This window comes from Carcharhinus amblyrhynchos, chromosome 7 (genome assembly GCF_965287045.1).
Source record: "Carcharhinus amblyrhynchos chromosome 7, sCarAmb.v2.hapA, whole genome shotgun sequence".
NCBI classification, from domain to species: Eukaryota; Metazoa; Chordata; class Chondrichthyes; order Carcharhiniformes; family Carcharhinidae; genus Carcharhinus; species Carcharhinus amblyrhynchos.
This window is the reverse complement of record NC_137330.1, coordinates 7,231,976-7,372,648: the sequence shown is the minus strand read 5'-3', so window position 1 is coordinate 7,372,648 and position 140,673 is coordinate 7,231,976. Positions and strand designations below refer to the sequence as shown.

The following is a 140,673-nucleotide window of genomic DNA, read 5'->3' as shown; positions in this document are numbered from 1 at the left end:
GGCAGAGGGGGGTTGGGGGCGGGGGGGGCGGAGGGGGTGGGGGGGAGGGGGTGGAGGGGGCGGAGGGGAGGGGGGCGGGGCAGAGGGGGGAGGGGAAGGGGGGAGGGGAAGGGGGGAGGGGAAGGGGGGGAGGGGAAGGGGGGGAGGAGAAGGGGGGGAGGGGAAGGGGGGGAGGGGAAGGGGGGAGGGGGAGGAGGGGAGGAGGGGAAGGGGGGTGGGGGAGGAGGGGAAGGGGGGGTGGGGGAGAGGGAGACAGAGGCGGGGGAGACAGAGGCGGGGGGAGACAGAGGCGGGGGGAGACAGAGGCGGGGGGAGAAGGGGGGGGGAGAGAAGGGGGAGGAGAAGGGGGGGGAGAAGGGGGGGAGAAGGGGGGGAGAAGGGGGGGAGAGAAGGGGAGGGAGAGAGAAGGGGGGAGAGAGAGAAGGGGGGAGAGAGAGAAGGGGGGAGAGAGAGAAGGGGGCAGAGAGAGAAGGGGGGAGAGAAGGGCGGGGAGAGACTGGGGGAAGGGGGGAGAGGGGGAGAGAGAGGGAGAAGAGGAGGGTGGGGGGGAGAGCGGGGTGGGGGGGAAGGGGGAGGGGGAGAGGGTGGGGGAGAGGGGGAGGGTGGGGGAAGGGGGGACGAGGGGGGAGAGGGGGAAGGGGGGGAAGAGATGGGGGGGGGAAGAGATGGGGGGGAAGAGATGGGGGGGAAGAGATGGGGGGAAAGAGATGGGGGGAAAGAGATGGGGGGGAAAGAGATAGGGGGGAAGAGATGGGGGGAAAGAGGGGGGGAAAGAGAGGGGGGGAAAGAGAGGGGAAGAGAGGGGGGGGAAGAGAGGGGGGGGGAAGAGAGGGGGGGGAAGAGAGGGGGGGGAAGGGGGGGAAGGGGGGGGAAGGGGGGGGAGAGGGGGGGAAGAGAGGGGGGGAAGAGAGGGGGGGGGAGAGAGGGGGGGAAGAGAGGGGGGGGAAGAGGGGGGGAAGAGAGGGGGAAGAGGGGGGGGGAAGAGAGGGGGGAGGGAGGGAGGGGGGAAAAGAGGGAGGGGGGAAGAGAGGGAGGGAGGTGGGGGGAAGAGAGAAGGGGGGAAGAGAGAGGAGAGAGAGAGAGAGAGAGATGGGGCACGTGGGGAGGTGGGGTGCGAGGGGGAGGCGGGGCGCGAGGGGGAGCACGAGCCAGGAAACATGGCGGGGGGAGGGCGAGGGAGCAAGGGCGAAGGGGCAAGGGCGAGAACAAGGGTGGCGAGGGAGCGGGGCGAGAACAGGATGGGGGGGGCGAATAACTGGGGTGGGGGGGACGAGAACGAGGGGGGAGAACGAGAACGGGGGGGGGACGAGAATGGGTGGGGGGGATGTGTGGGGGGCAAGAACGAGGGAGGTGAGAACAAGGGGCGAGTGCACGTGCAACTTGTGGTTTAACTCTTCAATGTTATAAGAATGTTTCCCAGGCCTTCCATGAATACTCTTAGAAGGTCAATAGGGCTCAGTGGCTGGAAAAGTTTGGGAATCTCTGGTCTATCTCATATCATCATGCAATCTTGATAACTCACTTCTCAGTAACTTCCTTTCTACCTCTATTTATATCATCTCTCATTCTCTTCATCACCCTAACCTGAAATTAAAGTTGTACACTTCACCATGTGGAAACAGGAACTCTTCTATTTCTCGTCGACTTCTCCATGTTAATTTGTGATCCCAGAATGTGTGCACAGGTCAACACCCTGCCCTGCACATTTGGTCCTCTAATATCAGGGCTTTAACATAATAAAAACATATGAACTTTTGAATAAACTGCATGCAAGATTTCTGCACACGCACAACTGTTTTGGTTTTACATTCAATGATTGAAATACCCCATGGCACAACTGGGTAAGGTTAGGATGCCTGCAGTGTCATATTTCAGAAACACTTTCATTAACCATGAATCAGTCCAAAAAATGTATAGTGAATCGACCAAGAGGAATTATTACAATGAGTTATTTGATTCTCATAAATGGCATGCATCACTTGCCTGTTACCTGCTGAGTTCACTTTCCGCAATTACTCACAAATATAAGTAACAGTAATCATAAGACAAACCAAAATACATACCAGAACTTCTCTACTATTCTACCTTTATTACTTTGTGTTATTTTCACCCTGCTGCATTTTTTAAAAAGTCTCAGCAATATTTCCAGAAACAATGAATATTATGTACCTGTGTGTCCCAGTTTTTATTCAGATAATATATACATGTGACACATCGTCCATCTCCATTAGGATTATCAACGTGGCGAACATATCCTGTTCCGTTGCCTGGGTAACATGCCACCATTGCCTGTAAATCAGTAAAGAAAAATATAAAGAAAACGGAAAAGAGCTGAAGTGCAAACTTTTTCTGCTCCATACTCTCTTGTCACAATCCATAAGGTTAGAACATAAGAACAAAAGAACTCGGAGCAGCAGCAGGCCAGTTGGCCCCTTGAGCCTGATTTGATATGATAGGGCAGCACGGTGGCACAGTGGTTAGCATTGCTGCCTCACAGCACCAGGGACCCAAGTTCAATTCCTGGCTTAGGTCACTGTCTGTGTGGAGTTTGCACATAGTTCTCACGTCTGCTTGGGTTTCATCTCACAGTCCAAAGATGTGTGGATTGGGCGGATTTGCCATTCTAAATTACCCCTTAGTGTCGGGGGATTAGCTAGGGTAAATGCATAGGGTTATGAAGATAGGGTCTAGGAGTGATTGTAGTCAGTGCAGACTCAGCTGGCTGAATGGCCTCCTTCTGCACTGTATGATTCTGCTATGATTCTTGTTACATGCATTTGTATACAGTGAAAAGTACTGTTTCTTGCATGTTATACAGGCAAAGCATACCATTCATAGAGAAGAAGGAAGGAAGAGACTGCAGAATGTAGTGTCATAGTCATAGCTAGGGTGTAGAGAAATCAACTTAATATAAAATAGGTCCATTCAAAAGTCTGATGGCAGCAGGGGAAGAAGCTGTTCTTGAGTCAGCTGGTACGTGACCTCAGACTTTTGTATCTTTTTCCCGATGGAAGAAGGTGAAAGAGAGAATGTCCGGGCTGCATGGGGTCCATCAATTATGCAGGCTGCTTTTCCAAGGCAGCGGGAAGTGTAGACAGTGTCAATGGGTGGGAGGCTGGTTTGCGCAATGGGCTGGGCTTCATTCATGACCCTTTGTAGTTTTCTTGCAGAATGTGCAGAGCAGGAGCCATACCAAGCTGTGATACAACCAGAAAGAATGCTTTGTATGGTGCATCTGTAAAGTTGGTGAGTGTCATGGTGCCAAATTTCCTGAGAGGGTAGAGGCGTTACTCTGCCATTCAATAAGATCATGGCTGATCTTTTTGTGGACTCAGCTTCTTTAACCCACCTGCTCACCTAATCCTTAATTCCTTTACTGTTCAAAAATCTATCTATCTTTGCCTTAAAACATTCAACGAGGTAGTCTCAATTGCTTCACTGGGCAGGGAATTCAGCAGATTCACAGCCCTTTAGGTGAAGAAGTTCCCCCTCAACTCAGTCCTAATTTCGCTCCCCCTTATTTTGAGGGTATGCCCCCTAGTTCTGATTTCACCCTGCAGTGGAAACAACCTTATCTGTTCCCTTCATGATTTTATATGTTTCTATAAGATCTCCCATCATTCTTCTGAACTCCAATGAGTATATTCCCAGTCTACTTAGTCTTTCCTCATAAGCCAACCTTTCAACTCCAGGTTCAACTAATGAATCTCCTCTGCACCCCCTCCAGTGCCAGTATATGTTTTCTCAAGTAAGGAGATCAAAACTGCACACAGTACTTTAAGTGTGGCCTCACCAGCACCTTATAGAGCTGCCACATAACCTCACTGTTTTTAAACACCAATCCTCTAGCAATGAAAGGCAATATTCCATTGCCTTCTTAATTACCTGCGGAACCTGCAAACAATCTTTGTGATTCAAGCACAAGGACATCCAGGTCCCTTTGCACAGCAGCATGCTGCAACTTTTTGCCATTTAAATCAATGGTCCATTTTGCTGTTATTCCTACCAAAATGGATGATCTCATATTTACCAACACTGTACTCCATCTGTCAGATCTTTGCCCATTCAAACTATCTATGTCCCTTTGCAGATGTCCAGTGTCCTGTGCACATTTTGTTCAACCACTCATCTTAGTGTCGTCTGCAAACTTTGGCACACTACACCCTAGTTCCCAACTTCAAATCATTTGTGTAAATTGTAAACAATTGCAGTCCTAACACTGATCCTTGAGGCATGCCACTAGTCGCTGATCACCAACCAGAGAAACACTCATTGCTTTGCGAGTTAACCAATCCTCTATCCATGCTAATACATTACCCGTAACACTGTGCACCTTTATCTTAGGCTGCTGCCTTTTGTGTGGCATCTTGTCAAATGCCTTCTAGAAATCCAGATACACCACATCCACCAGTTTCTTACTGGCTACCGTACTCATGATGTCCTCAAAGAATTCCACTAAATTAGTTAAACATAACCTGTCTTTCATGACCCCATGCTGTGTTTTCCCAATGGGACAATTTCTATCCAGACGTCTCGCTATTTTTTCCTTGATTATAGATTCAAGCATTTTCCCCACTACAGAAGTTAAGCTAACCTTTTGTCTACGTCCTTATTTAAATGGTGATGGTGCGTTTGCTGTTTTCCTACCTGCTGGAACTGCCCCAGAGTGCAGTGAATTTTAGTAAATTATCACGAGCACATTTGCTATTTCCCCTGTCATCTGGTTTAGCATTCCATCAGGGCCAGAAGACTTGTCTACCTTTAGCCCCATTAACTTACCTAACACTGCTTCTTTAGTGATAGTGATCATTTCTAGGTCCTCACCTGCCAGAGCCTTCTTGTCATCAACTTTTGGCATGTTATTTGTGTCTTCCATTGGGCGGCACAGTAGCACAGAGGTTAGCACTGCTGCTTCACAGCTCCAGGGACCTGGGTTCGATTCCTGGCTTGGGTCACTGTCTGTGTGGAGTTTGCACATTCTCCTCGTGTCTGTGAGAGTTTTCTCTGGGTGGTCCGGTTTCCTCCACAGTCCAAAGATGTGCAGGTTAGGTTGGCTGGCCATGCTAAAAATTGCCCCTTAGAGTCGTGAGATGCATAGGTTAGAGGGATTAGCGAGTAAATATGTAGGGATATGGGGGTAGGGCAAAGGTGAGTTTCTGGTCGGTGCAGACTCGATGGGCTGAATGGCCTCCTTCTGCACAGTAGGGTTTCTTTGATTGTGAAGACCGACACAAAGTACCTGTGAATGCCTCTGCCATTTCCTCATTTCCCGTTATTAAATCCATCTTCTCATCCTCGAAAGGGCCAATGTTTACCTTAGCCACTCTTTTTCTTTCTATATATGTGTAGAAACTTTTGCTATCTGTTTTCATATTCTGAGCTAGTTTATTTTCATAAGCCATAAGACCATAAGATATAGGAGCAGGATTAGCCCATTTGGTCCATCGAGTCTGCTCTGCCACTCAATCATGGCTGATATGATTCTCATCCCCATTCTTCTTTTGTAACCCTTGATCCTCTTAGTCATCAAGAACCTATCTATCTCTGACTTAAAGACACTCACTGACCTGGCCTCCACAGCCCTCATGGCAAAGAGTTCCACAGGTTCACCACCCACTGAAGAAATTCCTCCTCATCTCAGTTTTAAATGAGCGTCCCTTCACTCTGAGGTTGTGTCCTTGAGGTTTACTCTCTCCCACAAGTGGAAACATCCTTTCCAAATCCACTCTATCTAGGCCTCTCAGTATTCTGAGAGTTTCAATTAGATTCCCCCTCCTCCTTCTAAACTGCATTGAGTATAGACTCAGACTCATCAACCGCTCCTCATATGACAAACGCTTAATTCCTGGAATAATTCTTGTGAACCTCCTGTTGACACCCTCCAAGGCCAGCACATCCTTCCTTAGGTATGGGGCCCAAAACTGTTCAGAATATTCCAAACGGTGTCTGACCAGAGCCTTAAACAGCCTCAGCAGTCCATCCCTGCTTTTGTATTCTAGCCCCCCTTGAAATTAATGCTTACATTGAATTTGCCTTCCTAACTGCCAACTGAACCTGCATGTTAACCTTATGAGAATCCTGAACCAGGACTCCCAAGACCCTTTTTGCTTCAGATTTCCGAAGCCTTTCCTCATTTAGAAAAGTCTACACCTCTATTCTTCCTATCAAAGTGCATAACCTCACACTTTCCCACGCTGTATTCCACTTGCCACTTCTAACCTGTCCAGTCATTCTGCAGCTTCCCCGCTCCCTCAACACTACCTGTCCCTCTGCAAATCTTTGTATTATCTGCAAATTTAGCAACTATGGCCTCAATTCCATCTTCCAGATCACGAACGTATATTGTGAAAAATTGTGGTCCCTGTGGAACACTACAAGTCACCCGTTGCCATCCTGAAAAGAACCCCCTTATCCCCAATCTCTGCCTTCTGTCTGTCAGCCAATCTTCTATCCATGCTGGTACTTTGCCTGAAACAGCATTGGCTCTTAGCTTATTAAGTAGTCTCTTTTAAGGCACCTTGTCAAAAACTTTCTGAGAATCCAAATAAATCAGGTCCACTGGCTCTCCTTTGTCTAACTTCTTTCTTCATTACCTCCTCAAAGAACTCTCACAGATTTGTCAGACATGACTTCCTTTTGACTAAGCCGTGATGGCTCAGTACTATTATACCATGCATTTCCAAGTACTGCACAATTTCATCCTTAATAATGGATTCCAAGAACTTACCCACAATTGAGGTCAGGTTAACTAGCCTATATTTGCCCATCTTCTGCCTCCCTCCCTTCTTAACAGGGGTGTTACATTAGCCTTTTTCAAGTTGTCTGGAACCTTCTCTGACTCCAATGATTCCTGAAAGATCACCACCAATGCCTCCTCAGCTATCCCTTCAGAATCCTGGGGTATAGTCCATTCAGTCCTTACTTATACCTTTTTTTTAATCTTCTATCTAGATGTCTTGCTATTTCTTCCTTGATTACAGATTCAAGCATTTTCCCCACTACAGAAGTTAAGCTAACCTTTTGTCTGCATCCTTTTTTAAACAGTAGCGTCACATTTGCTGTTTTCCAATCTGCTGGAACCGCCCCAAAGTCTCTCTCACAAGTGGAAACATCCTCTCCATGTCCCTTCTATCTAGGCCTCTCAGTATTTTGTAAGTTTATGCCCCAAAGTTTTTGCTCTCAGTCTACATTAGCCAACTCCTCCCTCATCCCATTGTAGTCTCCTTTGTTTACACACAAGACACTGGTATTGGATTCTACCTTCTCACGCTCCATCTGTATTTTAAATTTAACCAATGATTGCTCCTTCAAAGAGTATCCCTAACTATGAGATCATTAATTATTTCTTTTCTGTCTCATTACACAGAATCAGATCTAGGATAATTAGATGTTGGTCCATTGACCTATCATCACAGTTATTAGCCTGCATGCCTTCCTTTTGATGTGTAAGGACTAGTCCACCACTGTTTATTTTGGATAAGCCTCTTCTGATATGAGTCAAAACCTGGACCCACAAAAATCGTAACAGTGATCTTCTCATAACAGCCCACATTGTTTGAGAAGATACAGAATGACCATCCCTTTGAATAAGAAGCCGACAAGCAAGGGTAGCAGAGCGGCAATGCTGAATGGCTGTTATGGGGAAAATTTGCATTGGCGCTGTCACCACTTCCAGAAAGTAGACCTTCAGAAGACACCCTACATGTTCGTGTGAAGGCAAGCATCCAGCAACAGCAGCACAGCAGCGACGCTGATTAGCTATTGCGGTGAAAATTTGAACAGGCGCAATCACTTCCTTTGGAAAGTGGACTTCAGAAGACACTCTACATGTTCGTGTGAAGGCAAGCATCCAGCGAGGGTAGCAGAGTGTGACGCTGATTGGCTGTTGTGGGGATATTTGTGCAGGCATACTCGCTGCTTCCAAAAAGTGGTTGTGGAAGAGCTGTTATAAAGGGACAGTTAATTCAGGAACTGAGGAGCCTCAGCTCTTGACCTTGTCCAACAGGTATGAGGTACTTGCTCCCTGCGTGGATGAGGGAAAGGGCTGTAGAGAGGATGAGCTAGCCAACCACTGCACGGTGGTACAAGAGGCCATTCAAAAGGGGGGAGCAAAAAGACAAGTGGTAATTCTATAGTTAGGAGGATTGATAGCATCCTTTGTAAGCCAGATCGTGAGTCCCACATGGTATGTTGCCTGCCCAGAGCCAGGGTGACGGAATCTCTGACTGGCTTGAAAGGATATTGGAATTGGAGTGGGAGTGAGAGGGAGAGGATCCTGTTGCTGTGGTCCCCGTTGGGAAAAACAACAACACAGGCAAGACCAGGAAAGGGGACCTGTTTGGGGACTATCAAGCACGAGGAACTAAATGAAAGAACAGGTCCACAATGGTTATAATCTCACGATCACTACCAGAGCCATGTGCAAATTGGCATAGGGTTGACAGAATTAGGGAAGTTAACTCATGGCTAAAGGAATGGTGCGGGAAAGAGGGGTTTTATTTCATGGGACATTGGCTTCAGTATTGGAACAGGAGGGATCTATACCATTGGGATGGTCTTCACCTGAACCAATCTTGGACTAGTGTTCTAGCAAAAAGGATAAATAGGGTATTCACAAGGACTTTAAACTAGCAAGTTGGGGGTAAGGGAAGAGTAAAAGTACGGGAAACATAACAGTTAATAGAAAACAAAGCAGCAAGTTAGCACGTGGGGAGAAGGTTCCAACTATATCAAAAATCAGGAAAAAAGTTAAAAGCATGGAAAACTCAGGAGATGCTATTAATGAAGGTGTTAGAATTCAACAAGGTACAAAAACTAGCATAAGGGCACTTTATCTGAAGCTTGCAGCATTTGAAACAAGGTCAATGAGTTGATGGCACAGATCATCGTGAATGAGTATAATTTGGTGGCCATTACAAAAGCATGGATGCAGGATGGTCTCGACTGGCAATTAAATATCCAGGGGTATCAGACTGTTCGGGGGGGATAGACAGGTAGCTCTGATATTTAAGGATGACAACAGGACAGTAGTGAGAGATGATTTGGGTCCTATGGAAAAAAAAGTTGAATCCATTAAGGTGGAAATTAGAAATAGTAAGGAGAAAAGGCCACTGAAAGGCGTAGTCTATAGGTTGCCAAATTATATCACGATAGGGCGAGAAATAAACAAAGAAATAACTGATGCATGTAAAACTGGTATAGCAATTATTATGGGGGATTTAAACTACATATCAATTGGTCAAACCAGATTGGTCAAGGTAGCCTTGAGAAGGAGGAGTTCATAGAACATATCCGTGATGGGGCTTCCTACGACAGAGGAAGCTATCCTCAGTCTGGTTTTGTGTAATGAGACAGAAATAATTAATAATCTCTCGGAAGAAGCAATCACAGTATGTTGAATTTAAAATACAGATGGGGCGTGAGAAGGTAAAATCCAATACCAGTGTCTTGTGCTTAAATAAAGAAGACCACAATAGGATGACAGAGGAGTTGGCTAAGGTAGATTGGGAGCATAAACTTTATGGTAGGACAATTGAGGAACAATGGGGAACTTTCAAAGCAATTTTTGTGCTCAGCAAAAGCATGTACCAGTGATAAGGAATGATTATAGAAAAAGAGATAATCAGCCATGGATATCTAAGGAAATAAAGGACAGTATCAAACTGAAAGAAAATGCATACAAAGTGGCAAAGATTAGTGGGGAACTAGAGGATTGGGAAATCTTTAAAGATCAACAAAAAGTCACAAAAAAAGCTATAAAGAAAAGTAAGATGGATTATGAGAGTAACTTAGCTCAGAATATAAAAATAGACAGCAAAAGTTTCTACAAACATATAAAACAAAAAGGAGTAAACATTGTCCTTTAGAGGACAAGAAAGGGGGTGTAATAACTGAAAATAAGGAAATGGCTGAGGAATTGAACAGGTATTTTGTCGGTCTTCACATTGGAAGACACAAATAACATGCCAAAAATTGATGACAAGACGGCTATGGCAGGTGAGGATCTAGAAACTATTATCATCAAAGAGGAAGTGTTGGGCAAGCTAATGGGGCTAAAGGTAGACAAGTCTCCTGGCCCTAATGGAATGCAACCCAGGGTACTAAAAGAGATGGCAGGGGAAATAGCAAACGCACTAGTGGTAATTTACTAAAATTCTCTGGACTCTGGAGTGGTTCCTGCAGATTGGAAAATAGCAAATGTGGTGCCACTGTTTAAAAAAAAGAGGTAGACAAAAGGCGGGTAACCCTAGGCCGGTTAGCTTATCTTCGGGAGTAGGGTAAATGCTTGAATCTATCATCAAGGAAGAAATAGCGAGACAACTGAATATAAATTGCCCCACTGGAAGACGCAGCATAGGTTCATGAAGGCAGGCCATGTTTGACTAATTTGAGGAATTCTTTGAGGACATTCAGTGGACAACGGGGAACCTGTGGATATGGTGTATCTGGATTTCCAGAAGGCATTTGACAAGGTGCTGCACCAAAGGCTGCTGCATAAGATAAAGGTGCACATTGTTCCGGGTAATATATTAGCATGGATAGACGATTGGTTAAAAGCAAACAGTGGGGGTAAATGGGTATTTTTCTGGATGGCAATCAGTGATTAGTGGTGGGCCTCAGGGAAAAGTGTTGGGACTGCAATTGTGTACGATTTACATAGATAATTTAGAATTGGGAACCAATGTGTGTCAAAATTTGCAGATGACACTAAGATGAGTGGCAGAGCAACATGTGCAGAGGACACTGAAAGTCTGCAAAGAGATGTAGATAGTTTGAGTGAGTGGGCAAGGGTCGGGCAAATGGAGTACAATGTTGGTAAACATGAGGTCATCCATTTTGGTAAGAATAATAGCAAAATGGACCATTATTTAAATGGTAAAAAATTGCAGCTTGTTGTTGTGCAGAGGGACCTGGATGTCTTTGTGCTTGAATTACAAAATGTTGGTTTGCAGATGCAGCAGGTAATTAAGAAGGCAAGTAAAATTTTGACCTTCATTGCTAGAGGGATGGAGTTTAAAAACAGCGAGGTTATCTTGCACCTATATGAGATGCTGGTGAGGCCACACCAAGAGTACTGTATACAGTTTTGGCCTCCTTACTTGAGAAAGAGTATAGTGGCGCTGGAGGGGTGCAGAGGAGATTCACTAGCTTGATTCCACAGTTGAGAGGACTGGCTTATTGGAATTTAGAAGAGGGGAATCTTATTGAAACAAATAAGATTTTGAAGGGAATAGGCAAGATAGAAGTAGGGAAGTTGTTTCCACTGGCGGTGAAACCAGAATTAGGGAGCATGGCCTCAAAGGGGGAGCAGATTTAGGACTGAGTTAAGAAGGAACTTCTTCACCCAAAGGGTTGTGAATCTGCAGTGAAGCAGTTGAGGTGACCTTATTGGATGATTTTAAGGCAAGGAGAGATAAATTTTTGAACAGTAAAGGAATTAAGGGTTATGGTGAGCGGTCGGGTAAGTGGAGCAAAGTCCACGAAAAGATCAGCCATGGTCTTATTGAATGGTGGAACAGGCTTGAGGGACGAGATGGCCTACTCCTGCTCCTAGTTCTTATGTTCTAATGACACTTGAAATCTTTATTGTTCAGACTAGTATAATGCTGTTAAGAATTGAAATTAAAATGTTAATTTTTCCAATATGTTTAATTTATGTTGAAAAAATCCAGCCAGCAACTCAAGAAGAATTTAAGATGCTACAACAGTTTGTAGGAATGGCTGTTTTCTATAGTATGGAGAACAATTTAAGAGAAAAGGATGGCCTAGGTATCATATTTCTTCTAGCATGATTGAATCTTAACAAATCCAGTTAGTAAAATGTGGAATTTTTTGAAGTGAGAAGCTTAACTTCACAACACCAAGAGCAACTGAAATGAAGGAACTTCAAAACTTTGACGTGAAGCATTTATCATAAGACATTCAACAAGTGAAGTTTCTAAAATGCGCATGAAAAAGATGCATGGTCAGCAAGTATGGATCATACTTTAAAAATACTAGAAATCAGACAAAAATGAATCCTGTTTGCAGATAATTTTATTTTGTATTATACTATAACTGTTGAGTTACATGGTGCAAGGTGCAGGTCTGATGGTGAGGGAGTAACAGGAATATTGCTGGTGGTTTTAGGTGAGATGACTCCAGGATTCTCAAAGCTTGAGCTTGCTAAATTCAGTTTGCTTGTAGGATCATCAGCTTCCCCAGCATATGGTAAATGCTAATCCCACACAGCCCATCACCCGGCTTCCAGTTGCCACGCAAACACTGGGCATTCCTCATGTGTTACCACACTAGCCAAACCTCTGTGCAGCAAATTGGCACAAGTGGGGCTTTGCAGTGAATTGGACTGTATCTGTGGTACACCCCAAATCAATGACTCACACCACTGAAGATTTCTCCTTGACAAAATTTAGCCAAGTGTTCAGAGAGCTCCAATTAGTCACTGTGGAAGCTATTGCCTGGTTTGGTGATTCCTGCACATGTTAAAACTAATTGTTTTTGAAAGTCACCACAGATGATAATAAACTTTTGGTTCATAACTATTCTTTCAATCACCATATCAAAAAGAGAAATATAACACAATGAGGGATGAAGTGATTCACTTTTGTGAGAAGAATGAGGGAGGCAATGGCCTCGTGGTATTATCGCTAGACTGTTAATCCAGAAACTCAGCTAATGTTCTGGGGACTTGGATTCAAATCCATGCATGGCAGATAGTGGAATCTGAATTCAATAAAAAATACCTGGAATTAAGAACCTACTGATGACTGTGAAACCATTGTCGATTGTCGAGAAAACCTATTTGCTCTTTAAGGGAGGAAATCTGTCACCCTTATCTGGTCTGGCCTACATGTGACTCCCAGATCCCACAAATAAGTGAAAAATATAAACTAAATTTTGCTGGAGAAATGTTACCAAAGCCTTTGGTTTCCCATTCACCAGGACAATCCAAAAATGCCAAAGGAAAGGTTGGTAAGTTGACTCTGGCCGAGTTGTAGCAATGAAAAAGCAATAGCGAATGCCACACTCCTCCTCTCTCTCTCTCTCTCTCCCCCCCAGCAAGTGACTGTTTATAAATTAAAATGGTACAATTTTATTGGGAGTTTAGGAACAGAGAGACCTGGAGATATTTGTACATAAGCCTTTGGAGGTGACAGGCTAAGTTGAGAAGACTGTTAAAAGACACACAAGATTGTTGGCTTTATAAACAAAGATAGAAGACTACAGAACTGAGGAGATTGTACATTTCTATAAAACATGTTTAGGATCCAGCTGGAATACTGTAACCAGTTAGGGCACCATATTTTAGAAAGAATGTCAAAGCCGTGAAGATGAAGAACAGATTTACTATAATGGCGCTGGCTATAAATACTTCAGTTAGATGGAGACACAAGAGAAATTAGGATTGTTCATCTAAGGGCAGAACATCAAAATAAGATTTGCGAATACCGAACATGGGTGAGGTGCCTGAAGATTGGAGAGTGGCAAATGTTGTGCTTTTGTTTAAAAAGGGCTGCAGGGAAAAGCCTGGGAACTGCAGGTCAGTGAGCATCTCATCTGTGATGGGTAAGTTGTTGGAAGGTATTTTGAGAGACAGGATCTACAGGCTTTTAGAGATAAAGGATTGATTAGGGACAGTCAGCTTGGCTTTGTGAGTGGAAAATCATTTCTCTCAAATTTGATTGAGTTTTTTGAAGGGATAACCAAGAAGGAAGATGAGGGCAGTGCAGCTGATGTTGTCTACATAGATTTTAGCAAGGTCTTTGACAAGGAACTACATGGTAGGTTGTTGCATAAGGTTAAAGCTCACAGGATCCAGGGTGAGGTATCTAAATGGATACAAAATTGGCTTCTGGACAGAAGCCAAAGAGTCGTTGTGGAGGGTTGTTTTTCAAACTGGAGGCCTGTGATCAGTGGTGTGCCTCAGGGATCAGTGCTGGATCCACTGTTACTTGTCATTTATATCAACGATTGGATGAGAATATAGGAGGCATGGTTAGTAAGTTTGCAGATGACACCAAGATTGGTGGCATAGTGGACAGTGAAGAACGTTATTGCAACAGGATCTTGATTAATTGGACCAGTGGCTAACGAATGGCAGATGTAGTTTAATTTAGACAAATGCGAGGTGATGCATTTTGGTAGACTGAACCAGGGCAGGACTTACTCAGTTAATGGTAGGGCATTGGGGAGAGTTACAGAACAAAGAGATCGAGGGGTACATGTTCATAGCTCCTTGAAAATGGAGTCAAAGGTGGACAGAGTAATGACGAAGGCATTAGGCATGCTTGGTTTCATCGGCCAGAACATTGAATACAGGAGTTAGGATGTCTTGTTGAAGTTTTACAAGACATTAGTAAGGCCACACTTGGAATACTGTGTGTGGTTCTGGTCACCCTATTATAGAAAGGATATTATTAAACTAGAAAGAGTGCAGAAAAGATTTACTAGGATGCTACCAGGATTTGATGGTTTGAGTTATAAGGAGAGGCTGGATAGACTGGGACTTTTTTCTCTGGAGCATATGAGGCTGAAGGGTAACCTTATAGAGTTATATAAAATAATGAAGGGCATAGATAAGATAGTCAATATCTTTTCCCAAAGGTAGGGGAGTCTAAAACTAGAGGGCATAGGTTTAAGGTGAGAGGGGAGAGACACAGAAGTGTCTAGAGGGGCAATCTTTTCACACAGAAGGTGGTGAACGTCTGGAACAAACTGCCAGAGGTAGTAGTAGAGGCAGGTACAACTTTGTCTTTTAAAAAGCATTTAGATAGTTACATGGATAAGATGGGTATAAAGGGACATGGGCCAAATGCGAGCAATTGGGATTAGCTTAGGGGTCTAAAAAAAAGGGCAGCACAGGCACATTGGGCCGAATGGCCTGTTTCCATGCTGTAAACCTCTATGACTATGATCTTTAAAATTATGAAGTTTTTGCTCTTGTCTGCCATTACACACTTCCCTCAGCAATGCACTCCTGTACAAGCCACGGTTATGCAGTCCACTTCTTCAGAGGCGCCTTGAGTCCGACTGAACTGCAACTTAAGGAAAAACTTATCTTTTCAACTTTGTACTGACTATACGCAAAGGACATCATGTACCTTATAAAGCAAAACAGGAATTATTTCAGGGACTGTGTTATGGTCAAGGCAATCTGTCAAAGAAGGCTTTTTTAGGATATTACCGAAAAGGCTACAGGTTCTGGTTATGTTTAAAATTACAAATAGTAGGATGCCCATATTCACATTGCACTTAAAAACAGCACACCACCAACTGGAATCAATTTTGGTAGTTGCTTCATTCCTTGTTACTTACTTTTTCCTAGGATGACAGTGTCACTGACAAGGCCAACATTTGTTGCCCTAATTGCCCTCGAGAAGATGGTGTTTGGTCACCTTCTCGAACTGCTGCAATCCATCTAGTGTAGATACACCTATAGTTCGCCTAATGTTTGGGATGCACTACATAGGATTTTTCATAAAGGGAAGGGGTGTCAAAGGAAATACTATCAAAAAAATGTACTCAACATTTTTATGGAAGAAAATAACACTCAATTATGAGCTCCTTGGTCTCCCTGCTGGAGAGACAGTGAAAAGCAAATCATGAAGAGATTGAAATATGAGGATGACAATTTTATATTGGAGGCTTTAAGAGGATGAGGAGTCAATTATAGATCAGCAAGAATCAGACCATGGGTGAACAGCACTTAGTTCAGACGAGAATGAACAGCAAAGTTTTGGAAGAACACTAATTTATAGCACGTGGAAAATGAGAAGCCAGCCAGGAAAGCATTAGAACAGATAAATCTTGAGATAATAAAAAAAGGATGCAACTTTCAGCAGGTGGTGAACTGTTAGAGGGGCAGAAGCAGTCTACATGAAAGATATGCAAGTAGGCTTTATTATTATAGAGAAGGTATGGGTTTAGAAGCTGTGCTCAGGATCAAATAGGATTTAGAGGTTGCAAAACAGTAGAGACAAAGAGAGTCAGTGACAAAGGCATAGAGTTTTTGATGGGCACCAAAGATGAAGACTTTGGGTTTTCTGATGCTTAACCAGAGTAAAATGTGGATCAACCAAGATCATCAGGCAAGCAATCTAAATGGCTCAGAAGTCTTGGGAGGAGTTAAGAGAGATGACCAAGGGGTAGAGCTGCACGACTCCACTGCACCTGTTGACTTAACTCCAAGGTCTACAGATGATGTCAAGCACAGATCCTTTGGAGACTCCACTAATAATACAATTGCTGGGGTCTTGAGAGAAATCTTAGTATCCTCACTGGCTATAGGGGAGGTCCCAGAGGATTGTAAAATAGCCAATGTCGTTCCTTTGTTTAAGTAAGGTAGCAAGAATAATCCAGGTGATTACACGCTGGTGAGCCTTACGTCAATGGTAGAGTCAAGATTTACTTCCACTTGGAAATAAGTGGACGTATTAGCGAGAGGCAACATGGTTTTGTGAAGGGGAGGTTGTGTCTCAAGGAAGTGACGAAGATGATTGATGAAGGTCAGGCTGTGGATGTTGTCTACATGGGCTTCCCTAAGGCCTTTGACAAGGTCCCTCATGGTAGACTGGTGCAGAAGGTGAAGTCACATGGCCTCTGTCATGGAAGACAGAAGGTAGCAGTGGAAGTTGCTTTCTGAATGGAGGGCTGTGACAAGTGGCATTCCTCAGGAATCAGTGCTGGGACCTTTGCATGCATTTATATATATGATCTGCAGGAAAATGTTTGCAGACGACACGAAGGTTGGTGGATTGTGGATAGTGATGAAGACCATCAGAGGGTATAACAGGATTTGGATCGGTTGGAGACTTGGGCAGAGAGATGGCAGATGGAGTTTAATCCAGACAAATGTGAGGTAATACAGGTCTAATACAGATAGGAAATATACAGTAAATGGCAGAACCTTAAGAGTATTGATAGGCTGAGGATCTGGGTGTACAGATACACAGGTCATAGAAAGTGGCAACGCAGGTGGAGAAAGTAGTCAAGAAGGCATAAGGCATGCTTGCCTTCATCAGCCGGAGCACAGTTTAAAAACTGGCAAGTCATGTTGTAACTTTAAAGAACCTTAGTTAGGCCAAATTTGCAATACAGTGTTCAATTCTGGTCGCCACAGAATGTGGAGGCTTTGGAGAGGATACAGAAAAGATTTACCAGGATGTTGCCTGACATGGGGGGCATTAGCTATGAGCAGAGGTTGGAGAAATTTACTTTGTTCTCATTGGAACAATGCAAGTTGCGGGGCGACCTGATAGAAGTCTACAAGGTTATGAGAAGCGTGGATAGATTGGATAGTCAGAAGCTTTTTCCCAGGGTGGAAAAGTGAATTACTAAAGGGCATAGGTTTAAGGTGCAAGGGGTAAGGTTTAAAGGAGATGTCAAAGGAGAAAGGCAAGTTTTTTTTTACATAAAGGGTGATGGGGGTCTGGAACTCTCTGCCGGGGGAGGTTGTGGAAGCAGATATGATAGTGACTTTTAAGGGGCTTCTAGACAAATACATGAATAGGATGGGAATCAAGGGATATGGTCCCCAGAAGGGTAGGAGGCTTTAGTTCAATCGGGCAGCATGGTCGGTGCAGGCTTGGAGGGCCGAAGGGCCTGTTCCTGTGCTATAATTTTCTTTGTTTTTTGTAAGGGTGGGATGAGAATTATTCCTGACAATGTTCAACGCATGTTGGATAAGAAAGAGTGGAACCAAGCAATAACAGCCACACTCAGCTGAACAACAGAGCAATGGTGTTTGACTGGAAGGGCAGGGAGGGATGGGGGAGAACTCGTCAGCCATATCAGAGGCTGATGAAAGGTCAGGAAGGATGGGATGAGTGGAAGAGGAGGAGAACATTCAAATGATCACATGCTGCATCAGTGCTGTGGCAATGGTAGACAACCAATTTAAAAGTTTCAAAAATAGAGTTGCAGGAAAATGGGTTTGGATTTTGAAAGCAAACCATTTACTTCATTTTAAGGAGACAGGGAGGCAAGAGATTGGATTGTAATTTGGAAGGATAGAGGAGTCACGGGCAGCTTTGTTTTCAAGAGGTGTAATGTTGGTTGAAAGGGGAGGTGAACGGTGACAAACAGAGAGCCATTTACACTATCAGCTAGTATAAGCCAGAGAGAAGTGTGTGGTCAGCAGTTTGTTGAAAATACAGAGAACAGAAGATGGGCATCGTGAACAGGATAAGTACAGAAGGTAAGATGGGAGCTAGGAGATAAACTAGAGAAGAACACAGGTTCAGGTTTAGGTGGGCAAGGTGAAGAGAAGAAGAGAAGTTAATTTCAGAGGTCCTTCATATTTGTTAATGAATATTGTTTGAGTCAACCAAGCAAAAATGGATGAGCTAATTAGGCAATCTTCACACAGCAATAAATTTATTTTTTTAAATTCAGTTTAAAATTACATTCTAATATGAAACGTCAACAAGTTTGCTAATGGATTATTAATTTTAGTCAGTGAATATCATGGTGGTTGCAAGAGGGGGAAAAGAGAACAAGGGATAGAGGGTGTAATCAAAAATTTCAGCAACAACAGAGTCCATACCAGTCATTACAGGTTTTGGGTCTGCCTGAAATATTCTCAGATGCAGAAAAGCTCGTCTTGCCCATTTAGATGTTCCATGAAGAACAAAGCATGCATTTCTATAACACGTGTTACAATCTCAGGACTTCGCAATGTTCTTTCTACGCAATGAAGTGTATTGTCTCTGGAGCAATGTAGAAAACATGGCAATCAATTTGCAGTAAAAAGTCTGACAACACCAGGTTTTAGTCCAACCTATTTATTTGAACACAATTTGCACACAGCAAGCTGCCACAAACAACATTATAATAACCAGATAATGTGAATTTTTAAAAAAATTATGCTGATAGATGGATTTGATATTGTCCAGGACAATGGGGAGAAATGCCTTCTTCAAACAGTGCCATGGAATGTCTCACATCCACCTGACAAGCAAGATGACATGGCTTAACATCCCATCTTAAGCGTGTTCACACAACCATTACAAAATTGGACAATTGCATAACCTGTGTATACAGTAAGACTTGTGATGCAAGTGATATAATGTGTCTTTTGTAGGTGCTCGTTTATTAATGCAATCTTTCTGAAAGTAGACTGAACAATTTAATTATCAAGCACCAGATACACAGTTAAAACCGCTTTATGTTATAGGTAGCAAGTGAAATATAGAATAACTATTGTAACTGACTATTCACCAACACTCAGTTTGGGTTCCACCAGAGTCACTCAACTCCTGACCTTATTACAGCTTTAGTTCAAACATGCACAAAACAATTCCAGAGGTGAGGTGAGAATGACTGCCCTTGAGATCAAGGGCACATTTGACTAAGTGTAACAAAACTAGAGTCAATAGAAATCAGGGGGGGGGGGGGGGGGGGGGGGACACTCTGCTGGCTGTAGTCATATCTAACACTAAGCGAGATGGCTGTGGTGATTAGAGGTCAATCATCTCAGCTCCAGGACATTCCGAGGTCTAATCATCTTCAGCTGCTTCATTAATGACCTCCTTTTCATCATAAGGTCAGAAGTGGGGATATTTGTTGATGATACTGCCATGTTCAGCACCATTTGCAACTCCTCAGATACTGAAGCAGTCATGCTCTGGACAACATAGAGGTTTGTGCCAATAGGTGACAAGTAACATTTCCACCACAGAAGTGCCAGATAATGACCATCTCCAACTAGGGAAAATCTAAACATTGCCTCTCGATATTCAATGGTATTACCATCACTGAATTCTCAATATCAACATCCTGGGGATTACCATGGACCAGAAACTCAACTGAATTACCCATATGAATACTTTGACCTCAGGTAGCTAGAGGCTGGGAATTTTGTGGTGAGTAATTCACCTTGTGACTCCTCAAAGCCACTCCAGAATCTACAAAGCACAAGTCAGGAGTGTCATGGGATACTCTCCCCTTGCTTGTTGCAGCTACAACAGCTGTCAGGAAGCTGGGCACGATCCAGGACAAAGCAGCCCAGTTGATTGTTTGTGAATGGGTGCCAATCGCTCCGTCCACCACCGACACATAGTAGTAGGTGTGTACCATCTACAAGATGCAATAAGACTCCTCAGACAGCATCTTCTAAACACATGACCACTACCATTTTAAATGACAAGGGCAGCAGATATATGGGAACACCATCACCTGGAAGGTTCGTCCTAAGTCACTCACCACCCTGACTTGGAAATATATCACTCTACCACCTTTGTTGGGTCAAAATCCTGGAACTCCCTCCCCACAGCGCTGTGGGTATACCGACACCACATGGACTACAGCAGTTCAAGGAAGCAGCGCACCCTCACTTTCTCAATGGCAATTAGGGCAATAGATATTGGACTAGCCAACGAAGTCCACACCCCTTGAATGTATTTTTTAAAATTAAATCTGAATTTAATTCAGAGCCTTGACAACAAGAAAAATGCTTGTGTCCCTCTGCGTTTCCACAGCAAACAGAATAGCTATTTCACTGGTAAAGATTTACTGCTAATGATTGAAAAGACTTTATTCAGTACTTTAACAAAAAAATCAAGCACTTGATATTAAAGAGCCAATTTCCATATTTGTCGCAATACTATTTAACACATGATGGACAAACAACAACATATACAATAGTTCATATAATTTTAACAATATTGGCATAATATTTAAATTCCAATGGGAAACCTCTGAAAGGATAATTGATAGAAAAAGCATATTTGGACAAGTCTTCAAAAAAGTCAAACACAATCCATCACAATTGTTTAAGACCATTGCTCCACAAAACGCAACTCTGAACAATTTTTAAATGCAATTTGATGCATATGAGAAATCCTTTTCACATTTTATTAAGTACTAATTCCTGAGTAAGAATTTATAAGGATTTCAAATGGTACAAAAATTGGGCAGAGTCTGCTTTGCCAGATGCTTACCCAGTAGTGGGATAAACCCATATCCTAATGTGCTCACAATATTCGAGATGATTTAGAATTATAGAATCCCTACAGTACAGAAAAAGGCCATTCGGTCCATTAGGTCTGAACCTACAACAAACCCACCCATGTCCTATCCCCAAAACCCTATGTTTTACACTGCTAATCTCCCTGACACTGAGGGGCAATTCAGCATGGCTAATCAACCTAACTCACATGTCGTTGGAGTCTGGGAGGAAACGAGCAACCCGGAGGAAACCCATGCAGACGTGGGGAGAACGTACAAACTCCACACAGACTGTTACCCGAGGCTGGAATTGAGCCTGGATCCCTCGCACTGTGAGGCAGCAATGCTAACTACTGTGCCGCCACAATTATTTACGTTACAATAAATGCAACTTTGAGCATTCCAAAAATGAGCTTCACTGACAAAAACCTATTTAACAGTTCACTGCAGAATATATTAAAAAGTGAAAATTATACTGATGTAGGGGTGTAGGAATTAGACATGAAAATAGCCAAAAACCAGTAAAGCTCTGCGCTATTAAAATGATCTTTACTACAGCTACTATTTCCCTTATCAGTGAACAACTGCAAAAGTCAGCAAATGCAGATAAGGCTCGTCTTTTGTGGGTGTAGCGATGATAAATAAATGGCTTCTACCAGCGCAGCTAAGATCTATCTCACATGGTACACAAATGAGCACTATTAACATTGCAAAGCCTCAGACTATTGGTCAAAATAAAACAAGCAGTGTTAAATTTGCTACTTTCTCAACGGTTGTTCTGTTTTCCTCTTCTCACACACTATTGTATATGAATACAGCCACCACCCCAGAGTAAGATGAACTCGTTTTAACTTCCTTGTATTGGATATGTGCCAGACAAGCACTGTTCTTAATGATCTTGCTACGTGCAGTGCGTGAGACAGCTTGCTGCTGATCTACAACTATGCTGGGACTGAGAGGAAAACTCAAGGATGAGTAAACACATCAGTCAATGTCAGGACAGTTAAGGGGGCTGAACCTAACAAGCTACATTCGCACTGAGGTTTCTATGTGATAGTCTCAGAATAACAAACACAAGATTTCAAAATCACTTCAAACATGTATTAAAAAGGAAAACAAAATCTTCAAAAAGAAAGTTAACAGACTGCAAATACATCACAACACATCTGTGACTACATGTAGCTAGAAATACTATTCTGCATTAAAACAAAGGGTACTTGTTTTAATGCTACAAATGTGTATTTCATTTAAGTTCAGCTCAATTGTTGGAACTAAAGTAATCATGATCAACACAAGCTTTTTGCAGGAAAAGACTGCAATATTTCATTATTTAGTTTTTCAATCTGTGCAATAAAAATCCTATAAAAAATGCAAAGATATATCATGATTATAATTTAGTCCAGAAAGTCACATATACAAGGTTACTTTATAAAGAATCAAAATGATGTAGAGGAATATTTTCAATCAAAAACAATGAATTTGAAATAATCCACTGGAAACATCAACAGAAAAACAAAATAAATCTGTGATTATAGTAGTTGCTGACTACAATTTTGCACTTTATTATTTGCTTCTGTATATTATTAAAATATTCTGGGGATCACAATGTTTAATTTTATGAATAAATATTCCAGGTAAAAATGCAAAATCTCAGATTGGTAAAGAAAGTGGCTGGATTTGGCATTAAAAGTAAATCAATATTGTAATTTGTCTAGAAAATACACATTGAAATAAAAATCAAACAATGTAAACCATCTTATTCTTTTCTGAATCTTCCTTTAGATTTCACCTGGAAGAGGATCTTTGCTAGTCTCCTCCAGGATAGTAGAAGTGATGAGAACAATAGCAGCAAGGTAGAGAGGGCTCTTTATCAAACAAGTTGACGAAAGAATAGCACCTTTTTTTTGAATTGAGAAATAAAGGTGGTGCCCAGGCAACACAAGATTCAGTGCAGTATGACATAAAAGGGGAAAGTGAAACAAGATAAACAGAAAGCAGTGACTAAAGAACAACTTTTGGAAAAAGGAAAATAGTTGGAATTTTGAGGTACTAGGAAAAAGGAGCTTTCATTTTTGAAATTCAGAAGGAAGAAGATAATAAAATTCAGGAAAGCAGTGACCACGTATACATTAAATAGTTAAACATCCACAGAAACAACCAATTGAAATCACAACGTAATTGCAAAATGAGACAGCATCAAAGAGCTTGGAACAAAAATACACTATCTGATTCTGTTGAATTTTTAAACTTGTATTTTGTGTTCTCCGAAACAGCAGGAACACCCAGAGATATCGAAAAATACATTTCAACAGAAATATCATCAGTGCAGAACAGATAGTTGGTTGAAGAGGACCCTACAACATTAAGTTATAATGTTACAAGTAGGCTTACATTAATATTGCAATGAAGTTACAGTGAAAATCCCCTACTCGCCACACTCTGGCGCCTGTTCGGGTACACTGAGGGAGAATTTAGCACAGCCACTGCACCTAACCAGCATGTTTTTCGGATAGTGGGAAGAAGTTAGAGCATCCGGAATAAACCCACGCAGATACGAGAACGTGCAGATTCCATAGAGACAGTGACCCAAGCAGGGAATCAAACCCAGGTCCCTAGCACTGTAATGCACCAAAGAGCACATTTATGTAGCAAACCCAACAGCTCATTCAAAGGGTTAATTACCTGGTCAAAAATTTGGCCAACTGTTGTATTCAACACAATAGTATTTTACTCAGTCAATATTGATGAATATCTTGTTTATTCTAATGCAATCATTAGCGATTCAATCCTCAACTTCTTTTACTTTCATCATACTAGATCACCTTGGCATAGATCAAAGAACCTGGAGGTAATGGTTGATAGCTATATCAATTTTGAAAATAAATTTGCTTAATGGAACAAATTAAGCCTTGCTATAAGTACAGTAGAAAAATGCATATTGTATTATGTAATGTTTATTAATCAATTTATTTTAAATAAAGTCATTTGCTAACTTAAAGCCTGAATCTGGAGATGCATGTATTCAGTTATTTTTGAAGACTGAAGAATCATGAGGTGAGGCAGTAGACATTCCTGTAGCATATGCACACGGCAAGAGTTCTCCATCATGATCACTTGATGTTGCGATCATTACCCTGATACTGCGTAGAAAAGGAAAGTTCCACATTGTACGAGGCATGGAATTTACTTGAGGGAGTGACCGGTTACATTGAACCCATAAAAAATTCTTTAAAAACCCAAAACATAACAAGAATCAAGCGATAAGCCTCTTCAGGTAAATATTGAGAATTTTTTCCAAAGTCTACTTAAGAGAGAGTAAAAGGAGAAAGGCCATAACTGCAAACAGTTAGCCATAGTACAGCAGCAATGGAGGGTATGGATGTTAAACTAGGGCAGCACAGTGGTTAGCACTGCTGCCTCAACACCGGGGACCTGAGTTCGATTCCTGGCTTGGTTCACTGTCTGTGTGGAGTTTGCACATTACCCCAGCGTCTGCATGGGTTTCCTCCGGGTGCTCCGGTTTCCTCCCACAGTCTGAAAGGCGTGCTGGTTAAGTGCATTGACCTGAACAAGCACTGGAATATGGCGATAGGGAATTTCACAGTAACTTCATTGCAGTGTTAATGTAAGCCTTACTTGTGACTAATAAATAAACTTTTAAAACTTGTACTCTAGCCTGAATTGGGTGCCTGAATACTGATGGAGTGCATTCATTCAGATGAGTGGAAGTATTTTCGACAACAATCTTACTTGCACTTTGTAGATTAAAATTGAGCAACTCATTGCAAAAGTATCACACCTTTGATCTTTTGATCTGTTCTTGTAGCTACAGTGCTTATATGGCTGGTTCATTTATGCTCCTGGTAAATGGTGATCTCCACAATATTAATGGGGTAATTCAATTACTACCATTGAAGGCAAGGAAAGTAGGTGAGTGTTGTTACATATGATCATTATTTGGCACTTTGAGCAAACATTGCTTGTCACTTGTCACCCCAAACTTGAACGTTGTCCATAGACTGTTGTATGTTAGCAGAGGCTGTTGTACAATCAGAGCAGCTAATTTAACAGTCATATGCTATAATATAAAAATACTGGCTATTTGAGTGTTTCTTTTCAATTTTTGCATTTAATAGAGAAGAATAAGGACAATTTTTATTCAAAGAGTTTCTCCATTTTAAGACAGTTTTATAAAAATAGGAATTCTCTTACTTCGAATAAGTATTTATGTCAACACTTTCCCAGTTGACCCACCGTTGCAGCCTGTCCCTGCCCACGGGACTTACTTTTTCCCCATCTTAATGCAATTTTTTCACCCCCCCCCCCCCCCCACCATGTTCCTCTTGTCTTTTTTGGGGCTGTGTAGAACTTTTGTTATTATGGTCTTACTTGCCTCCCCCCCCAACACACACACACACACACACACACACACACACACACACACACACACACACACACACACACACACACACACACACACACACACAAACTCATCTTACTTCCTGGTACACTAGTGGTTATATCGCTGCCTCTGGATTTCATCTGGAACTGGAAAACTTCACTGACTGATGTTTTCAGTTTCCACCCTTCTTTCACCTTCACCATTTTTGATTCTTCCCTTCCCCTAATCTTCTATGTCTCTTTCCTGAGCTAGATTATCAACTAATATTCATTACAAACTATAGACTCCCACAAATACCCAAATGTACTTCATCACACTCTGCTTCCTTTAAGGACTCAATCCAATCGTCCAGTTTCTCTCTTGCATCTGTTCTGATGATGCAATCTTGCATACTGGCACTTCTAATAGGTCTTTTTTCCAAGAAGATTAACAGGGTCCTCCACATGCCTGATCCATTTCACACACTTGCACTCCCAACCCTTTCCCTCAATCCTTGAAAATTAATAACACTCAAACTAAAAGTGGGAACTTTAATCAGGAGACTTCCTTTGGGCTTAGGTAATGCCAGGTACCTGTGTCACCCTCACCTTCCACCCCACCAGCCTTCATAATTAATTCAGCATACTCTGTCATTTTTACCAGTTCCAATGCAATGCCACACGAAACGGATCTTTCCCTGCCCTCCCCTTTCAGCATTCTGAAGGCCACCTCAACACTTCCTCTCTTCCCTCTAGCATGTTTCTGTGCAATTACAGGAGATGCAACATGGCCCTTCCACCTACTGAGCATCCAAGACTCCAAGCACTCCTTCCAAGAGAACCAGCAATTTACTTATACTTCAAATTTAATAAACTTTATTCACTGTTTACTATGTGGTTTCCTCTATTTTGCAGTTCAAACTCTGACTACTTTGTGGAATATCCAAGTTCAGTCCACAAGAGTGACCCCATGCAGTGTTCATTTCACTTGCTGTCTGGCCTGCTAATGTGGTCCAATGAAGCTCAACCCAAGCCAGAGAAAAAACACCTCATCTTTCACCCTGGCACTTTGTTTACAGCTTTCTGGGCTTAATATTGAGTTTACCAACTTTAGATAATAAGCTTTGCCTCCATCTTTTTTTGCTAGCTTCTTTCTTTATCTGTTCATATTGCATTCAGATGCTTGCCATATAGCCACTCATGCCTTATTGGACACAACCTTTGCTTTTTTAAAAAACTATACTAGTTACCACTCTCTTTGGCTTTTGTATAATGAAATCTTTTATTCGTTTCTCGCATCCTCCCTCCTGTCATTTCTTCTTCCTGCACTCTCTCTCCGTTTGACTGGCTTAAATGCTTACTTTTCCATATTCCTTCTTTTCTAATGAAAGGTCATCGACCCGAAAGATTAGTCTATTTTTCTCCACATATACTGCCCGACATGCTGAGTATTTTCAGCATTTTTTGTTTCCATTTCAGATATCCAGCATCCGTGATGTTGTGTTCTTTATACGGTTAGGTCCATTAGCTTGAGAAGTTTCCCTATAATTATCAGTGTTCTGGCCAATAATTATCCCTAAACCAGCACCATTAGTTCAGATTAACTGGCCATATCACATTATCGTTGATGGAAACTGACTGTGCAAATTGACAACCACATTTCCTAAATCACCAACATCGCTGTACTTCAAAAATACATAATTGGCTATAAAATATTTTGGAATGTCTGGAGCCCATGAAAGGCACTGTCTAAAGGTTATTTTTAAAAATTTTACGCTGAACACCAAAATAACCTTTACTTTCCTAGTTGTTAGTCACTGGTGCAAAGTTATGCAATTTGTTATTGTTCTATGAATTATTTAAAGTTCACATGAAGCACAGATCGTTGCTCTGCTACAAGTTTGCACAGTGGCACAATGGTTAGCATTGCTGCCTCTCAGTCCCAGGGACCTGGGTGCGATTCCTGGCTTGGGTCACTGTCCATGCAGAGTTTGCGCTTTCTTCCCATGTCTGCGTGGTTTTCCTCCCATAGCAAAAAAGCCTTGCTGATTAGGTGCATTAGCCATGCTCAGTGTACCCAAACAGGCACCAGAGTGTGGCAACTAGGATTTTCAAAGTGATTTCATTGCAGTGTTAATGTAAGCCTAGCTTGTACCACTAATAAATAAACTTAAAAATGAAAAAAAAACACAAGTTTCTGTGATTCTTAAATCTCCAAACCTCACATCTGTTCCACCTATCCTTTCCTCGCATCCTGCCACAACTGAAAATCTGACTCTTAAAAGGTGAGAAGGAAGAGCAAGCGAGCGAGGCCCGGCAGGGAGGGAGCGAGCGAGGCCCGGCAGGGAGGGAGCGAGCGAGCGAGGCCCGGCAGGGAGGGAGCGAGCGAGCGAGGCCCGGCAGGGAGGGAGCGAGCGAGCGAGGCCCGGCAGGGAGGGAGCGAGCGAGCGAGGCCCGGCAGGGAGGGAGCGAGCGAGCGAGGCCCGGCAGGGAGGGAGCGAGCGAGCGAGGCCCGGCAGGGAGGGAGCGAGCGAGCGAGGCCCGGAAGGGAGGGAGCGAGCGAGCGAGGCCCGGAAGGGAGGGAGCGAGCGAGCGAGGCCCGGAAGGGAGGGAGCGAGCGAGCGAGGCCCGGAAGGGAGGGAGCGAGCGAGCGAGGCCCGGAAGGGAGGGAGCGAGCGAGCAACCAAGTGAGCGAGGCCTGGCAGGGAGCGAGCCAGCTAGGCCCGGCAGGGAGTTAGCAACCAAGTGAGCAAGGCCTGGCAGGGAGCAAGCCAGCTAGGCCCGGCAGGGAGGGAGTGGGCGAGCAACGCCTGGCAGGGAGCTAGCAACCAAGTGAGCGAGGCCTGGCAGGGAGTGTGCCAGCTAGGCCTGGCAGGGAGCTAGCAACCAAGTGAGCGAGGCCTGGCAGGGAGCAAGCCAGCGAGGCACGGCAGGGAGGGAGCGAGCCAGCGAGGCACGGCAGGGAGCAACCAAGTGACCGAAGCCCGGCAGGGAGGGAGCGAGCGAGCGAGGCCTGGGAGGGAGGGACGGAGGGTGGGAGCAAGCGAGGCCTGGGAGAGAGGGAGGGTGGGAGCAAGCGAGGCCTGGGAGAGAGCGAACGAGGCCCGGGAGGGAGGGTGGGAGCGAACGAGGCCCGGGAGGGAGGGTGGGAGCGAACGAGGCCCGGGAGGGAGGGTGGGAGCGAACGAGGCCCGGGAGGGAGGGTGGGAGCGAACGAGGCCCGGGAGGGAGGGTGGGAGCGAACGAGGCCCGGGAGGGAGGGTGGGAGCGAACGAGGCCCGGGAGGGAGGGTGGGAGCGAACGAGGCCCGGGAGGGAGGGTGGGAGCGAACGAGGCCCGGGAGGGAGGGTGGGAGCGAACGAGGCCCGGGAGGGAGGGTGGGAGCGAACGAGGCCCGGGAGGGAGGGTGGGAGCGAACGAGGCCCGGGAGGGAGGGTGGGAGCGAACGAGGCCCGGGAGGGAGGGTGGGAGCGAACGAGGCCCGGGAGGGAGGGTGGGAGCGAACGAGGCCCGGGAGGGAGGGTGGGAGCGAACGAGGCCCGGGAGGGAGGATGGGAGCGAGCGAGGCCCGGGACGGAGGATGGGAGCGAGCGAGGCCCGGGACGGAGCGAGCGAGCGAGGCCCGGGACGGAGCGAGCGAGCGAGGCCCGGGACGGAGCGAGCGAGCGAGGCCCGGGACGGAGCGAGCGAGCGAGGCCCGGGACGGAGCGAGCGAGAGAGACCTGAGATGGAGCGAGCGAGCGAGAGAGACCTGAGATGGAGCGAGCGAGCGAGAGAGACCTGAGATGGAGCGAGCGAGCGAGAGAGACCTGAGATGGAGCGAGCGAGCGAGAGAGACCTGAGATGGAGCGAGCGAGCGAGAGAGAGAGACCTGAGATGGAGCGAGCGAGCGAGAGAGAGAGACCTGAGATGGAGCGAGCGAGCGAGAGAGACCTGAGATGGAGCGAGCGAGCGAGACCTGGGAGGGAACGAGCGAGCGAGAGAGACCTGAGATGGAACGAGCGAGCGAGACCTGGGAGGGAACGAGCGAGCGAGACCTGGGAGGGAACGAGCGAGCGAGGCCTGGGAGGGAACGAGCGAGGCCTGGGAGTGAGCGAGCGAGGCCTGGGAGTGAGCGAGCGAGCGAGGCCTGGGAAGGAGGGAACGTACAAGCAAGGCCTGGGAGGGAACTTGCAAGCGAGGTCTGGGAGGGAGTGAACGAGCCAGGCCTGGGAGCGAGTGAGGCCTGGGAGGGAGCAAGCAAGCGAGTCCGGGGGCTGGGTCACTAGCGAATGAGGCTGGGGTGAGCCAGCCAGCGAGCCTGGGGTGGAGTGTGCAAGCGAACGAGGCCTGGGAGGGAGTGTGCAAGCGAGGCCGGGTGTTTGAACCTCTCGGTTGTTGTAAAGGAGACACAAGTTCTGCTTCTTCATAAAATACCTTTAATTCTTCGATCTAACCCCATACCTTTATTTCTTTGATCAAACCCCACACGCAATTCTCCACCAACAAATAGAGCCACCTGTGGTCCCCTTTATATATTAGTGACTTCTACTGAATAATTGATATCAAATTAGGACTTAATTGGAAGGCCTGTTAACCCATTACCAACTCTCCCCTTCTTCGCAGGAAAATGTATTTTGATTAATATTGTTTCTCAGGAAAAAACAGAAAACACAACACTATTTCCTTTTTTTTACATTTCTTGAGAAAAAAACATACATTCACAAAAAGATACGCCCTTCCTTAATAATGTCCAAACATTGCTTTGAAATAACCCATTTCTCAGTAAAACAATCAGATAACTGATAGCTACTATTGACCCATTTAATTTTTGATATTTCCCCTTCGTCCAGCATTTGCTTTAAGCTGGCTTTGTCAATCCTCAACCTTTTCTAATTTATACTTTTTGAGGAATGCATATTTTCTCATAGGGATTTATTATCAACATGACACTCAATGAATATTTTAACGGAATCATCTACCCGCAAAATTTCTGTAAATATCAAGGATATGTAAAAAGCCATATCCGCTGCCTCTGCAAGGCTTAGTGTCTCGGCGGCTTTTTACTACTCTCCTCATTTTCTTTGTTTCCCACACAAGGGGGCAATATTTTCCATTTTCCCCCAAAAGAAATATTATAAAACCTCCCGCGCTTGAGAACCTATCACATAAATTAGCATAGGATGCGTAACTGTAAAGTATGAGTTTTAGGTGTCTCAGAACACCCAAAAACGGGAATCTCAAAACACGCTCCTGCATTTTTAGTTTGGCCAATGTTTCGTTGCTCTCATTATATCTTCCACCGTAGGATCCTTCATTTTTGTATTCAACTCTAAGATCTCAAAACTAACATCTGGTCTGGCCAGTCTAACTAGGCAATTCTGTTCCCCTCTTTTTCTGTCTTAGAAACCACCCTTTTGTGAAGTCCTACCATGACTCATTGCTATTGGGCTGATTTGCTCCAAATAAGATTGCTGATGTAAAGTGACACCTGACACAGTCTGTCCAATTTCCAGCTTAATATATTTGAAAGCGTCTGAAGCCTGACTGCCAACCCTGAATCTCTTCCTCACCTACAGAATTCCTTACTACGAAATCACTACTACCTCCCCACAAAAAAATTGTCATGCATCATAAAGATACCAGAAATATTTCCTTTATAGTGCTAGTAAAACACCTTTCAACTGGCAACAGCCGAACTTTAACAAAACCAACCTTGCTGAAAAATACCAAACTCAAGTTGTCCAGCATCTTTTATAACTCTAGACACATCACTTAGCCCATATGCACATTTATTTAACTTCCAGAGTACTTCTTCTGTGTTCGTTACCTCTTTAGGACGAGAGAGAAAGAGAGATGTCTCTCTGAAGCTGATGACCCTACAAGAAGGCAGCTTTTATATCTATAGATTTGTATTCCCATGCCTTGACAGCTAACAGAGCCAAGAAAACCTTTAAAATAACCTTTCCTGCCATAGGTGAATCCACCCTTAAATCCACTGGAAAATATAAACACTGGTAGAATGTACAGAATGCAGGGGAGGCCGTCAAGACCATGGACTGGAAACATGAAGTTAAAAAATGGAGGGCACAGAAACGGAGCACCAGTTCAAGATAGTAAGTCTGATAGTGAATGTGATTGCAGGAAGAGATTGAGAATAACTGAAAGAACATCCCACAGCAGGACAGAAAGATCAAGCACTGGTAGTAGAGAGCAAGATATGAGGTGAGATGGGGGCGTAGTTTTACACGGTATCGGAATATGGATAAGACTACGAATGCTACTGGGAGTAGAAGCCCACACGCTCGTGAGATTTTGATGGCTTCCAATAAATTAGATGAAGTTATAATAAAAGTTGGCAGACAATTAAAACCGCATAACTGCTCATGCTAAGGATGAATTTAACTTGTAATTTGGTGTACCTGGCAGTGTTTTCTGGAGCACGTCATCACACCTCATTACTAAATGGGCTTTTACAAAAGAACATAAGAAATAGGAGCAGGAGTAGGCCATCTAGCCCTTCGAGCCTGCCCCACCATTCAATAAGATCATGGCTGATCTGTCGTGTCTCAGTTCCACTTTCCCGCCCTCTCCCCATAACCCTTAATCCCCTCTCTTATCAAAAACCCATCAACCCGCGTCTTAAAAATATTGAGCGAGGCAGCCTCCACCACTTCAACGGGCAGAGAATTCCAGAGATTCACCACCCTTTGAGTGAAGAAGTTCCTCCTCAACTCCGTTCTAAACCGCCCCCCCCTTTATCTTGAGGCTGTGCCCCCTAGTCCTACTGTCCTTTCTGTGCGGGAAGAGTCTTTCCACCTCTATCCTATCCATCCCATTCATCATCTTATATGTCTCAATGAGATCTCCCCTCATTCTTCTAACTCTAACGAGTACAAGTCTAGTTTATTCAGCCTCTCCTCATAGCTCAACCCCCTCAACTCCGGCATCAGCCTAGTAAACCTCCTCTGCACTCCCTCCAAGGCCAAAATATCCTTGTCTAAGTGCGGCGACCAAAACTGCACACAGTACTCCAGCTGCGGCCTCACCAGTGCCCTATACAGCCGCAGCAAGACCTCCCTACTTTTATATTCAGTCCCCCTCGCTATGAAGGCCAGCATCCCATTAGCCTTCCTGACCACCTGCTGCACCTGCAAGCTGGGTTTTTGCGACTCATGCACAAGGACCCCGAGGTCCCTCTGCACCATCGCCTGCTGCAGTTTTTCGCCACGTAAGTAATAGTCCTTCCTACCATTATTCCTACCAAAGTGGACCACCTCGCACTTGCCATCATTAAATTCCATTTGCCAGTTCCTGGCCCATTCGCCCAGCCTATCCAGATCCTTCTGCAGACTCTCCACACCCTCTGCGCAATTTGCCGTTCCCCCAATCTTGGTGTCATCAGCAAATTTCGACACCATACACTCGGTTCCCTCCTCCAGATCATCTATATAAATGGTAAATAGCTGAGGCCCCGGCACTGACCCCTGGGGCACTCCACTAGTCACCAACCGCCAATCCTAATAGCACCCATTGACCCTCACTCTCTGCCTCCTATTTGACAGCCAATCCTCTATCCACGCTAACACCCTACCCCCAACTCATAAGAACATAAGAAATAGGAGCAGGAGTAGGCCAACTAGCCCTTCGAGCCTGCCCCACCATTCAATAAGATCATGGCTGATCTGTCATGGCTCAGTTCCACATTCCCGCCCTCTCCCCATAACCCTTAATCCCCTCTCTCATCAAAAACCCATCAACCCGTGTCTTAAAAATATTGAGCGAGGCAGCCTCCACCACTTCAACGGGCAGAGAATTCCAGAGATTCACCACCCTTTGAGTGAAGAAGTTCCTCCTCAACTCTGTTCTAAACCTCCCCCCTTTTATCTTGAGGCTATGCCCCCTAGTCCTACTATCCTTTCTGAGCGGGAAGAGTCTCTCCACCTCTATCCTATCCATCCCATTCATCATCTTATACGTCTCAATGAGATCTCCCCTCATTCTTCTAAACTCTAACGAGTACAAGCCTAATCTATTCAGCCTCTCCTCATAGCTCAACCCCCTCAACTCCGGCATCAGCCTAGTAAACCTCCTCTGCACTCCCTCCAAGGCTAAAATATCCTTGCGTAAGTACAGTGCCCAAAACTGCACACACTACTCCAGCTGCAGCCTCACCAATGCCCTATACAGCTGCAGCAAGACCTCCCTACTTTTATATTCAATCCCCCTCGCTATGAAGGCCAGCATCCCATTCGCCTTCCTGACCACCTGCTGCACCTGCAAGCTGGGTTTTTGCGACTCATGCACAAGGACCCCGAGGTCCCTCTGCACCATTGCCTGCTGCAGTTTTTCACCACGTAAGTAATAATCCTTCCTACCATTATTCCTACCAAAGTGGACCACCTCGCACTTGCCAACATTAAATTCCATTTGCCATTTCCTGGCCCATTCGCCCAGCCTATCTAGATCCTTCTGTAGACTCTCCCCACCCTCCGCACAATTTGCCTTTCCACCAATTTTGGTGTCATCAGCAAATTTCGACACCCTACACTCGGTTCCCTCCTCCAGATCATCTATATAAATGGTAAATAGCTGAGGCCCCAGCACCGACCCCTGGGGCATTTATCTGAATGCGCGAAGCATTAGGAATAAAGTGGATGAGTTGGTGGCGCAGATCGACACAAATGGATATGATCTGGTGGCCATTACAGAGACGTGGCTGCAAGGTGACAGGGACTGGGAGCTGAATGTCCAGGGGTATCAAGTGTTTAGGAAGGATAGGCAGGAGGGAAAGGGGGGGGGGGGGGGGGGGCGTAGCTCTGCTGATTAAGGATAGCATCAGGGTGGTAGCAAGGGATGATACTGGAGCCAAGGAGCAGAACGTGGAATCGTTGTGGGTAGAGATTAGGAACAGCAAAGGGAGGAAGATGCTGGTGGGTGTCGTCTATAGGCCCCCCAATAATGATCTGGAGGTGGGGCGGGCTGTTAACACGCAAATAAGTGCGGCATGCAGGAATGGAACGGCCGTAATTATGGGGGATTTCAATCTGCAGATTGATTGGTCGACCCATGTTGGACGCGGTGGGCTCGAGGAGGAGTTCTTGGAATGCTGCCGGGATAGTTTCCTGGAACAGTGTGTGTTGGAGCCGACGAGGGAGCGAGCTATCTTGGATCTGGTGCTATGTAATGAGGCGGATAGAATTAGGGAACTTGCGGTGAAGGATCCTCTTGGGGAGAGTGATCATTGTATGGTGGAGTTTCTGGTGGAGATGGAGGAGGAGAAAGTGGGTTCCCGGACACGCGTCCTTTGTTTGAATAGAGGGGAGTACGGTAGGATGAGAGAAGAATTGGCGAATGTGGACTGGGAGAGCATGTTGGAAGGTAGGTCTGCTGAGGAGCAGTGGAGGATCTTTAAGGAGATCTTTCTTGGTGCTCAGCAGAAATTTATTCCGATGGTCAAAAAGGACTGTAGGAGGAGGTAATAAGCCGTGGATAACGAAGGAGGTGAAGGAAAGTGTTAAATTAAAAGCGGAGGCGTTTAGAGTAGCTAAGAGTAGTGGGCGAGAAGAGGATTGGGAGAGGTTTAAATGTCAAAAAAGATTGACAAAGAAGTTGATAAAGAAGGGTAGGAGAAACTATGAAGCTGGGCTAGCGCTTAATATAAAAAAGGATAGCAAGAGTTTTTATAAATATATAAAAAGGAAGAGGCTGGCTAGGGTAAACGTTGGACCCTTAGAGGATGAGAAGGGGGACTTAGTGGTAGGGGATGGGGATATGGCTGAGGTCTTGAATAACTTTTTTGTTTCGGTCTTCACGGAGGAGGATGTGAATAATTTGCCGGATGTTAGCGATGGAAAGATGGTAGGACTGGAGGGTCTCGATGACATTACTGTTACTAGAGAGGTGGTGCTCGACAGACTGGAGGGGCTGATTGTGGACAAGTCCCCAGGACCGGATGGAATGCATCCGAGGGTCCTGAAAGAAATGGCGGAGGTGATAGTGGATGCATTGGTGGTTATTTTCCAGACGTCGCTGGATTCCGGGGAAGTGCCGGAAGATTGGAAAACGGCTAATGCTACGCCGTTGTTTAAGAAGGGTGCCAGGCAAAAGGCGGGGAATTATAGGCCGGTTAGTTTAACTTCTGTGGTAGGTGAAATGTTAGAATCCGTCATCAAGGAGGAAATAGCGAGGCATCTTGAGGGGAACTGCGTGATAGAGCAGACGCAGCACGGTTTCCTTAAAGGGAAGTCGTGTCTGACAAATTTACTGGAGTTCTATGAGGATGTGTCTAGGGCGGTGGATATGGTCTTGATTTTCAGAAGGCGTTTGACAAGGTACCTCACAAGAGGTTATTGCAGAAGGTCAGGGGGCATGGAGTTGGGGGTAGGGTGTTAGCGTGGATAGAGGACTGGTTGTCAAATAGGAGGCAGAGAGTGGGGGTCAATGGGTGCTATTCGGATTGGCGGATGGTGACTAGTGGATAACTCCATGCCCCCTTACCTTCTGCAATAACCTCTTGTGAGGTACCTTGCCAAATGCCTTCTGAAAATCAAGAAAGACCACATCCACCGGCTCTCCTCTATCCACCGCCCTAGACACATCCTCATAGAACTCCAATAAATTCGTCAGACACGGCTTCCCCTTAACGAAACCATGCTGCGTCTGCTCTATCAAGCAATTCCCCTCAAGATGCCTCGCTATTTCCTCCTTGATGACGGATTCTAACATTTTGCCTACAACAGACGTTAAACTAACCGGCCTATAATTCCCTGTCTTTTGCCTGCCACCCTTCTTAAATAACGGCGTAGCATTAGCCGTTTTCCAATCTTCTGGCACTTCCCCGGAATCCAGCGACGTTTGGAAAATAACCACCAAGGCATCCACTATCACCTCCGCCATTTCTTTCAGAACCCTCGGATGCATTCCATCCGGTCCTGGGGACTTGTCCACAATCAGTCCCTCCAGTCTGTCCAGCACCGCCTCTCTAGTAACAGTAATGTCATTGAGACCCTCCAGTCCTACCATCTTTCCATCGCTAACACCCGGCAAATTATTCACGTCCTCCTCCGTGAAGACCTCCACAGCCATATTTATGACTATGATATTCATGTTTTCACACATATCCCTAAACTCATCATGAGCAAATTCCACCCTCTCCTGCCCCAATTATCTGTAAGGAACTTTGCCAGTGGCCACATTCCTGTCCCTATCCATTCTTCCATGATCTGATCCAGAATTACTCTCTTTACTAGATACAATGGTTGATTGTAGATTTAGCAACCAGACTGAGTCAAAATGCAAAATAAATACATTGTTTGCTTTATCCCACATGTTCAAGTCCATGGCCACAATGTCATTAAAATCTCCGACCAAGGGTAGAGTTATTATCGGATATGATGGTATCCTTCTTTTTGTCCTACAAATCACACAGCAATCACTGATCTGCTCTGTCAACTTAGTACGGTCTTTATCTCTTACCCCTGAATCCTTTAATAAATTTTTCAGCCTCCGAGGAAATGGATGCGCAAATTGCCAATTCAGCATCAACACAATGAGCTTTTTATCAACTAAAGTCCCATTTCCGTATGCTAATAACACTTCCTTAACCTCTTTACCCAAATGTTATTTGTCATTAACAAGATACAATAGTGTCCTGACTATGTAAGTTATAAGTCCACAGATTTTCCAAACACTGTTGCCGTTTAATTTTTCATATCCAGTTTCATGTGTGCTTTCTTCATCGACGGTCTATTCAGAAGCAAAGGTATCTCACTTGACACGACATCTGTGCTAATGAAATGATTCACTCCTGCAATATTGCAAGACATCACCACTCTATTCTGTGACTTCAGGGGATTGTCACCCCCAAACCTGAAACCTGTGGAACTTTCAAGTTCTTTAATCTTATTCTGATTTTCAGTATTTAAACAGTCTAGGTAATATTTTAACCAGTCAATTCCAAATACAGTAGTTGTACAGCCACTGTCCAATATGACACAATTAAAGGACTCTGCAGCCAAAACTCTCATTACAGGAGTAAAACTTCTCAGTAATAGGACAATACCTTCTTTCTGGTCACTATCTCTTTCCTCTTCTGATATTTCCTGGTCATGTGTAGCTTCAAACACACTATTAAATCGTTTTGGACAGTTGAAAGCACAATGAAATTTAGAGTCACACCACAAACACCAATTTATCATCGCCTGGACATTTCTGGGGTTCATTTTCCTGTTATCATTCTCCATATCCTTCCCCCTGCTATAGGTATTAAAGAGGCTTCTGCCCTCATAATTTCTGGGTCCCAATCTTCTGTCATACTCTCACAGTCTGCTTGTGCCCAAACGATCTCGCCATCCTGTTAAGTGTGTCTTCCACATTGTTTTATCACTGACTGACCCATTTGTGTCATAAAAGCCACTGGAGTAGAATTCTTCCCTAAAAAAATTTTAAGGCCTCTGACATTTTATCGGATAAGATGTTTTTCTCTGCAAACTTAACTCCAGTCAAAACCAGAAGCCTATCCATATTGGTAACTTTAGCAAAGTCCAGTAACTTAAATGCCAACACGGACTGTGGAAATTCCAGGCAGTGTTTTTGCAGCCTTTTATATAGTCTACTAAATTCTATCACATGCTGTTCAATGGAAATATCCTCTGATTTTTGAAATTTATCAAATTCTGACCAGGCTTCATAAGCACTTAATAAGTCATCTTTTTGATAAATCTTATCCATGAAGTTCAATAAATTATCCAGACCTTCTTCTCAGTTCAAATGGTCCAAATCCAATTCAGAAAACACTTTGCATCAGATTTTACTTCCATATGGTAAAGAAAAAGCCAATGCCATACCTTGTCTCCTTCCCCCCCCCAGAGCAATTACTATAGTCTACATGCTGGCTTCATTTTTCCATTGACCATAAGATACAGTTTCTGAAAATAATGGTGGACTGACATATCCTAGCATTTTTATTCTGAGTTGAGCCATTTTGTTGTCTCCTACTTCTTTGTTGATTTAGAATGACTGAAGTCTTTTTTTTCCACAAAAAAAAAATGCAACTTGCAGCCTCTACTTAGAACCAACAACCATTTGACGCTACCACCATTTGAACTTCTCTGTTGCTGGAAAGGAGACGCGAGTTCTACTTCTTCATAAAATACTTTTATTTCTTTCATCCAGCCCCACACACAATTCTCCACCAAGAAATAGAGCCAAGGCCCCTTTATATATCACTGACTTCTACTGAATAATTAGCATCAAATTTATATATAACTGGAAGGTCTATTAACCCATTCCTAAGGCCAGGAGGAAGTAACCGGGCGTGCGCATGGGGCTGGGAGGGAGCGAGCCGGCGCGCGCACGAGGCCAGGAGGGAGCGAGCGGGCACGCGCATGAGGTCAGGAGGGAGTGAGCGGGTGTGCACGTGGGACCAGGAGCGAGCGAGCAGGCGAGGCCGCAAGGGAGGGAGAGAGCGAGTTAGCGAGGCCAGGAGGGACGGAGGAAGGAAACGAGTGCAGCAGGGATGGAGATAGCGAGGGAGCGAGCGAGCGAGGCCGATTGGGAAGGAAGAAGCGAAGCCAGGTGGGAGGAAGGGAGCAAGTGAGTGTGCGAGGCCAGGGAGCGCACAAGGCCGGGGATAAGGGCAAGGGGGCGGGCGCCGGCGCGCGCGCGGCCGGCAAGGGGGCGGGCACGGCCGGCAAGGGGGCGGGCGCCGGCGCCCGCGGCCGACCAAGCGAGCCCAGGAAAGGAGCAAGCAAGCGAGCCCAGGAAAGGAGCGAGCAAGCGAGCGACCGAGAGCAGGAAGGGAGCGCGAGAGACAGGCAAAGCAAGAGATGCAGGGTATTTCCGAACATAACAGAAGTTGTGCAGCTTTTGATTAGATTTTCTTTGCCAATCAGCATCTGAGAATCTGACTTTATAAACAGTAACTGTGAACCTACTGAAATTGAATCCCTGCAATGTTTTTTGGGGTCAACTGCTCTTTGATTTTAACCAGCAGTACTTTTAAAAGTACCAATGTTATGCCTCTGACTAACAATTAAATAAATTTAGAGTTAATTACAGTAATCACTCAGTCTCATAGGCTCATTGGATATTCAATTATCATTTGCTTACTGTCATTATTTCAAATTCCTATCTGCATTGAAGCACTGGTGATCAGTAAAGATCAAAGTAAGTGTTGAGTCTCTTTGACAAATGAATGCTATAATTGCCAGTTTTATAAACAAACATACTCAGCTCCACATTCCTGTTGACACTTCAATTCAGATTCTGATTTTAGAAAGCTCCACTGGGTGAACCTGAATGGGTCTTGTATAAAGCCAGGGATGATCGTGAAGGAGCCTTCCAACTGGTCACAGATAACACAAGAGAAGAGCACAGTATTGGAATTTTAAATCTCCAGGTACCAGCAAGGTATAAATAGTTGAAATGGTTGGGAAAATTGTGAGTTTACCAGAGAATGCTGCAGTTTGACTTGTCTAATGAATGTCAAAGCACAAAATCAACTTATCTTAATATGGAGATAAAGAACATACTTGGAAGGACTCTGATAACTGCTTGAAACATAAAAAAGGCCTCCACTCACAGAAAACAAATGATTTGCAATACGGTGCATAACCTAAGTTAAATCTACACTATTTTAACATTTACATTACATAAGTAATTAGAAGCAATTTGCTGACCAGGTGGTGAATTCTCCCTGGAAGAAAAAAAATCAACATCATAAGAAATCAGTGATATGAAGGGAGGGTCTTAATATTATATTTTGAAGTTGTTGGATTCACCCACAAACCAAATGGACAAGTACCATATTAAACCATATATGCTGCAGTTGTTCAGTCACCAAACAGTGAATATATACAACTGATTAATAGCTCTCACAATGAGAATATGATAATTAATGGCTAAGTGGTAGTGTACTTTCAGCCCTTTACATACCAATGGGAATCAAGTGATATGCAACATTCAAACAGAGACGATCAGTGAACAGAACATTGTACTTCCAAATCACTATCAACTAAGGTTTGCATAAGGTAAAGCATCAGGTATTGGACAACTAATAGAAGTTGATAAGGGGGCCAAAGTTAACAGGTACACCTGCCAATTCATCACGTGTACATTTACCCTGAGAAATTAGTCAATTTGTATTGAAATAATTTGAATTATGCAATAATTTGAATTAATAAAAATGGTAAAGAATGATATATCAAATTGAATGAAACAAATTAGGAATTATTACCCCCCCCACCCCCGTGTCTGCATGGGTTTCCTCCGGGTGCCCCGATTTCCTTCCACAGTCCAAACATGTGCAGGTCAGGTTGACTGACTATGCTAAAATTACCCCTTAGTGTCCCAAGATGTGTAGGTTAGGGGGATTAGCAGGATAAATGTGAGTTTGTGGGGATGGGAGCTGGGTGGGACTGTTATCGGTGCAGGTTTGATCGGCCAAATGGTCTCCCTCTCCACCGTAAGGATTCAATGATTTTAACAATACCAAGGAAAGTTTCAGAGCCCAGCTATTCACTGCTATATGCCAAGACACAGGAGTGCTGATTGATCACATTCATCATGGGGAAACACATGAGCAGCAGCTGCCACTTATATCACCACCAGTAGAATGCATGAGTGACTGATTCTAAATCCAGCTTGTTCCCTGCCATTTGTATAAGTGACACCTGTAACATTGGTTCAGGCACCCTGGAAAGCTGCAGACAGTCGCCATTCTATATCCTGGAACTCATCAGGTTAAGTGGATAGCCATAATTTGTTTCCTCAATTAAGAGATACATAGACGTTAAACTCAAGTGTGATAAATCAAGCATAAACAAACACATTTACACATCCTCACAGCGCAAAATTGGTTCACTTTAAATGCAATCTGTCCTTTTAGTATTCAGAAAATAAAAAGTGAAGCAAATTGAAAATATCCAATTTTTAGCAAAACTGGACAGTTAAAGCAACCAACTGTGAGGCAGCCACACAACCCATGTTGTGGAAGTGAAAAATCCTTTGCATCATCGCTCCCATCAGCTAAAATTTTTGTTCCATTGACATTGGTAGTGGCCAAGAGTTAAAGCATGGCCTTTTTATTGATTTATATGTCTACCCTAGATAATTTTCCATAAATTTCTAATAATTAGCTTCAACGGCCCGGTACATAATGTTTCCTTTTTTTCCATTAATTCTAGCAAGGTGTAGGTATTAGAGACAATACATAAAAATGGCAAACCCCCAAATTCAGCATGGCCTATGTGATCTGCATGTGAAGACTTGGACCCATCTTATTCCACAGAAGCAGCTCCAAAAATTTTTAAAATAAGCAGACATAATCTTCTAGTTAAACAATGAAGTATATTTTAATACATTGTACATTTTAATATTATTAAATTCAAGCTTTGTACAGTACAAAAGAATATATTTTAATGCATTTCCCTTTCCATCTCCCTCAATTTGTTGAGTAGGAGCTAGGATGAACTCAAAAGCTTCTTGACTGGTAGCCAGCCTCAACATTAATCCCATTAACTGTTAATTGACCAGGGTAACCAAGCTATTCTTCAGGGAACATATGTTTGTTAATGCTTTTGAAATGTGCTTACGAAGTAAAATATCATTTTTTGATATTAATCCAACAATGTTCTTTATTAACATGTTACATTTCTCAAACATCGGAAAGCTCTCAGGCACAACAAAATACCCTGAAGATGCTGCAAAATGTTTTACCATGCAAAGCCTGAATTTACTAACTGAAAGTGTACAGATTGGCCATTCAAGGGTAGAAAGTTATAGCAAAATTTAACCTAATACAATCAGTTACAAGTCATGGTTCTGCAAGGGTGAATTATGATTCAGATCCTGCAAATTCAGTTAAAACTTAATTAAGAAATAATTTCATTAGCTGACTGCCAGTATTATGCTCCATTTGCACCACTCTCTCTTGCAAATTTAACCACTGTTGATTGTAGCCTTTCCTTTCTAAATATTTTCCCTATTGCCTCAGCAGCAGCATCCTGAAAAACCTAGCCCAGTTCTTTCACTTGTGCAAGGATTCTGTGATGCAACAAACAGCATAATCACACAAAAGAACAACCAAAATATAAACATTTCCAGCTTAAAAATGAAGTAATATTTACCTGAACCAATCCTTTCTAATGCTAAAAAATGTTTACAGATACTATATCTTTAAAATTCTATTGGAATTAGTGCAGCAGTATAATTGTGAGAAAAAAAAAGCAAATTACTGTGGATGCTGGAATCTGAAACCAAACAGCTTTGACAAAGGGTCATCTGGACTCGAAGTGTCAGCTCTTTTCTCTGCTTACAGATACTGCCTGACCTGCTGAGACTTTCCAGCATTTTTTCTTTTGGTTTCAGATTCCAGCATCTACAGTAATTTGCTTTTATCCAGTGTTTAACTTACTGCCACTTCTCTTCCAGGAATGCCTCGCTCGAAGAAATATTCCTCTTCTCTCCGACAGGATTTTCACATGTCTCTTTCTCCCTATCCACCTTTACTGCTTTCCATTTCTCCCTTAGCATTGGACAAGGTATTTATCAAGACTCGCTTCCACAGCCACATTTTCTTCCTCATTGACTGTCTTCATCTCCGACTTACCCCACACGGATTTCAATTCAAATTCCACCCCACATGTACTCCAAGAATTACAGGTACCTCCAGGCCAAACAACATTCTTCCAACTGCTGTTCTCGCCGTAGCCTGAAAGCCACACTCAGTTCCATGCTCTGTCATATGAAGACACTCGACATCTCTCTCCAGCAGCACTGTCTTACTTTCTCTCAAAGCTGTACTTGTCCCCAGTTTCATTTCATCCTCTGCATCATTCGATGTCTTAGAGAAAAACTTCTCCTGTTTCTTGCAGATGGAAAGGAACGCAAGCTTCAACAATTTAACACCACCAGTGCCCATCCCAGGCCCTCCACCAGTCCCGATCACTCGAACTCCATCTCTTCTAGCCCCAGCCCTTGCCACGTCTTCACCGTACCCTCCGACCTTCCCCTCTCTGAAACTGAGTGTGCTGTTCTCAGTAAAGGACTCAGCTTTGTACCCTTACATCCCCACCTCAATGAATTCTGGTCTCGACATGATGTTGAATTCTTCTTTTGTCACCATGCCCACTTCTTTGGACAAGAATCCTCCCCCCATACTACAGATCCTTTCAGATGCCTTCAATTGGATACTGCCACCGGAACAATTACCTGCCCTCTATCTTTTCATTGGGAACTATTGACGGGACATTGGTCGTCTCAATTTTTCAGCCCCTGTCATCCATTCCAATCTCTCTTCTTCTGAGCTTTCCCTCAGGTTCAATCCTGACATTGTCATCAAACCTGCCGACAAAGAGGGTGCGGTTGTCGTCTGGCATATTGACCTCGACCTTGCAGAGGCTGAGTGTCAACTCTCAGATATTTCCTCCTACTCCCCCTGGACCATGACCACACCACTGAACATCAAGCCATTATCTCCAACACCGTCACCGACCTCATTTCCTCCAGGTACCTTCCCCCCACTGCTTCCAATCTCAGTCTCCCAACCATTGACAGTTCCATTCTATCTGCTTCGCAAAATCCACAAAAAGGACTGTCCTGGTAGGCCCATTGTGTCAGCATGCTCCTGCCCCACTGAACTTAATTCCTCTTACCTTGACTTCATCCTCACTCCTGTGGTCCATTCCTTCCCCACTTACATCTGGGATTCTTCTGATGCCATGTCATACTGACAGCTTCCAGTTCACAGGCCCTAACCACCTCCTATTCACCATGGAGGTGCAATCTCTCTACACCTCCACCCTACACCAGGACAGCCTAAGAGCTCTTTGCTTCTTTCTTGAACAATTCCCATTCCCCCCACTCTCCTCTGTCTGGTTAAACTCATTCTCTCTCTCAACAACTTCTCCTTTAACTCATCCCATTTTCTCCAAATCAAAGGAGTAACAATGGGTACCTGCATGGGTCCTAGATATGCTTGACTTTTTATGCGGTATGTGGCACATTCCTCGTTCCAAGCCTACCCAGGTCCCCTCCCACAATTCCTTTATTGGTACATCAATGACTATTTTGGTGCCGCTTCATGCTCTCATCCAGACCTCGAAAAATTCATCAACCTTGCTTCCAGTTTCCACCCCTCCATCGTCTTCATCTGGTCCTTCTCAGAAACTTCCCTTCCCTTCCTTGACCTTTGTCTCCATTTCCAGTAATAGACTACTAATATCCACTATACGCCCACTGACTCCCATAGCTATTTGAACTACAGCTCTTCACACTCTACATCCTGTAAGGACCTCATCTCTCAGCAGGATCGTGTGTTAAAATGGCAAGCACCCAGAAGGTCAGGATTCCGAGTTGCTCAGCAAAGCGATCACCCAACCTACGTTTTCTCTCAGCTCCTTCACCTCTGTCGCATTTGTTCCGACGATGCCACCTTCTGAAGTGGTGTTTCTAATATGTGCTCATTTTCCCTCAACCATGGATTCCCATCTACAGTTGTTGACAGGGCCCTCCACAGTGTGCAGTCCATCTCCAATGTCACGACCCTCACCCCCTCCCCTCCCTCCAAGAACAAGGATAGAGTCCCCCTTGATCTTGCATTTCACCCCACCAGCCTCCGCATGCAAAGCATAATCCTCTGCATGCAAAGCATAATCCTCTGCCATTTCCGCCAACTCCAGTGTGATGCCATCACCAAACACATCTTCTCTTCCTTCCCTCTGTTAGCGTTCCTGAGAGACCGTTCCCTCCAGGATAATGTAATCCACTACTACACTATACCCAACACCTCTCCTGTCACTCATGGCACCTTCCAATGCACTTGCAGAAGGTATAACATCTATCCCTTTACCTCTTCTATGCTGTCCAAAACATTCACTCCAGGTTAAGCAGTGTTTCACTTGCACCTCTTTCAACTCGGTATATTGCACTTGCTGCTCCCAATGTGGTCTCCTCCATGTCTGAGAAACAAAGCATAGGTTGGGTGATCACTTTGCTGAGCAATTCAGAACTCTGACCTTCCAGTTGCTTGCCATTTTAACACACGATCCTGCCCCCATGACATATGTCTGACCTTGGCTTGCTGCAATGCTGTGGCATTGGATTAGGTTAAGCACAGTAAGAAGTCTCACAACACCAGGTTAAAGTCCAACACGTTTATTTGGTAGCACAAGCTTTTGGAGTATCGCTCCTTCTTCAGCGAGTGAGGCACTGTGTTCACAAACAGGGCATATGTAGTCAAACTCAATTTACAAGATAATGGTTGGAATGCGAGTCTTTACAGGTAATCAAGTCTCAAAGGTATAGACAATGTGAGTAGAGAGAGGGTTAAGCACAGGTTAAAGAGATGTGCATTGCCTCCAGCCAGGACAGTTAGTGAGATTTTACAACCCAGCAAGTTGTGGGGGTTACAGATAGTGAGACATGAACCCAAGATCCTGGTTGAGGCCGTCCTCATGTGCGTGGAACTTGACTATCAGTTTCTGCTCAATGATTCTGCATTGTCATGTGTTGTGAAGGCCACCTCGGAGAACATTTACCCAAAGATCAGAGGCTGAATGCCCATGACTGCTGAAGTGTTCCCCAACAGGAAGAGAACAGTCCTGCCTGGTGAATGTCAAACGGTGTCCATTCATCCATTGTCATAGCGTCTGCATGGTCTCCCCAGTGTACCATGCCTCAGGACATCCTTTCCTACAGCGTATCAGGTAGACAACGTTGGTCAAGTCGCAACAGTATGTACCATGTAGCTGGTGGATGGTGCTCTCACGTGAGATGATGGCGTCCGTGTTGGTGATCTGGCACGTCTTGCAGAGGTTGCTGTGGCAGGGTTGTGTGGTGTCGTGGTTACTGTTCTCCTGAAGTTTGCTGCAGACAACGGTCTGTTTGAGGTTGTGCATTGGCCTTGGCAAGCTGTTCATCTTCATTGATAACAAGTTGAAGGCTCCGGAGAAGATGCCATAGCTTCTCTGCTCCGGGAAGTACCGGATGACAAAGGGTACTCTGTCTGCCATGTCCCTTGTTTCTCTTCTGAGGAGGTTGGTGCAGCTTTTCATTATGCCGCATCAGAACTGTCGACCAATGAGTCGAGTGCCATAGGCTGTTCTTACGAGGGTATCTTTCAACATATGTAGGTGTCTGTTGCGATCCTCCTCTTCTGAGTAGATCCTGTGTATACGGAGGGCTTGTCCATAGGGATGGCTTCTTTAACATGTTTAACATGCAATGTTCCACTGAACTGAGCTTTGACGAGAGGTTTGTCTGAACTCAAAATGTCAGCTCTTTTCTCTCCTTACAGATGCTGCTAGATCTGCTGAGATTTTCCGGCAATTTCTCGTTTAGTCTAATTGTGAGGCGCTTGTGCTGGAAGCCAATTTGAAATGTTTTTTTCAATTTTTTAAATGTTGCGATTCCAGAAGCTGTTTTAAGACAGTAGCTGCCTTAGGCAAAGTTTCACAATGCAGACATGCCAACCTTCTTTAGGAACTTTCAAGCGGTTGTTGGACACATGGAACACGCCAGAATGGCAGGGAGTGGGATAGCTTGATCTTGGGTTCAGACATAGCTCGGCACGACATCAAGGGCTGAAGGGCCTGTACTGTGCTGTACTGTTCTATGTTCAATGATGCAACTGCTTCTATTCATGTGACAAATGAATACTTTTCAGAGCAAGGAACAAACATTGAAATGCTCTGATAACTAATAGGATCAGCTGAAATGAGAAACTTGAAGCCAGTCTTCAAGCTCTGGTTGATAAGAATAAGGAGGTAGAACAACACGAATATTATATGCTGTATTTCAGTTTGTTTCTCAAATAAGGATATCCAGACTGAAAATGGAAATGGTGATTCAGAATGGTCTAAACTTCAAATTGCAAGGACATTCATAAAATGTAGCATCTAATTAAAATCAAATCTGAATCCAAGCATAAATAACATTGCACTTCGGTATGGACAGAATTTGACCCCACAATAACACATCCTATTCTTCCATCTCACTTTATTCTCAGAAAATCTATGGCAAAATTCTTTGGACGAAAGAACAACTTGAAACATCAATTTTGTTTCTCACCCCACCGATGCTCTTCTACCTACTTAGTATGTTCAGCTCTTTCTATTTTTATTGCAGGGATCTCCAGTTTGCTAGGTAAAGCAATTTAAAAAAGAACACCAGCCTATTAGAACATTTTCTTTGAAGTTAGTCTATTGAAAAAACCACCAAGGTTAGATCCGATTACCCCAAATATTTAGTTGTAATCGTTTCTTCCCCCACCTCAACACACTAACCGAAGCAATGAGACACAAACTGGATTAAAATCCAATTCCGATATAATTGATATTTTGGATATATGCCAACTTTGAAAAAGAATTCAGATTATACACATCAGATTCTCATTCATTCATTTTGTTATTCATGAGTATTTTATGTCTTATCAAGTAAATTCTATTGCCCTGTAATCTAAATTGGATTCTTCCTTTGCATTCTCGTGATATAACCCAGATTTATTAAACAAAAATAATAAAGTTAAATAAATTACAACATGGATACAGGATGTTTGGCTCAATCAGTCCATCTTACTTCCTAGCATCCACAGTCAATTGTCCTAATGCCATGTGCCTACCCAGTTCTCACATCAATTCATTCTCCACTCCTTCAAATGTATACCTCTGTGTTGCCACCTCTAGAGGGTCTGCCTTGCCAATGGGACACATACACAGCAATGTTGATGGGGTACATTGGCTGAAAGGTATAACTGTGAGAGTATGATTAGTTTGGGGGCAGCTCTCCAATATTGGTACAAGCCGCTAGACTGGGCAGGGTCCGAAATCTATTCCTAAAAGTCAATATGATTGCTGCTTCAATAACCAATTCTGCAAGTACATTCCACAATTTCACAACTCCATGTAAAATCTATCTCCTGTTCTGTCTTAAATCACTTGCTTGTAATCTTACATCTATGCGTTTTGTTTTATACTCTAGATCACGAGAAAAAGTATTTTTTTTTAAATCAAAGGTTTATTAGCCTAACTAAAACATACTAATGTAAGACTATTAATCTTCCTTTTATCTGTAGTAATGTAAATTTTTCACCTTTAAGTGGAAAAGTATGATTCAATTTTACAATAGTGAGCAGTGGCGCAGATGTAAATATTAAGCAATCACCTATTTAATGAACGAACTTAAAGACATGTCATCACATACTTCTCCCTAAATTTTAAATAAATCTGACACTGGGTAAAAAGGACAAAATTTGGTCTTGCAAAAGGAAAACATCTGGGTAATTTTTGGGGATAGTAGCACAGTAGAAATGTTACTGTTCTAGCTATCTAGATGCTGGACTAACAATCCAGAGACATGAGTTCAAATCCCACATTGGCAGCTGAGATTAACTCAATGATCTGGAATTTTAAAAAAAAAGTATCAGTAACCATGAAGCCAAGATCCTCCTAAGAAGATCAGCTAGCTTTAAAATTATGAAAGGTATTGATTGCGTGGATGCAGAAAAAATGTTTCCTCTTGTGGGGAGGCAGTGGCATAGTGGTAATCCAAAGACCCAGGGTAACATTCTGGAGACCCAGGTTCGAATCCTGCCATGGCAGATGGTAGAATTTGAATTCAATAAAAATCTGGAAATAAGACTGTACTGATGATCATGAAACCATTGTCAATTGTCAGAAAAATCCATCTGGTTCACTAATGTCCTTTAGGGATGGAAATCTGCCATCCTTACTTGGTCTGACCGACATGACTCCAGAGCCACAGCAAAGTGGTTGACTCTCAAATACCCTCTGAAATGGAGGGCGGTTGGGGTGAGCAATAAATATTGGCCCAGCTAGAGACGCCCATACTCCATAAATGAATTTAGCAAAATACTGTGATTACAAGAGGCTGGTATTCTGCAGCAAGCTATTTTCCTCCTAACTTTCTGACATCTGTCCACCATCTGCAAGGCACAAGTCAGCAGTATGATGGAGTACTCACCACTTGTTTGGATGAGTGCAGCTCCAACAACCCTCAAGAAACTTAAAACCATCCAAGACAAAGCAGCCAGTCTGATTGGTACATCATTGACCATATTCAACACTGGCAGATCATGGCTATAGTGTGTATCAAAAAAGCACTGCAGTCAAGAAGAACAAGAGCAGCAAGTGCATGGGATCACAAGCCCCTGCAGCTTCCCTGCCAAGTTCCTCCCCATCACATCTCAGAAATATACTACCATTCCTTCATCCTGAAACTTCTAACCTAAAGGATGGTATGGGTGTACCTGAACCACAAGCATGGTAGCAACCCAGAAGGCTACTTACCACCACCTTCTCAAAGGCAATTAATAATGCTGGTCTTGCCAGTGATCCTCACATCCCATGAACAAATAGGGAGGACTAATGAGCATTTGGATTTTTTAAGATTTAATTAGTCCAGTGCTAAGCATCAAATTGTAATACTTCTGAGACCCTCAACCATCAGGTATAGTTATGTTTTCAGTCTCCCCATTAAATATATATTGTACCACTGCATTCTCTGTACACTTAATGTACAACTAATGTTTTTATCTACTTATTTTCCAATACCAGACAACATCATGATAAATCCAAGCTCTACCCACTCTACAACTGTATCTTTCTTTCAGTATGAGGTCCAAAGATAAACAACAAAACATTAATTATGGTTTGGCAACGGTTTTATACAGAATCACCATTAATTTAGTGGCACCTACTTTGTTCAGAAGTGTCAACCAGAGTCATGTTTGGATTATATTAATTGGTGCTTTCTTCATGTAAAATCTGTGTGCCACTTATCTTCAGCAGTTTTGGCTTCTGGTGGGAATCACACTGCCTTAGGGTGCATGGATTGTGCTTGGATTCATCAGATTAAACTGAATGTTTCTTTTTCCTCTCCTTTATAAAGAGAAATGAGTGAAGTTGTGGAATTTCAATTTGATTTAGGAAACGTTCTTTTAGAGTGGTAAATTGCACCTGACACCCCACCAGTGTCAAAGGAAAATCAGGGAGTTGCAATTTATATGGTATAGAAATAGGTTATTTGACCAAACCAGTCCATGCTAGTGTTTCTGCTCCATTCAAGCCTCCTCCCATCTTTCTTCATATAAATCTATCATTCTCCCCCTATTTTCTTCTTCCTCATATGCATGTCTAGTTTCCCTTTGAATGTATCCATACTATTTGATTAAACCACTTCCTGCAGCACAACTTTTCGTGACTGATGAATGTGTCCTCAAGGGATCTTGTACCACCATCCTACCTAGATTTGCACCTTCTTTCTAGAGAGTGTGTTGAACTCAATGGGCAAATAACAGCAATGTAATATATAACAGTCAGTTCTGAGAAGGACTATCTACATCCCCAACAACCCTCCCCCCACCAATCATTTGGATCTCATCCCCAAATTTAAATTTGGGTTTTTGATTCCAAAGTCCAAATTGTTAATATAAATTGTCAACAGCAGTCCAACAAAGATCCTGAGAAACACTGTTTCTCACCTTCTGCCACTTTGAATAACTACCTTTTGTTTTGTAGCCAGATAGCAATCCATTCTCCCAATTGTCCCAACTCAAATTCACATACCTTCCTCATCAATCTCTCATAGGACACCTTAACAAAGGTCTTTTGAAAATCCAAATAAATTCATCCTGCAGCACTATTATCTAGTCCCCACTGCTGCATCAAAAAATTCAATAAGGTTGGTCAAACAGGATTTTCCCTTCAACCTTCATGCTGATGATTCATTTATGATATTTTCCTTTCTGGATATTCTTCTATTCTCTCCTTAAGGATTTCTACACATTTCCTGCACTAATGTTGAATTTACATTAGTAACATCAGTCCTCTGGCACTATGCCATTTTCTAATCAGTTATTAAATATGTATAGAAATGTCTTTTCTTCCTTTCTAAAATGTATTTATAAGATGTGGTCATCACTGGCTTTTATGGTCCATCCATAGTTGCCAACAAGGTGGTGGTGGTGAGCTGCATTCTTGAACTGCTGCAGTCCCTGAGGTGTAGGTATACCATGATGTGGAGATGCCGGCGTTGGACTGGGATAAGCACAGTAAGAAGTCTCACAACACCAGGTTGAAGTCCAACCGGTTTATTTGGTAGCACAAGCCACAAACTTTCAGAGCACTGCTCCTGTAGTTATACCCACAGTGCAGTTAGGGAGGTGGTTCCAGGGTTTTGACCTAGCGACAGTGAAAGAACTGCAATATATTTCCAAGTCAGGGTGGTAAGCGACTGTGAGGGGAACCTCCGCGTGGTGGTGTTTGCAGGTACTTGTTACTCTTGTCCTTCTCAATGGTAATGATCATGGGTTTGAGAGTTGCTGCCTAAGGAATCTTGGTAAGTTCCTGCAGTGCAACTTGTTGATGGTACACATGGCTGCCATTGTTCATCAGCAGTGGAGGGATTCAATCTTAGTGGAATGTAGCAAACAGGCTGTTTTGTCCTAAATGGTGTTGAGCTTCTTGACTGTTGAAGCTGCACTCATCTAGGCAAATGGAGGGCATGTGCAAGCGGACGGCATATTATCACAGTATTCTTAGCCTTTGACCAGCTCCGGCAGCCAAAGTATTGATAAGGCTAGTCGAGTTCAGTTGCTGGTCAATGGATAGTGGGGGATTCAACAACGATAATGCCATTGTACATCAAGGCATGATGGTTAGATCCTCTCTTGCTGTGTGTACGTTTGCAATGTTATCTTAGCAGGCTTTAGTGGCAGGGCTTTTAACTTCTCCCTGTATACTGGTGCAGGAATCATGGACACCGCCACCCCCATATCGACTTCCATTTTCACGGTTTTCTCTTCTAGTTTAGAGAGAAAGACTGTCTTCGCTCCTTACTGACAGAATATTCTGTGAACTTTTGTTCCACTACACTGTCTGCTTCCCCTGCAGGCCCAGCTGACTCCCTATCCTCTCCATGCTGACAACTTGAACCTTTTGTTTTGCCCCTCTAAAAACACCCTTTTAGTTTCATCTCTCTGGGCTTAGTGGCAATTCTGGGCAACGTGACCAACTTGCTTGCACTTGCAACATTAGGCCTCATGTCTAGCATTGGCAGCATTGTGCTGACCGCACCGAATTCTGCAGGGATTCCATTACCTTGTGCACCTGGGAGCTTACACCCAACTGTGCTGCTTCTCTGGCAACTAACTCCATGGAAGTTGTGACCTCCAATGCAGCCTTAAACTGTAAATTCTTTTCAGTCAAGAACTTCCACTGGATAGCTTCAAGCTGGAGACCATAAACCAGCCAGTCCTGTGGGGCATCCTGAAGTATGTTTCCAAACTCTCAGTGCACTAACAGTGTCTTCAGAGCTGCCACAAATTGGCAAAGGACTCTCCTTGCAGTTGGTCTGGCTTATAAAATCTGAAATACATTGCAATCATCAATGGTTTGGGAGGGAAATTATTTTTTAATCCACCACCGCACAATTCTTGCTAAGACTTCTCAGCCAGTTTTCAGTTGCACCAAACTTCTTAAAACACCAAAAAGTCTTCCTTCAAATAGTACGAAAGAAAACTGGTACAAGGTCATCGCCCACAATACGCACTAAAGTGCTCCATATAAGGTATCCAGCTCTCTGCCTCTTCGTTGAAGAGGCTGATGGCACCAAATCTGGCCTCCTCCCACCATTGCTGACAGCCGACTGCAGCCTGAGTCCTCTCTGCAACCACTTCCTGCGACGTTTTTGGTTAGCTGTTCAAACAAAGCAGCAACGTTAGAAAACTCCTACTCATTCTTTGCGGGGTTGCCGTGCTTTGATTCCTTTCCAGCTCCATTCTGTGAAGTCCAAGGCAATGCTCAATCCCCTCCTCCTTCGCCAAAATGGAATGCATAGGCCATGAAGCAACCTCATGATCAGTTGTTATGTCTGTACCTATTGACTTATGGCACCTAATGAACCACAAGATTGGCTTGGTAAATTGAGCTCTTTATTATAGCTGCGCACCGTTCCACAGTCAGACTCAAGACTCCACAACCAGATTCCACACTGGGAAGAGCTAATCCCCCAGGGGTCACCTTACCATACTCTTAAAGAGGCAGTATGCACCCCAAACCCCAACATACATTACGTACATATATTACAGGGAGCATGAGGCAGCAAGCATAAAGAGCACACAAAATAATGTTAGTAAAAGGAGTAGTGCCAACTTCCTGTTCCAGTTCAGTATCAGAAGTTAGTGTAAACAAAGATATTACATAACTGCAAGTTCTTTTCTTCTATCAATTACAGTTACAAATTTGTCTCCCATTATTCTGAACTGCCAAAGTTCTTTTTTTTTTAATTCTTAACACACACTCTTTCTCTCCAATTCATTATTCCACTTTGGCACTTTTCCTGGAATCCACTGAAACAATGAAAGACTGAATATGAACGCAGAAAATGTACTCTCTCATTAATCGAAGTGCTGACTACAAAATAGAAATTCAGTATACAAAGCTATCCATCCTACTACACAGATAGACATAACCAGTGTTTACACATTAAGGACATGTACTGTGTCTGTTCCAGGGAATTAAACTATTTTGTTTTACTGTAATTGCTAGCATTCAGCATTCTCATCAACCGAATGTTTGAAATTTTCAATACAAATCTTTCTGCCCCTAACAATTTGCATTAACCTCAACCACAAATAAGTATTTCTGGCTACCACAGTGTGACATTTCCTTTTCTCTTTACAACACATCAATTGTCCTTCTCTGGACAAGTGCCAAGTTTTATTTGCTGAAGTGTGCAGTGTTTGATCGGGAACTGGATTAAGAATGGTCAATCACATTGCACTGAACACATAATAGCAAAGACAGGAGACTAATTTCCCTAACACATGGGAAAGGACCTACTTCATCAAATATATTTTTCTTCTCCCAAAATTGACAAATAAATACAATTAAACTTCCAGATATTTTTCAAAAATATTACTGATTTTGCACAAGTTGTTCCTGGATCTCTACAATATTGATTACACTAAAAAGGAGAGCAGCTGCCAGTTACCAGAAGTATATAGTTATAGTTTGCTCAGCCAACCATGTTTTATATTTCTAGAGCAGTAAAAATTGGAGTTGTCGAATACCAAAGTGCTGCAGATTGGCACATTTCAAGGTTTCAGGACTGTGTGCTAAGAAATGCACTAAAGCTTGGGGTAGCTGGCACAAAAGCTCAACGGGAAAACACCTCTGTCTAAAGTCGATTGATCATGTATTTTGTTCTTGTAATTCTGAGGTCCAAGAATCACTGTCAGAAGGGACTGAAAACCCTTAAATGATCCAAGGCGCTAATCATTCCTTCCAGTTGAAAGTGCAATTTACTCTTACTTCTTTCAACCTATCAGACTGTACTAGTTGCTGACAGCATGGTCCTTACTACCTTGGGACAGTCCAATACAGGCTGGGTGGCTGCTTTGCAGAACACCTTTGTTTAGTCCACAAGCTTCCAGTCACATCATTTTAATTTTCTACCTTGCTCACATTCTGACATCTCTGTCCTTGGCTTCCTGCAAATTTCCAATAAAGCTCAACATTAGCTGGAGGAAGAGTTCAACTCAAAATTTTACAGCCTTCTGGATTCAATAATTTTATCCTCTGCCCCCATTTGTTTTGTTTTCCTTTGCTAGTTTGTTTTCTTTTTCCTTTCACTTCCTTTCCTATGCTTTCGAATGGCAACTGTTCATGATCCTAACTGCATGATTTGTTTATTTACTGATCCCATTGCCAATCCATTTGGTCTTGCAATATATCTGTGGAACTCTTTGCCACAGAAGGTTGTGGAGGGCAGGTCTTTGAGTGTCTTTAAGACAGAGATAGATAGGTTGTTGATTAGTAATGGGAACAGAGGTTACGGGGAAAAGGCAGGAGAATGGGGATGAGAAAAATATCAGCCATGATTGAGCGGCAGAGCCGACTTGATGGGCCACATGGCCTAATTCTGCTCTTATTTCTTATGGTCTGAAAAACTTCTGTCATTTAATCTCTACTGTCCTCCATCCTACAACAGATTTTTTTTTGCTCTTCTTCCCACCCTAGCCACTTTCATTTGCTCAAAACCTATTACATTTATAACTTTGTTCCAGTTCTGATGAAAGGTAACAAACCTGAAATGTTAACACTGCTTTCATCTCCACAGATATTGTCAGATCTGCTGTGTATTTCCATCATTTTGCTTTTACACCAAACTAGTTAACACAATGTCTCTGAATCAGTCCATCTAAGAAACTTACTCCTGTGTTCGTGAGCCCAAGCTCTGAAATTATATACATCTGTACTATAAACTGGCAGCTTCCTTAACTGCTTTACTCCAGTTCCAACTGGCAAACTAAAAGGCAGAGAAATCAATTCTCAGACTTCATGTTTAGGATTTTCATTCTGTAGTACTGAGGTAGAATAATTGAAATTACTTTAGAAAACTCTAATATATCAATTTTCATTTCTGGCTCATTTGTTTTTTTAAAACCTTTACTGAATAAAATATAAAGCAAATCAAAGGAGGAATAGCATTAAAGGTTATCTTGATTACCTGCTGCAGCTGTAATACGTTGATGACTGAGGAAAGGAAATGCATGATATCAGAACTGTAATTTAAACGCTTACTGTTTCAGGAATATTTATCATGCGTAATCTGCTTTCAAATCATAACATTCCAAGGAGTGATACTACTTTATTGCTCCTGCTTTCTCATAATATACTAGGCAGAATAGGGAAAGACCATTTCATTTGATTGGAGAGTCAGTAATCAAGAAAAATCAATTTAAAATTGAGTCAGGGGAGATGGTGGCATAGTAGCATTGTCACTCAACTAGTAATCCAGAGACCCAGGGTAATGCTTGGGGAACAGGGGTTCAAATTCCACCATGACCAAAAAACCCATCTGGCACACAAATGTTCTTTTTAGAAAGGAAATCTGTCATTCTTACATGGTCTGGCTTCCATGTAACTCCAGACCCACAGCAATGTGGTTGACTCTAACTGCCACTCAGTTCAAAGGCAATTAGGGATAGGCAACAGATACTGGTCTTGCTAACAATGCCCACGCTCCGTGAAAGAATGAAGAAAAAAATTAAAGCATAGAATCTTGAACCAAGAGCAGTAATCACTGTTCAGTACATGAACATTTAAGGGAGAATAAAAGACATGACATAGCTACATGAATGAGTAGAGAAATTGGACTGCAACAACTAAGAGTAAGCAAAGACACGATGGGCTCAATGGCTTTCTCCTCTGCTATAAGCATCTTCGATTAATTAGTTTTAATAGCTTTGCAATCTTTTCCATTATTTCCCCTGTTTTTTATCTTCCACCCAAAAAAAAATTGATGAATCAAATGGGAGGTTGAAACTCAGCTCAGACTCAAATTGTGCACCAATGCTATAAATTGTTGGGTTCAGCCTGAAGGTGGGAAAGGGAATGGATTGAAGTCTCAAATGCAAGTAATTAGCAAGAACTGAAAAGATTTCAGTTTTGCCAATGGCAAAAAGCCCACGACTTGCTGTCAAAGAGTACAGTAGCAGTCACAGTGCAGAGAGTTTATCTAAAGAGCATTACAGCAACTTTCCTCAGTTAAATGTGTTTTAAGTTCTGCAGTGTGTTAATATGAGCAAACCTTAACTATTCATCTATAATAGTTTACAAGCTGGTTGAACTGAAAAATGTAACAATTTATATTATCATGACATTACATTCACCAGAATGCATAAAAAGGACCGACATGACCAGGTCAATGCACACTGGCCTGCTGCCACGTTAAAGAATTATTAAAACATATCAACTGCTACAGATATCACAAAAGTACACTTTGTACTGAAAGGATATAATTGGAGCTCTTTGAAAATATGTTAATTATTGAACATAAAATTAATCAACTGAGAGCAAGTTATCTTTCAAAATCAAGTACTGTACATACACTTTTTAGATAAATGTGTTCCATGGAATAACACTAGGTTTAAGCCAGAAAGTTGTTATCTTTGTTGTGCACTACACACAAGGTTGTTTTTCAGTCAACCTTTAAGGAAGACTGCCCATTGCTCAACATACCATGCAATTTTTTTGTTCTCTGGCTGCCTAACAAATTGCAGTAACACCTGACAAAGATAAAAGCATAAATGTCGATCTTCCTCACCAAATTCACTATCGTGTTGCAGTGCAGGAAGATATACCTCCCCTTAAAAACTCTCCATTGGCTTGTTTCTCAAACTAAATTGGCATTCCTTGGGTTTCTATCCTTATGCAATTTCCACAGAACTATGAACCAAAGAAAAAAGATCACAATCTTAACCGGTGAGGCTCAAAGCACCTGCTCCTGTGGCTTGTCTCATTTCCTTGTCTAATAGCACTTCACTCCTTTCTTCCATAGACAGGAGCATGAAAATAAGCAATGAGACAAGAATCAGAGAGTTGGGAGGAATGTTCTCACTGAAGTAAGTTAGAGATATAGAGGAGCAAGGGAATGTAAATAGACAGCAATTGTAAAACAAAGCCATTATGATGGTAGGGGAACAGAACTTGTACAGTACAAAATATGGTCAAAGTTTTGGAGGATTTAAGTTTATGAAAGGTGAAGAATGGGAAGCCATCCATGTAAGCACTGAAATAGTCAATTTTGAAGGTGACAAAGGTGTGGAAGGTTTAAGCAGCAGTTGGATGAGGCAAGAACAGAAGATGCAATGTTAAGGTGCTGCAAGCGGCAGTCAATGCAACTGTGAGGATATGGGATGAAAACTTGGCACATGTCTCATAGAGAAACATGGGTGCATACAACAGACAAATGGGTCCAGACCAGTGATGGGTAACCGAGGCTACTGAGTGAGCTGCATGAGTGGCCATCCTTCATCCTAGTAGGCCGCAAAGTTGAAATCAAGCGTGTTCTCTAACTACGACCTTTTAGTAAGATTTAATACATACCAAATATTTCATAAATTATAGAAAATGCTTAATCATTCATGTATTAATAGGACTGTCATCAACTTCAAGTGGTAAAAATAGAACAAATATTTAAGTGTGATGGGATGCAGAGGAAGCACATGTCAATGTTGTGTGCATTCAACTTGCATCTCACTTCATGTGAGTGTGAGTGTATCATAGAATCCCTACAGTGCAGAAGGAGGCTATTTGGCCCATTGAACCTGCACCAACAACAATCCCACCCTGACGCTTTCCCCATAACCCCACATATTTACCCTATTAATCCTCCTGATGTCCCTTAACACAAAGCAGCAATTTAACATAGCCAATAAACCTAACCTACACATTTTTGGACTGTGGGAGAAAACCAGAGCACCAGAAGAAACCCATGCAGACACATGGAGAATGTGCAAACTCCACACCATCATCCAAGCTGGGAATTGGACTCAGGTCCCTAGCACTGTGAAGCAGCAGTGCTAACCAATGTACCACCGTGCCACTTCAGCTATGCAAAAAGGGAAAAAAAACACATGGAGCGAAACCACTGGAATGTCACCAACAGTCAACAAAATGTCTCATGGGCCAGGGGCCACCAGATATCCACACTCGTCCAGGCTGAATGAAAGAGCAGGAACAAAGTAGACAAGGTGGTTAAAACAAGATCAGTGGACCTTCTTGTTGGCTTTTAATAGAGTTCCAACCCATCCCATCCTCAGAAAACTGAAAGCTATGGTATTAAATGTGTTTCTCAGATCTCTGCTGTAATTAAATTTAAGTCCCTTTGGCCAGTTACCATACGGCCGTTTCCATATGTAACTGAACGCCAACACCAAAAGCATGCCAATAAGTATGTGAATGTCAATTGGTGCTCCACATTAGTTCTGGATGAGAAGTTGAATTGTACAAATATAATGTTACAGGGAATAAATCAACGAAAATCAGAAACTTTCGAATTTAGACATACTTTATACTCGGAGAATAGTTGCGCAGGTCGAAGTTTGTAAGGTCAGTACGTTTTACGTGGAATATATCGAGGCTAGTCAACTCTTTATAAAGTACTTCAATTTTAGATTTCCACTGAAGCCAGTTTGATTAAACTGCAGTAACCACCTATGCGAAATGTAAACAACGAAAGGAAGAAAAGCAAATGACAATCACAGGAAAATGAATGCACGACTGCGAGTTAATCTCCAATTTTCAATGCACAAAAGGGTAAGACATGCAGACCGCAACGATTCTAGACGTACTCACTTTCGTCCTGCCGTTAATATTATAGCTGCCCAGTTTCCCGTTACAATGCCGGATTAGATCGTCCATCCTGTTCATCAAGAGCCCTATCTGAGTGCAGCCGGACTCCTTCCCGTCCACCCAGGTGATCTGGTCACCCCGGATGTCCCTGGAGGAGTCCCCTTTCTGGTTGACCACCTGGCCCTCGGTGAAGCGGCCGCTCTGGTACAGTTCCTTCACCTCCCACAGCACACTTTCCCCCATCTCCTTTCCCAGGAAGTTGTCCACCATACAGATACCGTGTTTGCTCATGCACGGCACGATGTACTCCTGCACCAGTTTCTGGGAGTTGCCGCCGCTCACTCCATGCGGCCCCCAGTCACTCCGGCTGCCGATGCCAGCTCCGGCGAGCAGATTGGCCGCCTCCTCGCCTTTCTCCTCCGCTTGCCCATTGACGGTGACAGGTGTCCGGGCTTTCGGAGACGACGGCGGGTGGTGGTTGCTGTTGGTGGAATCGCCCTCCGCTCGGCCCTGTCGCCTCACCGCCTCCTTGCAGACCTGCTTATGCTTCTTCCAATCCATTTTCTGGTGTTCTTTGCTGCAGTAGAATGACTTCTTGCAACCCCCGCAAAGCAGCAGCTTCTCCATTTTCCCGCACAGGCCACAGCTCTGATCCTGCTCGACGGACGGCGGCGGACATTCGGGCGTCGGACGACCCTCGTCAGCCATGTCCGGGAGGGGTAGGGAGGGAGAGGGGAGAATGTGGAAGGGGGTATATACAAGGGTAACGTTGCACCAGCTGATCGAGGAAGGGGTGGGTGAGGAAGGGGGAATGGATGAGGTCGGGAGAAGGGAAGGGGTGTATGGAGCAACCTTCCTCTGCCGTTCTTCCGATAGGAATGAAAGCCACTTTCTTGCCTCCGCCCAGCCTTGCCTCGCGCTTGCGTGCGCGCTGCTGACAGGCTGGCAGGCTGCCTGCCTGCGTCCCGCTCGCGGCTCCGGCCGCTCAGCCCAACCGCCTGGCCGCGAGTGCAATTCAAACTCTAACCGCCACCGGCCCGCGATCACAGGGGGAGGGGGCAGAGAGGAGGGGGGCAGAAGGAGAAGGGGGCAGAGGAGGGGAAGGGGCAGAGGAGGGGGAAGGGGCGGGGGAGGGGGTGGGAGCAGGGGGAGGGGGTAGAGGAGAGGAGGGCAGGGGAGGAGGCAGAGGGAGGAGGGGGCAGGGGAGGAGGCAGAGGGAGGAGGGGGCAGGGGAGGAGGCAGAGGGAGGAGGGGGCAGGGGAGGAGGCAGAGGGAGGAGGGGGCAGGGGAGGAGGCAGAGGGAGGAGGGGGCAGGGGAGGAGGCAGAGGGAGGAGGGGGCAGGGGAGGAGGCAGAGGGAGGAGGGGGCAGGCGAGGAGGAGGCAGAGGGAGGAGGGGGCAGGGAGAGGGGAGAGGCAAGTGGTGCCAGGTCTCATCACTCCCTCAAAGCTTTTTCTGCACATGCTATCAGACTGGCTGAATATTTCCAGCGTTTTGTTGCCATCCAATCTTTCTCCACTTAGTTCTTTGCCAATTCCTTTGCGAGCAGAAATCACGATTAACAGTGCTGGTGCCACGAGACAAATCCTATCTAGTACCATCTATAAGTAATCATACAATTTGATATAATCGGTGGGATTTTACAGCCTTGCTCATCTTGAAATTGGAAAATCCCACTGTAAGTCAATGGACCTTTCCATAATCTGCACGCTCTGCCACGCCCCCCCCCCACCCCCCAGCCAAAGCTTCAATTCCTGTGGTGGGCGGAGTGGGAAAATTCCAGCCATTGTGTATGTATATATATAATTTCAAAATGAACAACAAAGGCAAAATGGCAAAAAGAAACGAGAGTAGAAAAAAATAAGAATGACCCACGAATCGATCTTCAGTCAGTCAAGAATGACCCTGAAGCAAGACACACCATGGTGAGATATCATAACTTAGTCTGCCATCTAAAATAATGTTTACTATGGGATAGAAGTGGAGATTAGCAAATGTGAGCTGGAGAACATAAAGAATCACATGGAAGTAATGAAAATTGTAAAATGAGCCTTCATAGAATCCCGACAGTGCCGAAGGAGGCTATTTGGTGCATTGAAATTGCACCAACGACAATCCCACCCAGGCCCTATCCCCATACGCCCCACATATTTATCCTGCTAATCCCTCGACATGGGCAATCAAACTAATCTGCACACCTTTCAGACTGTGGGAGGAAACGAGCACCCGGAGGAAACCCACGCATCGCAGGGAGAATGTGCAGATTCCACACAATCGCACAAAGCTGGAATTGAACCCGGATTCCTGATGCTTTATGAGCAATTCTATATTTTCATAGAATCCCTAGATTGCAGAAGATGCCATTTAGCACGTCAAGTCTGTACTGAATCTCAGACAGAGTAGTCGGAATTTTACTGGCCCACCCGCCACGGGAATCAGAGAGGTGAGGGGCAGAGCATGGGAAGGCCCGTTGACCTTGGGAGGGATTTTATCATTTCAGGACAAGGGAGGCTGCAAAATCCTGTCCAGCATTTTACCCATGCCCTCCCCCCTGCCCTCTCCTTGTAACCCCTCACATTTTCCATGGTTAATCCATCTAATTTATACATATTGGGATATTAGGGCCAATTTAGCATAGCTAATCCATCTGTCTTACACATCTTTAGGCACGCATACATGGGGAGAACATGCAAACTCCACACAAACAGTCACCTAAGACTGGAATTGAACCTGGGTCCCTGGAGCTGTGAGGCAGCATTGCTCACTGTGCCACCCATCATTTAAAATTCCTCAATTTCTTATCAAAAGTCCAGTCAGTGATGTCCATATCCCATAAATGAATAAAATAATTATTTTCTTCCCACCTGCATGAAACAGTTTGGGACCGTTTTCTATTCTTTTCCAACGTGCCATGTAAAAGCAAGTCTTTGTTGTGATAGGATGACAGCAGAGACATGTAGAAAACTAAATTGTGTTGAGACCATTGCATCAAGACATCAAAATAATAATAAAAACAGTAAATTCTGGGATAGCTCGGCAGATCTGACAGCATCTATAGAGTGAGAAAGAGTTAACATTTCGGGTTTTGCAATTTCATTTTTGCAATATAGGAATTGCTTACATGACCAGAATTTATAGCACATCCCAGATTACCCTTGAGAAGATGCATCTTTAAACTATGAGCCACTGAGTTGAACTGCTGTTGTCCATGTGGTGCATGTACAGCCACAGTGTTGTTAGGGAGAGATTGAGGATTTTGGCAAAGTGACAGTGAATTAATGTTTCATCAGGATAGAACAGCTAACTCTGTCCCTCCAATGACATTGCTAGACCTACTGAATACTTCCACGTTTTTCTGCTTTTATTTCAGATTTCCATCATTCACAGTATTTTGTTTTTGTATCAAAACAGGGAACCATCACCTCGCGGGCGCACTTCTGCCTGGAGGACTGAGAGATGTCTCAAGTGTCCCTGTTGAGGCTTGGAAGGAAGTGATGGTGTAAACATTTAGGGCCACAAATTGTTTTTAGAAGTGATTGATAACTTTTAAAAACAATTTGTGGCCCTAAATGTTTACACCATCATTTCCTTTTGAGCCTCAGCAGGGACACCTGAGACATCTCTCAGTCCTCCAGGCAGAAGTGCGCCCATGAGGTGATGGTTCCCTGTTTGCCCGGCAGGCAATTCCATCCACTTCAATGTGGGCCAGGCCGCCATCACCCCATGCCCCCATGTGCAGGGGGCTTTAGATGGCACAACATCGCCCTGCAGTCCTCACACAGCCAGGTATTGCACGATGTTAACAGGAAAGGGTTCCACTCCCTAAATGTGCAGATCGTGTGCATCACAGGGTGAACCATCGTGTATGTGTGTTTGCCACCTGGGAAGTATCCATGATAGCTACATTATTAGGATGGATGTCCCCAGCCTCTTCGCGGACCAGCCCAGGCTGCCGGATAGCTCATCTAGTGGTGCGTTGGACTCTTGAAGATGTGTTCCACTGTGTTGGCGAGGGTCCAACAGGGCAGCATAGCGAGGGAGGCCTTCCTTGCAGCAAGTCAGATACAGTCAGATAGCCATAACCTCACTCCCCTGACCCTCCCCTACCCCTTGTCCACATCACTAAACCTCTCCCCCACCCGCTACAGGTCCAACTGACATCTCACCAGGTTTAGCCATATTAGGACTACTGGTCCAGACAGGCAGGTAATGATGACTTACTATGTGGCATGCTGTGATACTGCCCTATTGCCACGCAAGTCTGACTCCTACCTGTTCTCTGACCGCACACTGCCGTCTGGGCTCATGTCTGACTGAGGGTTGGGAGCACCACCATGCGTTGTAATACTCCAGGGGCTGGTAGGGGAAGGCTGGGACAGGGGAAGAGGGTTGGGGTTGGGTCGTCCCACTGCCAGGGTGGTGCGGGGGATGCCATGGCAGGCTGCATATCTCCAAATACTGCCATGATGTATCATGTGTTCAAGATCTGAAATTGGCCTGAACTCACAACTTTTTAACTCTATTTCAAAAATGGCAACAAGTAACCTAAGATGACAATGATAATGTGAAATATAAGATGATACCAGTGATAACAATAATAGATGGAATTGCAACTAAGATAAATGTGAAAGAAAAAGCTTCTACCATTGTTACATAATCCTGCAGATAATAAAATACAGATTGAGTATCTTTTAATCTGTAAATCTGAAAATTGAATGCATCCAAAAACTGCACGTTTTTGAACCTCATTGATCTGTAGCATGGGAAGTCTAGTTGTTTGTCTGCACTGTTTACCTTGCGATTCTTGTGGTGAACATATCAAAAATAAATTTATTACAAGTATCTTGTATTTAATATTTAGTGATATACCTTACTTTTCCAGCAATTGTATTTACTTTAAACGATAGGTAGCCTAAGCTTAGACTATTGTAATGTAAATTTATATGCAATACCCAAAACTCAAAATGTAAATGACCAGGATTATAGATAAAATACCTGACCTGTAGTTATAAAATATTCTAGCTGTTTACCACTTCTCTTACTTTTTTTTTCCTGTTGTGTTATATTTTGTATTCACAGTTTATGAAATATAATTGTTCACAAATTCATTTTTTCATATCTTCATTGCATTCTATTCACATTCTACTTAATTTGCTATCTCGTATTTATGTTCTGTGTACATAGGACATATCTAAAATAAAGTTCACTTTTAAACCTACAGGACAGTAATTTCAAACATTGGTACAGGAAAAACAAAGGCAAAGAAAAAGGTAATTGAATAACAATTTATATTTATCCCACATCCAACCATTTATACTGAGCCATACTAACTTATTAGACCGATCCTTAAAATGGATCCTTGTATTTTGGTGCAGAACCTTCAATGAAGTCATACTATTGACATTTTACATTGATTTTATTAATAGATTTGAATAGATTTTATTAATCTGTCACAGATAAAACAAATGGTAAAGTCTTGTGAACATACTGTTTTTAATAGACAGGTCGTATAATACTGAACTGGAAAAAAATCAGTAGTTTTCTCCTCTGGACCAAGTTTGTTTCACTTTTTTCCTTCGACTAGAGCTGCTGTAAAATCTCAGTATTTAAGTTCTAAGCTCCCACTGGCATGTTTTACCATTATGTGCTTATAACAAAAGAGTTTAAAATAACTCCATATAAGAGAAAACTTATAAGCAAACATTTATTAATTGACAATTCAGGTAAAAAGATGAGTACCATTTCTTGTCCCTGTTACCACATACGTTTTTTTTCTGCAGTTAATCACCGTTAAATCAAATCAATCTGCTTTGATTTAACATGTGACTTTGGAGTGGGAGTGAGCTATTCAGCTTTTTCAGACAGCTCCACCATTCAGAAGATCACAACTGAGTGGATTGTGGCCTCAACTCCACTTTTCTGCCCGTCCTCCATACCCTTAGCTCCAATGTTGATCAATAATCTATCTAACTCAGTATTAAATATATTCAATGATCTAGCCTTCGTTGCTTTCTGGGAGGAGAGAATTCCACTGACAAATGACCTTTTGAATGAAAATAGATCTCCTAGTCTCAGTCTTTAAATGGGAGATCCCTAAATTTTAAATGGTGTCTGCTACTCCTGGACTTGGCAACAAGGGAAAACATCTTCTCAGCACCCACTCTGTCAAGTCCCCTGAAGTAGCGTAATATAAAACTTATGAAAGTCCCTCGTTTTAAATTTACAATAATAAGTAGGCTAAGATTAAGATAAAGATTACAAGATGCCTTATAAAGAAAATAAGGATTCACCATGTGCCTAATGTAATATGCAAAGATATTGTCTGTATAATCACAATTTAACCAAGTATGAAATTAAACTGTATTCTTAATGTATTTTGTAAACCTTGGCCAATGGGTGATCTAACTCTCAGCATGATGGGAAATAGACAGTAGTAGACAGACCAATTTCTTTTGTAACAATGGAGTATAGAGAGAGCAGTTCTCCTTACCAGCCAGCTTAAGTTAGACAGCTGCAGGTTAATCAGGGTTTTGAATGTATGTGCATTAGCTCATGGTTAACAAAGTTGGTACGTTTCTCATGCTGATAATGGGACTGGACATAGGCAAGGGAATTGACTTCTCACACCAATTAAAATTTGAAGGTGAATCCACCGGATTTATGTAGTTAGGCTTCCTAGTCATGAAGGAAAAACTTTCAGGTGCAATGGACTAATAAGTTCCTAATCCTGCTGATAGGTAGAGCATTATTACCATAGAACCATAGAAAATTACAGCTCAGAAACAGGCCTTTTGGCCCTTCTTGTCTGTGCCAAACCATTTTTTACCTAGTCCCACTGACCTGCACTTGAACCATATGCCTCCATATCCCTCTCATCCATGAACCTGTCCAAGTTTTTCTTAAATGTTAAAAGTGACCCCACATTTACCACTTTATCCGACAGTTTATTCCATATTCCCACCGCTCTCTGCGTGAAGAAGCCCCCCCGCCTAATATTCCCTTTGGACTTTTCTCCTTTCACCCTTAACCCATGCCCTCTGGTTTTTTTCTCAGTGGAAAAAGCCTGCTTGCGTTCACTCTATCGATACCCATCAAAATCTTATGCACCTCTATCAAATCTCCCCTCATTCTTCTACACTCCAGGGAATAAAGTCCTAACCTATTCAACCTCTCTCTGTAACTCAGCTTCTCAAGTCCCGGCAACATCCTTGTGAACCTTCTCTGCACTCTTTCAGCCTTATTTACATCCTTCCTGTAACCAGGTGACCAAAACTGTACACAATACTCTAAATTCGGCCTCACCAATGCCTTATACAACCTTACCATAACACTCCAACTTTTATACTTGATACTCTGATTTATAAAGGCCAATGTATCAAAAGTACTCTTTACAACCCCATCCACCTGTGATGTCACTTTTAGGGAATTCTGTGTCTGTATTCCCAGATCCCTCTGTTCAACTGCACTCTTCAGAGTTGTACCATTTAGCCTGTACGTTCTACTTTGGTTTGTCCTTCCAAAGTGCAATACCTCGCACTTGTCTGTGTTAAATTCCATTTGCCATTTTTCAGCCCATTTTTCTAGTTGGTCCAAGTGCCTCTGCAAGCTTTGAAAACCTTCCTCACTGTCTACTACACCTCCAACCTTTGTATCATCTTCAAATTTGCTGATCCAATTGATCACATTATCATCCAGATCATTGATACAGATGACAAACAACAATGGACTTATCACCGATCTCTGCGACACTCCATTAGTCACAGGCCTCCACTGAGAGAAGCAATCCTCCACAACCATTCTCTGGCTTCTTCTATTGAGCCAGTGTCTAATCCAACTTACACCTCCCCATCTATACCTAGCGACTGAACCTTCCTAACTAACCTCCCATGAGGGACCTTGTCAAAGGCCTTGCTGAAATCCAGGTAGACAACATCCACCACCTTCCCTTCATCCACTTTCCTGGTGACCTCCTCGAAAAACTCTAATAGATTGGTCAAACATGACCTACCACGCACAAAGCCATGTTGACTCTCCATAATAAGTCCCTGTCTATCCAAATATTTGTAGATGCTATCCCTTATCACACCTTCCAATAACTTGCCAACCACCGACGTCAAACTTACTGGCCTGTAATTTCCCGGATTTCTTTTGGAACCTTTTTTAAACAACGGAGCAACATGAGCCACCCTCCAATCATCCAGCACCTCCCCTGTGAGTATTGACATTTTAAATATGTCTGCCAGGGCCCCTGCAAGTTCAACACTAGCGTCCCTCAAGGTCTGTGGGAATACCCTATCCAGTCCTGGGGATTTATCCATTCTGATTTGCCTCAAGACAGCCAGCACCTCCTCCTCTTTAATCTGTAAAGGTTCCATGACCTCCCTACCTGTTTGCCCAATTTCCGTAGACTCCATGCCTGTTTCCTCAGTAAATACAGATGCAAAAAACCCATTTAGTATCTCCCCCATCTCTTTTGGTTCCATAAACAGTCTACCACTCTGGTCTTCAAGAGACCAATTTAATCCCTCACTATCCTTTTGCTCCTAACATACCTGTAGAAGCTCTTTGGATTTTCCTTCACTTTGTCTGCCAAAGCAACCTCATGCTTTCTTTTAGCCCTCCTGATTTCCCTCTTAAGTATCTTCTTGCATTTTTTATACTCCTCGAGCATCTGATCTGTTCCTTGCTGCCTGTACATTTCATACAACTCTCTCTTCCTCTTAATCAGTGTTACAATCTCCCTCGAGAACCAAGGTTCCTTATCCCTATTTACTTTGCGTTTGGCGAGGGTAATATTGTAATTGGACCTTCTAGTTTGGGTGACAGGCTGGGAGGGAAATGAAAGTGTTAAGAAGAGTAGATTAATCTTATACTTGTACTGTTAGATCAGAAAGAGTAGCCAGGGATTGCAAACTACTTTTTCTCCTGATGCATGCATTAGTAATAAACTCTTTTCACTCTTTATCTCCATGCTGTCTTTCATAGTTTCTGTATTGTTTGAGTTCAGCTGAGTACAAGACCCCTCCCAGGTGGACACCCTGGAAAATTCCTCTTACATCCCCTCATATTTTATATGTTTCAAAAAAATGACTGTCACTCTTCTAAACTCCAATGGGTGTGGGCCCAACCTGTATTAACTGTAACCTTTCCTCATAAGATAATCCTAGGAATGAGTCGAGTGAACCTTGTCTGAACCTCTTCTAATGCAATTATATTGTTTATTAAGTAAGGAGACCAATGCTGTACACAGTCCACAAGATGCAGCTTAACTAAAACTCTGTACAACTGCAGCAACACTTCCTTACTTTTATACTTGATTCCCCTTGCAATAAACACCAACATTCCATTTGCCTTCCTAATCATTTGTTTTACCTGTGTACCAACTTTTTGTAATTTATCACATGGCACGGTGGCACAGTGGTTAGCACTGTGGTTAGCCTCACAGTTCCAGCGATCCAGGTTCAATTCCCAACTTGGGTCACTGTCTGTGTGGAGTTTGCACATCCTCCCCATGTCTGCTTGGGTTACCTCTGGGTGCTCCGGTTTCCTCCCACAGTCCAAAGATGTGCAGGTTAAGTGGATTGGTCATGCCAAATTGACACTTAGGGTTGTGGGAATGGGGCCTGGGTGGGATTGTAGTCGGTGAATGGCCTTCTTCTGCACTGTAGGGATTCTATGATTCTATGATCACCAGGATATCCAGAATCCTCTGGAATGTAGAGTTCAGTAGTCTTTCTCCATTCAAATAATGTACTGCTTTTCTATTCTTCCTGCCCAAGTGGATAAGTTCACATTTTCCCACATTATTCTCCATCTGCCAGATTTTTCTCCACTGACTTAACCTATCTAAATCTCTCTGCAGACTCTTTGTGTCCTTTTGACTACTTACTTTCCTATATATATATATTTGTGTCATCATCAAATTTGTCTCCCATACGTTAAATCCCTTTGTCCAAGTTACTGATATAGATTGTAAATTGTTGAGGCCCCAGCATTGATTGCTGAGGCACACTGCTTCTTGCTGACCAAAATATCATTCATTTATCCCTACATTCTGCTTTTTGTCAGCTAACCAATTCTCTATCCATGTTAATGTGTTACTCTGTTATTTTCTGAAGTAATTTTTGATGTGGTAACCTGTTGAAAATCATTTGGAAATTCAAACTCACCATGTTTGCAGGTTCCCCTTTTTCTCCCTTGCTAGTTACTCCCTCAAAGCACTTTAATAAATTTCTTAACCACAATTTCCCTTTCACAAAACCATGTTGATTCTAATTGTATTATGCTTTTCTAAATGTCCTGCTTTTACCTCTTTATTAATGGATTCTAGTAATTTCCAGATGACAGACATTAGACATTAGCCTTTTAGTTTCATGAGAAGATGGCATAATTTGCCATAATGAAAACAGATACAAAGTATCCATTTAGTACTTCAGTTATATTCAATTCATCAGAACTAACCTGACATGTTCAATTTCTCAGGAATCTACCCTGTGCTTAATCATTTTCCACTTTAAACGATTAAGTCTCGGAATTCTTTCTAGAATGCTTTTCTCTTAAGTATTCTTGACTTTACTAATGGCGGCTATAGTTATCCCCAACTGTATCTAACACCTAACCTTACTATCCCATTTTCACCACTGTAAACATCCAAGGGTTCTGAAAGAAATGGCGGAGGTGATAGTGGATGCCTTGGTGATTATTTTCCAAATGTCGCTGGATTCCGGGGAAGTGCCGGAAGATTGGAGAACGGCTAACGTTACGCCGTTGTTTAAGAAGGGTGGCAGGCAAAAGGCAGGGAATTATAGGCCGGTTAGTTTAACGTCTGTTGTAGGTAAAATGTTAGAATCTGTCATCAAGGAGGAAATAGCAAGGCATCTTGAGGGGATTTGCTTGATAGAGCAGACGCAGCACGGTTTCGTTAAGGGGAAGTCGTGTCTGACGAATTTATTGGAGTTCTATGAGGATGTGTCTAGGGCGGTGGATAGAGGAGAGCCGGTGGATGTGGTGTTTCTTGATTTCCAGAAGGCGTTTGACAAGGTACCTCACAAGAGGTTATTGCAGAAGGTAAGGGGGCATGGAGTTGGGGGTAGGGTGTTAGCGTGGATAGAGGATTGGCTGTCAAATAGGAGACAGAGAGTGGGGGTCAATGGGTGCTATTAGGATTGGCAGTTGGTGACTAGTGGAGTGCCCCAGGGGTCGGTGCTGGGGCCTCAGCTATTTACCATTTATATAGATGATCTGGAGGAGGGAACTGAGTGTATGGTGTCGAAATTTGCTGATGACACCAAGATTGGTGGAACGGCAAATTGTGCGGAGGGTGTGGAGAGTCTGCAGAAGGATCTAGATAGGCTGGGCGAATGGGCCAGGAAATGGCAAATGGAATTTAATGTTGGCAAGTGCGAGGTGGTCCACTTTGGTAGGAATAATGGTAGGAAGGACTATTACTTACGGGGCGAAAAACTGCAGCAGGCGACGGTGCAGAGGGACCTCGGGGTCCTTGTGCATGAGTCGCAAAAACCCAGCTTGCAGGTGCAGCAGGTGGTCAGGAAGGCGAATGGGATGCTGGCCTTCATAGCGAGGGGGATTGAATATAAAAGTAGGGAGGTCTTGCTGAAGCTGTATAGGGCACTGGTGAGGCCGCAGCTGGAGTACTGTGTGCAGTTTTGGTCGCCGCACTTACGCAAGGATATTTTGGCCTTGGAGGGAGTGCAGAGGAGGTTTACTAGGCTGATACCGGAGTTGAGGGGGTTGAGCTATGAGGAGAGACTGAATAGACTGGGCTTGTACTCATTAGAGTTTAGAAGAATGAGGGGAGATCTCATTGAGACATATAAGATGATGAATGGGATGGATAGGATAGAGGTGGAGAGACTCTTCCCGCTCAGAAAGGACAGTAGGACTAGGGGGCACAGCCTCAACATAAAGGGGCGGCGGTTTAGAATGGAGTTGAGGAGGAACTTCTTCACTCAAAGGGTGATGAATCTCTGGAATTCTCTGCCCGTTGAAGTGGTGGAGGCTGCCTCGCTAAATATTTTTAAGACGCGGGCTGATGGGTTTTTGATAAGCGAGGGGATTAAGGGTTATGGGGAGAGGGCGGGAAAGTGGAACTGAGCCACGACAGATCAGCCATGATCTTATTGAATGGCAGGGCGGGCTCGAGGGGCTAGATGGCCTACTCCTGCTCCTACTTCTTATGTTCTTATGTAAGCATCCTTTCCGGATGCATACAGCTTAGAATGGCTCCTGCTCTGACCAAGACCACAAAAAATTATAAAGGATTATGAAAGTAGCCCAGGCCATCACGCAAACCAGCCTCCCATCCATTAACTTCATCTACATTTCTTGCTGCCCTGGAAAAGCAGCCAGCATAATCAAGGACCCCACCCACCACAGACATACTCTCTTCCACCTTCTTCCATAGGGAAAAAGGTACAAAAGTCTGAAAACACATATCAATTGCCTCAAGAACAGCTTCTTCCATCAGACTTTTGAATGATCCTATCAAATATTAAGCTGATCTGATCTTTTTCCTCAGCCTAATGCTATAGCCTGAACCCTGTCCTTTTGTTTTCCCGATGTATTTTATGAATGGTATGTTTTGTCTGTATAGTGCACAAGCAACAACACTTTTCACTGTATCCCAATGCATGTGACAATAATAAATCAATTAATTTACTTATAGTTAATGAGATATAATTTATTAGGTTGATTTCACTATGGACACCCTCTTTGAACTACTCAATTCACGTTACCTTTGTTTTTATTAGGGGAACACACAGGATTATCCTGCTGATGAGAGGAGGCCTTGTTTATTTTTATTTGCATTTGTTCTCATGATGTAGGTGTTGCTGACAAGGCTGTATTAATTGTCAAGCCCAGTTGCCCCAAGGAGTTGATGATAGGCTTCTCGTTGAATTGCTACTGTCCTTTTGGTAATGAGCATTAAGAACAGAAGAAACGGGAGCAAGAGTAGACCACATGGCCCATTGAGACACTCCACCGTTCAATATGATCATAGCTGCAACTCCATTTTCCCGTCCACTCCCATTATCCATTAATTGCTTGAGAGATCAAAAGTCTGTCTAATCCAGCCTTAAGTGTATTAAATGTTGGTGCATCCACAACCCTCTAGAGTAGAAAATTCCAAAGATTCATAACCCTTTAAGTGAAGAAATTCCTCTTCATTTGTGGGTTTTTTGAAGTAAATGATCGGCCCATAACCTGAGATTTAGCCCCCTTGCTCTAGATTGTTTTAGATTTCCCAATCAATGGAAAGAATCTCTTATTGTCCACCGTATCAAGCCCCTTTGTGAGGCACTCTGTGAGGCATCAAAAACAGAAAGGACAGGAAACTCTCAGTGGCTCACTCCATCTATTACAAGAAACTGATAGTAACCTGTCAATGGGATGAATTACTCTCTTGGCGAGTTCAATGGCTTGAGGTGTGCTTAAAAAATAGCAGGATATGGTTAAACAGTAGAATATTTCTCATGAGAAAATGGAAGGCTTAATGAAAGATGAGATCGCATTGGAGGGATGAGGAGCAACTGCTCATGTCTAGGCTGGGCTCACCAGCATCCCTTGCTTCGATGGTTCACCAGAGATGTCCCTCTGGATTTCATCAGAGAGTTAGACCGTTGCATTTGCTGGACCAGCACTCCCCCCATCTTTCATAATCCCAGATAACTGAGACCCAGAAGAGCTTGGACAGTCTGAGGCCACCCCCCTAGCTAACACTAACTCTTTGCAATCCAAACACCAAATGGACAAGTGGCCTGGTGCCTGAGGGCTTTGCAGGGTGCTTCAAGCCCAACTATCAGGACAACAGCGCAACTAGACTAGCCTAAGATAGATAGGGTTGATAATGCATGTTCCTTTCGGTTCAGTTACATCTTTAATTTCTTCTCAAGCCAGTTTTAATCTCCAAATTGTTGCTTCCTCCCCCTTTTTTTCCCATCAGTCAGATACTGAGCTTGCTTTCTAATTTTGGCTAATCGCAACCCTTCCAAAGTCTTTTGCTTGGTCAATACTGTCAATACAAGTTCTATTTTCTCAATGTTCTCACACCATGTCAATGATCCATACTAAATTAAAGTCAATGCGTCATTTGAGCATTTGTTCAGCTTGCTTCATTGAAGTGTATCGTGTTACTGAAAAGGTTGGGAACCACTAGCCTATAAGACTATATCATACTCCATCTGCCGCTTTGTTGCCCACTCACCTAACCTGACCATATGCCTTTGCAACCTCTCTCTGTCCTCTCTATAGCTTATATTTCTACCTAGTTTAGTATCATCAGCGAGAAACATTACTCTCTTATTCTTCATCTATGTCATCAATACAGATTGTAAATAACTGAAGCCCCAGCACCAATCCTTGTGACATTTCGTGATTCACTCACTGCTTACCAACTTGAGAATGCCCCCTTTATCTCATTTTTTGTTTTCTATCCATTAAGCAATTCTCTGTCCATGCTAATATATGAACCCCAGCTCCATGAGCCGTTATATTATCATCATCCATTTTGTGTAGCACCTTATTGAGTGCATTTCCAAAATCTTGGTAGATTCCACATATGATTCCCCTTCAGCTGTCCTACCAGTTACAACCTCAAAAAATGCCAATAAGCTTGTCATAAATAGAATTTCCTCTTGTAAAACCATGTTGACTTGTTCAAATCATATTATGCTTTTCTAAGTGCTTTGTTAATAATAGATTCTAGCATTTCCCAGCCATTGATGTTAGGCTGACTAGCCTGCAGTTCGCCACTTTCACACTCCCTCATTTATTGAAAAGTGATGTAACATTTGCCAATTTTCAATCTCATGGGGCAATTCCTGAGTCTAAGAAATTTTGGAAAATTATAGCTAGCATATCCACTCTGTCTACATATATTTCTTTTAGAACCTTAGGGTGTGAGGCATTAAGTCCTGGAGAGCAGTCAGATTTTAGTCCCTTAATTTTCTCCAATACTTACCTCAGCTGATATTCTTTTTTCTACTTTCCTCATTCTTTTTAGCCCTTAGGTTATCGTCTATTTCTAGTACCGAACTTGTGTCGTCTATTGTGAAGACAAGTGCAAAATATTTGTTTAATGTCTCCACCATTTACTTGTTCTCCCTAATAATTTCTCCTGGTCTCTGCTTCCAAGGGACCAATGTTAACTTCAGTTCCTCTGTTCTTTCTTACATACTTCTAAAAGCTTTTACAACCTTTTTATTTTTCTGGCTAATTTACTCTCATTTTCTACTTTTTCCCTTTTTATCAACTTTTTGGTGGCCCGTTGCTGGTTTCTAAAATAGTCCCAATCTTCAGACCTGTAACTTTTCTTTTGCAACATTGCAGGCCTCTTTTTTTAAATCTAATACTATCCTTAACTTCCTGAGTGAGTCAAGAATGCGTCCTTATTATTGAGTTTTTGTTCTTCAATGATATGCACTTTGTTGACCATTTTGAATTGTTTCTTGAAATGTTTTCCATTGTTCATTTACCTCCATATCTTTTAATCTATTTACCTAATTAACCTTAGCCAGTTTTCCCCTCATATCTATGTTTAAATTTAAGATTTTTGTTTGTGATTGGGATATATCTCTTTCACATTTAACATGGAATTAAATGGGTTTATGGTCACTATTTCTCAGTGGATCTTTACTATGACTTTACAAATTAACCCTGCTTCATTATGCAATACTAGATCTGAGATAGCTTTATCCAGAATAAGTTTCACAAGTACTACTCCAAGAAACTCACAAAAACATTTTGCAAACTCATCTTCAGACAATTTTTGCTGATTTAATTTCCCCAGCCTATATGAAGCTTAATGTCCCCCAAAATAATTACAGTTCCTTTAATTTCTTGTTAAGTGCTCTGCCCGTTGGTATAACTATTGTTAAGTGGCTTATAAACTACTCCCAGTGTAGAAAACACCAGTGTTTTCTGACTCTTTCTATTCCTAATTTCCACTCATACTGATTCTAATTCATGGTCTTCAGAGGGCAGATTCTTTCTCACTGATGTCCTTGTGCCATATTTTACTATAAGGGCTAACCCATCTCCTTCTTTGCCATTCCAACTTTCCAAACTATTGTCTACCCTGGAATATTTATTTCCCAGCCTTAATCACCTTGTAACCATATTTCTGTAATGTGATTAGATCTAAATCAGTTACCCCTGTTTGTGCCACTAATTAATCTATCTTAACAGATCAAAGCAGATGCTTTGTGCGTTCAAATAAAAAATCTTTAATTTCTTTCTTTTGCTTCTGTTCTCTCCAATGACCTGATGTACATTTTTTTTGTTTAACTCTCTGTCCCTTCCTGTTCCTGCTTGTGTTTATTGAAAATCTCTTTCATATTCCGATAGCTCAACCTTTACCTTGGTCTTCTCAGTCTCCCTTCACCCAAATGTATGGAATTTCCAAACTTTGCCCAAACAATGATAAAACGAGATATATGGTCATCTTACATCAGTTTAAGACTTGGAAGAGAATTTAGAATTGGTGTTCCACAATATTGCTGATATGTTGCTCTTGTGGCCATGGTATGCCAATAATGGATGACAAGAATTTTGAGAGAAATAGCAACCAAGCAAACCATTTTATTCTGAAAGGTATCAAGCTTACTGGGGGTTAGTTGTTATAACCGTACCCATCCAAGTCAGTAGTAAATATTTCACCACATTCCTAACTTGACCCTCATAAATGGTCCATTGGCTTTGAGGAGTCTCATTACAGAGTACCCAATCCCATCCTTACAATTGTGGCTCCAGTGCTGACATGGCTGGTTTGATTAAGCTTATGGTCAATGGTGCTCCTCAAGATGTTAATGGTGGGAGACTCAGCGACCATGGGGCAATTGAAGGTCAATTTTCTTTTACCTGAAATTCATGCAGAGTGAATGTTGCCTGCCATTTGTCATCTCAATGCTAAATGCTATCTTTCTCCTGCTTTAGCTGGTATATTCTGCTTTATCATATGAAAATTGCAAACAAACATAATGGAATTGTTGGAGGATAGTTTCCACTTCTAAAAATTGTATCAGTTGTAAAAATCATAATTTTTCTAATACCCATGTGATATATTGAAATATATTTATTGATATGTTTATTAAAGCAAAATTAGACAAGATATGTTTATATAGAAACAGAAAGTTCATGATACCTTTTATGGCAGTTTGCAGTGCTGGAACACAACCTGTGTTACAAATCATTCATGTTTATACAGATTAGCAAACCTGCATAGCTGAACTGAGTTGTGTTTATCTCCCTTTCAACTGTTGTCTTTGCCTCCCTTATTCTAATTTTATCTGTACCAGATGGTTCCAGTTCCCTTATCTCAAGGCCTCTCGCATGTTTTCATACATGGCATAAATGAGCTTATTCTTGAATTTTCTATTATTTCCAACCTTAGCAACTCTTCAGGCATTCACTCATACAAGTGTGCATGGATATGGAGAAAGAGCAGCAGGTCGAACTAATTGTTGGCATCATTTTCATTGAATGTTACCTTGACATTGATAGCAGCTATTCTCAATATTGGTATTGGTATATCTGGTTTGGTTAAGCCTATGGTCAATAATGTTCTCCAATATGTTGATTGTGAGAGATTCAGTGACGCTGGTGCAGTTGAAGGTGAAGGGATGGTGTGGTCTTCACCTCAGATTCTTGTAATATGAATGTTGCCTGCCACTTGTCAGATTAATTCTAGATGTTATTCTAATTCTGCTGCAACTGGTATAGAATCATAGTATCATAGAATCCCTATAGTGCAGAAGGAAGCCATTTGGCCCATCAAGTCTGCACTGACCACAATCCCACTCAGGTCCTATCCCCTTAGCCCTATGCATTTACCCTAGCCAGTGCCCCTGACACTAAGGGGCAATTTAGCATGGCCAAACCACCTAACCTGCACATTTTTGGACTGTGGGAGGAAACCAAAGCATCCAGAGGAAACACACACAGCCAAAGAGAGAATGTGCAAACTATACAGAGCGACCCAAGGCAGGAATTGAACCCGGGTCCCTGATGCTGAGGCAGTGTTTACCACTGTGCCGCCCACATTGTGCCACTCACAAGGCTGCATAGGCTGCCAAGTTAACCTAACCATTGCTATTGTTCAGTTCCTGCCCCAGGTCACAATCTGCGTGGAGTTTGCATTTTCTCCTCTTGTCTGTGTGGGTTTCCTCTGGATGCTCCGATTCCTCCCACAGTCCAAAGATGTGTGGGTTAGGTTGACAGGCCATGCTAATTTGACCCTAGTGTCGGGGGATTAGCAGGATAAATGTGTGGGATTATGGGAATAGGGCATGGTGGGATTGTGGTCGGTACAAACTTGATGGGCCAAATGGCCTCCTTCTGTACTGTAGGGATTCTATGATTCTATGAACACTACCTAGGTTTTGATGGCAACTTTCTCAATGTTGAAATGTTGGTCTGGTTAAACTTCTGGTCAGTGGTGCTCTCCGAGGTGTTGATGTTGATGGCAGCTATTCTCATCTCTTCTCTGCCATTCAGCTTTTGCGTTCCTATCTTGATCAAGGCTGTGCTGATGCGTGGAGATTAATGCTTGATTTGTGTATGTGTATTTTTATATGTGTATAAAAGCTCAGCCTCTCCCTCCCAACTTCAGCAAACATCACCTCACTTCAGACCCGCAGATCCTTCAGTCGGATCTTCATGTAAGAATCACAGACTTCAGAGGACATCCTTCTCCTTTGCATTCCTGTGGTTGCTGATGTCAAAGGAAAAATGTACAGTTCAGCCAATCTAACCCTTTTGCGGATCTCTTTCACTAGAATTCTTCTTTTGACAGATTTGTTGCATTATCTCACTTGTCCTCTTTGGTTGGGATACCTGGAAGTGGGATGCTTATGCTTTGGCTGAGTCAAGGAGTTGATTGACAAAACAAACAGGTTCCTTACCCACTACTCACTGCCCCACTATTATAAGATTCCACCCTTCAAATTCATTATTTTCTTACCATAATGTCATTATGTTGATGTCCTTGAACTTCACTTCCTAATTATATGTCCATTCTGAGTCATATGTTGAACAGATTAGATTGACTAGTTCAATATTAAAATTTGTCTGCAAAAGTGTACTTTTAGTTGTCACACTTTTTTGTCAAATCTTTTCAATTATGAATTCCAGCATATGAAGTTATAATCAAATCATTTTATGTAAACTTGTCATAAACTTGAATGGGTAGCACAGTGGTTGGCACTGCTGCTTCACAGCGCCAGGGAGCCGGGTTCAATTCCAGCCTCAGGTCATTGTCTGTATGGAGTTTTCACATTCTCCCCATGTCTGCATGGGTTTCTCCGGGTGCTCCAGTTTCCTCCCATACCCCAAAGATACGCTGGTTAGATTGATTGGCCATGCTAAATTGTCTTCAGTGTCAGGGGTAAATATGCGGTGTTACAGGCTAGGGCCTCGGTGGGAATATGGTTGGTGCAGACTTGATAGGCCGAATGGCCTCCTCCTGCCCTGTAAGATTCTATGATTATATGAATTACGTCTTATAGCATATCATCTTGCAGCTTCCAGTTCCAAAGCATGTATTGCAGGGAAATTTTAATGCTCCAGCAAAGCTTAACTTTCTGCTTCCAAATTGGAACAAGTTTATCTATTTGACTATGAATACATCAAATCAATAATTATATAAAATCAAGGCTGATATGTAGAACTTTAAAACGGAGATTAATTATATATGCATGCCAAACTGCATTTATCTTCTGAAATTTAATTCTGTTCTTTTTAAAGATTTTACTCAGAATTGACTTCCTGTGTACCATGGTCGATTGATTAGTGATATATAAAATGGCAGTGCTATGTTCATATAAGGACCGAATGTAACTTTAAACTAGGGACTGATGTGACAGTATTGTGCCTTTGAGAAATGTATTTTGTGTCATGTTTCATGTGCAGGTTTTTTGGAAGTCAGTTCTAGGTTTGAGTGTCTATAACTGGCAGCCTCTATGTTGATGTTGCAGCTACATAATTGATCTGAATTGCTGGAATGTTTGTTTTAATCTGGGCGAATGCAGTGTTGTTACCTAAATGTTTTCCGCTGTGGTTTTTCAGTTTGGGGCTTGATTAGGTTGATTAACAGGAAAAGTAATGTGATTGGGTAGGGTTAGGCTCACACAGAGAAACAAGCTTAGTTGCTGTTTGGGAACTATAGTGAGAAGTAGCTCTTTTCTTTTTCAGGGATTGGAGGCCTGACAATAGGTCACTTTCTCTGAAGTTCAGCTGTTTGAGTTTAGATCTTTCTGTGGAGACTGCTACATGGGAGTCAGAAGGCAGGTGTATTTCTGGTTCTTTGTCCAGAGGTGTTAAAAGGCTGGAAACCTACCATCCATGTGAGCTATATGTTTTGTGCTAACTGATTTGGAAGAAGGATACATGTTTGTGGTGATGTTGCTTAAATATAGAGATAGTTAGCTGTTAAGAATTATATCTTGTCATGTTTAAGTGAGACAAGTGGTAAAAGTTATGCTAATTCTTTTTGTTAAATTTTAAATGCATTGTTGAATAAACTTTGTTTCAATAACAGCTTCCTAGTGGGTTAATAGAATCATACTTGGAGCAAAACACCTTATGCTTGCACTGCTGCCAAAATCAAATAAAGTTGGGGTCTAGGGTAATTAGTAATATCCTTTGGAATTTCTGATCTGGGGTCTCTAATATTGAACATTAAAGAATGGCACAGTTCATTTGTGTGGCAAGAGATGTTAGATGTTAATGAAATTGATTTTATCCTTCTTCCTAAGTAGAAGTTGCTTTAGAACAGAATATGAAAGAGCAGGAAGATTATATCCATCAGGAAAGACTGAACATCTGGAGGTTTTCTTCTGCAGAAAAGAGAAGATTAAGGATAACCTGAGAGAGGTCTTTGAAGTTTGATGGGGTAGGTATTGTGGAAGTAGAAATTGTCTGAAGCCAGGGGCCATAATTGTAAGAAAGTCACTAATAAATCCAATAACAAATTCAGAAGGCTTTTTTACTCAGAGAGGAAGTACATTTAAGGTGAAGCTAACTAACTATTAGTGAAAGATGATGCTTTACAACCATATTCAGCCAGAGTGGAGAGTAGTTGATCCATCTCTCCCTACTCCTTGAGGCACCCTCCATCATAGGTGCCAGTCTTCACCAACTACTAGTGATACGAAGAAATGGCTGACCACATGGATACAGCAAACATTATGGGCCCTGACAAATTCCTGGCTGTAGACATCTTAAGACGTGTGCTTCAGAACAATTTGTGCCTCTAGCCAACTTACTCCAGTACAGCTCCAACATTGGCATCCACCAAAAATATGGGTATACTGGAAATCTGAAATAAAATCAGAAAATATTGGAAATAATTAATAGCTGTGGCAGCATCCATGGATAGAGAAAAACTTATCATTTCAGCTTACAACTGGGAATACTTAGAAGTCTAACAAATTTTAAGCAAGAAAAGGCTGGGTGGGGAGGAAAGAAACTGAAGTATGACTCTCAAGCTACCAATTGTCTTTCATTTTAATTGTCCACTCCATTTACACTCTGACCTCCTGTCCTTGACCTTCTGTTCCTACACTTGCCCTACACTGTTCTAGAGGACTGCATAGTAAATCTGAGAAAAAAGCACCTCGTCTTTAAACTAGACACTTCACAGGCACCCAGGCTCAACAATGTTCAATAATTCTGGATCATAATGTCTGTCCCTTTTTTTCTCATGTTTGTGTTTCGTTGGCTTTGGATAGCTTTTGATGGTAATACTACATTTTCTCATACACAGCTCCCCTCAACATATCCTCTGTTTCTTTGCATATCCCATTACCAACTCCTTTTGCCTTTTACTATAATGCCTACTGTCATTTAATTCCTCCCGCTTTACACCCATTAACAGTCCTTCTCCTTTGTTCTTTATCCCATGCCTCCAAAGGTTTTTCCTTGCTTAAAAATGGTTACATTTCTAAGTACTCCCAATTTCGATGAAGCATCATTGTTCTTGAAATGTTAATCTTGTTTTTCTCTTTAAAGATACTGCCAGACCTGCTGATTTCCGGATCTTCAGTTTTTAATTAAGGTGGAAACTTACTCAGGTCTATCTTGTTCCCTCACTTTCCACCTTACCAACCTCCATATTCAAAGGATTATACCTTGCCATTTCTACAATTCCAGCATGATGCAACCATCAGGCACATCCTTCTTCCTCTCCCCTGTCTGTATTCAGAATGGACTATTTCCTCTGCAACACCTGATCCATTCCTTTATCTCCTGCAACACCTTCTCTCCTTCCTATGGCACTATTCCAGGCAATTACATGAGGCATAACAACCAGCCCCATTACCTCCCTCCCTTCTCATTGTCCAAGGCTCCGAACACTGATGAAGCAGCGATTTACTTATCCTTCTTTTCATTTATTCAACTGCATTTGCTGATCCCAATACGATCAGCAATTTTGTCTACACTGGGCAGACCAAACACAGATTGGATAAATGTTCTGTGCAACACATATGCTCAGTCCTCAAGTATGGTTCCTTCTAATTGCTTGCCATTTCAATTCACCATATTGCTGTCATGCTCACATTTCTGTCCTTGGCCTGCTGCAATGTTCTATTGAGGACCAACACAGGCTGAAGAAACAGCATCCCATTTTCCAATTAGGTACTTTTTCAGTCTTCTGGACCGAACACTGAGTTCAACGACTTGATTTGAATTATGCCCCGCACCCCCCCCACCCCCGTGTCTGTCTGTATCTTGCTCTCATGTATTTTTGCTTTCAGACAGAGCTGACCATTATTCTGCTATTCACACATACTCTAGACCAATCCATTGTTTCATTACCATTCCAATTGCTACTCCCTTTGCCTTTTGTTCCATGATATCTTTGTAATTTAGTTTCCTTCTAACCTATCCCTGACCTGACCCCCCCTCTTCAACAGCATAAAAAGATGACTCACCACCACCTTCTCAAGAGCAATTTGGGGTGGGCAGTGAATGCACAAATAAACAAATAAATAAATTTAACAAATTTATTTGAACAAATAAATAAAGTAAAACCCATCACATTTCTCCTTCTTCAGTTCCGAAGGAGTCATATTGGACTTGAAATGTTGATTCTGTTTCTCTGTTCATAGATGCTGCCTGACCTGCTGATTTTTTAAAGTTAAATCTCCAGCATTTCACTTTTATTTTAGGGCAAGTGAAATCTTGTGTGATTTGGTTCTGTGCTGGAACTTCTTAGTGACTCTACACTATTAGTCATGTGTTCCAAGGCTTTTAACGGGGAATCAACCAGCAGCATGGGCAGCCTGGAGGTGAAAACTACATTTCCCAGCATGTACTGTAGCCAAGGCGCCTGTGCAGTGTTGCTGCTGTCCCAGCAGGTTCCTGAACTGGTCTTGCCGGTTGAAGACCGGCAGCGGCGCTTGTGTGACACCCTCCGATTGATCGGTTCAGTTCAGCTCCGTATTTTGTATTTCCCAATTTTAAATCTAAATTTAGTATATTAAAAAGAAACCAGCTATATTGTAGAACTGAAGGTTGTTTCAGGATAGTGGGCAGATGCCTACACGCTGGGCTTTGTGAGGTCGCCTGGAGTGGCTGTGGAGACTTGAGGAGTTGAGCCAGACCGGAGCGCAGTCAGACCAGAAAGACGCTCTGACCCACGGGGGTGGCCGAGATGAGTAAAGAAGGTAGTTGAAGCAGATCTTTGAGCCTTTTGCTCAGCGAGATCCTCTGAACACCAGCTATCATTTATACACCAACTCCAGTAAAATAAAACTTCTCAAGGTGCTTCACACTGGTGTTACCAGATAAACAAAACCACACGGGGAAGTATCAGGGCACACTTAGCTCTGTCAGATACTTGCTGCTGATGTTGTTTGGCACCCATGTGTTGTAGTGTCACCTGACTGACTTTTTTTTAGGTATGCCTGTATGCCCTCCTGCACTCTTCATTGAACCAGGGTTGATATCCTGGCTTAGTGGGTAGGCCATGAGGTTGCAGATTGTGGTCGAGTACAGTTCTGCTGCTGCTGATGGCCCACAGTGCTGTGTGGATGCCCAGTCTCAAAACTTTTGGATCTGTTCGACGTCTCTCCCATTTTGCATGGTGTAGTCCTGCACAACATGATGGAGGGCGTCCTCAATGTAAAGATGGGACTTCTTCTCCACAAGCACTGGCAGTGGCCATTCCTCCTGATTCTGTTGTAGACAGATGCATCTGCAACAGGCAGGTTGGTGACAATGAGGTCAAGTATTTTCTTAATGGGGAGAGAATTCAGAAATTGGAAGTGCAAAGAGACTTGGGAGCCCTGGTTCATGATTCTCTTAAGGTTAATATGCTGGTTGAGCTGATAGTTAGGAAGGCAAATATAGTATTAGTATTAATTTTGAAAGAATTAGAACATAACAGCAGGGATATACTGCTGAAACTTTATAAGCCTCTGATCAGACCTCATTTGCAATATTGTGAGCAATTTTGGGCCCTTTAGTATTTTTTGTTCATTTGTGAGACAAAGGCGGTGCTGGCTGGCCAGGATTTATTGCCCATCTCCAGTTCCCCATGAGAAGGTGGTGGTGAGCTGTTTTCTTGAATCACTGCAGTCCATGTGCTGTGGGTTGACCCACAATGCCATTAGGGAGGGAATTCCAGGATTTTGACCCAGCAATTGTGAAGGAAAGGCAATATATTTCCAAGTCAGGATTGTGAGTGGCTTGGAGGGGAACTTGCAGGTGATGGTGTTCCCATTTTTCTGCTGCCTTTGTTCTTCCAGGTGGAAGTGGGCAGAGGTTTGGAAAATGCTGTCTAAGGATCTTTGGTGAATTGCTGCAATGCATCTTGTAGCTAGTACACACTGCTGCTACTGAGCATCAGTGGTGGAGGGAATGCATGTTTGTAGATGTGGTGCCAATCAAGTGGGCTGTTATGTCCTGGATGGTGTCAAGCTTCTTGAGTGTTGTCGGAACTGTACCCATCCAGGCAAGTGGGGAGTATTTCCACCACACTTCTGACTTGTACCTTGTGGACAGGCTTTGGGGAGCCAGGAGGTGAGTTATTTGCCGCAATGTTCCCAGCCTCTGACCTGCTTTTGTAGCCACTGTATTTATGTGGAGAGTCCAGTTGAGTTTCTAGTCAATATTAACCCCAAGGACTATTCCATCACACTCCTGACTTGTGCCTTGTAGGTGGTGGACAGGCTTTGGGGAGTCACGAGGTGAGTTACTGCCATTACCATTCCTCGATGTGTCCTATCCCACCAGCAGGACAGATCCAGTAGAGGTAGCGGCACAGTCATAAACAGTTGGGAGGGAGTTGCCCTGGGAGCCCTCAATGTTGACTCCGGTTCATGGCTTCAGGTTAGACATGAATAAAGAAACTTCTAACTGGTTACCATGTTCTGTCCTCCTTTGGCTGATGAATCAGTACTCCTCCATGTTGAACACCACTTGAAGGAAGCACTGAGTATGGCAAGGGTGTAAACTGTATTCTGGGTGGGGGATTTCAATGTCCACCACCAAGAGTGACCCAGCAGCAGCACTACTGATTGAGCTGGGTGGACCTAAAGGATATATCTGCTGGACTGGGACTGTAGCAGGTGGTGAAGGAATCAACAGGGAAAACATACTTGATCTCATCCTTACCAATCTGCCGGCAGCAGATGCATCTGTCCATGGTATCGGTAAGTGTGACTACTGCATGGCCCTTGTGGAGATGAAGTCCTGCCTTCACATTGACAATAACCTCCATCGTGTTGTGTGGTACTATCTTCATGCTAAATGGGACAGACTTTGAACAGATCTAGGAACTCAAGACTGGACATCCATGCGGCATTGAGGGCCATCAACAACAGATGAACTGTACTCTAGCACGATCTGCAACCTCAGCTCGGCACATCCTCCCACTCAACCATTACAATCAAGCCAGGGAATTGACCCTAGTTCAAGGGAAAGTACAGGAGGGCATGCCAGGAGCAATACCAGGCGTAGCTAAAAATGAGATATCAATCTGGTGAAGTTACCAAGAGGGATTGCTTGCATGCCATCAGCATAAACAGCAAGTGATTAACAGAACTAAGCAATCCCACAATCTGATCCAACAGATAAGATCTAAGCTCTGCAATCCTGCCACATCCAGTCTTGAATGGTGATGGACAAATAAACAACTCACTGGAGGAGGAGTCTCCACAAATAACCCCATCCTCAATGATGGAGGAGCCCAGCACGTCAGTGCAAAAGGTAAGGCTGAAGTATTTGCAGCAATCTTCAGCCAGAAGTGCCAAGTGGATGATCCATCTCAGTCTCCTCTGGAACTCCTTAGCATCTAAGATGCCAGTCTCCAGCCAATTTGATTCCTTCCATGTTTTATCAAGAAATGGTTGAAGGCACTGGACACTGCAAACGCAATGGGCCCTGATAACAGTCCGACAATAGTAATTAACTCCTGTGCATCAGAACTTGCTGCTCCCCTATCCAAACTCTTCCAGTACAGTCACAATACTAGCATCTACCCAACAAAGTGGAAAATTGCCCAGCTGTATCTCCCGAAGGACATCAGAGGACCAGATGAATTTTTCTGATATTCAACAATGGTTTCCTGATCGTTAGTAGACTTTTAATTCCAATGTAAGGAAGGATGTGCTTGGTTGGAGAAGGGCCAGAGGAGGTTCACAAGAATGATCCCGGGATTGAAAGGCTTGACCTATGAGGAGCATTTGACGACTCTGGGTCTGTACTCGAGGGAGCTTCGTAGGATGAGGGGGAATCTCATTGAAATTTACAGAATACTGAAAGGCCTTGATAGATTGGACATTAAGGAGATGTTTCCATTAGGAGAGACTAGAATGAGAGGGCACAGCCTCAGAGTATGGGGTTGTGAAATAGATATATCAGCCATGATTGAATGGTGGAGCAGACTCAATGGGCTTAATGGCCTAATTCTGCTCCTCTATCTTATGGTTTTACGGTTTAAGTATGTTTTTCCCTTCTTATTGGTGCTGCAAATCCAGTCTAGCAACCACAATCCAACCGGCTTGTGGTGGTAATACCAAGACACTCTTGGTCTTTTGGTTATTCGGCTGTCAAATACTTTTGGTTGTCCTTGTGTCCAGGAAGACAGTATAGAAATACAACTTATGTTTTTCTCTAGTACTGTTACACACCAATAGAAAACAATACATTTTTAACAAACTTGGAGCGATTGAAGCTAAAACTGTGCCTTTCTGTACAAAGGAAAGAGATGAATTATTTGATTTCCCATAATGCAGAACTCAAGGCATGCAAATAATCTTTAAAATGTATAGCTACAAGTGGGTTCCTATCCACTCAACACTCCATATGAAACATTTATTCATTAAAGATTAAACTTTGCTGTTGTGATTGTTACCAGGCACAGAATCGACCACTGTGTATATGCTTGCCATTGAGTTCTGTGGAGTGGATTTTTCTGTGCTCTTGCTTGGCCATCATTTGTGGCTTATCACAAGTAGCTGAAGAAATTACAACTGGGTGGTAGAAATCACGTGTTTGGAAGATGCTGTTGAAGGAACCTTGGCCAAATTATCATTTTGCTGCAGGATTGTCGTAAAACCCCTGTGGTTCACTAATGTCCTTCAGAGGGGGAAGTCTGTTGTCCATACCTGGTCTTATCTACATATGACTCCTGGCGTATATCAATGTGGTTGACTCTTAATTGCCTTCTAAAATAGCTTATCATACAACTCAGTTATATCAAACTGCTGCAAATTGTCTTTGTTACAAGCTCCAATTATTTCTCACTTAATGTTGTGTCCAGCAGTATAACTACTGTTAGGAAACCTTTTAAAATGCCTCTGCCAGTATTTTCTGACCCTTGTTATTTCTAATGTTCATCCATCCTGATCCTACCTCCTGATCTTCTGAGCCAAGATCCTTTTTTTAGTAATGCTATTACATTATCCTTTACCATCAGGGGTATCTGTCCTTTTTCTTTCTGCCTGGTTTTTTGAAATGTTGTATACTCAGGATTTATTTCCCAACCTTTGTGATCTTGTTATCTTGTCTTTGTAATGTTGATTAGATCAAAATCATTTATCTTTATTTGTGCTACTAGTTCATCAACTGTATTATGAATACTTTGCCTTCAGATAAATTTTAAATTTTATTTTGAATACCATTCTTTGCATAGATATTATTCACTGTCACACTAACTCTTTCCTTCCAATTCCATTTGCTATGTTGTTCTATTGCATTTACTTTTCCATTTAGATTTCTAAATGTACTTTCCCCTGACTCCTCCTTCGCAAAGGAAAAATAGAATGGCACTGAACTGGGCAGGGGCTTGGGTGGGGTTGGGGGTTGAGGAGGAAGGGGTTAAAGAGAGAAAGAGACAGACGGACAGACAATGCTGGGTGCATTGTGCAGTAGTTCAAGACAGTGGTTCAGGGAGGCTCATGATTGGTGGGCAGTATAAGTGTTGTAATTAATGGAGTTTCCAATGACCCTCGCTGTTGGCATTTGAAAGGAAGCCAGTTGACCTTCACTGGTAGATGCATGTGAGGATGTGGCTGTGTCCCATAGATCCTTTCTCCTGTTGTTACCATGAATTGAAGTAAATTGAAGTCCTAGAGCTGCAAAACCCCTTTGATATACAACTGATTAAACCCAAGGGAACTTTATATCATTTGTAAATATGTTTTCTTGAGTTGCTTGTCTGCCATTCGTTGGTAAAATATCTAATAAGTTTTTTTGTTGGAATTATGTCTGGTAGCATCCTAATTCAGCATTCAGCATCCTAATTACTGTCTGGAAATTTGAGTACAGCAAAAAATAATTTAATCAATTATTTAACTGTCTGAATTTTGCTCTTTAAACATCTTTCAGAAACTTTTTATTGGCCATGCCACTATATGCCACAATTTTACAACCCAATAAATGTCTACAAAATGCAGACAAACTATTCATGTGCTCACTGTTTTCTTTCTTTGCATTAGTTAATTTTCAGTGCACTTCAGAACCCTACCCCCACATTCCACAATCACCTATTTTATGGTGTGCATAAATTTAGAAGCATAGTTGAATTTCTTAATATCACATCCATCGGATCTCCAACGTGAATGAGGCTAATGATTTCCACAAAGGACCCCAGTGAAAGTTAGGTAAGATTCCATCCCACTCCAAAAATTCATACTGTGATCTCCTGCCTCTTCCACCTCACACATCCAGGATGGTTATGAATGGATCTGTGTTAACATGAACTGGAGTCAGTAGTGGGGTGCCACATGTAAAAGTCAGTATTCATTGAGTCAAGAATGAATCTGGAGCCATTCTGAACTAAATAAATCCAATTACTATTCTTTTCTTTAACATATTTGTTCATAAAAGCACAGGCACCAACTCTCCTTTTCCTTCCCTGTATTCTGGTGTAAACCAGTTCTTATATACTTAATATTTCCTTAATCTATCCCGAATTAGTAATAGCTGCTCTTGCTTACAAACTGAAGCATTCACTTCATTGTGACAGGATTCCAATATTATCTGATCATTTATTTGTTTAGTGTTGTACATTACAGTGGCTGCAGTTCAAAAACCAACCCATTGTTTATAAAATGCTGTGGGATGTTCTGAGGATCTGATGTATTATGCAAATTTTTCTTTTTTTGGATTTGCACCTGAGCACATCAGTATCTTTAGGATCAGAGAGATTTTCACTTGTATCAGTTCTTTGTGATAGGTTATTGAAAGCTGTAACTTTAAATACAAATGCTAGCATATATTTTTTATTAGTATTTGTTTTGTTGCCATTTAAGTTTTTAAGAATTTTTACTATTCCAGTCAAGGACCTTCTGAGATTATTGATGTTATACCAATCTAGGATATTCTGTTTCTATTTTTACTGTACCAATCAAAGGCACTCTAGAATTATTCTTCCAGTCAAGGATGTTATGTAACTATTATACAGATCAAGGGTATTCTAAAATTGTGCTTGGACAAATCAAGCATTCACTAAAACTATTGATGTTACACCAATAAAAGGCATACCAAAGATGCTTATATCACTAATCAAGGACATCTAATAGCTATTCTTATACGAATTAAGGGTGTATTAATACTATCTTCCCAATCAAGGGTATTCTAAAGCTATTAATATACCAATCTGGTTTTACAGGTTTATTCAAGGGCATTATAGAGCTGTTACTGTAACAATTAAACATTCTATATCAATGCCTACTGTGACAATTGATGGTAATTTAAATTAAAATCTTGTAGTTTCAGCTAACCATGTGAGTAAAATAATAATTATCTAATATTTTGGTAGACAGAAAATAATGTAGAGCCTGCTTTCTTACAAAATGTGAATGTTTATAACAGCATGACGGTACTTGATTTGGTGAGTGAATTAATTAGATCTGTTGATGTAGAGCAATTTATTGAGCTATTGAGGTTTTCTTTGAATTCAGGTGGATTCCGAAAACGAAAATATGACAATGTGCAGTGTCGTAACCGAAAGGAGGAAAGGGAAAGTAAAGTAAACCCATCCTCTCCAGTGCTGTTGTCCTTCAAGAGTAAGTACTTCATTAGCTCATCCCTTGAATTGTTATTTTCGTCCTTTTTGGCATGTTTTGCCAATCTCAGGCATCCTAATGCGATTCTTACTCTACCAGTACAAGGGGCCTAATATAATGGGAACATTATAGATTTAGAATGTCGAGAGGAAGTCAAAATTGATACCTGTACTATAAATCTAACCACATTACTACTGTCTTCTGGATGTTTTCTTTCATGCTTGAAGATAGGGCCCTTTATCGAGATACTTGTACAGGCCTTGCCACCCTGTTCTACCACACAGAAGTGGAGTTCTTGACAACGTAAGCACAATAGCATCACAGTTGAGCTCAATCCTGTTCTTACCTTATGTTCACATTTCCTAAATGTGTTGCTCTTACTGAAACCAGCTAAATTAAAAGTGTCCCCTTTTAGTTTTTTCAGTAGAGGAGGGATCCGCCTCATCACAAATTGAACAAATTGCGCTTGCCCAGCTAGCTCAGTCAGTAGAGCATGAGTCTCTTAATCTCATGGTCATGGGCTCATGCCCACGCTGGGTGCCATTGTTTTGGGAACAGCACAGTCATTAGCATTGCAGCCTCACAGCCTCAGGGACTCAGGTTTGATTCCTGGCTTGGGTCACTGTCTGTGAGAAGTTTGCATGTTTTCCCCATGTCTGCATGGGTTTCCTCCACATGCTCCAGTTTCCTCCCACAGTCTGAAAGACATGCTGGTTAGGTGAATTGGCCATGCTAAATTCTCCCTCAGTGTACCTGGAGTGTGGTGATGAGGGGATTTTTACAGTAACTTCATTGCAGTGTTAATACAAGCCTACTTGTGACATTAAAACTGAAGCCTGTGGTCCTTGGATATTTGACAATGCATTTTGCATGAAATGAGAGTTAATCTAGATTATCACAAATTTGTGGCTCCTGGTATAACTAAAGCTTTCTGCTGTCATAGCCTGAGGTAAGACAGATTTCATGGTTTTTGCAAAGGAGAAATAAATTAAAGGCTTGAATAGGATACCAATGGAAAAATTTGGTTTGTTGTAGATTGATTTTTTTCTTGACTGTGGGGCTAGGTTCAACCGTGTTATCAAAATTGTACAACGTGATGCATCTCAAATACCGTATGCAGTTTTGGTCTCCTTCGTGAGGAGAATTTTTCTCTCTACAACTTTGGAACTCTCTGCCTAAGGAGGCAGTGGAAGCACGGTCACAAAATATTTTTAAGGTAGTGGGAGGTGGATTCTTGTTAAGCACAAGAATCAAAGGTTATCAGGGTCAATGGGAATGAAGAATTCAACCCGCTCATTCCAGGTATCATTCTAGTAAATCTCCTCTGAACTGCATCCAACACTTCTTTAAATAAAGAGACCAAAACTACATACGGTATTTAAGATGCAATCTCATCAATGCCCTTTAGAACTGAGGCATAACATCCTTACTTTTATGTTCAGTTCCTCTCATAATAAAGGAAAGCTTTCCATTAGCTTTCTTGATTACATGCTGTAACTGTTCATTAACTTTTTGTGACTTGTGCACAGGAACACCTAGATCTCTCTGCACCTCAGAATTCTGCCGTCATTCTCCATTTAAGTAATATTCTGCTTCTTTAGCCTTCCTGCTGAATTAAAGAACTTCATATTTTCCTGCCCAATATTTATCCCACAATCAAAATCGTAAACAGATTATCTGGTCACTTTACATTGCAGTTTATGGGAGCTTGTTTTGTGCAAATTGGCTGCCACATTTTTTACATCAGTGACTATAGTTCAAAAGAACATCATTGGCTGTAAAGTGTTTTGGGGTCCTGGTGGTTGTAAGAGACAGAAGAGAAATGCAAGTCTTTGCTTTTATATTCTTTTCTACAGCTCTTTGTCATTGGGATAACTATTGAAGGTTGTATTATTTTTGGAATGTCAAAACGTCAGTCTTATGCAACTGCTGGGTCCGTTCCAAAACACCACAGTTATGAAACTCATAAATTCTTTCGAGAATATGGCTTGATTATTTTCAAACAGTGAATCTGCTGTGACATTGCTGACAATGAGTCAGAGGATGAGCATTTTATCATGTGGGTGTGCTGACAGCAACTTCCCTCCTACTAAGCAGAGCCAAAAATATTCCTCTAACATGATAATTGCTTTTCATTCTGCTGTATACATAGTCTCCATCCTCTCGCCACAGCTGGTTTCTTCGTATGTGACTCTTTGATTTTGACGTTTTTCCTCCCTCTTTTTCTCTTTCAGTTTTTCTCTCCCTCTCTCTTTTCTCTCACCCTTCTAAAATTCTCTGGCTCAATTTCTTTCTCTCTCTCCATCTCACTACTTTCTTCTTTCTGTGCTCTCAGCTCTCTGTGCATTTTTTGTTTGTTTTCTCTGGCTGCTGTACATTTTACATCAAAAATGGTGGCTACACTGCATAGTACTTCTTGGTTTGTGTGACATCTAGAAATCATGAAAAGTGCTGTATAAAAGCAAGTCTTTCTTCTATTCTGTCATCATCCACTTGCTCACCCTTTTCTCTGCTGAGCTAATAACATGTGTGCTTTTAAACCTGAAGGTTGTAAGTTGAAATGCCATGGAATTTGGACAGATAATCGGTGGAGCACTGAGGATTGCTCTATTGTCAGAGTTGTCATCCTTTGGATATGTGAAGACCACTTAGCACCAGACTTTAAAAAGTCGGAGTACTCTAGCCAAATTTCCCCTCCTGCACAAGGCATGTAGTGTATTTAATTGGCCATTCATTCATTTGGTCCTTGTGCAACCTTGCTGTGATCAAGCATGAGCATCTGCAAATTTATTACTTCACCGCATTTCCTGGTACGTTTTATCTCGTCTTGAATCTGTTGATTTAAATAGGTGAAACCACTTAGTCTGTGTTGTGGGGTAAATTGCGATGACCAATACTGTCTTTGGACAATACAAAATTTACAAGGCAGCTATCTCAGTATAAAACGTAACATCTATTTAAAAGAAAACAAGCAGCTGCAAGGAAATCACTGTGACTGAGTGACAGATCCTCTCTGATGTTTGAGCCTCTCGGTTGTAGTTCAGTAAAGGAGACACGAGTTTGGCTTTTTCATAAACTACCTTTATTTCTTTGATTCAACTCCACATATAATTCTCCTTCAACATCCAATGCCCTTTATATAGTCCCTTTATATATCAGTGATTTCTGTTGAATAATTGACATCAAATTGGGACTTAATTGGAAGGTCTGTTAACCTATTCCCAACACCTGAAGAATATGATGTGTACAATCAAAAACAGATGAATTATAATTTTTCTTACCAATCATTTCCGCCCGATATTAGCTTAAAACAATTATATTTCATATGCACACATCAATAATAATCCCTGACATTCACCTCAGCCAATTGCATTTTACCATTCAGCATAATGATATTTCATTCATCCATTAAATCTCGATACTTAACTCCCATCTTGCCTAAAGTCACTTTTTTATTGCCTGGTTACCGTCAAAGCCGCTACAGAGGGTCAAAGTGGAGGTTCCCACCAGATCATTGCCAAACTGGATAGACATGTGATCCTGTGTCTGGGCACGTTTCCACCTTAAGTCTAGAGAATGAATACACCTATTCATAAATGTTGCAGTATGTGTTCCCGCATAAAAAAAACTTTCTGATATGAATTTTGCTAACTATAGGGTTTCTAGGCCTTTGGTTCTGAACTATTCACCTTTACCATTATCCCTTGCGGTAACCTACTTTTGGCTAAAATGAACAATGATTCATACAATACTTAAAAATAATTTAAAATATCAATATATATGTTTTAAAATCATAATTGTTTAATTCTCTTACTGCATTCACATTTGTGTAAACTATTCTCTGATTAGCTTATTACCTTGTTTCGAGAATCATCTAGGAGTACAGGTTCCTAGCTCCTTGAAAGTGGAGTCACATGTGGACAGAGTGGTGAAAAAGGCATTCAGTATTCTTGATTTCATTGGTCAGGACATTGAATACAGTGGTTGGGATGTCTTGTTGAAGTTGTACAAGATATCAGTAAGGCCACACTTGGAATACAGTGTATAGTTCTGGACACCCTATTTCAGAAAGAATATTATTAAACTAGAAAGAGTGCAGAAAAGATTTACTAGGCTGCTACCAGGACTTGATGGTTTGAGTTATAAGGAGAGGCAGGTAGTCCTGCCAGTGCCTTATGTATTCTGCCTAAAAATCTTATTGACTGGTTAGAAATTTCCACTTCTGTGTTTGACCAATTATTTAACTGATATTTTATTCTGATGTATGTTTCTCTTGGTATTTTATAATGTCTATAATTGTTTGAGTAGTTAATATTATACATTTGTATGACATTTAGAGTTAAAAACATTAGAGTTTTATTTTATTGAGTATAACAGATAAACTAAGGACACAATGAAATGTGGCAATATGACAACATAGCTATTACAGAAGCTTAAGGAAGGACAGAAATGGCAGTTCTATGCTCCTGATTACAGGGTTTTCAGATGAGATGGAAAGCAGGTTAATAAAGGAGTGGGTGCAATTTTGGTTGAAGAAACAATGACTGCTATGAGAAGGGATGATATGTTAGGAGAATAATCAAATGAGGCAATATGGTTCAGCCAAGGAACGGAAAGGGGCAATCACATGACTGGAACTGTGCTATAGACGCCGCCGCCCCCCCCCCCCCCCCCCCGCCCCCCAAAAGTCAGAGGGAAAGAGAGAGAGAGACAAACGAATATGTACAAGAACAACAAGAGAGGGTACTGTCTGTGTGGAGTTTGTACATTCTCCTTGTGTCTGCGCTGGTTTCCTCCGGGTGCTCCGGTTTCCTTCCACAGTCCAAAGGTGTGCAGGTTAGGTTCAGTGGCCATGCTAAATTACCCCTTAATATCAGGGGAACTAGCTCGGGTAAATGTATGGAGATCAGACCTGGATGGGATTGTTCACCTAAAAGAATTAAAGACAATGTTACTGCATCTTAAATTGGTCACCAGGAAAAAGGGAGTGCTTGGTCTTCAGCATCTTGCTCAGATCTCCAGTAGTCTGGATGAGGAATTGGAAGATTTGAGAACAGAATGAGTCCTAACAGCTGCTTCAGGAGAGGTTAGGAGGTCGAGATGGCATCCTGCCTCACCTGCAGATACAGAATATTCCTCTGCCTGAGTATCTCCAATACTGTATTTGAAATTCTGTGTATTTTCCCCTTCTTGGCCCCTGAGCTGGTCTTACAATGTATTGCCCTGTGGCTGGTAGAGCATGCCACAGCTTCAGTGGAAATGGGTGTGAGAATTCCATATGTTCTGCATCATGAAAATGGTGTCTAATTAACACTGGAGGAATGTGAGCAGTTTTGGTTCCCTTATTTAAGGAAAGATATTATTTCATTGGAGGTGGTTCAAAGAACCAAGAGAATACAGCACAGGAACAGGCCCTTTGGCCTTCCAAGCCTGCACCACCCATACTGCCCGACTGAACTAAAACCCCCTATCCTTCCGGGGATCATATCCCTCTAATCCCCATCCTATTTGTGTATTTGTCAAGATGCCCCTTAAAAGTCACTAACATGTTGGCTTCCACTACCTCTCCCGGTGACGAGTTCCAGGCACCCGCTACTCTCTGTTGAAAAAATCTGCCTCGTAATCTCCTTTAAACCTTGCTCCTCGCACCTTAAACCTGTGCCGTCCAGTAATTGACTCTTCCACCCTGGGAAAAAGCTTCTGACTATCCACTCTGTCCATGCCTGTCATAATCTTGTTGACGTCTATCAGGTCACCCCTCAATCTCTGACACTCAAGTGAGAACAAACCAAGCTTCTCCAACCTCTCCTCATGGCTAATGCCCTCCATGCCAGGCAACATCTGGTAAATCTTTTCTTACCCTCTCCAAAGCCTCCACATCTATCTGGTAGCGTGGCGATCAGAATTGAACACTATACTTCAAGTGCAGCCTAACTAAGGTTCTAAGCTGTAACACGACTTGCCAATTTTTAAACTCAGTGCCCTGGCTGATGAAGGCAAACATGCTGTATGTCTGCTTGACTACCTTCTCCACCTGCATTGCCAGTTTCAGTTATCTGTGCACCTGTACACCCAGATCCCTCTGCCTATCAATAGTTTTAAGGGTTGTACCATTTACTGTATATTTCCTATCTGTTTTTGGCCTTTTAAAATGCATTACCTCACATTTGTCCGGATTAAACTCCATCTGGCACCTCTCCGCCCAAATCTCCAACTGATGTATATTCTGTTGTATCCTCTGATGGTCCTCAGCGTTATCTGCAAATCCACCAACCTTTGTGTCGTCCGTAAACTTACAAATTAATCCAGTCACATTTTCCTCCAAATCATTTGTATATATCACAGACAGCAAAGGTCCCAGCACTGATCCATGAGGAATGCCATTTGTCACAGCCCTCCATTCAAAAACGCACCCTTTCACTGCCACCCTCTGTCTTTGACCAAGTAAGAAGTCTCACACCAGATTAAAGTCCAACAGGTTTACTTGGTAGCTAATTTCTAGCACTTTATTTGGTAGCACTCACCTGATGAAGAAGCAGTGCTTCAAAAGCAAGTGGCTTTTGCTACCTATTGGACTTTAATCTGGTGTTGTGAGACTTCTTACTGTTTTTACCCCAGTCCAATGCCGACATCTTCACATCGTGGCTTCTTTGACCAAGCCAGTTTTGTATCCAACTTGCCAGCTCACCTCTGATCCCATGCGACTTCACCTTCTGCACCTGTCTGCTATGAGGGACCTTGTTAAAGGCCTTACTGAAGTCCATGTAGAAGCATCCACTGCCTGACCCTCATCAATCAGCTTCGTCACTTCCTCAAAAAACTCGATCAAGTTAGTGAGGCATGACCTCCCTTTCACAAAACCCGTGTTGCTTCTCATTAATATATCCACTTATTTCCAAGTGGGAACAAATCCTGCCTCAAAGAATCTTCTCCAATAATTTCTCTACCATGATGTAAGGCTCACTGGCCTGTTATAATCTGGATTATTCTTGCTACCCTTCTTAAACAAAGGAACAACATTGGCTATTCGCCAGTCCTCTGGGACCTCCCCTGCATGTGGAGATGCCGACGTTAGACTGCTGGCCAATGCTTTTCCGTGACCCCTTTTAGCCCTCCTTACTCCTTGCTTAAGTTTCTTTCTACTTTCTTTGTATTTCATACTTTCATTGGGTGTTTCCAGCCTCCTAGCTTTGACAAATGCTTTCTTTTTCTCTTTGACTAGGCTCACAATATCTCTCGTTATCCAAGATTCCCAAAACTTGCCATATCCTGAAGAAGGAACAGCCAGTCCTGAAAGCTAGTGGTGTTTGCTATAAATAAACCTGTGGGAATATAACCTGGTGTTGTGAGACTTCTTACTGTGTGTATCTCCCCTGTAGCCAGTGAGGATATAAAGATTTCTCTCGAGGCCCCAGCAATTTCCCCCCTTGCTTCTCTCAGTATTCTGGGGTGTATCCCATCAGGCCCTGGGGACTCATCTACCTTAATGTTTCTCAAGAACCCCAGTACCTCCTTTTCGAAATCAACTTGACTCAAACTATCTACACATCTTTCCCCACACTCATCATCCACCAAGTCCTTCTCTTTGATGAATACTGACGCAAAGTACGCATTTAATACCTCACCTATTTCCTCTGGAATCTATCCACGCATAGATTCCCTCCCTTGTCTTCGAATGGGCCAACCCTCTGCCCGGCTACCCTTTTGCTCTTTACATATGTATAAAAAGCCTTAGGATTTTCCCTAATCCGGCTGGCCAATGCTTTTCTGTTACTCCTTTTAGCCCTCCTTACTCTTTGCTTAAGTTTCTTTCTACTTTCTTTGTATTTCACACTTGCTAATGTGTGTTCCCAGCCTCCCAGCTTTGACAAATGCTTTCTTTTTCTTTTTGATTAGGCTCACAATATCTCTCATTATCTAAGGTTCCCAAAACTTGCCATACTTATCCTTCATCCTTACAAGAATGTGCTGGTCCAGAATCCCTATCAACTTATACTTCAGAGAAGGCTCACTAGAATGAGGTATGGAGGGATTGTGTTATGAGGAAAAGTTAAACAGGTTGGAATTTCAAAGAATAAAAGGTGATCTCATTGAAATAGTAGAATTCTTAAGAGGCTTAACAGGATAAATGCTGAGAGGATGTTTCCCTTCATGGTAGAGCCTCAGACGCAAGAACAGCTTCCCCACTGCCATCAGACTTTTGAATGGACCTATCTCGCATTAAGTTGATCTTTCTCCACACCTAGATATGACTGTAACACTACACTCTGCACTCTCTCCTTTCCTTCTCTTTGAATAGTTTGCTTTGTCTATAGTGCGCAAGAAACAATACTTTTCACTGTAGACCAATACATCAAAAATAGTCTTTGAATAAAAGGGTGCCAATTTAAGACTGAAATGAGGAGGGATTTCTTCTCACAGAGGGCTGAGACTTTTTGTATATTTAAGGCTGAGATTTTTGATCAGTAAAGAAATCAAGGTTCATGAGGAAAGGGTAGGGAAGTGGGCGTGAGGAGGGACCTATCAGCCTACTTCAGTTTCTATTTCTTACGGTCTTACTTGAATGCTAGACCTGCTGGTTTCTGGTGAGCAGTTGTAGGTATGATCAAATTATAGCAGTCATCAGTTAGCCAGAAATTGTATTAAATCTGGACTTTCAAGCAGGTATTTCTTATTAACACAGTATCAATTTAGTGGTTGTTTTCAGCCTTTAGCTAAATTAATTCCTGAAGTGTTTTTCTGTTTTCAATGACGTTTTTGTCGGTCTGGGAAAGTTCCTTTAATCTGTGGTTTATAGGGAAGAAGCTTTGGTTTATGCACAGTTGAAGTAAATCACTGCTGTTGAGGTTACCTCTGGTTTCATTCTCTGCCTCAGGGATTTCTGAGGAAGTGCTTTCAATGTTAGCGGAAATTAAACGAGCAGTAGTTTTATTGTTCTATAAGAATGACATTGTATCGTTTGTAGTGAATGCTCCATTAACATTTTCACAGATGAACTAAAATTGTGATTATAGACAAACTAATTGCTTTCCTCATTTTGTTTTGATCAGCTTTTCAAAAGGAGCTAGATGCAAAGCATGATAAATATGAAAGGCTAGTAAAACTCAGTCGTGACATTACTATTGAAAGTAAACGGATCATTTTTCTCCTACACAGAGTAAGCAGGTGGGTATTAAACAAAATCTTCATTAAATGTTTAATTTTGTAGAAAGTTAATAAATGAAGAGTGCTATTTATATGTAAAGTAGGTCTCTTGAAGTGTTGCTGTTGTGAATTTGAATGAATGTTGTTTGATAAGGACATAAGTGTTATTATTTCATGTGATACACATTATATAATTCTGCTCATAATGTCAGCCTGTGTACTTTTAAGGTCACAAGTATACATGTTAAATTAATGGAGCCTCAGTCATTTATAGTTAATGTCTAGTTTAGGAACTTTGAAAATTGGTATGTGCTGATCAGATTCATTCGCCAGTTTCAAAGCGTATAGATTTCAAGGTTATTTTAGGACAGTAACAAAATGTGACATTGGCATATGTAGGTGAGACATGCTTAATATCACTTGTGAACCCAGCAATAAGTCAAAGGATGCAGTGTTTTGCAGAGACAGAAATTTAGAACTTTTTAACGTAGTGTTATTCTGCTACTGAAGTGTTAGTGCATTCTTTTTAGAGCTTTAATTGTAGTTGCTCTATTTTGAAATAAATGCTCAGTAATGGATCAGGCTGCGAACTGGAACCCTGACTACATTGTGGGAAGGTAAATTATAAGAAAGCAGACATTATGGCTCCAACATTAAGTTTTTTGTTATTTTGTGGTTCTGGAATGTAGGTTACCTGGAAGATTGATCCTAGTTCTCAGAGCGCTGGAGACAGTTCGCTGATCAGGGAGGACAGAAAATGCAATCTGTTAATTTGTGAACCCTAAGAGTGTATCTTAAAGTCAACGAGGTGGGGATTGGTCAGGGCATTGGTCCCAGTATGACCAAGGGAGGCAGTTTCTTATACTGTTTACAAGCTTGCAGTCAAGAAGAATGGGACTTAAGCAGTTTTGCATGTTCGGTGCCCTGATAAATGATCCCTCCCCCGCATTTGATGCCCCTTTTGTTGCATCAGGTTCCTCCACCACCTTCCCAATAAATTAGAGTATTTAGTTTATTATTAGTGAGCTTGTTGATTGTATGATAGTTAAAAATAAATTTGTAGTTCATACCATAATTTTAATAGTTTGTTGTATTCAGTAATTGTTTCTTCGATCTCAGAAATAGTTGTGAGAAATTTTTAAACTGAATTTTCATCCGTCAGACTGAGAAAAGGAAATATGCTTTTGACGAGGAAAATTTGCTCTATTCGCTTTGCTTTGTGATTGTCACTAAAGAAAGCAAAGTTACTGTTAATCACAGGTGTGGTAACCACAGATGTGGTCAAGAATGGTGAAGACTTCAAAACAGAGTTTTTGGTAATATATAAATGACCTAAAAAGAGAAATTGGTGTTCAGTTTGATTTAAAAGCGGAGAGATTCAAACATTATTTGACCCATTTTACAGGCGTAGAATGGGCAGAATGAATACATAAGAACATAAGAAATAGGAGCAGGAGTAGGCCATCTAGCCCTTCGAGCCTGCCCCGCCACTCAGTAAGATCATGGCTGATCTGAAGTGGCTCAGTTCCACTTTCCCGCTTTCTCCCCATAACCCTTAATCCCCTTGTCTACCAAAAACCTATCTACCCGCGTCTTAAATATATTTAGTGAGGTAGCCTCTACCACTTCAACGGGCAGAGAATTCCAGAGATTCACCACCCTTTGAGTGAAGAAGTTTCTCCTCAACTCTGTTCTAAACTGCACCCCCTTATCTTGAGGCTGTGCCCTCTAGTCCTGCTGACCTTTCTGAGCGGGAAGAACCTCTCCACCTCTACCCTATCTATCCCTTTCATCATCTTATACATCTCAATAAGATCCCCCCTCATCCTTCTAAACTCTAACGAATACAAGCCCAGTCTATTCAGCCTCTCTTCATCGCTCAACCCCCTCAACTCCGGTATCAGCCTAGTGAACCTCCTCTGCACTCCCTCCAAGGCCAAAATATCCTTTCACAAGTGCGGCGACCAAAACTGCACACAGTACTCCAGCTGTGGCCTCACCAGCGTCCTGTATAGGTGCAGCAAGACCTCCCTACTTTTATATTCAGCCCCCCTCGCTATGAAGGCCAGCATCCCATTCACCTTCCTGACCACCTGCTGCACCTGTAGGCTGGGTTTTTGTGACTCATGCGCAAGGACCCCCAGGTCCCGCTGCACCGTAGCGTGCTGCAGCTTTTCGCCCTGTAAGTAGTAGTCCTTCCTACCATTATTCCTACCAAAGTGGATAATCTCACACTTGCCAACATTGTATTCCATCTGCCAGGTCTTCGCCCACTCGCTCAGCCTATCTAGATCCCTCTGCAGACTTTCTACACCCTCCGCACAATTTGCTGTTCCACTTATCTTTGTGTCGTCAGCAAATTTCGACACCATACACTCGGCTCCCTCCTCCAGATCATCTATATAAATGGTAAATAGCTGAGGCCCCAGCACCGATCCCTGGGGCACTCCACTAGTCAGCAACCGCCAATCCGAATAGCACTCATTGACACCCACTCTCTGCCTCCTATTTGACAGCCAATCCCCTATCCACGGTAACACACTACCCCCAACTCCATGCCCCCTAACCTTCTGTAACAACCTTTTGTGCGGCACCTTATCAAACGCCTTCTGAAAATCAAGAAACACCACATCCACCGGTTCTCCTCTATCCACCGCACTAGACACATCCTCATAGAATTCCAATAAATTCGTCAGACACGACTTCCCCTTAACGAAACCGTGCTGTGTCTGTTCTATCAAACAATTCTCCTCAAGATGCCTCGCTATTTTCTCCTTGATTACGGATTCAAGCATTTTACCTACAACAGACGTTAAACTAGCCGGCCTGTAATTCCCTGCCTTTTGCCTGCTACCCTTTTTAGACAGCGGCGTAACATTAGCCGTTTTCCAATCTTCCGGCACTTCCCCAGAATCCAGCGAGGTTTGGAAAATAATCATCAAGGCATCCACTATCACCTCCGCCATTTCCTTCAGAACCCTTGGATGCATTCCATCCGGTCCTGGGGACTCGTCCACCATCAGTCCCTCTAGTCTGTCGAGCACTACCTTTCTAGTAACAATGATCTCATTCAGGCCCTCCACTCCTACCATCTTTCCATCGTTAACACTCGGCAAACTATTCGCGTCCTCCTCCGTGAAGACCAAAGCAAAAAAGTTATTCAAGGCCTCAGCCATTTCCTCATCCCCCACCACTAAATCCCCCCTCTCATCCTCTAAGGGTCCAACATTCACCCTAGCCAGCCTCTTCCTTTTTATATATCTATAAAAACTCTTACTATCCTTTTTTATATTTAGCGCTAGCCTAGGTTCATAGTCTATCCTTCCTTTCTTTATCAACTTTCAAATCAGAGGATCACAGAGCTGTGATCCTCTGATTTGAGTTGCCACTAAACTTGTCCTGGCGTTTTTCTGTAGTGCAGGCTTCACTTCCATGTTGAAATGATTGCCATGCGTTCATTTCAGGATTTCTTTGCTAACTTTTGGACCCTACAACTGATGTTCTGTCTGACAGGTCTCAGAGAACTATCCAACTATTAAACTCACCAGCTCACTTTTATTTTGTGAAAAGCACCCAACGCTGAGTGACAGGCTAGGAGAAATAAATATTTCCCTTCCCTTTGACAAATAATAAAAGCTGAACTTTCCATATCATAATACTGTGCACTGAAATGAGTAAAACAGAAAACTGACTTGGAATGATTAATTATTAATCATTTTCTGAAATTCAAGTAGAATTTCCTTTGATGAGTTACATATTTACAACTGATGCTTAGTTAACTATTGCATCTAATAAATGCTTCCATTGACAGTGTTAATGATGTTGAAGAATTACTAAAGGAATCTGAGGCCAAGTTTGGTGACGTTAGACAGAAGATCCAGCAAATTTCTCAGGAATTGATTGGTGAAGACATGTGCCAATTTCACCGTGCATTTTCTCCAGGTAAGAGACCAATTTAAATACATCTTCAAGTTTCAACCTAGAACCTAAATTTCATTTGCATGTCTCAAATTAAGATGAACCCGTTGACTAAGAAGACGAAGTTATTTTAAATGGATTACTGAAGATTTACTTTATTATCTAAATTATGTGATGGAATAATAGAAAAACTGAACCTGACAAACCAAAAATGGCTGCAATGCAATCTTTGTAATTTATTTGTTCATATCCAAGCACATACGTTCTTTAAGTAGTAGATATACAGAGAAATGAAGACAGTTACTTTGTTGTTCCCTGGGTAGGAATTGATTTTTTCAGGAAAGCCCAAGATTTTTATTTGGTCACTTGGTGCACACACTGTCCTAGATGATTCTTGTAGCGTTACAAGTACTACTGTGAACAAACCCCCAGAAATAGGGGAGTTCCTGCAAAATAGTACATGCACTATTTTACCATCCAGGTCTTGTGCCCCATTTCCTATCTCTGGACTATCTTGACAAGCACAAATTACACATCTTGCGACCTAAATCCTGCAAATCAGCAAAAAGATAAACCTCAGTGTCGGCTAAATTGTATCCTGATGCACATAGTCTCAAATCATCTTATGAATGTACAACTTCAGCATTTTGTTATTTTTAGCTACAGTACAAATCCACAAGCCATTAATAAATAAATAGAAAACAAAAGCCTTAATCACAAATATACCAAATTTGGATTACACCAAATTCTAATTCCATATCCACAAACCATTTTATAACTTACGGATTGAACAGGCTAACAATACATAATTATTTACAAAGGAGGAGACATGGATTGAGACATGTTGCAGCTGGTTTATGGTCATCGCATCTCCCTCCTCACCCTGTTTTGTTATGTAAAGAAGAATGATTAATTTGTTACATAGTCCTGGAATTTTGTGTTTGATTCGTCACATGCCCTGAGTGTGTGATTGTGCCAGTTGGCTGTGCTTTAGATGTTCTTGGGCTAGTGTCCTCTGTCTGGATGACTTGAGACACTGCATTGGTGTGCCCAGTTGATGCAGAGCTTGTTGCTTAGGCCTCTGGAAGGGGCCATTTCCACTGGTGGAGGAGGTTGTAAGCTGAATGGCGGGGGTCCTGTGGCTTCTGCTGGTGTTGGTTCCAATATCTGCAGTAGGTGACATTGGTTTTGTACATAGTGGTTATCTTCCAAGGTGACCATGTAACTGTTTGGCTGTGGAACATGCCAGCTTGTCATGGTTGAATGAGGTCGGGATCCTGGCTGTTTGGTCAAGTATCAGATGGTCAAGTCTGTGAGCATTTCCCTCTTAATCAGCTTAATTGCTGAGAGATGAAGGCTAGAGCAAGTGGTTCCTTTTCAATCTGAGCATGGTAAGTCTGTGTCAATAAGGGCCCTTGATGCAAAGGCTGTTTGTTCTGCCATTCTGGATGCAAACTACACCAGGTACGTGGTGAGAGATATATGCTGGTAAGAGTATGGGTCGAATGTCAAAGTATTGTAGCACTGATTGAGCTGAGAATGCCTCTTTGAGTCTGTTGAAGACCACTGTGCAGATCTCCTGCCAAGACCGTTTGACATCCTGGAGGAGAAGTTGACACAGAGGTTCAGTGGCTTCACTGTAACATGTGATGAACTTAGAAAGATAATCTGTTATCCCAAGGAAGCACTTCGAAGAAAGCATGTTGATCCACAGGATGTCCATCTATCACATAGCCATTGTCTTTCTGGATATGGTAGCATCAGCTGTGAGTGGATGGCCCACATAGAGAACCTGATTGATTCTTTTTAAGCTAAAAGTATGATGGGGAACTCAGTCCCATTGTTTTGCATGGCCTGCATGATCTGCAATGGATGACCACATTTGCAAAAAATGCCATCGGTTTGACCAGCTTGAATATTAGCTGGACGCACAGTCGTGCATCCACGAGGCTAGGGATTCATGGATAGCATGTTTTTGGACATGGTCGCCCTGCAGTTTAAGGAAATACAGTCAGAAAGAGAATGCGTGGCCACCAGTCAGAAGAAAGAGGACAGGTGTGTAGTTGAGAAAGCCTAAGAGTGTATCTCACTGAAGAACAATTTTTCTGTGTTGGAAAATGGTGAGAACGATGGCACCTCTGGGGAGTGCAGCCAGAGCCAAGTTCGCAGCACTGTGAGTGGCTCAGCTGCACATGGGGGAAGGAATAATAGTGGAAGAACAGTAGTGGTAGGAGATTTTGAGAACGTGAGGGGTGCAGACAGGCATTTCTTCAACCACAGACATGATTCCAGGATGGTGTGTTGCCTCTTTGGGGTCCAGGACAAGGATGTTACTGAAGTGTTGCAGGGCATTCTGAAGGGGGGAGTGAACAGTCAGAGTTGATGATTCACATTGGTACCAAAGACATAAGTAGAAAGAGGGCTGAGGTCCTGCAGTGAGGATTTAGGGAGCAAGGTTGCAGATTTAAAAGCAGAACCTCAGAGATTGCAATCTCTGGATTGCTATCAATGCCACTTGCTAGTGTGGCATTGAATGAACAAGAGAATAGAGCAGATGAATGTGTGGCTGAAGAGATGCTGCAAGGGGAATCCGTTTCTGGGCAAGGTGGGGCCTGTTCAATTTGGCCAAGTTGCACTTGAACTAGAATAGGACCAACATCCTTGCAGTGAGGTTTGCTGGTACTGTATGGTGTGGAACTAATTTGGCAGAGGGACGGATGATTGTGTGGAGGTACAGTGGGCAGCACTGCTGCCTCACAGTACCAGGGTTCAATTCCCAGCTTTGGTCACTGCCTATGTGGAGTTTGCACATTCTCCCCTGTCTGTATGGGTTTCCTTTGGGTTTCCGGTTTCCTCCTACAGTCCAAAGATATGTGGGTTAGGTGGATTGGCCATGCTAAATTGCCCCTTAGTGTCAAGATGAGTAGCTAGGGTAAATGCATGGGGATAGGGCTAGGTGTGATTGTGGTCAGTGCTGACTTGATGGGCTGAATGGCCTCCTTCTGCATGGTAGGATTCTATGGTACTATGATGGACAACAAAATAAAAGAAGAAAAACTGTCAATCTGGAAGATGGTGCAAAGGAAGACATGTTAAAGCACAAGGGAATATGACAAGGCTGGGTGGCACTTATTTTAATGCAAGCAGTCTTACAGGTAAGGCAGACAAACTGAGGGCAATGATAACACATGGGAGCACGATATTATTTACAGACACATGGTTGAGGGAGGGACAGAATTTGCAGCTCAATATTCTGGGGTGTAGAATCTTCAGGTGAGAGGGTGGGAGGCTGTAATATAGGGTTGCAATATTGATCAAGAAGTTAATTACCTCAGAGAGGGGGGGATGATATTCTTCAGCAGGCTTCTCATTTGAGGCCATATGCTGAAACTTGAAATCAAAAATGGGGCAATGACATCAATAAGGTTGTACTATGGGCCCCAGACACGGAGAGATAGTAGAGCAGATATGCAGATAAGTCTCAGAGATGTTTAAAAATAATAGGATAATAATAGGAGGGGATTTCAACTTCTCCAATATTAATTGGGATCGGCAAAATGTGAAAGGTTTAGTAGAGGCAGAATTCCTAAAGTGCATCCAGGAGAGCTTTATAAACTAGTAATTAAAAGACCTACTATAGAGGAGGTAATACTTTACTTAATTTTAGGAAATGAAGTTGGGCAAGTGGTGAAGCATTTCAATGATGGTGACCATAACTTAGTAAGATTTAAGGTATTATGGAAAAGGACAAAGATGGACCCGAAGTATGATTTCTAAACTGGAAGAAGGCTGATCTTAATAAGATAAGACAGGATCTGGCCAAAGTGACCTGGGAGCAGCTAGACGTAGGAAGATCGATTTCAGAGCAGTGGGAGTCATTCAAGAAGGAAATAGAGAGAATACAATGCCAACATTTTCCTGTAAAGATAAAGGGTGGGACAAGCAAGTCCAGAGAATTCTGGGTATCAAGGGATATACAGCATTGTATAAGGAGACTTATAGCAGGTTCAAGTGAGTTGAAAACAGTGGATGCCCTAGAGGAATATTGAAAGTGCAAGGGGGTTCTTAAAAAAATTAGAATGAAGAAGGGGCATGAAAAAACACTGGCAGACAAAATGAAGGAAAATCCCATTACTGGTATATTAAGGGCAAGAGGCTAACCAAGAAAAGAGTAGGGCCATAGACCAAAGTAGCAATCTCTGTGGGGAGATGAATGACACAGGTGAGGTATTAAACAAATATTTTGTAACTGTGTTCACAATGGAGAAGGATGATGTAGGTATAGAAAGCAGGGAGGGAAACTGTGATATAACATTAGAATTGAGAGGGAAGTGTTGTTAGTGGTTTTAGCAGGCTTAAAAGTGGATAAATCTCCAGGCCCAGATAAGATGTATCCTAAGCTACTGTGTGAGGCAAAGGAGATTTCAAGGGTTCTAATGCGAATTTTCAAATCCTTTGGAGTCACTGGAAAGATGCCAGAGGACTGGAGGACGGCTAATTATTTAAGAAGAGAATTAGGGGAAAAAAAACAAGTAATTACAAGCAATGAGTTTAACCATTAGTGGTAGAGAAATTATTGGAAAAAATTCTGAAGGGCAAAATTAATCTCCACTTGGAGAGGCAAGGATTAATCAAAGATAGTCAACATGGCTTTGTCAGGGGAAGATCATGTCTAACAAATTTGATTAAATTTTTTGAGGAGGTGAGCAAGTGTGTAGATGAGGGCAGTGCAGTTGATATAGTCTACATGGACTTCAGTAAAGGTTTTGATAAGGTCCTGCATTGGAGACTGATTGAGAAGAGCCCTTGGGATCCAGGGCAATTTGGCAAATTAAATCCAAAATTGGTTTAGTGGCAGGAGACAGAGAATACTAGCAAAGGTTGTTTTTGTGACTGTTTGTTTGGTACATTAATGATCTAGATGTGAATGTCGGTGGTATGATCAGTAAGTTTGCAGATGACATGAAAATTGGTGGTGTGATAAATAACAAGGAGGAAAGCTTTAGACTACAGGATGATATAGACGGGCTAGTCATTTAGGCAGAACAGAAGCAAATGAAAAGTGTGAGGTGATGCATTTTGGGAGGATGAACAAGACAAGGGGACTACACAATGAGTGGTAGGACACTAGGAAGTACAGAGGACCAGAGGGACCTTGGAGCGCTTGTCCAAAGCTTCATGAAGGCAACAGGATAGAATGGTAAGGTGGTTAAGAAGACATATGGGATATTTGCCTTTATTAGCTGAGGTATAGAATATAAGAGCATGAAGGTTATGGAGTTGTGTAAGATGCATGTTATCCCACAACTAGAGGACCGTGTGCAGTTTCCATACTGTAGGAAGGATGTGATTGCACTAGAAAGGGTGCAGAGTAGATTCACCAGGATGTTGCCTAGGCTGGAGAGTTTCAGCTATGAAGAGATGCTGGAATTGTTTTCCTGAAAGCAGAGAAGGCTGACGGAGGATCTCATTAATGGATATAGATAGGTTAGATAGGAAGAAACATTTCCCCTAGTCGCAGGGTCAATAACCCAGGGGGCATAGGTTTCAGGGGATTCGAAGAAAATCTTCACCCAAAGCGTGGTGGGAATCTAAAACTCACTATCTGAAAGGATGGTAGATGTGGGAGCCCTCACAACATTTAAGAAGCATTTAGATGAGCACTTGAAATGCCACAGTATCCAAGGCTATGAATCGAGTGCTGTCTTGAAAGAGCCAGTTGCAACTTTTGCTGTTTTGGATCATGATTTGAATTAATACTGGACAGTTAAATCTAGGACATCTGACAAGAGCTTAAATAATAAGATCAGATTGTGCTCTTGCTGAAATATTGTTTCAGTTCGACCACTTAAATGGGTCTGCATACAAACTAGGCCAACTGTGTTTGATGTCAGACGGTTGTTCTTTTCTCAGAGGATAGTGGACCATTGGAATGAGTTGCCAGCTCATGCAGGTTTTTACATATCTCCAAAAGAGCTGGACTAGTTTCTGGCTGAGGCAGAAATGGCAGGTGCTTAATATAAATCAAAGTCAACTATTATTACTAGTTTGGAAGGTCTAAGGGGTTCAGTGAGAAAGTTTCCAGATTTTATTTCGTCCTGAATTTATCTTCTTTCTCCCAGCAGATTATGTGGCTGCTGCTGATGGTGTAATGAACCATGATGCTCAAAGCATCACGACTGTGTGGGACAGGGTCAGTTTGTCTTTTCCTGTCTCTCTACTTTCATGTGTTTGTATCCCTGAGAAGAGTATAATTAGACTGCATTGTGCTGTTCTTGTGTATAAGAATTCTACAGACTGCCTTCAAGAGGTGTTGTGTGCGTGTGTACGTGCATGTGCATCTACATGCACATTATAATTTTCTATTATCTTTGAGAACAGATTTTAGATGCTTTCATATTGTTGTGTAATTTACATCCCAGAGATATTTAAATGTTGGCTATCCGGGTTTACATTTATAAGATTGACTCTCTTATCTATGTGTTAGAATCTTAGACCAGATTTTTGTTAAAGCAAGGACTGTCGCATAGTCAGTAAATAAAAATGCTCATCTGCCAGCTATTGGTGCAGTTATTCAGTGGTTCTGCAGCCTTCTTTTGAGGTACTGTTTGGAGGAGTTCCACATTCTGAGAATGAGTTCATGGATACATATTAACTTTGTCTCCATTTTGTAATATTTAATGAATAGTGCAAAGATCAACAACCAAAGTGGAGTTTGCTTTTGTGGCCTTTGAACATTTGTCTCTCCTACAATCTTGAATATTTTTCCATTAGATTTGATGTTTGCCAACTTTTAAAGGAAACGCTAATGCCCAAACTATTTTATAGTAGTTTTCTAGGAGCCTTGAAATTAACTTCATGATTATGTTTACTAGTTTTTTTTAACTTCACAGCAAGAATGATTAGCTGTTCTCTTAAAAAATCCTCATGTTAAAAGAGATCTGATCTTTAACTAACCTTTAAATAACCCTTTTACGGGAAACAGTATCTTAACGGAAATACTACATATTTTAAATAAAGGAATTTTTTTATTAATCTATGCTGAAGATCATGGGTGGGATTCTCCCAGAAAAATTTTAAGTGTTGAATTTGTGTAAAAACTGGAGTAAATCACGCTGGTTTTCTCAGTGGGAGTTTCAAAATGAATCATCCACACTGTGTACCGCAGAGTGCCTCAGCGTGATTCACTCCAGAAACCAGTGATCGGGGCCTATTCCCGCTGGATAGGCTGGCAGCATAGCACTGAGCAGGCCATTGCGCATGTGCCAATTTGTCAGCACCGAGATCAATACATACACAGTGGCCCTTGTATGCTGGCCTCCCTACATTGCCTTCACTGGTGAGAGGATTTAATTATTATGTGACAAGTCTACATTTAAAATTTCCATTATACATTCTGAACATAACAATTTGTAAAGGAAACAGTGTCAAGCTATGCATGAAGATGTATGTATTTTTAAATATATAGTATGTGAAGAATATGTAAATCCCTGTCCTGGAAATAAAACTACATGGTATAGCGGATAGTGAACAGGAGAGCAGAAAATTGTAAATGGGCATTGATTGATTGAATGGGTGGGCAGAACAACGCAATTACAGTTTAATACAAGGTTGGGAGTATGGTTGACATTAGAAAAGACTGCCACAAGGCTGGATGAACAAAAGGATTTAGGGTGCAGTTTCATAGGTTATTGAAAACTAGTTGACAGTTCCAAAAAGCAATAAAATAGGCCAGGTCTTCTGGGCTTCCGGACGAGCTGTTTGGAAGACAAAAGCAAATGAATTCTACAGCACTAGTCAGAGATTATTGTTTAGTTTGGGCACCCCACTTAACGATGGATCTTCTGATCTTGGAGAGGATCCACCTGAGATAAGGTGCAGAGAAATGAAAGATTGACCTTGATGAAGATTATTTCCCTGAGGTAGTTTTATTGAGGTTTTGAATCAAAAGGAATTAATGTGGTGGTTACGGGAAGGACTCTTCTCTCCAGCAGGGAAATGTATGAGGGTATAGTTATTGAGTTCAAGCAGCGTGAGTCAAAAATGAATTCGGGAAAACTTCTTGCATAGGAAATATGAAAATCTGGGTCGCACACACCATCATTGCCATGATCAGAGTCAACCTGCCTGGTTTGAATTTAAACAAAAACTTGCAGTTAACGGTTCCCTGGTACATTCTCCATGGCAATGGCTCTACTGTTCAGAGTCCACTTGCCAACCAATCAGCACAGTCTTCTTCTGTATTGTAAATTGATGTTCCCTGTATAATTGGAATTCTTGCATCTGTCCTGATGTGTGCAAAATTAAAAGTTTCAACGGCATATCTCGCTTTTTCGGCAATATTCAAGCTCTCTACCACCAAACGAATAGAGAATACAGACAAAGCTGCGGCTCTAACCTGTACCTTAAAGAAAAATTAGGCTCAGAATTCTCTTTACAGCCATAAAGGGACATATTCCTATCTATATAAAACAGCAGATCAGCCAGTACAATAAGAGCAGTGTTTTGGGAGATCAATAGAAATTTGATAATAACATAGAACATAGAACATTACAGCGCAGAACAGGCCCTTCGGCCCACGATGTTGTGCCGACCAATTGAAAAAGCAATGACCCTCTAACCTAAACCAATCCCTTTTCATCCATAAACCTATCCACGGATCTCTTAAACGCCCCCAAACTAGGCGCATCTACAACTGCAGCAGGCAGGCAATTCCAATCCCTCACCACCCTCTGGGTAAAGAACTTACCTCTGACATCCGTCCTATATCTACCACCCCTTAATTTAAAGCTATGCCCCCTCGTGCTAGCTTTCTCCATCCGAGGAAAAAAGCTATCACTGTCCACCCTATCTAAACCTCTAATCATGTTATATGTTTCAATAAGGTCCCCTCTTAGCCGCCGCCTTTCTAACGAAAACAACCCCAAATCCCTCAGTCTCTCCTCACAGGACCTTCCCTCCATACCAGGCAACATCCTGGTAAACCTCCTCTGCACCGTCTCCAATGCCTCCACATCCTTCCTATAATGTGGGGACCAGAACTGCACACAATACTCCAAGTGCGGACGCACCAGAGTTTTGTACAGTTGCAACATGACGTTGCGGCTCCTAAATTCAATCCCCCTACCAATAAACGCCAAGACACCGTATGCCTTCCTAACAACCTTATCTACTTGATTCCCAACTTTCAGGGATCTATGTACACATACACCTGGATCCCTCTGTTCATCAACACTGTTCAGAGTCCTACCGTTAGCCCTATACTCTACACATCTGTTATTCCTGCCAAAGTGAATTACCTCACACTTTTCCGCATTAAACTTCATCTGCCACCTCTCGGCCCAGCTCTGCAACTTGTCCAAGTCTCTCTGCAAACTATGACACCCCTCTTTACTATCTACCACTCCTCCGACTTTGGTGTCATCAGCAAATTTACTGATCCACCCAACTATACCCTCATCCAGATCATTTATAAAAATTACAAACAGCAGTGGCCCCAAAACAGATCCCTGAGGCACACCACTTGTAACCGAACTCCATGACGAATACTTTCCATCAACCTCCACCCTCTGTCTCCTATCTGCTAGCCAATTCCTGATCCAATTAACTAAATCACCCCCAATCCCATACATCTGCATTTTCTGCAGAAGCCTTCCATGGTGAACCTTATCAAACGCCTTACTAAAGTCCATATATACCACGTCAACTGCCTTACCCCCATCCACCTCTTTGGTCACTTTCTCAAAAATCTCAATAAGGTTAGTAAGGCACAACCTACCCTTCACAAAACCACTCAATAAGGTTAGTAAGGCACGACCTACCCTTCACAAAACCACTCAATAAGGTTAGTAAGGCACAACCTACCCTTCACAAAACCAATTAACAAATAACAATTCATCAATTCACACATATCCTGCAAATGAAAGATTTCTTAAAATGTTGAGCAGCACTCAGCTGGAGTCTCAAATTGATAAACATAATGGCAGCAAAGTAATAGTACTTTCTGTACGTTACATTAACAACTCCATACAGTTTTTTTGGGCTTTTGAATGATAACTTATTGTTATGAGGCATCTAATCCAGTCGGTACCCTATATTGTATTTCTGTGTTTGGTTACTAATGACTTGCCAATCTCGCACAGGACTGATAAACCAACCACAGGTTTGATTTATTTGAGGATGTAGTACAGGATTGCTCAGGAGACAGATTTGATATAAATATTCAACAGCTATTATTAACAGGAAAGTGCAGCTGCAATTCCTTCATGCTGATAGATAAACTGAAAGCGCATCTGATTAATGTCCACTGTTCACATGATTTACATCCTGGCCAATTACTCATTAGGATATTCTCTCAAAGCGATATCACAACATCCTTTCCTGGAGAACTGTGGCATACATGAGCAAGACAAGCAACAGCTTCCACCAATCAGACTGAAAATCCACACAGACTTGCAATGAGTCTCATCATAATGACTACCTATTTCCACTTCCATAATACTGCTTGGCTCTGCTCCTGCCTCAGCTTATCTGCTGCTGAAAAAATTGTTCATATCTTTGTTTCCTTTAGGCTTGAGTATTTCAATGCACTTCTGGCCAGCCTGTCATTTTCAAGCCTCCATAAACTTGACGTCTTCCAAAACTCTTGTTGTTATGAAGGCACCAAATCCTATTCACTCATGACCTTTTGTGTCTCTGACCCTTCAAGTTGCTTTGTTAAGCAACTTGTTGATTTTAAAATTTACATCCCGCTTTTCAAATTCCTGCTTTGCCTCTCCCCTCCCTATCTTTGTAATCTTCTCCACTGTAAGAAATCCTCTCAGATATCTGTACTCCACCAATTCTGGTCTCCTGCTCATCCCAATTCGCAGCTGTATCTTTTGCTGCCATGGCCCTAAGACCTGGAATTGTTTCCCTAAGCAACACCACCTTTCTACCTCTCATCCTTAAAGGCTGTCCTTAAAACATATTTCTTTGATCAAGCTTTTGAACCTAATCTCTCATTATGTGACTCAATGTCAGATTGTGTCTAATTATGCTCCTGTGAAGCATCTAGTGACATTTTACTATGCTGAGTCTGTCAACACAGCACTGAGTAGTACAGCCTGTAAAGAAGCAGAGTAGCACAGACCATACCTTCAAGATTTCTGTGTTTAATTGGCACACTCAAAGTTACTGTTTGATTTACTCCACAATAACCTGTTAGATTCACCATTACTCTCAATGCAAAAACTGGGGCAACTGTAATGTGCAAAGCTTTGAGGTGTTTTCTTAACAGCTTTAAAGGGAGATGGGGACACCTAATCTGCAGAATAATGTAGTCTGTTTTACATGGTGTGACACTTCTATCCTTAAGTCATTTGTTGTTGGTGGCAGCTGTCCCTCTATTTGAGGATAACGTCTACTCAGGGTTGCAGATTTTTGCTATGGATCTTCATGTGACCTAACAGACCGATTTCTGTAGGTGGGGGCAGAATATCTCATGAGGAATTGGAATCTGGTGTGCAGGATTTGATTCCTTTATTTCTTTCTGTGCTGCTGCTCTGCCTCATCATTAAAAGATAGTGCAGTACAAAGCATGATGCAGCTTGATGGACAAGTTGTTGTAAATTTGAATAATTGGTAGCAAGCTCCTCCCAGTCATAAATGTTGATGCTGCAATGCTTCAAGGGGAGCGTTACAGTATTTAAATCTAATGGAATACATATCTTACTTTGTTGCAGATGTAAAATAATTTTATAACTGCTGGCTGAAACTAACAGCATGTTCTAATCTGCAGTATTCATCTCGCCTTGTCCCTGCTGTCATGGTTGATTTTACTTCAAGTGGATTTTCATATTTACATGTTATTTATGTGTTGATCTGTAATATGCAAACATTTAATAACATACCAAATGTTACTGTGCTGCTCTATTGCTGTTTTATTTACTGGCATCTAGACTCATGTTAATTATCTAAGTTCTTTAATATATATATTTGCTTATGGGGTGTGGGCAAGGATAGCATTTGTTACTATCCCGAATTGGTATTGAGAAGGGGTCACATTGAAAAATAGGTTGCTTTTGCATTGGAAGATCCTTTGCTTCACTTCAGTGATTAATTTAGCAAGATCATGTTTTGTTCTAATTATGGTCTTCATCCTGTATAACAGGCACTAAATTCAGTGAACGTCGAAATGCTGAGGTCACTTTTCTGATTTGATACAATGCATTGGTCAACGGTCTTGGCAACAATAGAAGGGAATCGAAAGAAAAAAATGAATGCTTCTATCAACTTGAACTTTAATAATTCCATCCATCTGAAGTGACCTAGAAGTAATTGCATTTTACTGCAGATCACAAAAGTGCTATGATTCCTTGTCACAAAAAAGTTCAAACGTTTTTGGCTTGGCTATCCTTTCCCCTTGTATAGGCAAGCAGATTGGTAATGGTGGGGATTGGTAGGTACTTCCTACTATATTCAGCTCTGGTCAAAGTCGAGAAGCCCAGTGGACGAACTTAGGCCAAGAAATAATGTGAAGTTTGCTGTACTCTGTCCTAACAATATACCGTGACTTTCCAATCAGGAGAGTATTCATCATTCTCATCAGTGACATTCCCATCTATTCTAGCTGGATTTAAACCCAGATGCCAGGATTGAGAGGATCATGTTTTAACCCAGTTATTGTTTCTGTTCTTTGTAGCATTTTCTGGTAGTTTTCTTCAGTTTGAATTTAAGACTCCAATTTATCCTAATTTCTGTTCTGTACCACTTTTTAGTTTTTATAACTTTTAATGGTAACTTGGTAGCATTCATCAATTTAATTTAAAGATTCCCACCATTGATATAAGATCTCAGAATAGCTGATGGAGAGCACCAAATCATTGATTGGGTTTAAACTCCTTCCCTAAAGGGATCAACCTTTGAGAATGATCTTAGTATCTAAGATGAATATTAAAGTCCTTCAAATTTTCATGAATTTAAATTGTTTTGTAGTGAAAAAACTTGTTCTTTTGCTACAAGGAAAAAGCAAATCCTATACTTGCAGGGTCAGAAAGTTAATGTGTATTTAGTGAATTATCAGATGTACCTTAGTTTGCTGCTGTTCCTATCAGATTTAGATTTGTCGATATTTAACATTAACAAGGGACTTTGCAATTTAGCTAACATTTAGTTACTAAATACTTAGAGGTAATTAGATACTTAACAAATCTTGAAACTAAAAATGAGTTTCCACCGCTCTGATTTTCCCATGGATAGCAATTTAATTTAAGCAGTGTAATTTTCCTCCTCTTCTTTAGCCTCTGTGTTTAAAACCAGATTTCAATGATTAGCAACTGAATATTTAAACTGGGTCCTAATGACAGCACTGTGAAATACTTTGGTGGTCAATAGAGCAAGCTAAAAATGATCCTTTATTTGTGTGTGTGTGTGTGTGTGTGTGTGTGTGTGTGTGTGTGGGGGGGGGGGGAGTTGTGTTGGGGGGGCAACTATATTATAAGAAATTGTTTTTAAAATTAGCCCAACATTTTCTTTGTGATTTATTTTCTTTCAGCAGTGGTTTCATTTAATTTTTGACTCAAAATAACGTCCATAATCTTCCCTGGGAAATTCCAAAACTGATTTTCTCAATCATAATGGCATATTTGGTGAGGATACTGGCATTATTAGGCAGTATCTACCTCTGGAACATCAGTGTGTAATTACCTGCATCCTTTATCAGTCATTCACTGCCCTGTTTCTGATTCTGTCGATATCGATCTTGTCTCCATTCTAACATATACCAAATTTCAGGTTTGTAAATGCATTTTCAGATGTGCACCTCTATTTCCTTTTCATTCTTGGCTCTGCTGATGCTTAGCATGGTACCTATCCAAAATAACTGGAGGTAATTAAATCCTGTGGGTTGTTAGTGATTGTCAGTGTATCCATGGAAAAATCTAATCTTTATTTAGGTTAATAAATTGCCCTTGCATCATAATTTTTGATCAAGGTAAGCAGAGAAAATAACTTCAGAATTGTATTGATTATGTTTTATTTAGTTCTATTTTGCACACTTGTGGGTATGACACTTTCATGGTCCTGGACCAGCATCTGGCGGTTGTAAATTTAAATCGCATGGTGGCAATTTAGAAAATTGAATTAATTAAATCTTGTGATTTGTTGGTGAGCAGATCAATTGAACATGAAAGCTACTGTTTTGTCATTAAAACCTAATGGTTTGTCTGGCCTACATTTGACCCTGGTCCCTTACTATGTGATTGACTCTTTATGAAGTCATTGGTTTATGAATAAGGAGCAGGAGTAGACCATTTGGCCAGTTAATAAGATTATCTCTCATGTTTCAATTGAGTCACTTCTTGCTCTTCTAGTAGTACAAGCCTCACCCATCCAATCTTTTCTCATAAGATAATTTGCCCGTTCAAGGTAAACCTTATGTCTGGTAAACCTCCTCTGAACTGCTTCCAATGCATTTACAGCCTTCCTTAAATAAGATGTACACAGTGTTCCAGATGTAGTCTCAGTAGTGTTCTGAATAACTGAAGTATAACCTCCCTACTTTTGCATTCAATTGACCTTGCAATAAATTATGACATTCTATTAGCTTTCCTAACTACTTGCTGCAGCTGCACAACTAGCCTTTTGTGATTTATGCACTAAGACACTCAAAGCTGTGCAGTTTCTCATCATTTATCCTTTTCACCCGTGCTAATTGTGATTCTTCTTGTACAAGGCAACAGAACTTTTCCAGATGTATATTAAAAAATGAACATTCATTTGTCATAGAATGTGATCATTTTCCAGAGCTGATGGTTCTCTGATTCTACCTTTTTGTGAATGTCTTGTCAAAAAAGGATTCAAACTGGGAAACATCCTGACATACTCGAAAAGGAAGGCATGACTAAATAAAGTGCATTTTGTTTCAGTGTTCCTCCTTTGACTGAGAAATATATTTTCTAGTTACTTGTTTGATATTTGTTGCTCTCATGGAGACTCTTAGATCAAATCAACCTACCCTGCTGTAATGTTGGGGTGTCTCCATTCAAATTAATGGAATTGGTATGATATCATGCTGGCCTGAGGTCCTGTAGCCTGGTTTTCTAGGATTGACCAGTTCTCGGGTGGTTCTTAATTTGTAAACTATTCCACTGTGGCTTCATTCTAACTCCAATCCCATTGGAAGTGGTGTTGCTCTAAATGTGCCACATGTGGCAACCAAGGAGGGACAGAAAATCTTATTTGCAACTCTCCTGCATCAGCAATAAAATTCATTTTTAAAAAATCTTAAAGAGAAAAGTAATTTTCCTTTCTGTACATACAGGAGAATAATTTTAAATTTAACACCTAAGGCTGTCTCTGTCGAACAGGACTAGGATAAAGGTACAAGGTTCATGGTGCAGGACAGGACCGTGCAGGATAACGGGACAATCTCACAATGTAGGATGCGCCCACAATAAAGGCTTATGGTCACAGTGAGGATTAGGACTAGGATATAAGGCCTGGCTTACAATGCAGGACAGGGCTACAGTAAACGGTCAAAGCTCATGTGATAGGTCATGGCTAGAATAAAAGGCCAAGGCTCACAATACAGGTGATGGCCAGCATAAAGGCCAATCCACAAAGTACAGAATAGGACTAGGTTAAGGGGACACAGTTGACTGGACTAGAGTGAAGGCTTATGATTGACAGGATTGAAGTAAGGTAAAGTTCAAGGCTAATGGTGCAGAACAGGAGTAGGGTAAAGTGACACAGTTCACAGTGTGATCAGGACTATGGCAAAGGGACAAATTTCACAGTACAGGGAAAGACTAAGAGGGAACAAACTAACAGCACAGGACAGAACTAGGGTGAAGGGTCAAGGCTCACAGTGTTGGGTCAAGGCCAGCATAATAACAACTTGCATTTCTAAAGTGCCCTTAATACGGTAAAACTCTCCAAAGGGATTTAAACAAAATTTTATATTGTAAGATGTTTTAGGAGAGAGAGAGAGATAGGGAGACCGGGAGGTTTAAGGAGTGAATTTCAGAGCTTAGGGGCCAGGTAACTGAAGGTAAAACCACCAGTGATGGAATGATTAAAATTGTGGACACACAGAATTAGAGGAGCACAGAGACCTCAGATGGTTGTAGGGCTGGATCAGATTACAGAGATAGGGAAGGATGTGGCCATATAGCCTGCCCTGATAATAGAGCATATATCCTACGCTTCATTGTTCCAAAAGAATGTGGTCTGTTGAATTAAGCTTATTTCCTATTGTGCCTCGGGGCAAATTGCTTGTTGGCCAAAGCTCACAAGAAAATGTAAAAGTACAGTTTAAATCTATAATACTTGTTCAAAAATGATTATATATGCACTTATACAGACAATACCTTTGTACAATATGTAAATGAGGCACGTTGTGATACTTTTTATATATATGTATATATGTACACACATATAAGGCACACTGTGGTCCGTATTTTAAACTAATCTACTTTGTTTTAATAGTTCTCAAAAAACAGGAGTTTCTGTATCCCCTGCTGTAGGTAGGTTTTTAATGTCCACAGGTATTAAACTGCTAACATCTAATATTTCTACAATCAAGTCTTATCTATTACATGTTTACATAATCCTTGACAATACTGGTCCTCAAAGCCAGGTTCCATGACATTGAATAGCTATTTCCAGAAACCAATATTTGAATCATGTATCCATTAAATACTCAAATTGCCCTCTGTATGTCTTTTCCATCTCAGACTATCCACAGTCTGGATCATGGTTCAGATTGGCATGCCTGGCCTTTCTCAGGGCATAAGAACCTTGGATATCCAGATGTTGGGTTTCTTTATCCACTCTGCTGTTCCTCTGGTGGGTAGCTGACATACACAATTCCACGACAGTCATCAGAGTAAATAGGAACCTGTGAAAACATTAATGTTGGTCCCCACCAATTGGGTGGTCATCAGATTTGTTAGGGTCCTCATGTATTTTTAATAGAGTATAATACTTCCACCCACTTCCTGTCCTATATTTCCAAGTGCACAGGAACCACCTGTCATAATGCCATCACAATTGGAGACCATTGCACTCCGATCCCACCTTTACCATCACCATGTGGCCCATTTGTGGTACTCTTGATTTTTCAACAGGCTGACCCCTCTCCAAATCCTTCACTGCCTGCCTAACTTCTTTCTTAACCAAATCAGTCACTCAATTCTCTAAAGTACCCTCGGATCTTACCTCCATGTGTCCATGCATTGGGTTCCTCCCTCTATGATTTGTTAAAGTGGAATAATCTCGAGTTTGGAAAGCATCCACCGACCTAGTAAATTGATCATAATGACAAGGCAATATTGCTTTTCTTTTTCAAGGGGGTAATGGACTTATAAAATCAATCTGAATCTGTTCCTAAGGTCCTCTGGGAAGAGGCTGGTGATGTAGTTTTATTTTTATTGCTTTTCCAAGATGGTACTGGGGATACATAGCGCTGGCAAAATTGTGCAGTTTTTCTACCCATTCCCTTTCACCACCAGCACCAGCTATTATAAACCCTCTTAAAAACATAGACAAGGACACAAATATCACCAAGAAAAAGCTAAGAGTTTACTAGCCCATCTATACTTTCATTAGAATATATATCAGTGTCAAAGTCAAAATATTCCAATGAATTGATTTGCACCCAATATCCCAATTCCCATTTATTGTTTAATCTTCTCAATTACTTAATTCTATTCAGTTTGTTTCATAACATCTTTAAAACAGAAATCAAACCGTTCTATTTGATTCCAGACAGTAACCTATTTTGATTGTTCATTCTTCATTTTAAAGGTAGCTTGCTAACAGCACATTTTTCCTATGTCAGAATTGTCCCAAATTCAAACAGTAGTGTTGTGGCCTTTCAAATGTCCATTAGTTACTATTTTATCTCTTTTTAAAAAAAACTTTGTTCCTACATCCATAACTACCTCCTAAACTGTGTTCTTTTCTTCGAATCACTTTAAATGTTTTTTTTTCAATCACCATTGTCATTTGCATTAACCATCAAATTAATATCATCTTTAAATTTGGCATACCCTGTTCAACATTTGCCCATCCTGTTCTTGGCTCTCCATTCACTTTTCTGTAACCTTTTGACCACAGGGTCACGTCAGCTCCCCTACAACAACTCCTCAATTATCCTGTTCACTTCCTCACATTTGATCAGCACATTGCATATGTGTTCCTTTTCTTCAAAATTCATCTGTCCCACTGGGTTATTTCCATTGCCCCTAATTATAGTAATCTGCCTAGTTGCTGGTAGGAGGAGGCTTTCCCATCGAGCCCACCTCAACCAGACATGGTTTTAACCTTCTCCTATTCAGAATTTGCACCAGATTATGTTCTGTGAGCAGTTACTTCGCCAACATTGTAATTGGTTCATTTACTCTGCTCATGCTGGACAATCCAGGGCTTGAATACAAATAAATTCTTGAATATCTTTAAGCTACTGCAAGTTTTGTTCCATTTGCAGTTAGCTGTTCCAAACAAAAGAACAAATCCATCCTGCTTGGAGCAGTATGGATTAATTCATCTGCACATAGCTGACAATTCACAACCTTAATATCTTGTAACTTTCAATTCCTGGAAAAATAAATACATCTTCAACTGTCTCTGCTAGTTTTAAAAGGGGCAGAGTAAAAGTCCTCAAATGGAAACCATTCACTCTTTTAAAAATTCTGGCAACCAGGACTAATTCCTTTCTCAGAATCTAATTCTAGAATTATCTTTTCATTGCTAATTATTATCAGGAATATATCTTTAAACCTGACAAGAAGTTTTGATCTAAGATCAATCCAATACAGGATTTGTTATAATCATTTCAAATATCCCAAATTTGAATTAATCCTACCAAATTAAGACTATCACATTTTCACACTTATTCCACATTCCTCCAGCCTACACTTAAAATTTGCACATTTATTTACCTCCCATAAGTCTACCATTATAAATTAACATAGACACAAGTTTGAGTGATTTAAAATCAAGTCAACTGTTTGTTAAAATTGTTGACTTTTCTTCAGACCCCAAATAGAACTTAATGTGCAATATAGATATAGCCGTACCTCATAAATTTGAAACAAGTCACTTCCAGCTTTTTAAAGTGACAGCATCACAAGTTGCTTTTAAGCTGATTTCCAGTGCCTGATTTACTTCTATAACTGTAATTCAAATCTACAGCACAAAGTTCTAAATTTTTAAGACTGTTGAATTTCCTTTAGACAGACATTAATTTTTTAACTACACTTTTTTGGCTTTCACCATGGCCCATCATCTTTTCACCGCTCTGCGCGACCGCAGTTTATCACTGTGGAGTTGACCCTCAAAAATACCCTTTGTCTGGTTCATTCTGGGCTCGGATTTCACTCATTAAATCGGCTACTATTGCTAGTTTATGATAGCTTAGCTCAGAGTATCAATCAGAGCTTTCATACTCACCATTATCTCCAACTGGCCTGAGTGAAATGCCATTTTGTCACCAAAATTGTTGTAGTCTTTGATGTCGGCCTTTTAATTGATCACAGCTTTACTGTGGCACAGTGGTTAGTACTGCTGCTCACAGCACCAGGGACCCAAGTTAAATTGCAGCCTCGGGTCCACACACTGTCTGTGTGGAGTTTGCACATTCTCCCCATGTCTGCATAGGTTTCCTCCCACTGTCCAAGGATGTGCAGGTTAGGAGGATTGGCCATGCTAAATTGACCTTAATGTCAGGGGGATTATATGGAGGATCATGGGAATATTGCCTGGGTGGAATTGTGCAGAATTGATGGACCAAATGGCCTCCTTCTGCACTGTAGGGATTCTATGATTCTATCCTTCGAGTAACCAGACAAGTAACAGAGTTCTCATAAACAGCTGTTTTAATACGCTGGGAAGCTCCAGTTCACATCCCTGTAGCTAGCCAGAATGGTGTATTCCAAGATACAAAGGCAATTAAAATTTTCAAACTCGATTACAAATAACTAGCATAAACCAATCACAATCACTTTATGCTTGCTTCATTATAATATCCAATCAGCATGAAAACTTCATAATACAGCTCATTTCTGTATCTGTGGATCACTCCCATTTTCCAGTTACAGATGTCTGATTTATGTGTTTTGTCATCTAATGGCCTTGGTGTCTGTCTGTGAAGGCTTTTATAAAAGCATCTTTGTTTTTCAGCCTGTGTGATTTTTAAACTTGTATGATTATTAACCCTTTCAAAGATTTAAATTCAGAACTCATACTGTAGGATATAACAAGGATAAAGAACCAAGGCCAAATGTCCAGAGCAGCATCAGGGTTAGAGGGCAAGGCTATTACTGAATTACAGAATAAGCTGCACAAAATAAATATGTTTATTAAATATACAATGACAGAAAAATAAAGAGAACAGATTAGAACTGCTTTTGGATATTCTGTTAGAGTTTTGGGATCATATTCTGAAATTCTATTTGTTTTCTGTAAAATCTGAAACCTAATGACGATATGCATGACATTCAACAAGCATAATTTATAATGTTGGTGCAGTAGGACTGGAATGGGTCACAATTTAACCTACAACTATACCTAATTCTATGCAATTCTATGCAATCACCTTGGAGCATTGGCTTTGATTCTGAGCTTTTATTCAGGGTTGTTTTTCAATTTGTTGTTTGAATTGCCAGTTTTATTTTGAAGCTTTGCAGTTTGTACCAATGGATAGGAATTAGTGTTTTCTACTCATTGCCTGACATATAAAAAGATCATTCTTTATGGACTCCTGGTTTAATTTTAAGGTGTAATGCTTCAGATACAATTACTTTCCTTCATGAAAAATGTTAAATGCTCATGTCTGTGTTTCAGTATTCTTTGTTTTGAATTGCAGGTTTGCAGGAATATGTGGAAGCTGTTTCATTCCAACATTTTATTCGGACCAGAAGCTTGATTAGCCTTGACGAGATTAATAGGCATTTAGTCTTTGCTCCAAAGAAAGAGGAAGCAGAGAATTCTGAGGTGAGATTTTATTTTCTCCGTTTGAAAGTGTCTGAGAGTACTCATATATGTTATTGTGTCTGCTGGATCTTAAAGTGGGAAAAGCTTGACATCCTAATCTCTAAGTAATGATTTACATCTATCACAATTGTGCAGACATAGGTTTCCCAGAAAGTGAAATATATTTATATTTGAGTTTTAATGAGGATATGAAGTGGAATGCTGACATATGTTTCAGGAAATTGGGGCCTGGTGATAACCCACAATGAGAGGAATGAAAGACTGTTGAGGGTGGCACAGTGGTTAGCACTGTTGCCTCACAGCGCCAGGGACCTGTATTCAACTCTGGCTGTTAAGCACTTCCAGCCATCCAGTGGTTGTGAAAAGTGCTATATAAAAGTCTTTCATTCTTTTTCTTTTCATTGCTGTTCTCAGATCTCAAGAAATCACTGCTGTGTGTTAAAATCATGTAGTTGTACAAGAAACATTATAAGGCATCATGCAAATTTGTCCTTTCTTTTGAGTCATAGAGGTTTACAGCATGGAAACAGGCCCTTCAGCCCAACTTTTTCAACCCATAAGTTAGTCCCAATTCCCATTTTTGGCCCATATCCCTCTATACCCATCTTACCAATGTAACTGTCTAAACAGTTTTTAAAAGACTACCTCTGGCAGCTTGTGCCAGACATTCACCATTCTCTTTGTGAAATAATTGCCCCTCTGGACCCTTTTGTATCTCTCCCCTGTCACCTTAAACCTATGTCTTCTAGTTTTAGACTCCCCTACCTTTGGGAAAAGATATTGACTATCTAGCTGATCTATGCCCCTCATGATTTTATAGACCTCAATAAGGTCACCACTAAGCCTCTTGCACTCCAGAGAAAAAAGTCCCAGTCTACCTAGCCTCTCCTTATAACCCAAACCATCAAGTCCCTGTAGCATCCTAGTAATCTTTTCTGCACTTTTTCTACTTTAATAATATCCTTTCTATAATCGGGTGACCAGAACTGTACACCATATTCCAAGTGTGGCACTACCAATGTCTTGTACAACTTCAACAAGACATCCCAACTCTTGTATTCAGTATTCTGACCAATGAAACCAAGCTTGCTGAATGGCTTCTTCACCAGTCTGTCCACCTATGACTCCATTTTCAAGGAGATATGAACCTGTACCCCTAGATCTCTTTGTTCTATAACTCTCCCCAATACCCTACCATTAACTAATTAAGGCCTGCCCTGGTTTGATCGAACAAAATGCGATCTAAATTAAACTCCATCTGCCATTTGACAGCCCACTGGCCAAATTGATCAAGATCCTGATGCAATCCTAGATAACCTTCTTCACTGTCCACTATACCACCAATTTTGGTGTCATCTGAAAACTTTAACCATGCTTACTAAATTCTCATCCAAATCATGAATATATATGACAAATAACAATGGACCCAGCACTGATCCCTGAGGCACTGACCGAGGCTTCCAGTTTGAAAAACAACCCTCTACAACACCATCTTCTGTCATCAGGCCAATTTTGTATCTATTTGGCTACTTCACTCTAAATCTTGTGAGATTTAACCTATCATGTAATTGTTGCAGAACAAACAAGATCAAAGATATGATGTGAAATATCTCCCTAATCCTGTTTCCAAACTTTCACTGCAAAGTTTAAAAACATTGTTTTTTTTTTCATTAACTGCCACACCTTTTCCCAGCCATTTCCATCTCTCTCCAAATCATTTGATATGTCAGTGATGTAGTAATATATAGTTTTTCATATGACTATAAAAGAACTGGCAGGAAGACAAGGTGGCAGGCATTCTGCTACACTCATTCCATCTAAACAAAACGAGTTGATATCAGAAATACCATCTTTACTGAATTAAGTCAATTTATTCCTACTGCAAAAAGAAATCTGCTATTGTTTTATAAAGAACTTAGTACCAAAGTATGTTGTACATTGCTTCATCATGTATTTATTTTGGAGGCGATCTTACCAAAAATATTCTAAGTGCGTCTTTTTTTTTGGGTGAGTTAAAAAATTGAATCTTACCACACTGAGGAAAAAAAGGAAGCAAGATCTGTTTCCTGCCAGCAGGGAAGGGGGTGCGGCCTTGGAAAGCTCTAAGCTTGCAGCAGAGGACACTACTGCACATGCACAGATCTCTCTATTGTGTGCAACAACAGAAGAAATAGAATTTAAACATTACAATCAGCCTTGTGTCCTTTTGGGTGTGAGGCTGATCGTGTTGGTAAGCTGGCGAGAAATTGGGCGCAAACCTGATTTTTCGGCTCTCTTGCAATCCTACCACTCGCCTCACCCGTCGACCAGCGGGTTGAGAAGGTAAGATCCCACCCCCCAATGTGTTTTTTTACATGTCAAGCCTTTTCTCTCAAACTCTCCTGAGTCTTTGTCCTACAATACTTATACAAGGCAGCATGGTGGTGAGCACTGCTGCCTCACAGAGTCAGGTTCCCAGGTTCAGTTCCAGCCTCAGATCATTGTCTATTTGGAGTTTGCACTTTCTCCCCGTATCTACGTGGGTTTCCTCCAGGTGTTTCAGTTTCCTCCCACAGTCCAAACGTGTGGATTGACCAAGCTGAATTGACCCTAGTATCAGGGGGATTAGCAGCTTAATGTATGAGGTTATGGGAATAGGGCCTAAGTGGGATGTGGTTAGTATAGACTCGATGGGCTGAATGTTCTCCTTCTGTACTATCGGGATTCTATGATATTTAAATAGCACTTTAAACATAGTAAAATGTCCCAAGGTGCCGACAGTGTTGTCATACAAAATTTTACTTTAGACAGTATGAGCTATTATGTCAGAGGACCAAAAGGAGATGACCAAAAGCTTGTCAAACAGGTTAGTTTCAAGCAGCGCCTTTAAAAAGGAGAGAGAGAGGTGCAGAGGCTGAGGGAGGAAATTCCAAGGTCTATGCAGCTGAAAGCATGGCCACCAATAGTGAAACTATTAAATTGGCATTATGCAAGAAGACAGAATTCAAGGAGCACAGAGATCTTGGAATGTTATTGGATTGAAGAAGTTTAGAGATGGGGATGGCAAGGCATTGGAAACATTAAAAAGAATGTGAATTTTAAAAACATTGTAAGTCAAGTACACATGTTGTAAGGATGAAAAGAACTTGGTGAGAGTTTGAATATGGGCAGCAGAGTTTTTGGATGAGTTCATTTTTGAGGAAGGTAGGAGGGAAAATCAAGAGAGCATTAGAATCATCAGGTCAGGTGGGAACAAAAGCATGCTAATGTTATTGAGATTAAAGTAGATGAAATGAGTGATGGGCAGGATACATATCCAGAAACTCATCTGAGAGTGAGATTGGAAGTCCAAGTGAGAATAATCTGCTTTAGCCTCAAAGGAGAGGGTGGAAGATGGTGGCCAGGGAACAAAGTTTGTGGTGTGACCTGAAGACAATGGATTCAACCTTCCCAATATTTAACCTTAAGAACTTCTGCTCATCTGGATGTCAGTAAGTGATGTGACATATCAAAGGCAGCACAGGGATCAAGAGAGGTGCTGGTCAGGTAGAGTTGACAGTTGTCAGTGTACGTGTGGAATCTGATGTGTTTTCGTACGCTGTTGCTGAAGGGCAACATGAAAATAAAAAATAGAACAAAGGCCAAGGAAAGGTCACAGGGGGCTTCACAGGAAATCATGCAAGTGTAGAAAGCAAGCCCTTGCAATGATAACAGAATTACAAGAATTGTTACAGCTCAGAATCTATTTGGCTCAGCATCTCTGCACCAGCTGTCCAGATGAGCATTATGACACATTGCCAATCTCTTGCCTTTTCCCTATACCCCTGCACGTTGTTTCTATTCATTAGATGATCATCTAATGCCTTCTTGAATGTCTCGATTGAACCTGCCCCCACCACAATTTCAGGCAGTGTATTCCAGACCCAAACCACTCATTGTGTGAAGAAGTTATTTCTCACATTTGTGCTATCTTGATACTTTTACAAGCGGGAACAGTTTCTCCCTATCTGTCCAGTCTCCTCATGGCTTTGAACATCTCTATCAGCTCTCCTCTTCACCGCCTTCTGTCCAAGGGGAACCACTCCAATCTCTGCAATCTATCTTCAACCGAAGTTTCACATTGCTGGAAGCATTCTTATAAACCTCTTCTGCACCCTCTCCAATACGTTCACATCCTTCCTATTGTGTGGCACTCAGAATACTCTAGAAGTTTATCTAGTATCTTGTATAAGTTCAGCATATCCTTCTCGCCCTTGTACTCCATACCCCTATTAATAAAGCCCAGGATATTGTATAAAAGCAAATTACTGCGAATGCTGGAATCTGCAGCCAAAAGAGAAAATGCTGGAAAATCTCAGCAGGTCTGGCAGCATCTGTAAGGAGAGAAAAGAGCCAACGTTCCGAGTCCAGATGACACTTTGTCAAAGCTAAAAGACATAGCAAGTGGGAAATATTTATACTGCAGGGTGAGGGAATGAAAGATGAGTCATAGCCACAGAAACCAGGGGAAAAGACTGTTAAGGGCAGTCCATAGAGAGAATAAAGGGTGTGAATGACCAAACGGCAGACAAGCTAAAACCAGATGGTAAACTGTGACAGATAAAGATGTGGGGGGAGAGAGGTAAAATAAGAAAAAGGGAGAAAGGGGAAGAAAAGGGGGGAGAAAGTAGGCAGAAAGAGTAGGGGGGAAGAAAAATGAAGAAAGACAATAATGAAATGAAAGGTAGAGAATAGTAAAAAGTTTAAATAAAACGAAAACAAAGGCATTGAGGTGGGGTAGAGCTAATCAGACGAAGCAGTGCTTTGTCGTTGTGCTCTGATGAAGGGTCATCCAGACTCGAAACTTTGACTCTATTCTCTTTCCACAGATGCTGTCAGATCTGCTGAGATTTTCCAGCATTTTCTGTTTTTGTTTCAGATTCCATCATCCGCAGTATTTTGCTTTCATCTAATCGTGAAAGAGACTCCCTGGTGCCAGGGTCCAAGAGGTCATGGTACATATTGGTACTAACAACATAGGTAGGAAGAATGATGAGGTCCTGCAGCAGCAGTTTAGGGAGTTAAGTAGAAAGTTAGAAAGCAGGACCTCTAAGGTTGTAATCTCAGGATTACTCCCTGTTCCACATGCCAGTGATGCAAGGAATAGGAGGATAATGCAGCTCAACACGTGTCTATACCACTAGTGTAGGAGGGAGAGTTTCAGATATCTGGACCATTGGGAACTCTTCTGGGGCAGGTGGGACCTGTACAAGAAGGAAGGGTTGCATCTAAACCAGAAGGGCATAAATATTCTGGCCGAGAGGTTTGCTAGTGTTACATGGGAGGATTTAAACTAGTTTGGCAGGGGAATGGGAACCAAAGCAAGGGGGAATTAACTGAATGGGAACCAGAGAGTAGGGCCAGTAAGACTCAGAGAAACAGCAGGAGGGTGTGGTTGTTCATCAAAGAGGTTCTGGTGGACTGAAGTGCATTTGTTTCAATGTGAGAAGTGTAACGGGTAAGGCAGAGCTTGGATGAGTACTTGGAACTATGATGTTGTTGCTATTACAGAGGCTTGGTTAAGGAAGGGCAGGATTGGCAGCTTAACATTCCAGGATGCAGATGTTTCAGGTGGGATAGAGGGGGATGCAAAAGAGATGGGGGTTAAGGAGAATATCACAGCTGTACTACGGGAGGACACCTCGGAGGGCTCATATGAGGCAATATGGGTAGAGCTTAGGGTGTAGTCATAGTGTTGGCGGTTTACTATAGGCTACCCAATGCCAGCAGGAGATAGAGGGACAGATATGTAGGCAGATTTTGGCAATGAGTTATTGTGGTGGGAGATTTTAACTTCCCCTATATTGACTGGGACTCACTCAGTGCTAAGGGCATGGGTGGAGTAGAGTTTGTAAGAAGCATCCAGGAGGGCTTCTTGAAACAGAATGTCAATAGCCCAGCTATTGAATCTGGTATTGGGGAATGAGCCTGGCCAAGTGGTCAACGTTTCAGTACGGGAGCAGTTTGGGAATAGTGACCACAATTCAGTAAGCTTTAAGGTACTGATGGATAAAGATACATGTAGTCCTCAAGTTAAGGTGCTAAATTGGAGAAAGGCTAATTACAACACTATTAGGTAGGAACTGAAGAATGTAGACTGGAGGGCACATGTTTGAGGGCAAATCAACATCTGGCATGTGGGAGGCTTTCAAGTGTAAGCTAATTACTGGACCAGCAGATTCCTGTAAGGATGAAGGATGGGTATGGCAAGTTTTGGGAACCTTGGATAACAATTGTGAGACTAGTCAGAGAGAAAAAGGAAGCATATGTCAGGCTGGGAGGCTGGAAACACATGAAGCAGGTGTGGAATACAAGGAAAGTAGAAAGAAACTTAAGCAAGGAGTAGGAGGGCTAAAAGGAGTCACAAAAAAACATTGGCCAGCAGAATTATAGAAAATCCCAAGGCTTTTTGTACATATATAAAGGTCAAGAGGGTAGCCAGGGAGAGGTTGGCTCAAATGATTTGGAGGAAAATGTAAATGGTTTGATTAGTAAGTTTGCAGACCACACAAAGAATGGTGGATTTGCGGATAGCAGTGAGGACCATCAGACAATACAACTGGATACATATCGGTTGGAGACTTGGGTGAAGAGATGGCAGATGGAGTTTAATCCAGACAAATGTGAGGTAATGCATTTTGGAAGGTCGAATACAAATAAGAAATATATAGCAAATAGCAGAACCCTTAAAAGTATTGATTGGCAGAGGTATCTGGATGTACAGTTATAGAGGTCACTGAAAGTGGCAACGCACTTGGAGAAGGAAGTCAAGAAGGCTGACTTCTTGTTTGCCTTCATTGGCCGGGGCATTGAGTTTAAAAACTGGCAAGTTATGTTGCAGCTTTATAGAACTTTAAGCCGCACTTGGAATATCATGTTCAATTCTGGTCGCCACACTACCAAAAGGATGTGGAGGCTTTGGAGAGGGTACAGAAAAGATTTCCCAGGATGCTGCCTGATATGGAGGGCATTAGCTATGAGGAAAGGTTGGAGAAGCTTGGTTTGTCCTCGCTGGAACGATGGAGGTTATGGGGCGACTTGACAGAAGTCAACAAGATTATGAGGGGCATGGACAGAGTGGATAGTCAGAAGCTTTTTTCCCAGGGTCGAAGAGTCAATTACTAGGGGGCATAGGTTTAAGGTGCAAAGGGCGAGATTTAAAAGAGATGTACGAGGCAAGTTTTTTAGCCAGATGGTGGTGGGTGCCTGGAACTAGCTACCGGGGGAGGTAGTGGGAGCAGATAGAGACTTTTAAGGGGTGTCTTGACAAATACATAAATAGGACGGGAATGGAGAGATCACAGTCCCCGGAAGGATAGGGTGTTTTAGTTCAGTCAGGAGCATGGTCAGTGCGGGCTTGGAGGGCCGAAGGGCCTGTTCCTGTGCTGTAATTTTCTTTATTGTTTCTAGAAATTTGCCCACCACTGATTTTTTTAAAAAAAACTGACTTGTCTGTAATTGCTGGGATTATCCTTGCAACCTTTTTTAAACAGTGATGTAATGTTTGCAATACATCTGTCCTCTGGCACCTCCCCTGAGTCTAGGGAAGACTGAATTATTATGGCCAGTGCCCCTGCAACTTCCACGCTTACTTCCTTCTTTATCCTTGGATGCGTCTCATCCGGTGCCTTGCCAACTTTGAACTACCGAGTCTATGAAACATTGGCTCATTAATTTTGCATATTTATAGAGACAGAGTTTCCTTGCCTGTCACCATTGCCTGGGCAGCATGTACCTCCTTGGTGAACATGAATGCAAAGTATTAATTTATTACCTCAGCCATGCCCCCTGTCTCCTTGTTTAAATTCTCTTTTAGTTCTTAACTGGCCCTACTTTTGCCACCCTATTTATATATCTATAGAAGACTTCAGGATTCCCATTTATGCTGGTTGCCAGTCAGTTCTCATAATCCTCTTCATATGCTTTTATCCTCCGTTCTGAAACTTCTGTATTCCTCTTGTTCTCAATTGTATTTTTGACCTGAAACCTGTCATAAGCACACTTTTTCCTCATCATATTAATTTTTTTAGTTCCTTTATCATCCTTTTTCTTCTGATCTCCAGCTATGACTTGATAGATAAAATTGGAAATAGGCAAGGCTACTTCTACCCTGAAGACAAAAGCAGGTGGTCTTGAGGATGATGATGTGGCCAACCACGTCAAAGGCCAAGTTGATAGACTTATGTTGGTGGAGTCTGAGATTTGCTGGGATAGTTTACTAGTCACGTGTACTTAAGCAGTCACTTAAGACTTTGAGGGCATTTCAGCAGGATCATAAATCTAATTAGAGGGGTTCAAACATGGAGTCCTATCATTGTTCAGGCATGCATACCATTTAAGTAACAATAGTTTGTATTGACCTGCATTCATTTATCTACCTGTCACTATTCACACATCTAACAGTTGTAGGCAAGATGGGAACAGATGGTACATTCAAGGACTTTGAAGAGTAAATGGAAGTTAAAGATGGGGTAGTAATTTATAATGAAAGAGGGGTTAGGAATGGGCTTTCTAAGATGATTGATGACAGCAGATTTGAAGGTTTGTAGAAAAAGTACATGAGGAAAGAAAACTGTTAACATCAGCTAACATCGGAGCCAGACGGGAAGTTGGGTTTTCAGCAGTTAGGTGCGAGTAGGCTTTAAGGAGCAAGAGGTAGATCTCATCAACAAGTAGGTTTCAGAGGAGGAATGGGGTGTAATAGGAGAGTAACTATAGGATAGAACTGTAGTTCGGGGTAGAAGCAGGTCAAATCCTCTGGGAAAGTTTGACTTGGTTGGATAGGGGAAGGAAAAGAAGCAGTAAAGGCAGCTGAATAGGTACCTTCAGCCTTTGTGACAGCGAAGTCCATTTGTCCCTTGCATTTGTTGGGGTCAGGGTGGAGTGGGGTTTAAGAAGTTGGTTTGTAGTGGAGAAAAGAAGCTTTACTTCATACAAGCAGTTTGATTTAGAATTTGTTACCCTTGGACATCCATGTTAAAGAGCAGTTACAGTCAAGGATATGAATTGGAGATCCCATGAATTCATTAAATGTTTTAGTTTTATTTTTAGTGATATGTTTCATTGAATGCCACTCCTGTATGCCCCCTCTGCCACTTGATATTCTGTAATTTTTCTGCAGAAAGCAGTGATTAAAGTATTTTAATTTTCGAACAAATCCATTAATTCTTATTAGGGGCAATATTCAGATAATTTCCTTTCATCTCAAGCTCAACAGTCCATATTGTTTAAGGTTTTTGTCTTCAGTTCTCTTCCTTCTTCTGCAAGATGTGGCGATGACGGCATTGGATTGGGGTAGGCGCAGTAAGAATCTCACAACACCAGTTTAAAGTCCAACACGTTATTTGGCAGCACAAGCTTTCGGAGCGCTGCTCCTTCATCAGGTGAGTAAAGAGTTGAGTTCACAAACAGAACATATATAGGTACAGACTCAATTTACAAGGTAATTGTTGGAATGTGAGTCTTAACAGGTAATCAGGTCTTTACAGATAAAGACAATGTAAGCGGAGAGAGAGTTAAGCACAGGTTAAAGAGGTGTAAATTGTCTCAAGCCAAGATGGTTGGTGAAATTTTGCAAGCCCAGGCAAGTCATGGAGGTTACAGACTCACCATGGACCACTCTCCAGAATTTGTTGCATTCTCGGACACCCGCATCTCCACCAAGGATGGTCACCTCAGCACTTCACTGTACCACAAGCCCATGGATAAACTCACGATGCTCCACTTCTCCAGCTTCCACCCTAAACACGTTAAATAAGCCATCCACTATGGACAAGCTCTCTGTATACGGATCTGCTCAGATGAGGAGTTTCATAACAGACACCTGCAGACACTGAAAGATGCCCTCATAAGAACAGGATATGGCGCTCGACTCATCAATCGACATTCTGACGTGCCACAGTGAATAACCGCACAGACCTCCTCAGAAGACAAACAAAGGACACGGCAGATAGAATACCTTTCTTCATCCAGTATGGCCCTACAGCAGAAAAGCTATGACATCTTCTCCAGAGCCTTCAACATGTCATCGATGAAGACAAACATCTCACCATGGCCATCCCCACACCTCACTACTTGTCTTCAAACAACTGTGCAACCTCAAACAGAGCACTGTCCACAGCAAACTACCCAGTCTTCAGGAGAACAGTGACTACAACACCACACAACCCTGCCACAGTAATCTCTGCAAGATGTGCCAGATCATCGACAGGGATGCCATCATCTCACGTGAGAACACCATCCACCAGGTACACCGTACACACTCTTGTGACTCAGCCAACGTTGTCTACCTGACATGCTGCAGGAAAGGATGTCCCGAGGCATGGTACATTGGCGAGATCATGCTGACGCTACGACAACAGATGAATGGCTCGACTATCACCAGGCAGGAGTGTTCCCTTCCTATCAGGGAATACTTCAGCAGGCAAGAGCATTCAGCCTCTGATCTTCGTGTAAGCAGTCTCCAAGGCAGCCTTCATGACACATGACAATGCAGAACCGTTGAGCAAAAACTGATAGCCAAGTTCCGCACACGAGGATGGCCTCAACTGGGACCTTGGGGTCATGCCACAATATCTGTAACCCCCACAACTTGGCTGGGCTTGCAAAATCTCACTAAGTGTTCTGGCTTGAGACAGTTTACATCTCTTTAACCTGTGCTGAACCCTCTCTCCACTCGCATTGTCTGTACATTTAAGACCTGATTACCTCTTAAGACTCACGTTCCAACCATTATCTTGTAAATTGAGTCTGTGCCTATATATGCCCAGTTTGTGAACCCAACTCTTCACTCACTTATGAAGGAGCAGCCCTCCAAAAGCTTGTGCTACCAAATAAACCTGTTGAACTTTAACCTGGTATTGTGAGGCTTCTTACTTAGCCTGCAAGGAGCAAGAGTAACGTATTTTTTAATCATTTTGATGCTAAGATTTTGCCAGTCTTTTCACTATTGGTATTTCCCAAGAATCAAATTATGCTTGTTGTCAAAAAATTAGAATGAGATTGTGAAATCTAAATGTAAAATGTTAGTGTTTTGTAGTGAATTTGAAAACGTTAACGAGCACCTAAACAATATCCAGTTTTGGTGCTTATATCTCCCAATGGCCTGTCAATTTCAAATCAAAAGATGAAAATACTAAGAAATCTCAGACTCCATCAGCATAAAGTTGTTGTCCACATGATGGCCACTGGCCACATGTGGCTGATTGGGAATCCAGGTATAGCTAATTGCATTTTTGAATTGTAAAAATAAATTAATCAGCACCATCATTGGACATGTCACCTTAATATTCCTACTGAAATGTAGGATTATTTTTTCTTAAGTATCCTCAGAAAGTGTTACTTTATAATGACAATCCAATAACCAAAAGGAACATGCACAGTCAGGATTTAAGTGTCTTGTTAACTGCTTAAAATCCCTTTTTTTGCAACAGGTACTATTGAATGTAATATGGATTTTCCCACTCTAATTGATGCTTTTTATCATGCAGGACGTGGCCTTATCTGATTCACAGGGTGAGAAACACAAACAACAACTCTGTCTGCAGGTGACTCCCACAGACTACCTGTTGGGGATTGCAGATTTGACTGGTGAATTGATGCGCATGTGTATCACCAGTGTTGGTAATGGGGATATTGAAACACCCTTTGAGGTGAGCCACTTCCTACGTGCTATCTATGATGGGTTTACATATATTGGTAACACTGGACCGTATGAAGTTTCCAAGAAGCTTTACACATTGAAACAAAGTCTAGGAAAGGTGGAAGATGCCTGTTATACATTGACTGTGAGAGGCTCTGAAATCCCAAAACACATGCTTGCTGATGTGCTTAGCTCAAAAACATCCACGAGTGAACGTGAGGAACGTATATGATTAATGACACCACAAGGCAAAGGATTTGGGATCTATTCATGTATATGAGTTAGTTATTTGTTACTTTAATAATGGGAATACTGTAATTTACAGTTTATGGGGTTGCACATTACAAGCAACCAGGAGATCCAATGTTAAATGCTTTTATATCTTCTCCAAACGTATTCTACTTTATCCTATGTTACTTACAAATAGAGTTGAATGTTGAACCAAAATTTAAAACTGCTCTTCAAAATACTGTTGATATTCAAAATAGGAATAAAAGCGTTTCAAAGAATCTGGCAGAATACTACTGATGCTTCTTAAAGGGAGAATTGAAACATGAGGTCTCATTTCTGGCCTGATTTTTTCCACATTGTGATACCAATTGATGACTGGCTCTTTATATTTTCATGCTCTTTATATTTTTGGGAATTAGTTCCCACTCCCCGTGAAAGTTTTTCTTATTGAAGGTAGTTCTATTTTTGGTGTATCAAAACTGAATTGTGTCACAGTGGACAGAACAAATTTTTGCAATAGAATTCCTCATTTTAATTTTAATAATGAATGCTATCTGTGGTTGACATAGCTGCATTCTTTAGACCAGTGTGCTTCATAAAGCAAATTTGGGAGGAAATTACACTCGTATAAAATTCAGAATGCTAGAAATACGCAGCAGGTTAGGCAGCACCTATGGAGAGAGAGTGAAACAATGTTAATATTGCAGTTGTAGTTAATGTTTCATCTCTGACTGATAGGTCATTGATCTGAAATGTTTACTCTCCGTAGGTGCTGCCTGGCCTGCGGATTTCCAGTATTTTTTGTTTTCATTTCAGATTTTCTGCATCTGCAGTATTTGCTTCTGTAATTGCCTATGTTGGTTTCATTCACATATTTTAATATGGCGACTGGATTGAACTTGTATTAACCTTTTAATGTAAATGCATAATGTATCAATTTAATTAACAACATTGTTGCAAAACTTGCATTTCCATTTTCTGTACTTCCTTAATCAAAGTAAAACTATTGAAATTCTGAAATAGCATAACTGCCTGAGTGATTTAATTGCCAAACTATTTAAATTGAAAAGTCAGACCAAGTTAAATAATAATGCAAATCTATGACAAATTAAAATTAGTGGTAACAAACAACATTGGAAGTGAAGAATTTAGATCATTTTCAGCATTAATAGAGGTCAATGCAAATTGTTTCTGTCTTTCAGACCATTATGTTTTTAAACTGGACAATTGCATCGAGGAGAAGAAAACATTACAGAATATACTTTGCCTCAATGGCTGCATGACCTCATCCAAATGATTCCATTTCTGGTCTCTTGCATGTCCCTTCAGTTGCCAAGCTCTTGATTTTTCTCTCTAAAAGATAAACCGAATAACTACAAGCCTTTCAGTTTAACCTTGGAGATGGGAAAACCTTTGGAAACAATAATCTGGGACAAAGTTCATAGTCACTTGGATGAGGATAGATTAATTAAGGAAAGTCAGCACAGGCTTGTTAAATGTAAATGTGCTTAGCAAATTTGACTGAGTGTTTTGATGAAGTAAGCATGTTGAAGGTGTGGTTGATGTAATATTTATGGGCTTCCAAAAGACATTTGATAAAGTGCCACTGTAATGATAGTGTGCTGTTACTTTTGATACATATTTACATATATATTTACGTTTAAGGGGTCTGTTCACAGATTCACCTCTATTCTGCAGACAGTTGATGTGTCTGGAAAACATTTTGCTCAGATACTAAGCGAGCAGAATAATGACTCATTTTAGCCTTATAATGATTCCTTAAGACAGAGCTAATTTTTTTCTTTATTAATGTACATTTCCCCTGGAGTTTTGATTAAAGGAGTGGATTGTGGGTTTAGGTGTGAAGGATTATGTGATGATGTAGTTAATGCTTGGACTGTAGCAGAGAAACAGCTTTTCAGTCCTGGCTGGGAATTGCGTGAAGACAGAGGTTTTCTGCAAGCTCTCATTCTCTCTGTCTGAAAGCTTCAAGACTGTCTACACTTATAGCAAGTATTTTAGAACATAGAACATAGAACACTACAGCACAAACAGGCCCTTCGGCCCACAAGTTGCGCCGATCACATCATCACCTACCAACCTACAGACCTATCTATAACCCTCAATCTCATTAAACCCCATATACTCATCCAGAAGTCTTTTAAAAGACCCCAGCGAGTTCGCCTCCACCACCACTGACGGCAGCCGATTCCATTCACTCACCACCCTCTTGAGTGAAAAACTTACCCCTAACATCACTTCTGAACCTCCCTCCCCGCACCTTAAATCTGTGTCCTCTCGTAGCGACCATTTCAAACCGGGGAAATAGCCTCTGAGAGTCCACCCTATCTATTCCTCTCAACATTTTGTAAACTTCTATCAGGTCGCCTCTCAACCTTCGTCTCTCCAGGGAAAAGAGTCCCAGCTCCCTCAACCTAACTTCATAAGGCATGCCTCCCAGTCCAGGCAACATCCTTGTAAATCTCCTCTGCACCCTTTCAATAGCTTCTACATCTTTCCTATAGTGAGGCGACCAGAACTGCGCACAATACTCCAAATGAGGCCTGACAAGGGTCTTATAAAGTTCCAGCATTACCTCCCGACTCCTAAACTCAATCCCTCGATTAATGAAGGCCAGTACACCATACGCCTTCTTGACCACCTCCTCCACCTGCGAGGCCGATTTAAGAGTCCTGTGGACCCGGACCCCAAGATCCTTCTGCTCCTCAACACTACTCAGACTTCTGCCCTTGATAGTGTACTCGTTCATCCCGTTGGTTCTGCCAAAATGGACGACTACACATTTATCCGCGTTGAAGTCCATCTGCCACTTCTCCGCCCAGTCCTGCATCCTATCTATGTCCTGCTGCAACTTTTGCCATCCTTCCAGATCATCCACAACACCACCGACCTTCGTGTCATCAGCGAACTTACTTACCCATCCCTCCACTTCCTCATCCAGGTCATTTATGAAAATGACAAACAACAAGGGTCCCAGAACAGATCCTTGAGGCACTCCGCTGGTGACTGACCTCCATTCAGAAAAAGCCCCATCCACAACCACTCTCTGCCTTCTGCAGGCAAGCCAGTTCTGGATCCACAAGGCCAAAGGCCCTTGGATCCCATGCCCTCTCACCTTCTCAAGAAGTCTTGCATGGGGGACCTTATCAAACGCCTTGCTGAAGTCCATGTACACTACGTCCACGGCACTTCCTTCGTCAATGTGTTCAGTCACATTATCGAAGCACTCAACTAGGCTTGTAAGGCACGACCTGCCCTTGACAAATCCATGCTGACTATTCCTGATCATGTCAAACCTCTCCAAATGTTTGTAAATCTTGTCCCTCAGAAGCCTCTCCATCAGCTTACCAACCACTGAGGTCAGACTCACCGGTCGGTAATTTCCCGGGCTATCTCTGTTCCCTTTCTTAAAAATAGGAACTACATCCGCAATCCTCCAATCCTCTGGAACCTCTCCCGTCTCCATTGACGACGCAAAGATCATCGCCAGGGGCTCTGCAATCTCTTCCCTCGCCTCCCACAGTATCCTGGGGTACATCCCATCTGGTCCCGGCGACTTATCTACCTTGATAGAATTCAAAAGTTCCAACATTTTATGGTAACTAACTACATTTAAAGTGGATTTTGAGTTTCCAACTAATATCAAACTGAAAGAGACGTAAGTTAGAAAGTAAGGTTGTTTTCTTTCACTTTTAAATATTGTTCAAGTGTTAATAGTTAATCTGCTTCATTTGTTACAATTATATTTGCATAAGAACATAAGAAATAGGAGCAGGAGTAGGCCATCTAGCCCTTTGAGCCTGCCCCGCCATTCAATAAGATCATGGCTGATCTGTCGTGGCTCAGTTCCACATTCCCACCCTCTCCCCATAACCCTTAATCCCCTCGCTTATCAAAAACCCATCAACCCACGTCTTAAAAATATTTAGCGAGGCAGCCTCCACCACTTCAACGGGCAGAGAATTCCAGAGATTCACCACCCTTTGAGTGAAGAAGTTCTTCCTCAACTCCGTTCTAAACCGCCCCCCCTTTATCTTGAGGCTGTGCCCCCTAGTCCTACTGTCCTTTCTGAGCGGGAAGAGTCTCTCCACCTCTATCCTATCCATCCCATTCATCATCTTATATGTCTCAATGAGATCTCCCCTCATTCTTCTAAACTCTAACGAGTACAAGCCTAGTTTATTCAGCCTCTCCTCACAGCTCAACCCCCTCAACTCTGGTATCAGCCTAGTAAACCTCCTCTGCACTCCCTCCAAGGCCAAAATATCCTTGCATAAGTGCGGCGACCAAAACTGCACACAGTACTCCAGCTGCGGCCTCACCAGTGCCCTATACAGCTGCAGCAAGACCTCCCTACTTTTATATTCAATCCCCCTCGCTATGAAGGCCAGTATCCCATTAACCTTCCTGACCACCTGCTGCACCTGCAGGCTGGGTTTTTGCGACTCATGCACAAGGACCCCGAGGTTCCTCTGCACCGTCGCCTGCTGCAGTTTTTCGCCACGTAAGTAATAGTCCTTCCTACCATTATTCCTACCAAAGTGGACCACCTCGCACTTGCCAACATTAAATTCCATTTGCCAGTTCCTGGCCCATTCGCCCATCCTATCTAGATCCTTCTGCAGACTCTCCACACCCTCCACGCAATTTGCCGTTCCACCAATCTTGGTGTCATCAGCAAATTTCGACACCATACACTCGGTTCCCTCCTCCAGATCATCTATATA

At 42.1% G+C, this 140,673-nt stretch overlaps 2 protein-coding genes across 3 annotated transcripts in view; one reads left to right on the top strand and one right to left on the bottom strand.

Annotated features, from left to right (window-relative positions):
* egln1a (egl-9 family hypoxia-inducible factor 1a) overlaps positions 1–60,523 on the bottom strand; it is a 111,500-nt gene extending 50,977 nt beyond the window's left edge. For both annotated transcript variants that reach the window (XM_080191869.1, XM_080191868.1), the window contains exons 1-2: positions 59,469–60,523; positions 2,170–2,289 (exon numbers count right to left, since the gene is read on the bottom strand). In XM_080191869.1, coding sequence (XP_080047995.1) covers positions 2,170–2,289; positions 59,469–60,173 — 825 coding nt within the window. In that variant the 5' untranslated portion in view covers positions 60,174–60,523. The remainder of the gene's footprint in view (positions 1–2,169; positions 2,290–59,468) is intronic.
* Positions 60,524–83,032: 22,509 nt separating this feature from the next.
* tsnax (translin-associated factor X) lies at positions 83,033–136,953 on the top strand. The gene is made up of 6 exons (XM_080191870.1): positions 83,033–83,148; positions 89,893–89,997; positions 99,048–99,162; positions 102,953–103,083; positions 123,908–124,035; positions 135,543–136,953. Exons 1-6 carry the CDS (start codon positions 83,136–83,138, stop codon positions 135,924–135,926), a joined length of 876 nt encoding a protein of 291 aa, XP_080047996.1. The 5' UTR covers positions 83,033–83,135; the 3' UTR covers positions 135,927–136,953.
* Positions 136,954–140,673: the final 3,720 nt, after the last annotated feature.

What these genes read in the sequence shown, in the direction of transcription:
- tsnax (XM_080191870.1), top strand. An exon ending in AGTGCTGTTGTCCTTCAAGA is followed by an intron (nt 89,998 to 99,047) that starts GTAAGTACTTCA and finishes TGTTTTGATCAG; the next exon opens with CTTTTCAAAAGGAGCTAGAT. An exon ending in AGGAAGCAGAGAATTCTGAG is followed by an intron (nt 124,036 to 135,542) that starts GTGAGATTTTAT and finishes TTTATCATGCAG; the next exon opens with GACGTGGCCTTATCTGATTC.